Source organism: Calypte anna, chromosome 8, assembly GCF_003957555.1.
Source record: "Calypte anna isolate BGI_N300 chromosome 8, bCalAnn1_v1.p, whole genome shotgun sequence".
NCBI lineage: Eukaryota > Metazoa > Chordata > Aves > Apodiformes > Trochilidae > Calypte > Calypte anna.
In genome coordinates, this window is record NC_044254.1 from 8,612,742 (window position 1) to 8,756,920 (window position 144,179).

The 144,179-nt window shown below is 38.1% G+C and overlaps 2 protein-coding genes and 1 long non-coding RNA gene across 3 annotated transcripts; 1 reads left to right on the forward strand and 2 right to left on the reverse strand.

Moving 5' to 3' along the window:
- Window positions 1-9,429: 9,429 nt before the first annotated feature.
- Window positions 9,430-20,194, reverse strand: ATP6V1G3 (ATPase H+ transporting V1 subunit G3). Its single transcript, XM_008503318.2, has 3 exons — window positions 20,097-20,194; window positions 12,702-12,802; window positions 9,430-9,630 (listed from the first exon to the last, which is right to left on the reverse strand). Exons 1-3 carry the CDS (start codon window positions 20,176-20,178, stop codon window positions 9,430-9,432), a joined length of 384 nt encoding a protein of 127 aa, XP_008501540.1. The 5' UTR covers window positions 20,179-20,194.
- A 25,676-nt stretch (window positions 20,195-45,870) lies between these two features.
- On the forward strand, window positions 45,871-104,698 carry PTPRC (protein tyrosine phosphatase receptor type C). The gene is given in 50 exon segments (XM_030455301.1): window positions 45,871-45,937; window positions 46,772-46,774; window positions 78,903-78,980; window positions 79,830-79,925; window positions 80,280-80,306; window positions 80,734-80,820; window positions 80,823-80,858; window positions 81,548-81,634; window positions 82,953-82,985; window positions 83,748-83,818; window positions 83,820-83,957; window positions 84,261-84,266; window positions 84,298-84,331; window positions 84,334-84,363; window positions 85,125-85,217; window positions 85,220-85,277; window positions 86,140-86,158; window positions 86,160-86,244; window positions 88,486-88,641; window positions 90,739-90,935; window positions 91,473-91,533; window positions 92,253-92,360; window positions 92,958-93,008; window positions 94,048-94,163; window positions 94,725-94,815; window positions 94,912-94,988; window positions 95,219-95,255; window positions 95,697-95,794; window positions 96,706-96,831; window positions 98,244-98,401; window positions 98,897-99,032; window positions 99,691-99,707; window positions 99,709-99,737; window positions 99,740-99,837; window positions 100,265-100,295; window positions 100,298-100,354; window positions 100,673-100,809; window positions 101,779-101,827; window positions 101,830-101,860; window positions 101,862-101,903; window positions 102,202-102,284; window positions 102,287-102,319; window positions 102,733-102,819; window positions 102,822-102,875; window positions 102,878-102,899; window positions 103,504-103,639; window positions 104,204-104,211; window positions 104,423-104,510; window positions 104,512-104,643; window positions 104,645-104,698. Coding segments are annotated over 50 exon segments (3,642 nt in total). The 3' UTR covers window positions 104,693-104,698.
- A 35,409-nt stretch (window positions 104,699-140,107) lies between these two features.
- LOC115598681 lies at window positions 140,108-141,207 on the reverse strand. The gene is made up of 3 exons (XR_003987825.1): window positions 141,139-141,207; window positions 140,977-141,048; window positions 140,108-140,892 (listed from the first exon to the last, which is right to left on the reverse strand). It is a non-coding gene; the product is annotated as an uncharacterized LOC115598681 (long non-coding RNA).
- Window positions 141,208-144,179: the final 2,972 nt, after the last annotated feature.

A 144,179-nucleotide genomic window follows, 5' to 3' on the forward strand; every position in this document is an offset into this window, starting at 1 on the left:
TAAACAGCGTAGTGCAGGTTTTGTTAATGCTTTGAATTTTAATTACATGCTGCCTTCAGTAGTGCACATCTAATCTTATCTTTTTCCAGCTGGTATTACAGAATGAATCTCAAGTTTAATTTAAAAGCTGAACAAGGTTTTGAGGAATGCTGGAGTACATTTATGTGTAGGTTACAAATTTGCTCACCATTTCAAGGAGAAGAAAGATATTTTCATTTTGAAGCACATCAGGGACTTGATTTTACTATCCACAAAGCAATTAGTAACATATTAGTATATATGACTGCATTCAGTGTTTGCTGACAAGTCCACATGCTTCTGCATAGAACATATTTTCTTCTGAGTATAACGTCTTTCTTAACCACAAAAGTCTGTAAATATTGGTCTTAGAGCTTGAAGAAGTCACATCTCAAACAAGTGAGTCACCTTTTTAAAGCACCATGTTGTACTGTGGAATTACTGAATAACTGTACAGATCAAAGCTGTGACAGGCCTTGAACATGGCAACATCCATTTGTTCTGTCCAAGCAGACAGTACTCCAGGGGGTATGGTAACCTGTTTTGGAATAAATTCTCTTTTAAAAGCTATTCTCATTGACAATAACACAAAATCACAATTCAGACCTTGAGCTAATTGAACCTTTAATGGAAAGTTTTTCTCAGAAAATAGCAACTTTACTGAGACACACTCCTGCATTAAAATTCTCTAATTCCCTGCTGTTCCCTGCAGCCCTCTTCATTGAGAGTGTGTTATTTTGGGAGCCAAAGGCCTAGCACAGTGACCATGCACAATATCCTTGTGCCTTGCTTGTCTAGCACCTCTCTCTACCACAATGTGCTTTTTGTAATGAATCTGGTTTCAGATAGGAGCTGTCCTGTCAGCAGAGCAGCAAAAGTGCTGGGACACTGTGGACAACACAGCATGTTAAGTGCCAGAGATCCACATTGATGCAGAGGTCAGAGATTTTCACATAATTGAGTTAATTGCTGCTCTGTTGGTGCCATCTGACTTACAGTGATTCCCAACAGCTGACAGTCAAGTCTAACATGATTTTCTCACAACAGTTCTACATAATGAAAAGTTTGGAATGAATATTTCCATGAAACCTGTAAGTGCTTTGGAGAACATTCTCATAGGTTAGGTCTAAAAATATTTCTGGTGAATATTGGGCATTTTCAGTAGGGATCAAGTGGGAACAGATGAATCATTCAAGCTTGAATTTGACACAAACAAGTAGGAAAACAGGTTTTGTTTATTTTTTTCTGATATAGATAAGTAATTACAGTCAAAACTGGAAACTGAATGAAAAATGAAAATTACTCTTTTTTAAATATAGAGGATACATATGGGACATAGTTGTGGTCATATACAGATGCATCTGTAAGTAAAAATTGCATTAGTAAGAATTGGGGTACTTATGAAAGTGTGTGAAAATTCTGCAGAGGCTTTATCTTGGAGTGAATTATTGTTTTAATGTCAGTTTTGTAGGGTATTTAAGAAATTATATGGCAGAAAATTTGTTTAAAAAAAGGGAAATGTGCTGAATGATACTTACCCCAGTATGAATGGAAATGCCATTAGGGAAATTATGCTGGACAGGTTTGTCAGCCTGTGCCATGAGGAGTATTTCCCATAGCACATACAGACAGAGCAGTTAAGTGTTAATAGGAAACAATACTGTTCGGTTTGGTTTTTTTTTCCTTAGAACTAATATTAGCAGAAATGGTTTTGAGAAGTGTTAATGTGATATAAGACACAATTATTTCATTTGTTAAACATTCTTCACTACTGCTAACAGCTGGGAAACCACAAGAGGTAAAATTTATCCTCCTCATGGTAAGTTATAAAGTAGCTCATGAGAATATTAAAGAGTCAGGGTGTATGTTCCTGGGATGTATGTTCCAGGGATGTATGTTCCTAAAGACTGGTTTGAAGTGGAGAGCAGCCACCTACTGCAGACAGTTGGATCAGAATTCCCAGTAGAGCAATTTCCAGCACCTGTGGTGTCCTGGCAGCCCATCCTTGCAGGTAGGTCTCAGCTCCTGTTCTCTGAACTGCCACCACACTTCATCTTTGCTTAATTTTAAGCACCAGTATAAATTATCCCCCTGACAGCAATGGGATTGCTCATGTATTTGTGGTGTTTCCCACAGGTAAGTCTGAATGGAGAGAGGATTGCAACAAAATGCTAAATCTGTTTCCCACTGTGACATATACATGGTTAAATTACATATAGATCTGTTTTTATCTTTCCGTCTATTTTCTTCAGCAAATCAGTGCCACAGGATTGTAAAAATAAATATTAACATGATAATTATAGAGGAGGTTATGTAGATTAGGTTACACTGACATTGCTGATCTGTTTTCTGTTAATATTTATGCTATTTGATTACAAGTGGATTGAATCTTAAATACTCTGTTTCTTAAAGCAAAGTCTACTTAATAGCAAATATTGAGGCCATTTTTTTTGCATGGTATTTCATGGAAAGCTTATTTTTAACCAAACTAGTAGCTTCTGGAACACAGCTCTACTCAAATTTTTTGTGTTTATTAAAGTGATATTGAAATTTGATAGCATGTTGGAGTCTAATGTACTTAAATTAATCAGGGGGCAAGAGGGAATTGCAGGAATTGCCATGGGTCAGTAGTGTGGACACACTGAAATTATGAATTGTCTTTTGGTCCAGCATTTCTCTACTCTTTTAAAATATACCAAAGCTATTTCCAATTAACAGAATTTCCCCACCACCAGCCCCGTCACCTGTTTTTGTTAAACTGTAGCAAAACTTATTTTCTCTGGCTCACCTTAGTTTTCTCTGTTAAAAAGTAAATCAACAAACAAAAAGCCTGGTCTTCTAGCTTCTGTTTAAAATGTTATCAAAAACCTGACTCCACCAGAAAAATCTCATCAAACGCCTGAAGATAAAATGCTAATCAGAATGTCTTCTGATAAGCTGCCAGACAGGTAATGCAAATTAGTATCAGATAACAAGAACTGAAGAATTCCTGAAAATCAAAAGGAAGTCCCCAAAATTGCAAACCTCTGACAATAATTAATGAAAAGATAGAACCCTTTTTACTGTATAAAAACTCAGAGGGAAAAGGAGAAAAATCTACAACTATGGCTTTGTCTCCTACTACAAACCTCTTTTAAAGGTGGTGTCATTTTTTCCCTGAAATAGATCTCTGGAATTTGCTTAAATCATAAAACCTGTTATTCTTGCAAATTTGTGTGATGTATATGAGTAGTGTCTGATATATATCCTTGCAACAAAATATAAAATAATAGTTATGGGCTGTAACAGTCAGGTAGTTAATTTGTGGTGTATCTTTCATAAAAGCATTGAGGAATCTCAGTAAGTTAATAAGCTTGCAAGTCATCAGATTTTCTGCATGCAGTCGTGTCTTGTAAGTGCAATAGAGTGCAATAATAGTACTCCAATGTAACGTTTTCCAAGTGTTTTGTAGTAATACTGATTGGGTCATGTACTTCTAACAAGTCTTAACATCCCCTGGGTAGGACTCAGGGTTTGAAGTGCCTTATACTACTATAAAATGCGGAATAATCAAATCTATGAAAGACAGGACACTGTGAACATGGCAGGAATACATGACACTTGTGTAACAGCTTTCACTCTGGTTCTGTGACAAACTGGAGATAATTATTTTGAAGTACGTTCATAGCATACATGAAGCAGAACATAACATTCAAGTTTCCTTCTTAATCAACACCTGACTGTGGCGGGTTCCTGTAACAGGAAAGAACTGGAATTGCTGCTTCCACCCCCAGAATCTTTGCCTGGTATCCTTTCCTTCCTGAATGTTTATTTTTAGTGGCACCTGGCTCCCCATTCAGTTGTTGGACGGTTAGGGAACGTTCTTTGCCCCAGGGTGATGGAGAAGGTGATGATGAAAGGCCATGCAGGCATGCTTCCTGTGGGTAAGCCCTCCTAGATCAGGAGTGTGAAAGGTGACTGGGACTGAAGAGTTGTGTCTAGATAACATTTGATTCATCTGTACACTGTTTTTTTTTTTTGAGAAAAAAGCAAGTTCATAATTAAAAGATGCAGTACGCACTCACACAATTTTAGCTAAGAGAAAATCCAGTTGGAGTTAATGTCTTCCCATTAAGTGGACTGTAGGGGCAAGGGTCTTTCTGTCTTTTTTTTTTTTTAAGAACTGTTACTACCTCACAATAGCTCTCTCATTTAACTGATGACAGCATAACCTGCCTGTCAATATAGCTAATAGGCAATGGCACAGCCAGTCTTGGAAGCTATTGCTGAGTAGCCTCAAAACTTGTATTTCATCCTCAGATTCAGTCCCAAGTCTCAGGCTACGTAGATATGTACCAATGTTAAACACAAGGATCTCCTTCCTGCTTTGTCCACCGTTAAGGATGTTTCTGTGCAAGGCTGCTTGTGAAAGTATGTACCTGCAGGTTCGCATCTCCTGTGGTTATGTGTCACGGCTGCCCATTCTTCACCTTTCTGCTGTAGCTTCTCAGCTCTGCAGCCGCAGGTCATGTCCCATCTGATACAGAGACATTGCTGACATCCCTGAACTACAAAACCTTTAAAAGTCAGGGACTGAAATAGTTTCTTCTGTCAACAGTCCCACACATACACTTATATCCTACATTAACAAGAATGACTTGGGTTCTACAAAATACATGAACTCGTGTCACAGTTTAGGCCCAGCTGGTACCACCCAGGCCTCTGCTCGCTCATCCCCCACTCCACTGTGGGACAGGGAGGAGAAAATCCACCCAAAGGCTCCTCAATCCAGATCAGGACAGGGAGGTTTGCATTCCCTGGTTGTGGTACTGAGCAAAACCTGACAGACTCAACTTGGGAAAGAAAAAGAAATAATTAAAAGAACTAATCACCTACCAGGAGAAAGAGAAGACATGGTCAGATCTTAATACCTTCCCCCCCACCTCTCCCTTCTTCCCAGGCCCAAATCACTTCACTGCCGCCTCCCCCTCAGGGCACAGGGGACGGGCAGGGGGGGTTCAGGGTCAGTCCCCCACACGGTGTTTCTGCCGCTCCTTCCTCCTCAGGGGGAGGACTCCTCACATTCTTCCTCTGCTCCAATGCGGGGTCCCTCTCATGGCAGAGAGTCCTACAGGAACCCCTCCGACATGAGTCCCTACCGTGAGGTGCAGTCCCTCAGGAACTGCTCAAGCCCAGCCTGCCCACAGAGTCATGGCTGCTGTCCTCTGACATGGGGTCCACACAGCTGCAGAGCCACATCTGAGCCTCCCTGTGATCCTGCACAGGCTGCTGCTTCATGTCTGTCCACCCGTGACACTTCAGGGGCTACAAATCCACATTTACCCCACTGGGGTCCTTCAGGGACTGATCCCCCGTGCTCCTCCATGGCTGCAGGGGCAAAGCTGCCATCTCACCATGGGCTGTGGGGAAGTCTCTGCTTGGGTACCTTTCCCCCTCCTTCTTCACTGACCCTTGGGGTCTTTGCTCTGGCATTGCTCTCACCTCCTCTCCTCTGCTCTGAAGATCTTTTTTTATGTCTCTGCAGTTCTGTTTTCCCTTTCTTGAACATATTACTGTCAGAGAGAGGCACATCCAGCTTCCCAGGTCTTCTTGGCCTTGGGAAGACGTGGAGCCAGGATTGGAACCAGGGGAGCTTCCAGCAGCTTCTCACAGGAGACACCCCTGTGCCTCCTTGCTTCCAAAACACCACTGCACCAACCTGAGACAACTTGCAAGCATAACAATATGGAAAAATTAATTGATGCAACCACACGCAAGGAATGAAATCTGATTTCAATGAATATCACAATCTATGTAATAGATTAATATCTGGTTCTGAATTCCCAAGTCTTAGCTTCCAAACTCTTCAAAAATTAATGGGAAAGCCACTTGAAAGCCTCTATATAGAACATAGTATTAATTTATAATGTCTGTTTTGTTTTATTTTACTTTATTTAGACTTGAAAGATACTCTATCTTACCTGTGGAAGTACAGAGATCTTCCCTCATCATCCAGGAATAGTAATAACCTCACTATGTCTCATAGTGAGTGTCTCACTATGTCTCAGAACACTGAGGGAAAGCAGCCAGAGAATTTCAGACCTATCCATGTCATGAGTGGTATAAAACAGTCCTGGTTCTTTCCTAATTTGACCTTCTCCACTAATTGTTGTTTGAGATATTTAATCTGTGGATTTAGAATTACAAAAATTACAAAGGCATGCACACTCTCTATATGTGGCTTTCTGTTTCTTAGTTTTGCTTGTGTTGTGACATGTGAAATGTTGTCGTTTTATTTGGTAATTTCATTAGTACATATTAGGAAACAGAGTGCCAGGGCACTGGGAGGGCTGGGGACTCCCTGGGAGCCAGAGATGTTCCCCAGGGAATGGTATGGGCAGGACCTGGCAGCCAGGGCCCATCCCACCCCGATCAGAGAATGAATGGGGCAGGGGAGGGGAAGTATTGGGCACCTCCCTGGGACTGGGATGGGCTGAGGACAAGCTGGGAATACGAGTCCCATTGAGAAGCACATCAAAGGGGAAAAGGTGAGATCAAGGCCCTTACAGACATCATTGGGATGATGTTTGGTTGGTCTGTTTTGCTCCAGGGTGATCTGGCCACTCATTTGTAATCATCCACGGTTGGTAACTAGTAATACAGAGTAAGCATTTTTACTCTTGTATGCATTTAAAACCATTTCATAGTTAAACCTCCTGGCTTCTATTATTTCTGTTTCTTTTGTGTGGAATGATTATTTGCCCTTATCCTGTGAATGTCAAAGACAAGATATTTTGTGCACTTGTAAATTCAGCATGCATTTTCTTGGCACTTCAGTATGCAATCAATACAGCTGATACCTTACTTTTTTTTTTACGTTACTTTTCATTAAAAAAATATTCCCAATATTTTGCCAAAATAAATGAAGTCTAATTTGGCCTCTACCTCTGTAAAGCTGAAAGTGGTGATATATCCACTATTTCCCTGTCCAGAAGTGTGGGGATCATTGTAGATGAGAGAAAATGCAGAATGCTCAAAGCTCTCAGATTTATATCTCTCAAGATCAAAGAGCAAATCATAAAGAAAAGTCCTTTCTCATGAGCAAGAGCTCTTTCTTCTGGCCACAGTTCAAGAAAATGATCACATTCAGAAAACTTGACTACATAGACCCAATCTGTATCTCAGGTATGTAGGTGATAGGAAGGGTACAGGCAGTTCATTGTCCTGATCACTGCAGTGTCACTGTGGGAGTGAGGGGTGGCTCAGCTGCATGATCCCCTCCAGGGAGAACTTCTCAACACTGCTGGTGCCTTCTGCTGTTGCCCACCATGTGCTCAGGTTTTTGTCAAGGAGCTTACATGCATGGGATAATGCATTTTAAAGAAGCCTTAAGTAAGAGATGTGTCTGTGGCTGTTAGGAGCAGAGGGGTACAGTAGCCTTGAAAGGAAGGAAGAAGCTTTGCAAGAGAGGCAAGTAGTGGCCAAGGATGGATTTGGGCAAGAATGAGAGAAAGGGAAAATGTCATAAAAAGAAGTGGAGCCATGCAGGAAGACAGAGCTATATATTTGATGCAATCTGAGTTGTTGGTGTCCTGAAAAGCTGCTTCTCTTGCTTGCTGACCACTGTGCTGAGGCAAGGCTGCTCTCACTGTGCAGGGTGTGTATTGTTATCCCCTTTAGCTGGCAGTGGAAACCCCAATGCTTAAGTTCTACAGATGAATCTGCAACATTTCTCTATGTTCCACAGGGGTAACTGGTGGAAAGAGTGCTGAGACAGCCCCGAAACATTGGAAATTTTGGAAAATATGGGAAATCAGAACATCCTTGCACTCTGCAATGAGTCCTAGTGAGAGATTAGGGTCCACTTTGGTGACTGCTAAAGTCTGCAGAAAATATATGCCCAACAATTGAGCACTAAACTGGGACTGCAGCCATGGCCCCAACTGGAGCACATGTGCTTAGGCAATCCTGACTGCTCTGTGCCAGGCAAGAGGATGCCTGCCTTGGCTCAGCCTCATAGGCTGGGGCTGGAGTTTCTTCATCTGCCCATTAAATCAAAGCTGATCACAATTTGATTCAAAGCACTCCTAAATAAACGAGCCTTTTAGCTGATGTCAGTAGGATCCCTAGTCTCTTTCCCATTCCTTGGCATGTTTGCATCCCCAAAGAATATGATCAAGCATAGGGGACTGGAACAATCAGGGCTTGGGGATTATGTAGCATCAGGCACAGCCTTGAGGAGTCATGTTGCTGACATTAAGTTGACTACAGCTTTACAGTCATTTTACACATGACAGCATGTCAGCTATGTAAACCTCTCTGGAACAGGAGATTGCCCATGACTAGCTGCTGTGAAATTGAAATGATTTTTCTGTGTCTAGGTAGACTGAAACTCAGGGCTCTTATTTGCTAATCATTGCAATTTCTAAAGTTTCTTTTCTAATTCAGTGTAATTTTGTAATTGAGACAAGGCATTAAGAGGGTCCATCATGCACAAGTGTGACAGCCCCTACTTCATCAGGGCCTCCTGTCAGCCTTCCATCAGATTTAATGGGCTTCACCTTCAGCACACCGGATCATATCATGTTTTCCTATCTTTCAGGAGAATTTATTCCAAGGGAAATCTTCCATTGCAGAGGGAAGTATAACTCAAAGTCACTTAGGGTAACAGAAGTGAGCTTTGATTGACATGATTTCTGTGAACAACCTGTCGATTAAGGTACATTTTAGCATAACAGGTGTTTGAGCCCATGGATTCCTGTGCTTTTGGTGTAAGTGTGTAGTTAATGATGGGTGCACTTGTCTGCACCTTGAACCAAAGCCGTTTTGTAAATAATGATAACGCCTGTTTCTTATTTTTAGACTTAACAAAGCTATATAAGTGGTGTAGTCAAACAACAGGCCAATACTTTGAGTACAGCTTTCAAATATAATCCTGTACAAGTCAGCTCTAATTTGCTTTAAATCAGCATACAAAAAATTGAAAATGTTTTGACCTAGGATTTTTGGCCAAAAGCTATTGTGTTCCTATATGTTCCATAATCTGGTGACTCTATGTGTGTCACAAGGAAAACATAAGTGCTTTACTTTAAGTTTTTGTCGTATTCTGTTTCACATGACCTGATGTACAATAAAGATTGGGATAAATAGGCTTTATGCAACACCACATCCTAGTACAGGACATATCATATAAGAAAAGGAATAAAAACTCCCACCAAAAAGCTACTGGTCTCAAATAATTATTTATTCTGCTGTTGAGGACTTGCCTCTGTCTAAATGACAGGGATTTCACTCCCAACAGGAAACAATATTTCAACAAATGCCTGTGAAATTCCATGTAATTCTTGTCACATCAAAAACCTATGTGGAACTAAATGCCATACATACAGAAATGATAAATGAGAAAATATTTACGCGTATCAAGAAAGAAGGCTAATTTTTACAAACATCCTTCCCTGGCACATCAATGAATCTGAAGTTTGGGTGAACTTCAGGGTTGATGTCACATATCGTGCTCAAAAGCTTTTTCATGGTGCTCTCCATATTCTTGTGGTAGCTGCTAGTGAGGTTTCGGATGGTTTCTATTGTTTGCTCTTCTATTTTAGCTGAGAGGTTACCTTGGGAGCTCATTTCCTGAAAAGCAGAAATCCTCAGAGTAAAACAAAGGGTTACATATGACTGTTTATTATACTTTGCTTTATCATCTAGCATAAATATAATACAAACATGTCCCAGTACCTCCAAACAGCAAGGGTCTGATCTAGGTTGAACTGTAAGTATAACAACAGGACTAAAGGGAACTCTTTCATATGCTCATTAGCAATGGGAATCTCCCCATGTAATGAAAGTTTCTCAGCTCATGGTGGGCAGAACATTGTACATATTTTATCTTTTATATCACTCATTACATTTGTTTTCTAGTTTAGTGACTAATAAACTAAGTTCTATCACAAGTGTGCTTTGTTTGGCCTCACTGAGAATGAATGAGAGAGGCTGAGGAGCAAAACATGAGAAAGCCTTCCTGACAGTGCATAATTACAATTTCAGAGTACTTGAAATATCTTCAGCAGTTAGTGATGTATAACCCTCAACAGGCCTCAGACAAGGTCTTTTAATGTTACATTTTCTTATCTGGTGAAATACCAGACAGCTTCTGGCACAGTTAATATCAGGACATTTGCTTAGAATTTAATTGACTCTAGACTTTCTGAACATTTTAGCAAGGTTATATTACAAACAGATGCACCCGTTCCAAATCTGTGACTTTGTTCCCTCCTCCTCCACTGCTCCAACATCCCTTAAATTCTTCCCTTGTGGAAAAGTCCTTCAGATACTGGCAGAAAAATTGGTTTCCAGCTAAAGAATTCCACAGGGGAGAGCAGAAGACAATTCTGCACACTGATAGAGTAAGAAAGGAATAAATAACATATCCTTCTTGTTTCTCTGGTTCACTGGGGTGGACTATCAGCTGAAACTAAACTGTGGTGTTTGTGGGAGACCTAGATGTTTACCAGAAAAAAAGGGAGGAGTCAGCTCTATTTTCCATGGGATTTGAGCCCACCTTAGCTCTTAATAGAAGGAAAAGCAACTGAGTGAAGGTCTTTTGCACAGACTACTTTTGCAATTCTATTTATCAGTACCTGTCAACATAGTAAGAAGTTTGTGCATAATCCAGATGTAAACCACTTTCCGACTTGGAAGAAATACAAGATGTAGACATAATTGTAAATGTCGGGAAAAGATTATAGTTTTCTATAGAAACTATTTTTAGCTGGTGTTTTGTTTTAGCTTTTAGACAAGTTGTAAAGGTCTCATGTGGGAAAGATTGTACAGCTTAAGACCTGATTTATGAAGCTGATTTTTTCCACTGGGGAAAATAACTTTCTAGAGATCCCAGATGGTTGCATGTTATCCAGATACTAAAAAATACTTTTGAAAAACTTCAAGAAAAGTATTAAAATTTTAAAACGAATCTCTGTAGACTGGGAACCTGTTCTCTCAGTTCACACTAATACTGTAACTTCAGATAGTAGATTCTTACTTTTCTACATTTTATCTATTTTCTCCTTCTGATTTTGAAGAATTTTTCTTGTCAGAATGCAGACATTTCTCTGCTTAGTCTGTAATTTCTGCTGACCCTTGTTTTGCCCATACTAGTTCTATGCTGGTGTCATTCCAACGTCGCTAAAATATTCCATTGACTTGTAAGCAACAAAATTCAGAATTACGCTTCACATGTCCAGAGTTTGGTGATCTCAGACCCTGAGTACTAGCACCATGAACACTAGAAAAATGGCCTGGGTTTGCGATCAGGGCTTAAATTTTGTGTATTTTTAAAAAAAAACCAAACCGCTTTATTATCACTCTAACCTCAAACTACTGCTATTTTGTGCTGCTGCTGCTGTTCATTCTGGACTGATGTAGAACATCTCATAGTATGAGAAAATTTTAGAACTCCTGATTGCCTTTCAGGCACAGGTTAATAATGATGACATTTGTCTGGATGGATAAATGTTTGACATAATGGGGTCAGGGAACATGAAGGAGGAGAGCAATGATCTTGTACAACGTGCTGCCATTTGAGAAGCAATGTGTGCTCTGTCCTGCCTATGTGAAGCCTTCAGTCGACAAACAGGGGCCTTTCTCTGTAGCTTTAATTTTGTTTAGGATGAAAAAATTAAGTTCACAGCAGAGCAACATCTTTTCTCTTCTGCTTCTCTTCTGCTCATACCTAAAACAAGAAGTCTGGCTTGACTGAAATGGTGAACAAATTTTAGAGGTGTTTTTACTCCATTTAGTGTCAGTAAACATCTGAAATTGTCCATGTAGGACAACTCCACCCAGCCTGGCTGTGTGACAGTGTGTCTCGGGGTGGCAGTGTGTGTTAGAGACCTTGTGTGTACATCTGTACCAAAGGCTTGTGATCTCTGCTGGAAAATGTTTTATGTGAAGTGTGACTGAAATGACAGGTTTGTAAAGCAGTTTTTATTTGACCCCTTTGGCTTTTTTTTGTGACAACTTTTGCACGTGTTGTTTCTTTGCCTTTGCACAAAACAAGCAGGGGAAAAAACAAGAACAAAAATGTAAAAGGAAGGGCACCATGTAAAAAGAGAGTGTTTTGTGAACCTTCATGAAAACATCAGAGTGAGCTGCAAGATGGCATAGATGCATAAAATGTAGTATAATTCAGATATGAAAATATCAACCAGACCATTTTTACTATGAAAACCTAGGGAAAAATTCAAAAGTTTTGGTATTTCATTTCATAGAAGATGCAGTCTTTTCACTACAAGTGAAAAAAATCAGGTAAAGCTGAACAGAAATAGATTTAAAATCTTCGCTTTCAATGAAACATCCACCTTACTGAAACCTCCAGTTTCAGAACAGGAGTGAGGTATGTCTGGAGTTAAAGAAAGGGGCCCCAAAGGTATTTTTCCTTAAGGTAGATACATCTTCAAAGGACAAGCATGAACAAAATACAGAATCTGGACAACCTTAGTCGTGAAAGTCCACAATAACTTCTACAAATACGTTCAAAGCCTGGGAAGAAGTCAAAATGAAGCATATGCACATCATAGGTGGTATCTCTGTGTTTAATCAGTATGATCATGTTGGTTTGCAGAAGTCTTTGTGTAACACTGAAACAATTGGCTTTACCACTGAATGCATTGGCACTACAGAACATGTGCAGATTTCTTACTTACATTTGTTTGCTTGCTCCTAAATTCCTTCTCCCTTTGTAACCTGTAGTGGTCGATTTCAGCTATGGCTTCTTCTTTGGCCTGTTTCAGCCTCTTTCCTTTTCCTAGTGAGGGAAGAAACAGAGATTTACTTCACAATTGTCACTGTATCCAAAAGATGAATCTAAATCAAAGGTAGTTCTACATCTCATAGAAAACTGGACAAAGCTTTAAGCAAACTCACCAGCAGATTTATTTGCACAAGAATGGTCAGAAGAGACAAAGTAATTCAGGTAGGGTACTTTTTGATTGAAAGCCAGTCATGCAAGCTCCCATCTTCTGAGACCAACTCCCTTTGTGAAAGCGCACATCAAATGAAAAGCTTCTTGGTTTGCTAACAACAGAAGCCTTTTTGCAACTGTGCATTTTCTCATAATGCAAATGATTTACTATTTTTTTATCACAGCTTGGTGTTCAAATAAGTATCTATCTTTTCCTCATTGGCAGTAGTAGCAGCCAGATAACAGATTTTAGCTGTCACTGATGGGAAAAGATGTTATTCTGTAAGATTTGCTGGATTGATTGTTTGCCAGCATCCCTTCATCCCACACCAACTGGATTCTTAGAGCTGGCAGATTTTCAAAGTAATGCAAGATGCATCTTAACCACTACCAAACTGAGCTGTAACTTTCAGGCTTTGTCTTCTTTTCCCACTCTTTTCCCATAACATCGTGTTAAATGCAGAGGTTAGTGATTAAGAGAAAAAGGAAGTAAATGTCTATCAATACAGAGAAAACATGAAAGTCATTAAGTATTTTCTTTCTGTCTTTTTTTTTTTTTTTTTTTTTTTTTTTTAAACAGGAGGGTGGTCTAGGAGTTGGCATTTTAAGATGTAGTGGAAACTAGAGCCCTTCGACTGAACAGGTTTGTTTACAAACTTAATTTTGTTCACTGGGAATAGTGACTTTGTCTTCGGTAAAATGCTAAGGATTGATCAAGTGAAGCCCATGTTTAAGTCTGCAGGATTTGGCATAAGGTCATTCCTGGGTCTAGCAAGGATGCTATGTAAAGGAGTGAAAGGTTTGATGGTAATATGATGCTTCAGCTTTTACATGAAGCAAGTGCTGAACATGTCATAACCATCCCATGCTGATACATCTCTGTCTGTCTGTTTTGTATACAGCCAGTAAATTTGCATGGATCTCCATGGGATTCTGCCACACGACTTTGTGAAAGGAAAAAGTCACTTTGTAACTGATGGCGCTGTAAAACTCTTGCACTGAAAGTCGGTAAATAATATTTGAGACACCTGGGCTGATGCTGATATTTAGTCTCTCTGCTGTAGAGCTAGAATTTTAAGAGAGGAGGGTGTAAGCTTGCTCCTCTTTCTTAATGGGAGAAATGTCTTCAGTGGCTGAAAAAGCTGTTGCTTAAATGAGGATATCATGGAGTGGAGGCCAGGCAACTGATAAAGTCACTGTGATCTGATGTGTGAAATGTTTGTTTATTTACTTATTGTAACCACTTAACATCACAAGAATCCTTTTGCAAGTTTTGGGATTTTATTTATGTTTGTGGTTTGGGTTTTTTTTGGGGGGGGGGCTGTGTTTTTTTTTTTTTTTTTTTTTTTTCAAATCCTTCAATTCAAGCAGCAAAGTTGAAAATAGCACCTTTCCTGAAATCCTAAGGAATGTTCTCCAGCTGGGCTAGAAATCAGCATTCCTGATTTACTTCTTCAGGCCACTACACTGAATTTACTACACCTGTTCTGGCCTTCTGAAGCCTTATCAGGTGTGGCAGAGAGCAATCTACTTCCACTGAGCATGGCAAGACAAGGAAGCTGAATCTTGGGATAAAAACTGTTGGTTTTGATACATCTAGGAATCAATGAAAGCTTCAGTAAAATGCCTGATCCAGATGGCTGACAGCTCCATTTAAGTCTTTGTCAGCAGATTGGTGAGCAGAAGCAGAGAGATGCCTGAAATGTGCATTTCCTTTCAAAATCTGGATTCCTGGACTTCTTGATTTTGTGAGTGTTCTTATCATGGGGCCTGGGGTGCATGATTGTATACAGGCTTGTTCCAGAAAGAGCAGCTTTATGAGGAACTAGATTGCTTTACTGACTCTCAGATCATCAGTATGGTGCTCTTTTGCATAGATAATTTTAGTTGTCTGAGTCCTTCTGGCACAGAGGCACTGTGCTTGGTGCATAAAGGGACAGAGAGGCAGTGTAAAACCTGCTCTACTTTCCCAGAATTTGTGTTGATAAGGGCTCATTCCCCCAGCTTCTGCCACTCACTGTATGAAGTCTTGGGACCTGTATGTGTGAACTGCCATGTTTGTACAAGAGCTTGACATCAGTCTGGACAACAGGTTTAGCTTTGTATTTTGAAGTTTCCCCTATTCTCCTCTCAAAATTTGTAACCAATAAGCATTTTACAGAGTTTTCTTTCAGGAGTGGGGCTGTAGGAGCTGCTGGAGTTGGGAGTTGTGGGGAGTGCCTACAATGAAGATCTGCCAACTTCACCAGCTGAGGGACTGGATCTCTATAGCAAGTTAAATTATTTCAGAATCAGCGGGATTTTAATTTCAAATTCCATCTGGGGGGCCATCTGTAGTAAATATGTTACATATTTGGCCACCAGATAGATAAATAAATCCATTTGAAATGCACAAAATGGAAAGAGATTAACTGTAAAACAAGAGTTTCTTTGCCTCTGACAATACATCCAGTGAACCACAAAGTATATACATCCATACATACAGCCATACATACATATGTGTGTCAACTCCTGGCAGTGCACTGGAGTAAGCACAGTGCGTAGGGTGCCACAGGAGGGTGGCAGCCATTTTATTTTTCCGTGGTGCCTTTAGGATTGGCACAGCAGGAACCTGCTGCTTCCTATTTAATTAAGTGGAAAAGCTGTGAGTAAATTACTGCTACTTCAACAACGTTGTGGACAGAATCGGCAACCACCAACATATGCGGCAGTGCATATGCTCCACCTGATTAAGCTGAGCAGAAACTAGAGCTTAACCCCCTGTTTCACTAGAGAGAAACCAAAATTAATTAATCAGCCTCTTATTAACCTCTTGTCTGCTACCTTGGTTGTGCACTGAAGGATTGCCTTTTCAAAGCCTTACGGATCTTCTGGATGGGATCCTCTGCAGACCACGGCTGAAATTAAGCCTTAAACACTGAAGGGTGTCAGAGCATTGAAATCCAGCCAAGATCATGCTCAAAGAGGGCAAAAAATACAGGAATACTGGAAAACCAATCTGTCCTTATGACATTCCCTCTAGGAGCAGAAAGGTCAAGTACAAAACTTAATAAAATACAGAATCACAGAGCCTAAGACCATGCCTAGCTCTGGTTAGAATGAAAAAAGCCCCCAAAACTGGCAAGGTTGCTGGGGTTTTCTAGATCTTGCCAGAAAAACACAACAGAAAGCAAAAAAGTTGGATTCTAATGTGCTCAAACATTAAGTTTTTTTACTTTCCCAAAATCTGCTGTGCTAAAATTGGCTTTCTGTTTTCAAGCATGTCACCTAAGCTTCTATCTGAATTCCTGCATAGAAATTGTGTCATAAGAAGCTGCCAAAAATAATCATAAAATCTTTAAATTGGACCATTTCAGTGGCCTTTAAGAATGTTAAATTATCAGCAAAATGAGATTTGTAGGTGTTCATTTTGAGATTACTTTGCACTTCTAATAAAATACAATTAAAGAAGCTGATCACTATGAGTAGTTTTTCCAATAGATAAAAATATGTCCTGGACATTATTCGAGAGAGTGCCATGAATAAAATTCAGTTTACAATATCTTATTTTGATTAAAAATTGTTTTTAATCAGATTAATCTTTCATTTGAGTTTTGTTTTGATTAGGCACTTGAAATTAAAGCCAAGATATCAAAATCTACAGGAAAATAAGTTTTGCTGAACCTGGTGCTCATGGCACATTTATTTCCCTTGTTTTACCCAAAAGGATTTTCACAAATTGTTGTCTTGGCTCTGACAATGCTCAGTTACGTCTGGGATCCAAATTATTCTTAAAACAGAAATAAGAAGTAAAGCAGTGCTGTGCCAAAGGATTGAAGACCATTTTGGGTTTTTTTAACCAGTTTAGTAGTTCTAGCCTTGCATATGTGCATTTACCAACAAGCTATTAAAAATTTTCTGGCATAAATGGTACCAGCCAATGATACACTGAAGATACCATGATAGCCAGGGTAAAGGTTATTGAAAAATAAGTATGGAAAGACACATACAGAGGAGCCTTAGCACTTTAGTTTTTGCTTTGCTTCATGTCTATAAATATGATTAAATTTTGCATTATAGACAGATGCACATATGTCAGCAAAAACTAGGTGGATTATCTGTTTATACACAATATTATGTGTGCTCCCACTACATCCTGATCTGGTTATCTATCAACTGTAAACACCGACGGGTGTGCAGAAGTGTAGGTTTACTAACCACATTTCCTTGAAGATGACTTTTCCTGCTTGTGCCCTGTGAACAATCTGACATTCTCCTCGTGGGTACAGTGTTGGTGTGCAAGGGCTGTTTGAGGTGACAGAGGAGATCATGTGCAGAGTTCAGCAGGGCCAGGACTGGATTAGCACTCACTGGGTGGGTTCATTGGCAGCCCTGAGCTGCAGCGTGCCAGGCTGTGAGCAGAGGTTGCTGATCTGAACTGGTACCAGGTGGATCTGGGCTGGTGTTTCCTGGGAAATTCAGCAAAGCCCAGAGGAATGTCCTCACCTTGTTTCTCTGAATTTTGTGTGTACAGCTTAAACAATTGCACTGGATATATTGGTTCCATTTGATGTATTTCCTTTTATCTTAGTTTTTACTTCAAACAATGCAGTCCTTCATGTTCATCCAACTGCAGAATCAGTATGGGGAAGGGATTATTGGAGTTTATCTGACTTGGCATAACTATGTTTGGCACTAAAGGAATCTTTTATCCTTAAATATTGTCCCATGTTATTTAAGTTATGCTGGTATGGTTAGGTATCTGAGGTGGCACAGTGACACTGCTATGAAGAATACTGAAATGAAGGAAAATACGTAGTTTTTAAATTTTGTAGCTTCACTACAAACTTATAATGTTGAATATAATAATGATTGGCTAATTATTCTGTTAGATAGTTCTATAATGCATTGTTTAGCACAAAATCTGGGGTGTAGTAGTCCTCAGAAAAACAAGAGCCAGCAACATTAAGGCCTGACCTTGCTTGTGTGACCCATGAGATCCAAAATTCACGAGAGCTTTGCTGTTTGCACCCCGGTAGAAACTGTTGGTAATATTTAACATGAACAAAAAGATCCACCAGAGGTTTTAGGCTGTAGATGAATAAGTCCTTGATCTGCTTACCTGGGAATACAATCTGTTAGAAATCCTTGAATTTTTCCATGGGATTGCACAGGGCTGCTGAACCTTGAAGGGGCCTCTGGGGTCTGCTCTACCTCCCTGCTCAGACAGGTTACAAGGGCAACCTGACTGGGGCCATATTTTGAATGTCTCAGAAAGGAGACTCCATACCCTCTCTGGACAGCCTGTTCTTGGGTTATGAGGTTGCTATCTTATGTTTAAATTTGTGCTTCTGTCTTTTGCCCTTTCAATGGATACCACTGGAAAGTGTCTGGTTTTGTCTCTGCCCTACTCTCAGCTCCTCCCTCCCCCCATTTTTCACCCTTAATTATTTTTATAAGTGCAAAAATATGTTTGACTTTAAAAGTAACAAAGAAGAAACTCATACTGCTGAAATATTTCTACTCTTTTTACTGACAGAAAAATTCTTAATAGCTATTTTTCTCCCTAAACAATGGTGCAGTGATAGGTGTAAGCAGCAGCATAAATTAATTTTCTGACCCTGTGTTGGGCTGAGGTGATGACAGGGAAGTGTGGGTTTTTGTAGAGTAGATGCACCTGCAACCATGTTTGGATTCCACAAGGCACTCATCTGCAGTCACTGCCTTTATGTTATAATGATGCTTTTTGAGTTTCTTAATTTGCAAAACCTCTTTTTAACTGGCTGTTTTAGAAAAGGTAATTTTCTTAAAAAAAAAAAATAAAAAATCAAACCAAATGAAAAAAAATAATCAAATGAAAGGGGTGGTCAACATCAGGCCATCATAACTAAAGGCCTGGTTCTGCAGTCTGTTTTCAGACCAAACTCCCACTTGCTCTCCCTCTGGACTTTGCCTTTCCAGGACAAATGCTTTCTTGCTCCTTGCTTTGGGAGACAGTGTTTCCTCTCTGCGGAGCACCTCAGTAGGCTGTATAAGGATCAGGTCACTTCTTAATTATTCCAGCAACCCCAAACACCTTTTTGGGAGCCTTCTGTTTCATAAAGGTGGAAGAATATTTTTTTTTTCTCTGTTGCATGGGCAGTGGCTGGGTGCTCAGAGGTGTTGCCTTTCTACTTATTTTTTGTGCGTTGATGTACAAATTAATGTGTCAATAATTAGTGAACACAAACCAGTGCTGATTTGTGCTTAAAAGGGATATTAAAATGACCCAGATTATTTTTGTTAAACTTCTATTTCTCCCTGGAAAGCAATTTTTATTCCATCATCACACTTTTGCTGCACATGATGTGGTCTTCATGTGTTTTAGTTGAGGCCTGCAAGTGCTGCTGCTGGTTTCTAAATCAAGATAACTCCATGAAACAATATTAATGTTTTAGCACTAATGCAGGTCAATGACTCATTGCTTACATATGGCTAGAATAAAAATATGTAAATTTATTATTATTGGATATCTATGCATGCTTTGCTCTGGACATATAGGCATTTGGTAAGCAAGACGTATTTGAAATTTAACATTTAATCACTTGCTGATTCCTTGTACCTATTAGAGTACTGACAGATTGTGTCATTACTCTGATTACTGTCATCATGCTGAAGATTTCTTTTATTTTCATACAGTTTTTTAAAGCCCAGCTGAGATTAGAAGGCAAGTTACTAGGTTTTGTAAGTAAAGAGGAACACTGAAAAAATGTATACAAGACATATATGGGGTATGGAGTGTGGTTGCCCAGAGCCAGCAGCCAGAGGCATCATAGGCTTCTAGTTTGAATAGCTAAGGAAGGCTGTAAGGACATTATTTGCATTGAGATAAAAGAAGAATAAAACTAGATGACAGGATGACTATAACAAAGAAAACCCTATTTACTGTAATAAGGCAAGTGTGCACACACACACAAGCACTCACAGAATTATAAGCAAACTCTGAAGGTGGGGTTTGGTTAAATGCCTGCCTGCCAAGCTCAGCATGAATGCAGGGGAGAGGAGAGAACAGCAGCAGCACAGCTCTCACGCACGCTGATGAAATGTTTTTTCTGTGAGCCACTGTAATTCTAAAGACAGTGAAGTTGAAAACTACAGTAAAACCAGGCCGGCTACTTACTTTTTTTGGCTTCCTCCAGTTTGTCCTTGGCACGTTTTTCTGCTTGCAAAAGCTGCTGGATTCCCTGAGACTGGCTGGTCATGCTGATTGCTGGGACCGGGGCTGGGAGGGGGTTTTATAAAGCCTCCAGGCTCCTTCTTGTGCTTTTTGTTCTGTCTGTTCTTACAACAGCCTTCCAGCTTGCACCAAACCAGCTGGCTCCGCCTGGATCGCTGCGGGGCAAAAGGCTGTTGGTGTGGTCAGGAAAAGAGCAGTGAGGTTGAAAGGAATGTTCTCCCCTCCTCAGGGTCACAGAAAAGCTGAAGTGTCTGAGGAACAAGCTGGGAAAGGAAAAGAAGAACACTCCGAATACCTTCTAGTTTAATGGAGATTGGTTTTTTTGTCTTCTCAGAGGTACAGGGGAAAATTTTTTTCTTGGATTTTCCTTTTAATAAAATTTCCCCTGAATGTGAGCAATCAAATTCTGTCACGAGTTTTGACTAGAGATAGTGGACTGGTTGCTGGCTTGTTTGATGTTACTTCTTATCATTATCTGTTAAAAGTATTTTCACTGCAAAAACCAAACAAAACAAACCCAAACTTAATTGGAAATTAATCCCTCAGGGTCTAAAGTTTTAAAAAAGCATGCAGTGATCAAAGTGCTCTGTGCTGTAAACTGAAATGTGGGAGACAAGAGCTGTGTTGGGAGGCTGTGGGATTAATGCTGAAATCCAGACTCTGGGAAGGTCTGACTGGTGGTCCAGGTCTTAACTTTCAGGTCCTAACTCCAGTCAAATGAACATGAGGGTGGCTTTAGGCACCCATCCTGTTCCTTGTAGCAGGAAAGATTGTCTTGTAAGCTGCTGCAGTGATAAGCAGCATGGTCATATTTTGATTCCTTGCTCAAAACCACAACAAATCCCTCTTTCACAGGTACTTTGGACAATGCACAGGATGGTGACAGGTCAAGATGCATGATTAAAATACGGTTATTAAAAAAAAAAAATGCTTTAGTCATGCTATGAAGTTCCTGCAAGTTCTTCAGACACAGCTGTGTCAGGACCAGAGATCACCTTCTGATGTAAATGGATTTTTCTGGCTACAATCATATCTATATGTATAGATATGATTTCTGCATATATATTATAAAATAAATTACGTATATATAAAAAATATTTGATGCTCTCTGCTAATGAGCCTTGCTGTAGGACCCTTTCTTTTCTGGAGCTTCCCAGGACAGCTGTGCTATGCTACTTGCTTGCTGCCAGGTTGTTACCTGGTCTGTATGAGGAAATATGTACTTTCGTTATGAAGGTTTTAGTTTCCCCCCCCAGATAGCTGCAGGCTTGAGGGGAAATGGAGGGAGAAGCCGCTTGCTCTGTTGCTGTCTTCAGCTGTGCTCTGAGTAATGCTATGCAGCACTGAGACACTGAAAAGAAAGTTGTTTTGTTTTCTGATTTGTGATATTGCAGAGTCAAATTCCACCCAGGCCCCCTCTTAGGAAAATGCCTATTTCTTACAGATATACTCCAGTCATGGAGCTTCTTCCTTCATCCAGAAATAGTGTGAGATACCTGCATGGTCTCCACACTGAAATTCGAGGTCTGCCCTAACTGCATGAGAGCAGACATGGCACTATTTTAAAACGATTTTAATGTGTAGCCTTGAAGTTTATTTTATTGAAGTTTATTATTATATGAGGAAGGGATGATCAGTTGTAGAAATGTGGAAACTGTAGTGTTAGGAAGGCTCTTGTGCCACTGGGGATCTGCTGCAAATGATCTGACCTGCAAAGAAAAGCAGAAGTAGAAAATGAAAGTAAAAATTGAAGAGATTTGGTTTACTTGGGGAAAGAAACAGACTCAGAACTTTAGAGCAGTAGTAACTTAAAAATTAAATAGGAAGCAGAAATGTCAGGCTTGCTTCTGACATCAAAAGTATATTCCAGGCAATGAGTCTTGTGAAACAAATCTCATTTGTACAAGAAATGTCACAAAACTGCTAGGAAACTAAACTCTTTCAGTTACTGGACTTGGCTGGAAGGATTGGGGTCAGACCCTTTGATTTTTCAAAGCAGTTCTCAGTGCTATAATTATGCTACATAGGCCTCAGTAATGATCTGAATTTTGATATTTGCCATGTGTTAATTAATATTTCACATAAAATAGTTTTATATGATGAATTTTTATGGGGAAAGAAAATCTACTATTCAACAAATTGCAAAGCTCTTACATTGTTTAAAAAATTGTTAAGTTAGACCATTTGAGCTTCAGATGTCACAGTTCACATATTTCAGTGATTTTCTGACTAAAAAGTTTCTCAGACTATAATTTTCCTTGCTGTTAGTTTATATATGATGTAGTAGCATGCCATGCTGGCCCTTTTCACAGCATCAGGCAGGTATTGATGTGTCTCTGCAGGGGGAGAAGATGATAATTTATTTTGTCTGGTACATGCATATACACATTTTGTTAGCCTCCACACAAAGTATTGCTGCTTAGAACTACTTTCAAAGCTTGTCTGAAGATGGCAGTGATGATCTCAGACTAAGTTGACATGGCACCTCTTTGTATCCCAGTTCATGGATAATTCATTAAAATAAAGTAGGTTAAGCAACCAAATGACCAAACAGGCTCCTACTTCATCACGCAAGCTAATAAGAAACTTCTCTGTGGTGTGGTTGTTGACTTTCTTTCCAAGTCAGCTCCAGACTCATTTAATTAGAGAAGAGAAGCTGATGTGGTGACTGTTGATAGGAGAGTGAAAAAGTGTTACCAGAGGGGGAGAGGGCAGAGAGAAATCTTACTTGGATTTTTTTTTGAAAATTTCTCTGTTTCCTTCTCGGCATTTCATACAGCTGTCTCCATCCCCAGAATTTTCTGAACCTTTTCTGGTTATCCACAGACAGACAGTGAAAATTTTGCTCAGTTCTGTCCTTCTCAGTCTCCCAAAACAAAGTTTTGGAGCAAGGCAATGAAATACTGAGAGACCCTGCTGAGCTCCCCCTGCTTATCCACGGTTTAACCAGAGGAAACACTCTAAATCAGCTATTTCTAGGTTAAAAAGAGGCCAGGCCTTTTGTCTGGTCAGGGCCAATGGTTCACCCCAGGTACTTCAGATTATTTATTGAGAAAAAAAAATCTGCTTGCTGTTACTCAAGTTTGAGTTTTACCTAGAATGAATATAAAAACTTCTCAGTCTGTTTACCACTGAGAAGTAAAGGCAGGGCTGTGGCACTGTTTCATTTTGGTTTTAGTGTGCACAGGCTCTTCTGCATGTAGGAGGGCAGCAGGCAGAGTTTCCACTGAGATGTGTTCAAGTTGAAGATCTCCTCCTATGCATTGCCTCTGTGGCTGTAATTTCTAAAGCACACAAATTTTTTAAATCACTTTTTTTACTGTAAAATATATTGTTTCCAAATGAGCTGCTATTAATTACTACCAAGTCGTATGCTTTGTTTAGGCTACAGCTTCAAAGCTTCAAATCAGGCTACTGATTCAATGATAAAGTGCTAAAATCAGCAGCAGGGCAGCTGGTGCAGATGCTTTTGTGTGTCTGAGCATCTTTTGTTTTGTTGCTCTAGAAAGGCCTAAGTAAGGAAAAGTAGGTTACACACCTGCATAACTTCTAAGTGATGTTGGAGACTGCTTTTCTGATGAAAATGGAGCATCCTCAGATGAAGTAAGGTCTATTATGTTGAGAATGAGAAGTGGGTGCCTTCCAGTGTTAATTTCAAAAGGTCTTTATGCATAGATTAAAATGTACACAGTGAAAACCATCACTTTTCTCAAAAACACAGACTTTTCTTTCTGTATTCAGCAATCAGGTTTGCTTATATTAAGAGAAAAATAGTCTTGAAGTTTGTACTGAAGCTGTAATTATGTCTGAAAGCTGGGATTCTCGCTACAGCATTTTCTGACAGTGATGTTTTCATTCTGTTGATGAATCACAGTTGACCTCAGCAGCCAGAATTTCATCCAGAGGCCCCGAAAATATGGAAACAAATAGGTAAGAAAAGATGAATAAATATTAAAATATTGCCAGAGGAGGGTTGCTGCCATACTGTTTGGGTGAGCTTATTGACTGCTGGCCAAGACTGTCAACACAGCCTGAGTTTCAGCTGGCAGAGCAGTCTGCCTGCTTTATCTTGAACACCTACCTGTAGACGAACTAATTTTTTCCTAAATTTGGCCTATGTCTGGATATGAGTAATTATATTTGCAACATTAGTTGGTTTTGCATTCAGAGAAAGCCAGTGTGAAATGTGTATTTAATTCATTTTTTTTTAAGCTTCTAGAACAAAAATTAAGAAAAAAAAAGCTATCTCTTTTTTTTTCTTTTCTTTTTTTTTTTTTTTTTTTACCTACACCTGTGATAATTCAGGTTAATTTTGGTTTTTTATGTAAAGAAAAAAAAAAAAGGCAAAAGCCATAGCCTTTAAAACTTCTAGGTTAATTTCTAACTTGACCATCAGTATGGCTGTGATCATTTCCTACCCAGGAATATAGTGTGATCACCTCAGCTTGCAAGTAAGCCCCCACCAAGCAGATTCCTCACTTTCTCATTGGTATGGGCGAGAGAATTAAAAGAGCAAAAATAAAAAAAGCTGTTTTTCATATTGACCCAGTAGTTAAAAATTGAGTGGAAGGGGTGGAAAGAGGTGAAGTGATGTAAAAGCAGCCACTTGTCACCTCCCACAAGCAGACTGATGGCCCAGTCAACCTTCAAAGAGTGGCTACTTTTGAAAGACCAAATCCCCAGTTTTATTGCTGAGCCTGGCATTATGTGGCATGCAATATGCCTTTGCTCAGTCTGGGTTACTGCCCTTGTTGTGTTCCCTCCCTTTTGTGAACCCCAAGCCTGGTCCCTGACGGGTGGGAGTGAGGAGCAGAAAGTGTTCAGCAACACCAAAAAGATGAGTGATCCATCAACACAATTTTAGTCACAAACCCATAACCTGGGCTGCGATGAAGAAATTAATTCCATTCCAGCCAGACCCAGCATGCAATGCTTCTTTTCAAATAACATTTCTTCTTTTCTCTTTTCCCACTTCTCTCGTCATGGTTGTTTAACGAATTTGCTGACCTTTGACAGAATCTTAATTTTCTGCTTGGTCATATCATTATATTTCCTTCCAGCTCTAAGCATCACCAGCTTCAACTTTTTAAAGCAAGTGATTATTTGGAAAGGTAGGACAAAATTTGGGGTAGAAAAATGACAAATACTGGCAATCTGTCTTTAAGACCAGAGTAGATGTTGCCTTTGCTAAGCAATTCCCTGTAAGAATTCATGACATTTTTCCTGACATGTAAAAGGGGTGTTTTTATCCTTATATTTTTAGACCTGCTTTTGAATTAGTATTCCTAAAAGAAGAAACAGGTATACATACACTTATGCTAGTACACACATGTATATACACAAGCATGTGCTTGTTCATTGAGACATAAGATCTACATTTCACTTTCCAATTTCTTCTAGGATTTCTAGTTTAATTAAAAAAACCCAAAGAAAAAAGAAAAACTACAACAAAGCACCACACACCACTATCATGACCGCCCCCACCCTCCAAGATAAAAAAAAACAACCCTTACCCTTACTTTATAAAGTAAATCAGAATAGTAATTTTAGCCTAATTATCATTTTACATGGTGTCTCTGGCATTTCTGTTCTCTGTTCCTCTTGTTCCTCATGGCTGCAAGAGCAGCAAGTCGTGCATGTCAGGCAGTTCCTTATCTGAGAGGGGAAGGGACTTTTCTTGTAAAGTTTTCATGCAGTTAACATTTTTTTTTTAATTTATGACGCAGTCCCTCAGTAACCTGTAGGGACTTTAGTTTGGCTTTGCAGAAATGAGGATCCTCTGCTAATGAGGATCTTCTGTATCTCAATGCTTACGTTAAGTATTTGTCCCTCCTACAGGCTTGGAAAAAGGTCAAATTCATCATTAGTTTTGCTGTTCTTTCAAACACTTCAGGTGCAAGTAAATTCAGAGCTTAGCTAAACTAAGCACAGTTATAGCATGTTGAATGTATCCTGACTTCTAGTGTCAGACTTTAAAAGCTCCTTGATTTATGCTGTTTCATCCCAAAGCACAAAAAATGCCAGCACACCATGCACTGAATGCTTCATGTTGTCTTATTGTGAAGAATTTTGCTCCTTTATCCGTCAAGGATGTGCATGTAAGGCCTTCCTGATATATTTTCCTGATATTTTAAGGGCTACCATTGCAAAAATCACGTCAGATTATTCTGTAAACCATACCTGCTGGATATTTTGGGGCACGGCACAATGCGTCATCAACTGGTCAGTGTTTGTAATCCAGTACTCTTTGTTAAAGCGCTGCCTTTTACATATAGCCTCTTGTATGCATATATATATTTATATGTATATATGCACTACTATGCAGTGCAAATACTATGGCAGAACTTGTGAAGGAAAATGTGGGAATGACAATCAGGGAGTCAGAACTCCCTAATGCTAACAGAAATGCAGCGCTGTGCATGGACTGCAGGCCTGGTGGCACTGAAGGAAGCCATTGCTGCTGGAACTGAAGGCTGACTGCCTGCTCTCTGTTAATGGAGGAGATGATCTGTCTGAGAGAGACTTCTCCCTTCTCCTTCCCCTCCTTTGCCTCTCCTGGGACTGCTGCAGGGCTCCTGCTCCTTGGGGCATGGAGCTGCTGGGCTGGCATGAGGTGAGGGGGCAGACATGGGGTCTGGTTTGAAGGAAGAGGACTGGGACAGGGAGATGAAGATGGTGGTATCCAGCGGCAAAGTTTGTGCCCTAGTAACACCTTTCCAAAGGAAGGCTGAGACTCGGGTCTAAACTTTGCTCTCTGCCCAGTGTTGTTTGAGACTCTCCATGGTGTGGGATGGAAAACAACAGGAGCAGCTATTCAGCGGTAGATTAAGATTGTTGTGTTTTTGTTTTCCTGGAGAGGTAATAGGCTGAAAAGGTGCATTTCTGACAGGAATTGTGCTTTTAATGGTGGATCATTGAGTGCAGGTCACCATGGGAAGTGCTCCTCCTGTCTCACAGCTTCTGTGAGAGATGTTTGTTCTCTATTTCTGTGCTGATTGCACAGACACTTAAGGGTTAGACTTTGCCTGGGAGATGCAAAGAATGAAGAAAAAAAAATGTTTTGTACCGTAGGAAACACTATGGGAAGTTTCTTGTCTCAATTAAGGGAGTATTCTCTTGCCCTGCAGAATTGTACAAGATTTTGTGTCTTGCAGCATTTTAAAGGGGACTATCTGAAGCTATCACAAGAACAAGGTGGATGACTTTAAAAAAAAATTATCTAAGTTTTAATATACAGTGAAATTTCATTAACCATGAAGTTAATAGTAATTTGAAAGGTTTTCATATATTAAAGATATTTTGTATATTAAAGCAAATATATGATTAGGAGCTGCTGAAAATGGCAACATAGACAAATTATCAGCTTGGTTATGCTAAGCAGCTGCCTAGTTTAATCTTTAAACAAATGCCTGGAAAGGTTTCATTTTCTAGAGAAAGAACTGGGACTAGAATACTATGAAAGCATGAAAGTTTTCCCTGTAATTTCTATCTGAGGATTATTGTGAATATTTGCATTGCTCCTTTTTGATGCTATGGGTAGCAGCAGAAGCAGCATGGATTAAACCTCTCAGGAGCATGGCACAGACTCTTAATATGAGTCTTCTCAAAAGAAAAGAAATCACTGCTTTTGAAGATCTTAAAAGTTGTGTTAAAGAAGAATTTTTTTGCTTACAGTAAGGTAATCCTTGATAAAAGGCTGCACCAATACTGCTTCCCAAACCCTTTTGAAATTAAATTAAATCCACTGATATTGTTTAGTAAAGTCCTAACACATAATAGCTTTATTCTGTCAGTGAAGCCCTATTAGATTTTTCCTTCCAAGCTATCCAAGATCCTCCTCTTAATAGCAGAATATAGTCTCTCAATAGCAGAGGTGACTGTAGACATGTGTCCTGTCACTGAGAATATTGTAGCACTTCCACTGTGCATTTCAACTTCGCTCCTTTTCTAGGTAAGAGTGAACATCTTATGCCAAGGGTACTGAGAATCTCAGAATTTTTCGTTTTCTCCCTCTTTCTGGCCACTCAACTCCTCCTTGCCTTCAGAAAAAACAACCATTCTGGCTTTATGAAATAACCCAGGATAGCACAGAGAGCAGCACCTGTCCTCTGTAGGGGCCAGCATCTCCTCCTCAGGACAGGCTGTCCAGAGCCTCCTGTTCAGTATGACCTTTCAGGCAGGCTTCTGCACCCACCCTGTACACAGAGCAGTGACAGCCTTTTTGCTTACTCCTACAACCATGTTTTTGTGAATCCCATCTGGAAAGGAGAGGGATAGGCACAGTGATGAGAAGACAAGGCTTTTCTCGTTCTGAGCTGCAGTGAGTTGAGGTGGAAAGCACCTGTGTACAGCAAATAACTGTGATGTATATTAGTGTTAAGCTTTTTGGAATCTGTGCAAACTGGCTCTAATAGCAACAGGTTTATATATTTTTCATGAAGTGCATGTCCAATATACTTCATTGAAAAAAACCACACTACAGAAATATGTGTTAGTACACTGGGGACTGCTTTGAAGAATTACAGTAGAGCACTGTAATTTCCCAGCAATTTTCTGGTATAAATTATCTCTTGTCATTGTAATATCTTTGAAATCAGTATTTCCTTCTGCCCTTCTCACACTTCTGTTTTTGCAGTTTCTGCAGTATGTGAAATGCTGTTATCACAGCAGTGCTGATACTAAAGAAATAGCATGGCTCTACAGGGTAGAAAACTGTGTCAATAGGTATGTGAATTAAAGGGTGGGTGGGAGCTAGTGGTAAGAAGTTCAGAAACCTGTTATTTTACAGTAACTTTGACTTCCTCTATACAAATTGATGTTCTTTTGAAGTTTTCCGATTAAAATATAAAGGGATGATTGGTTATGGGAACTTTCCCCCTCTGCAGATGGTATCTGATAGACATTTTACCCACAAACAAAGGTTTATGTGAAAAAATAGGCCTGTAGCTGGATGTATGTTGTACTGTTATTGGGCACATAGATCTTAATAACATTCTAACATACTTCCTCTCAAAGAATCTGTATTTATTTTAGAAAATAATTTACAAGGGGAACCTTTTGAGTTCTCTGCAGGAATGTGATTTGAGCATGTAGATGCTTTAGTTCCCTGTCTACCAACACTTTGATCACCTCAGCTGGACACCCACGTAACTTTAACAATTGAAGTTTTGTTTCTGGTGTTTGTTCAAGGGACAGAAAGTGGGCGAACTGCTGCATACATCTAGTCTCTACATGCTTCCCAGAGCTAGCTTTCTCTAGCTTTCACTAATACCCACATGAGAAAATGGAGATGCTGTACTTCTTTGCTATGAAATCACCAAGAGCTCAGTTAAATGTTCTCAGGCTTATGGTTTTCCAGTGATGTGACTAAATCACACCTCCTGCAGCAAAACCTTAAAGGGACAAGCTTCTAAATTTCATCAAAGTCTAAATATTGGGAAATGGATGGAAGATTTCATTTGATTTATTGCAGTGATTACACAGACTGTTAATGCTCTGAGTTTAGTTGGTGAGTGGCGGTAGGCTCTATATTTGGAGGAAACTTTGACATTAAAAGAATGTTTAAAAGCAGAAATATTTCAGATTCCCATAAAAATGGAATGACTGGGGGAAAAAAGGCAGCTAGGTCAGAGTAGCATAAATTCTTCACTTCACTTTAGAAATAATTAAAGTAAAAAATTTCTTGTCATAGACTGTTCATATCAGAGGTCAGTTATTTTGTCCTTGTTTGTTTTCTAGTGAAATGCCATAATTAAAATTTTTAACTGCTTCAGTGTAGAGTGGTATCTAGGTATCTGTCAGAGATTGGTACTGAGTTTAAATATCATTTTACATCTCCTTCATTCTCCTTCCATTGTTGTTATTGTATTGGGCTGTTATTTTAAATAATATGCCTGGATTAAGACATTAGTTTTGAAAGCTTTTTTTTTTCTTTTTTATTTCTATTTAGTTTGTGGTAAATTGCAGTTCCTCTGCTGTGTTTATATCATCATTCATGGTATCATTATTGATCAAGTTTCTTATTGATATAAGAAATAGATACTTTTATTTTTGTAATAAGTCTAGAATATTTTTATCTCCAAAACACCATATCAAACAGGCAGGAAATATCTGTGTCTCTGTATTTACCTATCCAAGAATCAAGAGAGCAAATTTAAGGCAAAGACATAATTAATATTAATTACAGAGGACCAGCTTTTCAGAAAAAAACAAAACATAAATTTAGGCTGCCCGAAACAAACTCCATGCAAAGTGCTTTCAGTTATAGCTCTAAATGCATATCTATAAACTCTAGATATTAAAAGAAAGCTGGATTGAGTTACTGGCTCATAACCATTCTCAGAATTCATCATGCAAGTGTCCACAAGAATTCAAGTCACTTCAGAGTGCTAGCATTTTGGAGTTAATTTGTTAAGTATACAGAGAACAATTAAGGGCTGCTTATGTCTGTAATCTTAGGCAGCAATGTATGTATTTGCAACTACAGAACTTTTTTTTTTTTTCATAGCATTTGTATGCTGGGCATTAGGTATAGAAAATTGATTCTTATGTTTTTGCTCCTAAAATACATGACATGATTTTAAACAATATGAAGCGTTTGGCTAGCATAATTGATGTAGTGGGAGCTGGCTAGTAATGTTTTACAATTATTAAAGAGAGTTTTAAAACATTAATTAAAATTTTTATTTCCTAATTGCTGACGGAGGTGAGTGGGAATGCATGCAGATATTTGGGACACTTATTTTTTTTATGTGTTCTTGCAGCAAAGGAAAGTATTGCCAGATTAATATATATTCTTGTATGCAGGGTGAATGATACTACTGTGCTTACAATTGTGGGAAGAGATTTTCCTGATACAGTCTATTAATCTGCTGTACAATACTATCATGGTTTTCAGTGTGACTTTTATTTATTTATTTATTTATTTATTTTCTCCAGTCCTTGCTGGCTGTTACAGACCAGGTAAGCCTGGAGATTGGTGTGTTCACAGGTTCGTGTGTGTTTGCTTCACTCCCTGAAGGTTCTTAGGGCTAATACCAGAGAATGAGAAACATCAAATTGGGACTATGGGAGGTAGAAGTGAATTTATGCATAAACCATAAAGGGAAAAGAATGTTTTTGAAAAGAAAAACCAAAAATGAATGCAACTATCACTTCTAATTGCCTAACAAGACACTATCACTGTTTGTTGCTTTTATATTTTATGCACTTTTCTTTCAGAATTAAAGTTTTTAATTTGTTCACAAAGTTGATTTGAAACATCTAATAATAAGAAATTATAGAACGCTGCCTAAGGGATTGATTGGCTAATGACACCAAGGAGCAGGCGGGCTTCAGTGTGTTATTACTAAAGATAAGGGGGAGGCTTTTTAATCTGGATTTCTCTATGTAGAATGAAGTGTGTGTATATATGTGCATATATGTGTCTATATAGACACATATAACTGATTATTTTATAACCAGTTCAGCAAAAGCTGCTCAAATACTCTGCAATAAAAGTCTAGTGTTTATTGTGTGCATTTTAAATGCAGTTTTTCTTTCTGTGTGGACTGGATTTTCAAGCTCCTTTTTCTTCTGCTGTTCACCTCATTGGAGTATTCATGTTCTTTGAACAGAAGACCAGCAGGAGGTGTGAAAATGACCTTTTTTATTTTTCAGTAAGGACTACAGGATTTTGCCTATAGTTTTACGTGTAGATGAAAGAAATGAAATGTTTCTTTGAAAAAAAACCAACGAAAATCAGGACCATTTGTTCAATACTACACTACTGCTTCCAGTAATTGCCTTGTACAGTTTGCAAGTCTTTCCACTTTATGTAAATACATTAACTTCTGAAAATCCCTTATAGCTTTAAGGTGAGGCCTTTTGAAGGAGGTGCTCTTTTGAAGATCCGTGGGTCTCTTAAACACACGTTTTTTTCTTCAAAGTAAATCATGTAGACTCCCTGTCACAATCCTTCTTGTTAGGAATTCTGCTTGAAGAACTGTTTGAATTTCAGTATCAGGTATTTCAAACAAATACATTCTAATGCCTCAATACTTTTTTCTTATGGTCAGTCAGTGGCCCTAAATAAGGAAGAGAACCTCTCATAATTTTGAATCTATTCCTAGAAACCCTTTGAAGAAAGAATAAATCTGAGGTTATTATAGTTAAGCCTGGAAACTAAGAAAGGGAAAGTAACTGTAAATTTTTTTTAAAGTTGTTGGAAATAAATAAATATATAACTCCCCCCCAGACAAACACAAAACAAACTACCCTATCCCACAAAAGAAATAGTAGTTCAGAAACCAACTCCCAATTCCCCCAGGCACTTGGTGAAATGCTTCTGCTCATATTCATGCAAAAGTGTTATAGAGTTACAGAATAACCTTGGCTAGGAAGATTTCAGGACATCATCTGCCCTTATCCTTGCTTAGAAAAGGGTTACTTCAATGTTAGTTGCTCACAGCCTGTTTAATTGAGTTTTGGCCCGGAGAATGGATGCTTTCACAGCTGCTCTGGGTAGCTCATTCCACTGGATGATTGTCCTTGTGAAATTTAGTGCTCAATATTGAGTCATAAATTCACTTGATGCAGTTGGTGGCCTGTTGTTCCTCATCTTTCCATTGTATACCTTTGAGAAGTGTTTGACTCTGTCTTCTCATTAACCACCCACCAGGTAGTAGAAGACATCAATAACATCCCTTTTAGCTTTTATTTTTTGGCTAGACTGACAAACTTATTTTTAATTCTCTGTTTTCCATCATGCACTCCAATTCCCTATGCTTGTATTAATAAGATAAAATGAGAGGTGCAAAAATCTGTAATGGCAAAAGAGTGCAATAACATATAGATAGTTCTTTTTGTCTTGACCCTAAATAGAGGAAATAATGACAGACATGCTTATAATGAATTATTAGATTAAAACTATAGAGTGAATAACATTTATTTCTATGGTGAAATTCACTTTTTAGCAGATTTTATGGCTTGCAGGACAAGGGTTCTACGTTACACATTTTACAGGAGAGTGGCCATAAGATTTTAAAGCATTTACTTCTGAATTTCTTTCTCTTGTTAAGGAGTTTGTCTTGTTTTGTGTGACATAATTTTGAAAATTATGATGTTCTACAGTGCAAATGTTTTATAGACCAAGAAACCTGGAATGAGAAATGTACTTTTAAAGTTTCATTGTGCAGAAAAAAGAATATCATAATCTCAAGGAAGCTTCATAATAAAAGCTAGATTTTTTTTTCAGTGTATCTATGCTGATGTAGAAAAGGAAGTATGTAGATCATTTTGGATTTAAAGCCCTTAGCTATAAGGTAATTTAGGGAGCACACAAATTACTTGAAAATTTGTCTGGTTTATGTTGAATTGTTACAAGATTCCTACAGCTCAAGGGACACCACCTTGTTAAGAAAAGCATAAGTGAACTTTACGCTTCAAGTCCACCTCATTCTTACAGTCAGGGTCTCCAAGAAGGAAAATCCTAAATCTCAAATGTAAAATATTTCTCCATAATTCAAGGTCAAGCTATAAATCTAAGTTGCCAGGTCTCTTGCTAGGTATCTACTTTCCCTGGTTCTTAGAGCTTAAAGTTTCAAGAAGTGACCCTTTAAATGCTATCAACATTAATTAGCAGCAAATGTGAACCTTTACCTTGTGGGATTTGCTTAAAATAACTGTATACACAAGCATGGAACATCTGAAGGATCACACACTTAAAGACACACTGAGGATCCTGGATATCATTGTTGCTTTGGACATTCCTTGGGACTTCCCAAATGCCCGTAGGGCACAGCAACCTGACAGCTAAGTGGAGTTGTACAAAGTGAAGCACACTGTACCAGTGTTCAGGCTTCTCGCTGCTGAGATTGTGCCAGCATCTTGCTTTCCTCTGCAGTGCTTTGAGTCAGCATCACTTCTCATTTCATGATCTACCTTTCTTTTCTGCTCTTCTCCCACTTCTGTACCCACACGTGTTCATCAGAACATGTGTGCTGCATGGAGCTGGATAATCCAAGTATAGTGAAAAAGCTGTCAAGTGCAAATGCCTGTTCCCCAGCTTAAGAGAAGAACATAGGACTCAGGACTAGTGATATAGTAGACTTCCAAAGATAAAAATGTTCAGATTACTGCAAAGAATGCTGCAAAAATGGCTTTTAAGCAACAACTCTGTTTTTCTTACAAATTTACACTTTATTAGCTAGAAAGGGAAGGAAGAGATACTTGCAGCTTGTAGGTCTAACATGCATGCTGTTGAATGTACTGCTGAAAAGTGGTATTAGGGAGGTTCTGTCTCATGGACCATTTTGTTTGTACAAGTTCAAGTCCTACGTGTCAACTGGAAGCCATCAAGGAGCTGCAAGAGCAGTCAGGGCCAAGCAGAAAGAGATGTGCTCTCTCTCAGCACTTGGACTGGACAGAACTTTGAATTTCTGGCAAACTTCTGCAACCCTTTCACTGCTGCAAAACAGGGTTCATTGGTCTGCAGGACCTGGGACTCAGTGTCATCAGTGCAAACTTCAAATCATCCAATGCATTGTGACAAGAGCTGAGAAACCAGCTTGTCAGTTTCAAAGAGCCTGAGGTCACTGATGGGAAAAGTTTTGCTGAATCCTTAAAGTAGTCCATAAATGAGAGTTTGGGTAGCATTTGTGTGTTGCTGTAGTTTTCTACTTTCAGTAAGAACGTGATGGCTCCTGTGGCACTTCAGATACAAAGCCAGACTGCTGACAAGAAGCTTTGTACCTCTGATGTACAAAAGAAATCTGAGATATTAGATTTTCTCCATAGGACCAGTCTTGAAATTGAAATAATCCAAAGGTAAAAGTTATGCACTGACATAACAGGTTTCAGTATTTTTAAATTGAGGTTGGGAAGCTGGAGCCTGGGTTCCAACACTGCTATTTTTCAGCTCTGAGGATTTTCTTAACTTCGAGGGACCATCAATGGTCTGTGTCCCAAACACCTTAGCTGATCTCCACGTTTGTCTTCAAAGAGATCTGCCAGAAACAACATGAGCTAAATTGTGGCTTTGCTTGTATAGTTTGAATTTCACTTTGTTGCAAAGGGAGGTTTATATTCAGGCCCCAGTCATGAATTTTGCAAACTCTACCTCATTGCTGGGGCCTTGGTAATTATCATACAGGAACCAGAAAATGAAACCAGCTTGGAAAGCTGAGAAGCTGAGGCAAAAGCAGAAAGTTGTGGTTGGGAGTTTTACTGGTTTTCAGTCTACCAACTTCAATTCACAGCTTTTTTGGGCCTGTCTTAATTCTGATAGTCTTTGAAAACACTGCTGCTGATCTTATCAGGGAGGCATTGGCAGTAAGGGCATTAAATGTATCTAAGGTTGCAGTTAAACAAAATTGCTACCAATATATAAACTGTTGATATAAAATGTAGTATCAGAAAAATGAAGTGCTTATTGCTTGGATCAAGATAGTAAATTAGAGAGGACTTGTGCTTTTTGTTTTTCATTCTGAGCTCTTACTTGATCAATAAACCAATTTTAGAGGTCTTGAAGATTGGTGTAGATCATTTTATAAAATCACCCTTTACCTGATTTAGCTATGGTACATCATGCAAGGCAGACTATTTTTTTCCTGAATTAATTTCATATTATTGGAAGCATAAAATTATTTGAAATAGTAAAATAAGTAAAGATGGATGATCTTTAGAGAGTCACATGGTTGGATTGCTGTATAAAGAATATGTACATTTTCAGCCTGCTCAGCTTTCCTTGGACAAATATCAAAAACCAAGACTTTTTTCAAGAACTTTACCTACTTCCCTTTACCACTTTGGAGCAGAACAGAAGCCATTCTGGAAACAGCAGAGAAAGGCTCTTCCTATCTCATTTTAGAACTTCCCCTTTCTCACCCTGTTTGTGTTTCCTCATGCAAACAAAATGGAATGAACTCCCCACCTCACACCAAATTCTCCAAGTTTAGGGTTTGGTTTTAGCTTCAGTTGTCTGGAATCTGGTGCTTTCACTGTCCAAATATTGTAGTAATATGCAAGAGATATTCTTTTCCAGATGGAAGGAAGTGCAAGCCTGACCTTAAAGATTTATGGTTTCAAATGGCAAGCTAATCTGTTGAACAGTAGTGAGAAAAGTTTAGGTGGTGTTAGGTATTTTTCCAAGGTAATGTGGGAAACTTGGAGAAAGGAAGGTTGCAAAGGGCAAGGAACAGAACAAAGGATTTTCTGGTTTAGAGACAGTGGGGGGACAAGCTGGTCTTACTTTGTTTGCTTATTATCATCTGTCTTTAAATTATTTTTCTGTTTACAGTGAGGAAAAGGAAAGTGAGGATTTGAATTGCTTTTCTTAGAGAAACTTATTTGTGAATCTGTAGTTTTTCATAGCAGTTGAATTTCCTCCACCTAAAATGACAACGTGCTGGAGGAGGGGGTAAAGGTGTCAGAAACCTCTCAGAATGTATCTCCATTGATCACTATGGAGCAACCTGCTGAACATCAGCAAACTGAAAACAAAGCTGGGATGTTCAAACTGAAATGGGGCTGATATCTTTCACAGTGTACCTTTGTCCTGAAGATAGAACTTTAATTTTGATGACCAGTTTTACAGCCTTGATAGGCTGGACTTGGCTCTAAGAATTGGCAAAGTTAGCTAACTAAAGTTTTTCTTGTTTTTGCTTAAATCCAGTTTTAAAGGATGCACTTGTGTTTTAACTCAGAATTTCATTAAACTCTAAAGTGGATTATACGAAAAGAAGCAGATGATGACAGAGACTGTTGCTAAATAATTGTTTGTATGGAGTTTCATCCTCTGTGGGTTTCCAAATTAAGAAGTATAGAGATAACACTTGCCATCAGGCAGAAAGAAGTTTTCAAATATCTTATGCTGATCTTGGGAAAGGAGGGCATATTACCTTGATCAGAATGTCAGTCTGGGCTTGATATGGGAAAAATGAGCTATTCTTGCTATTCCAAGATTTATATTTATAAACAATTTATCACTTTTAGAAAAAAGCTGAAGGAACAATAGTGAATACTAAATGATACTAGGGTGGGGTGTTTTTTTTGTTTGTTTCTTTGTTTGTTTGCTAGAGACTAGAATTTCAGCAGTATACACTTGATTCCAAATTACAATATTTGTTGTTGTGAAATTTCTTTGTGAGAGAAACAAAAGTTGATGTGCTTTTTTTGGGCTTTTTTTCCTTGTACTGAAGGAATCCAATACTGTTTACTTCTGTTGTGATTCAGTTCACATTCTCTGAGAATTCCAGCTGTTTGGGGAACATCACAGTGTGGGCTATTTCAGCCTGAGAGATGACAAGTTTTCCCTCCTCCTCCTCCACCTTCCTCTTTGGCTATTTTTGGCTCTTGCACTGTATGCAGTAAAACATGTTGTATGTGTTATAAGGCCCCAGTGGTATGTTTCTTGAGCTTTTCTGACACAAACCAGCCCAATTTGGGTTGGGTGTTTATTACAAATTACCTACAGTAAAATAGAAATAAGCTATAAACCAAAAATAATTGAAGAAATCTTTTTACTTCAGAGTGTTTAATTTCCCAGTGCTGTCTTTCCCCTTAACTGTCTTAAATCACTCAAATTTACTTGGCTCTCTGCCACCATTTCTCTCTTGCACAAGAGCCCACTGTTTACCTGTCTGTTACTTTAAAAATATATATTTCTAATACTTCTGCATCTCTCTTACCTGACCTTAACTATGCCCATTGACAAGGAGTAATAGAGAGCATTTCCAATTGCTTAAATGACTTTGTATAAAACTCATTTTAAGCCTTCTAATGAAACTGAAGTGCTTAATTGAATCTGTCTTTCAGATTTACCTTCTGCATTTGTCATTCAGACACCAGTCTACACAAGTAGGATATTTTCATGGAACTTTCTGAATGCTGCAAAAGTTTGGAGAAGGCCCAACGAGCATATGATCTAAAAAGATCAGATAGACCCATCTATATTTGGTAGGCTCCAACTGCAGATGTTATTTTTTTTCTAAATAATCTAGTACTGTCTTCATTTTTTCTCATCCACTGTCATTTCTGCTCTACAGTAAGTGTTTTCTATGTTCCAGGACAAATAACATTGTGGATAAAAAAGAAAGGAGAAATCAGTAAGGAGGTAGCAGAGAAAATGAGAAGGGTAATATTCTGGCTAATTTTTATTTAATGTAACTATTATTGCAGACAATGAACTAATCAGTTTGAAATACTTTGACCATGATATACATAGAACATACAGCAAATAACCTTTCCATGGTACTGCAATGTATCTTTTTTTTTTTCCGCTTTTTTCTTTTGTTTTTTTTTTTAATTCCGCCTCTCAGTTTCCCCATTTCTTACCCATATTGGGTAAGAGAATAAATAATAAGAAAAGACACCAATATATCTTTAGACAGAGGGGATTTTAATATCAGCATTATGAACTTTTCTCATAGCTTACTCTGTGTCTGTGTGTGACAGATGTGAGCTGAAAAGCTTACAGACAGGGAAACTGAAAGAGGGAGCTGAGGCATGACATAGACCCTGATGTGTGAGGTAGGTCTGTGGATCAGTTTGATTTCCTAACTGTTTCAAATTCAAAGATAGATATTAGGAGTTAAGATTATAGAAAATTTCTGAACTCTTTCAGCTTTTATAGCAGAAGTTTCTTGACAAGCCACTGAAGAAGAAGTAATGCCTGCCACAATAGTTATCTTTGAAGACATCTATCTAATCCATCTGGACAGCCCCACAGAGAAAAATCATGTCAAAATGCAGAGAGGGGTAAGAGATGGGCTATCAGGAGATGACCAACAGCAATCACTGTAAGCAGACTGGCCTTCTAGGTAAATATATTATGGTTTATGTTTGTAAACACTTGCTCAAGAGGCATTTTTGTGCTTCTGTAACATAATGACTACAACCAGCTGTGGGAATACATTTCTATCCAAAAAATAAACATAGTTTTTGATGCTAGAAAGCATTCAGTATAAATTTACCTTTCATCTTACTGTAAAAATGAGCACTACTACTGCTGCTCTGACATCGGGTCCTAGCTTGTTTCAGTTAAAGTTTTCTTAAATAAAAAAAAAATTAAAAAATATATTAAAATAATAATAAAACCCCCTAAAAATCCCCACCCTGTTTGGTTTATTTGAAGCACTAGTTCAGAATACACAGACGTGTCTCTAAGTGTGCTACAGAGCACACAGGAAGCAGTGTCCAGGAGATAAGGGAAATGGCCATTCCCTTGTGAACTGCAATGAGCAATTCAACTGCAATGAAGTATAAAAGTGCTATTGTGAAACCAGAATGGAAGCACTTCAGGAAAGATTATTTCTGTGAGCATTTTCTTCTTTTTCTATGTGGGCTGTTTGGTGTTAACTGGTGTTACTGTTGCTTTGACTTACATTCTGTCAGGTCTTCTGCAAATATGGCACAACTGTACCTTTTGTTGGGTTCAGGTAAGACAGCATTTACTCCAGGGTGTCATATTGTCATATATAATTTTGCAATTGTAATTTGTAATTTGGGAACATTAACTGGCACACAGAGGCTAGGTAATGAGGAAAAATCAAATAAGTGATCAGTTTTGGTAAAGGCAGGGTGGATTTGGTGATTGTAATAGGGAACACCCTGCACAGAGGGAGCATGTTTAGCATCTGAAGCTTCAGTACTTTTCCAGAGTTTGAGTGTGATTGTGCAGAACAGAGCTCCCTGCCTGGCATTTAGCTCACTGCATCTTAAAGCTGTGATTGATTTGTAGATAAAAGGTCATATGAGTGTCTATGAGAATCTAGAGATAGGGCAAATGAAACTGGGGAAAAAAAGGGGAATCAGTCTAAGAGGAGGAAAAATCTGCCAGCGTTGAAGTGGTTTTCCAAATGAGAGCTCAACCAGGAGTTATCCATGGGTAGCAAATATTAACATAAATGTCTGTCCTTTCCATTTTCCCTTTCAGACTGGATGATGAAGGATTCAAAGAAATAACACCATGTGTAAAATGTTAATTTGATGTTTCATAATGTGGAATGAACTCATTGGGCAATTTTTGAATGCTACGTATGTAGCTGAATCCTGAGCTGTTCTCAGCATCCAGCACTCATGCAATGCCAGGAGGAGGAGGAGATGTTCAGCACAAATTTGAGCCTGTGCCTATGGGTATGCTGCCACTGTCCATGGGCAGCAAATTCCAAGGGGGCACATTAAACAGAGCTATTTAAGGGCACCCATTTCACAATAACTGGGCCTTGTGTTATCCTGGAGTGATTTTATGTGTAAGCAAGAAGCAAGTACTTGACACTTCTGAAAGATTATCATAGATTTATTACTCATTTTGAGGCAGATTGTGAATAGTGCCTCAGGGATACCAAAAGATGATCTCTGTCCTGAGCAGGTACAGCACAGATCAGGCAGGCAACATATGAAGTGAAGATGTCAAATCATCATTGCCTGAGGCTTGATAGCAGCATAGCAGTGTGCCTGCACAAAGAGCTGTATTGTTTACTCTTGACCTTAAAATAATTTGATCCAGTATGACATATTAAGTAAAAATGTTCTTTTTATTCTTCAAGAAATATTTCTTGGCAACTGCAAACATGCTAGAAAAGTATATGCAAAGGAGATGCCTTAGCAAATATTCAAGAAAGCATTACCTATATTTTTTTTTTTTACATAAAAACATGTATTTTTAGCATAAACAAGATTTCACAGTAAGGTGCCAAAGTAATTTTACAGGATGAAACACATTATGGAGGTACCTTCCTTGATTTAGACAGAGGTGTCCTTAGGATGAATTTATCCTGTGTCCATTAGTGTTTGCTAAGGTGTAGGCCTTCAGATTCTGTGGAATTGTTTAAGTCTCCTGTGCAGCCATGGTGAATATCAGTGTAACCCAGCTGAGCCATAGAGGCTGACTTCCATTCAAGGAAATTTATGTAAAGAAAGTTTGCATAATTTTAAATCCAAGCAATGTATAGACAAATTAATTTTTAATGAAGTACATGCTCTCCACTTTTTTCTTTCAGAGCCTCTGGACAAAAAGAAAACATAAGTAGCTTCTCCATGGAGAAGCTTTTTTTCTCTCTGAGAAAAATAACATACATTTTATAAACAGATTAACACAAGGAGGCACCAGGTTTAGATAACGGTGGAGAAATCATTGCCTGAATTAAAAAATACAAAACATGTTTAAAAAACCTCAAACAAAAACCAACCCAAAAAGCAATCCAGTTAAAATTCTTTGTGATTAGGGCCAAAGTGATACCATATCTTTGAAAATCTGGACTTGGAAGTTGTGTTGAGTGAGAAAGAAGAGCGTCCCATCGTTTTTAGGCTACTGTCATAAGGAAATGAACACAGAGTGAAACCAAGCAACATGAAATCGTATGAAAAGAGAATAAAAAGAGGGCAGTTTCACTGGTACAGCTCCTATGACACAAAACTTGGCAAGCACCAGGAATCTGGGTGGCACAAGACCTGTGTAATATGACTGTTACTTGATACCTGATGTCAGACGCAGGGTGACCCAGTCTTCTGCAAGCATCTTGTGAAACTCCAGTCTGAGATACAAATTTATTTGGCTTGTGGTTGTAGGAAAAGGCTGCTCATAATCCCTGAGTAATGCTACTCTTGCCTTCCCTCCATCTCTCCAGTCTATTTCTTCCGAGCCCTGAGGTACCAGGCAGGGAACTGTTTTGGGAACACCCTGTGGGGTGGAAGAGCAGAGCCTCATGTTATTTATATGGACAAAGAGATGGTCTCCCTGCTTCTAGAGCAGATAGTGGTTGTTTTATGGCTACTTTACCCTCCATTGGGCTAGGAAACAGCTCATTGGCTTCTTCCCAAAGAACAGTAAGGTATTTTTAGCTGCATTTAGCATTTGATGGAGTTGTTCTGGGACAGAGATATCTTGTCTGCTCCCTCCCTCTCTCTCTCACACTCACACTGACATGTCACTGTTCCTTGAAGAGAGGAAATAAGGCAGAAGACAGTACTGAAAAGGGCAAGGTGCCATACATCTAGAACCACCTCCTAGTAACGTTATTGTAGACCAGAGAGCTATAGAGAAGTGCTTATGTTTATATGGCCTATGTGAGTATCTTTAATCTCCAGCTGTTGCTCATCTTTCCCCTTTTCTACATATGTTGAAAGTCTTATGGCCCGTTGTACAGGTTTCCCACTGAGTACAATTGCCTTCATGGGAGACTTTATTTGCTGTGAGCTCCTGCAGGAACAGGTACAGCCCAGGCTGTCCATTTGTTTTTGTTTATAAGTCAGTGAAGTATTCTGGGAAAGGAAATCATCTTAACCACATAATCAAGCATGTTCTGCTGAATTTCCTCTTCTTCTGCCTTGCTTTTGGCTACACTGTGTGATACAACCTGGCCAAGCAGCACCACCACTAAGTAATGATGCCTTCAGAAACAAAAAACGTGAAATCCTTTGTGTAGTAGAATCACCCCATGCCCAATGCACTCTGTAAATTACTTTAATTCTTTCTACTTTGGATTCCCTTTCTTACATCTGTGTTTCAAGGGCTTTATTCTCTAGATTTTTGGTATGAAGCAGAAGCCATGCATTTGTGATCTTTTCCTAAGGCTTCTGATGTAAATGGAAAGAAAAACCAGTTGCTATTGGCACAATAAATTTAGAATTTTATTGAAGTTGTGATATAATTGCCCTTTGAGATGGTGTTTAGCTGCACAGAATATGGAGACATTCGTGGTAATTTAACACATCTACTGTGATGCAAGATAGGTGAATTGGACAAAGAAAGATTTGCTTTTTACTGTTTATTTTTTGTTGTTTTTTTTTCTTGTTTTGGGTGTTTTGTGTCTTTCATAACTTCCAAAAAGATGAATAACCTAAGAATCTACATGGTTTTTTGTAATGTCATTTCAGCAGTCCTTAAGGGTATGAATTGATCGTTCTGGCTTTGATTCTCTCCAGTGTAGGGAATGTATACTGCCATAGTTACAGACTGTTATAATCATTTGGCTGATGAAAAATTAATGCTGTGTCCTGGAAAAGGATGGATTTTAATAGCCTATTACTTAACCTGCAATTGAATTTATCCCCTCCCACTCTCCTAAAAGTGTGGTTTGGGGCTTATCCTTGGAAGAAGATGGCAGTTTGTTCGGGAAAAGGCTTCATGTGTTAAACACATTTGTGATTAATTCTGTGTGAAGCATGAAAATATGAAATAATATATAGGATATAAATACATTGCTATAGATATAAAGTAGAATTGTTTGGGTTGGAAAGCACGTTTAAGATGATCAAGTCCAACAGTTAAAATAATATCTTACGGAAAGCTGCAGGCTGAACCCAAGTGATACCCAAGTCCTGATTGAGAGGACCAGGATAGTAAAACCCTGCCTGGAAACCACCAGCAGCTGCCAGGCTGGGGATGTGGCAGCTATAATGAGGAGCAGCTGAGCCTATGGGAGGGGAGGATGCGACCCAAATGGACCAAACAAAGTATTCTTTCCCATGGTGCTCAAGAGAGCCCTTGGGGACTTCTCTGCCCAATGTGCTGGCTGGGTTAAGGCCCTCTTGCTGTCCCTGCCTGTGTTCTCACTGGAGGAGGGCATCATTTACCAAAACAGGTCACCTTCTACCTACTCAAGTTTTTTTCAACCCTAAAGTCTCTCTCTCTCTCTCATTCCCTTCTTCCCCCTGAAAGGATATTAGTAGTAAGAGAGAGCATCTGTCACTGTCCAGCCACTGTTTAAAAACATGACAGGAACTTATAAAAAGATATTGAGTGTAAAATCCCACTATATCATCTTTATAGTATTTCTTTCAGCACAGGTCCGAACCACACTAGAAATAAAATTTCCCTTCTTGTAGTCTGTCCTTTGGCTCACAGTGCAGTGATCTTAGCTAGCAAAACTAAGTAATCTGTCCCTGACAGAAGAGTGATACAGAAGAGCTTATATTCTGGCCATCAGCCAGCCCTACACTGTTGGAATTTCCCCTTCAAACCATCTTCTTCTCTTTCTTTTTTCTGGAATCACTGCTTTTCCACTCAGCAAGTCTACAAAAACTGTTTCCTGACCTTCCCTGTCTCTGAGAGGAACTGAGCTGCTCTTCCTGTTAATGAGTATAGTGGAGGTTGCTCTGTCAGTTCTGAAGTCCTCCAAGACACACACCTTTATACCCCACCACGGTTAGGTTTTTCTGACTAATAAAAATGCCAGCAGAGTGTACTGATTCTCTTTGGCTGATCCTATGACTTTTTGCGTAAATCTGAGCTTTATTTTTCATACCTTCTAGATTTATATCTGTAGATAATAATTTCCTGCTTTCAAAGGCATACTACAAGGGATGAAATCTTGAGGGTTTGCTTTTTATCACACACTTCCTGCTTCTTAGGCCAGGTCTGCAGGTGCTTTGAGAACTTAGAGACTAAAATGCATGTGGCATCTCTCAGGAAAAATATTGGCTTTTTTAATTAAAGTCTTTGAAAAACCAGTGTTTTTGTTACCACAATATCCATTTATTTTTGTCCTCAGTTGTCTATGTACACAAATGTCAAATAGATTGCTGAGATTTGTATTTCAAATGCACTGCAAGCAGATGGATATTAAAGCATCTGAGTCTCATCTGAAATCAAAGATTTTTTTATTTGAAAGTGTTTGATCTCAGTTACAGAGCAATGGTTCATTGATAGAAATGGGCACTGAAACAGTTTGCTACTTGAAGGATCTGCTCTTGAAAAGAGTGATTTGGGCTTCATGATGTGAAGAAGCACAAATATGTTTTCTTTCCTTCTTTATCTGTCTTGTGATAGGATTCTGCTGGTTCTTTTAAAACTTTTGAAACCTTCAGTAAGAGAAAGCATCCCAACATTTGTTCCATTTGTAATCTACTATATAATGGACATTTCTTATCAAGTTTTTAAAGAACTATTTCAGTTCATGCACTAAAGAAAAATGTCTTTGGTGTACCTTCCATCAACTCCAGGAGAGACCACAGCCCTTTGGCATTAGCATGGTAAAAAATTGTATGGAGCAATTAGGAACTGAACATTACAGAAAAGAGAATTAGACTGCCTCTATCCATTGTTGTGTATTACTGTCATACCCAGAATTGCATCATTCTGGAGAAATTTAGAAATATACCCTGTATTTAAAGGTTTTTCATTTACTTATCAGTCACTTCACTTGAAGCTGCCTCTGTTCATGAAGCCCTTGTTGCCAGTAGAAGAGCTTTGTTGACTGATGTTTTAGATTTTCCTTTCTCTCAACAAAAATCTCTAAAAAATATATATAGTAATTAAGGATCCATAACATAAAAGAGAGTTGGTGAATATATGCTATAGAAAAAATACGAAGAGCAAGACTTGAGTGTGAAATCCAATCTTTTTAAAAGTTAAGACATGTTTAGCTTCTTTCTTGGTAGAAAGAATGACTGAAAAAAATCTATTTAATTTGAATTAAGGAAGCTGAGAATTACTGCAGCACCATAAGAAAAACGCTCTTGACTTCCTGGAAACTGAAAGAATTTTTTTTTTTTTAAGAAGTAGTTGTCTCTGACATCACTAAGCTGCATAGCAAGTTTGTGAGTGGTTAGTTTGGGGTAACAGAGGAAGCAACTTCTTCACAGATAAGCAGGCAGTGCAATGTACATGCCTAGTTATTCTCCTTTTTGGTTCAAGTTTAGCTGAGAAATTCTTTTACAGTCAGATAACACTTATTCTGCTTTCCAGAGAGAGTCACATGCTGTTTCATAAGGATACGCCTGATTTTCAGAAATAACCATGTTTTTGTGGCTTAAACTCTTAGCATTTGGTGTTGCATTTCTGGAACAGGATGCTTTGGTCAAAGGTAGGTAGCAATTGATATTTCTTTGTCTTTTTTTTTGATCCCTGAATATCCTCTGTAGAAGTAAAACTAATTAAAAACTTTGGAAAGAGGAGAAATAACATCTTTGTTCAGAAACAAGAACGCAACTGTGTGCAATGGTGTCAGAATCTGGATCAGACTGGCACATAACATACAAGAGTAAAATTTCTTTCATGTGGTCATAGTTGAGCAATATAGGAGCCATTTAAAACAAAAAAAAAAAAAAAAGAGAAAAAAAAAAAAAAGAAAAAAATATTTGTAGTTGTATTTCAAAAAGAATACGTTCAGTTCCCTTGTGTGAGTATATTCAATATGGTCTTTGGTTTCATCTCATGATGCATGACTGTGTTTCTTGTGTTTAAATCCCTGAAAGAAAAAAATCTTCCCATCCATTTTAGCCACTCCCTGATCTCAGAATCTGCTTACAGTTCCTCAGATTTTTATGTTTACTTCAGTGGAGTTAATGAAAAAAATCCTAAGTTGATCTCCACAGTTGGGAAATTACTTATTTGATAATATGTTTTATTTATATTAGAAAATCTGCTCCCAAAAGAGCCTTCAAAATTTTTTACAATCTGATTACCCCACTGCAGGTAAATTTGTTGCTTGACTTTTTTTAAATTTATAAGAGAGAGTCCAAGAGGTTGATTTTGCAAGACACACTAGGTATGACAGATAATGTGGGTAGTAAGAAAAACAATTAATTTTGGGGTAATTTATTTAAAGACAAAAATGGATCTATATTTAAGAAAAATATTTTCTTGAAATAATCATACAGCATTCTACATATATGTGATGTGACTTCCATCAGTGTAGCTGGTTAATATAATTTGGAATAGTTAGTAGTGTCACAAAAGCTTTTCTCTAAAGTAATGTTCACCCTAAAAAGTGTCCTGAAACATATATTATGAAATGGCTGAAAAGTATATGCAGGGATGAAACCTCTTTTCACATACTTTGAATTTATGCATGCTTCAATCATCATGTCGCTATAGTAACTCCAGTTTATACTGATGTGTGCAAGAAATCATCTGCCTTTCTTTGATAACCAGCAAAAAAGGGCATTTGAAGCCTGAGCATTAGTTCTCTTGTCCTCTTGTCTTTGAAAGTCTCTGAAGAGGGGCAGCACCAAATAAATCTGCTTGCTAGCTGTTAGATATAAGAAATAAGAAAATGAGTGAATGCTGAAATGTAAAGAACAAAATTTCTTGTTTCTCCCATTTTTATTTTTTTATTTTTTTTTTTATGATTTTAAATCTACTGTCCTACTTTCCATTTTGTAGGTCTTTCTGAAACTTCCCATGGCTCTCTTTTTTCCAGAAAAGGCAGCTTACTGTCTGGTTACCCAGCCACCTTCCAATATATTCTCTCTTAGAGAGTACTGAAAGAGGAATAGTAGAAAGAGGAATAGCAGTATTTTATTTCAAGTAATGGTTATTTTCTCTGTCCACACGGAGACTGTCTGAGCAGTCTAGCTCAAGCCAGTTCCTCTCTACATACTTTCACTAAATAGAAGATCCTCCAAGAAATTCTAACTCCTCTCTAGTATGATGGAGTCTCATGCTGCCACACACCTTGCATTCAGCATGTGGTTTGGCACAGGGATTGCTTCTCCTGTCAGGGTGGCAGCACGATCAACTTTGCTGTTGAGATTACTCTGCCTATAGCTATGGGTGACTGGGCAGTCTTCTGGGGAGGGGTTTGTTACTGGAGGAGCAATATTCAGAGAAGGTGGTGTAGGCTTTATTTTTATGGCAATTTTCAGGCACTTTTTAACAAGTGTTGTCTTTGGGACCTGTTATTATTATCAAAGAATAGATAGTACTTGCTGATTTTCAAGACCTAGCAGGAGAAATATAAATGCCTGTAAAGCATTTCTAATTTCCTGTGATTTTTCCAAGCCACTTTTAAGAATATCAAAACTACATTAAAACATACAAAGAAGTTAATATCTAGAGCCTTTCACCATGTAAAACCCCCAAATATAGGGCAGGTGGTTATCTTGGTAAGAAATAGACCAAGAAGTGGTATTTGTGGATGTACTTATATATACCAATATATGGTACAAATAAACACCAAACTTGAGTTTCGATCTGTCCTTGTAAACATCTGTGCTTCTGAAACATCCCATTAAATTCATCGGTGTTTTGTGCACTATTTGTTAGTCTTTCTATCTACATACCTTGACTAAAATCTTTGGTTGCCAGATTTGTGCTTCTTAAAGTCTTTAGTGTAAGGTGAGCAACATAACACTTTCTGATATTTAGGCTGGCTTACCAATCCGAAGGGTTATGCTAGCATACCTGATACAGTGCATCAATGCCTACTTATGAAAAGAAACCACCTAGGTAACCCCAAAAATCTGAATAAAGACACCCCTAAAACAAAAAAACACAAACCCCTGAACTCTAACACCTTGCCACTTCTCTCCAACTGCACTGCCCCTTCCCACCCACCCACCAAAAAAACTCCAAATCAAACTACAAACCCTGAATGAAAACAAAACAGAATAAAACTTTTCCTTCACTTTAGAAAAGGAAAAATAAATGCTTTCAGGTCAAGAGGTTTTTTTTTCCATTAGATCACTAATTCAGGTTCCTCCCCCGCCATCCACAAACATTAGCAATTTGACAGCTTTTAAAAGCCTTCACCCACTTCTGCGCCACTTCCTTTATTTCAGGAAACTAAATAATTGCTTGGTAGTTTTGGGTGTGTCTTTTTTATTTTCCAAGTTAAAAGCACTAGAGAGCTGGGCCGATTCCAACGGGATGAGGTTCAACAAGGCCAAGTGCCGGGTCCTGCACTTTGGCCACAACAACCCCATGCAGCGCTACAGTCTGGGGACAGAGTGGCTGGAGAGCAGCCAGGCAGAAAGGGACCTGGGAGTCTGCATCGACAAGAAACTGAACATGAGCCAGCAGTGTGCCCAGGTGGCCAAGAAGGCCAATGGCATCCTGGCCTGTATCAAAAACAGCGTCACCAGCAGGTCCAGGGAGGTGATTCTTCCCCTGTACTCAGCGCTGGTTAGGCCACACCTCGAGTACTGTGTCCAGTTCTGTGCCCCTCAGTTTAAGAAGGATGTAGAGGTCCTGGAACAGGTCCAAAGGAGGGCAACCAGGCTGGTGAAGGGACTTGAGCACAGGCCCTATGAGGAGAGGCTGAGAGAGCTGGGGCTGTTCAGCCTGAAGAAGAGGAGGCTCAGGGGAGACCTCATTGCTGTCTACAACTACCTGAAAGGAGGCTGTAGCGAGGTGGGAACTGGACTCTTTTCAACAGACGACCTTCAACAAGACAAGAGGACACAGTCTTAAGTTGTGCCAGGGGAGGTTTAGGTTAGATATTAGAAAGAATTTCTTCACGGAGAGGGTGATTAGGCTATGGAATGGACTGCCCGGTGAGGTGGTAGATTCTCCGTCCCTGGAGACATTTAAAAAAAGACTGGATGTGGCACTCGGTGCCATGGTCTAGCAACTGCTCCGGTGGGTCAAGGGTTGGACTAGATGATCTCTGAGGTCCCTTCCAACCCAGCTAATTCTATGATTCTATGATTCACCAAGCTTCTGCTGGCAGATGGAATCTGGGACCATGCAGTCTCCATACCCAAATGCTGTGGAGATTTCTAGCTGGAAGTATTATATTACCTTGCAGAGACATCAGCATCCACATAGCTCACCCTCTGGCTTTGACTTTCTGTGAAAAGCATTTCACAGGTTGGTTGATTGCTTTGGGAAGAGTGTGGCAGACTTAATTTTTTAGTAGTAGAACTTAGTAATATTGGCTCAATTTATGTGTAGGATAAAGAATAAGGGCCTGGAAGATAGGTATTAAGGTAGAAGAAAGTAAAGTGAAGGCTAGAGCACTGCCTCTGATATTTTCCTCCTGCTGATGTCCCACTGCTGTTTTTGATAGGGATTTTTTTTTTTTCTGATGTACATACTCTGGGCTTCTGCACTTGGGGACCTGCTTACTAATTTGTAACAAATTACCTGCTTTTCACATCTTGCACAGTTCCAGTGCTTTATTAAAAATCCAACTGAGCCAGAGAGTTTGTGTATACACAGAGATGTTGGGAGTCCTGCTCACTCCCTGGGCCGTCCAGGCTCCAAGCCACTTCTAAACTAGAAGCTGATGAGTTTCATTATGGTGTTGTACCCAAGCCACCAGCAGACTACATGTTAATCACAGTGCAGGAGCACTCTAGTATAGCTATGTGGTTTCTGGACTACAATTAGCTACTGGTTTGAGCCCCATGTGTAATTTTCTTTATACATTCACCTAGATCTGTACCAACATAATGAGCATATGGCTGGGTTACTCATGGAGTATATTGGTTATAAGTGCAAGAGACATCTGATTCTGGACTAATAGGTCTGTGGAAAACACAATTGCTCATCATTCTGTAATAATTTATGTCAGTATATTGACATACTGAGAACAGTTTTACAGTATAGACTTAAAGCTGCAAAACTGCCCTGCAGAGATCAGTACTAAAGAAAACCCAGCTCCTGGTGGCACGGTATATTGGAAGCACTTTCTTTTAGTTTTAGCAAATCAACAGTGAGTGGGTTAGAAATATTGCAGATACAATGAGATAAGGCAGAACGAGGAGGGAAGGAAAAAGGATGAAGTGACTTTTCAAAATATTCCTAGTATCAGAAATCAAACTTTGTTTTTCTGACTCGTGTGATCTATCTGCTGTGCTGCCTGCCTGGGAGTGTGGGTGTGCTCACTAGACAAGTAGGCACACTTGCCACTGAAACTGTGAATGCATTGGATACAGTGCATGAAAATGATCCTGTTTTCTTTTGCTGTGCAGATGCATAGTGGTATGGACTGTGCCATGCTGGGATCAAGGAAGTGTTCTCTCCCCTGTTTACATTCTTGATCTAGTTTTAAGAGTTAATATTCATAAGGATACATCTGGCCTAGCAGGAAGGCAGAGCAAGACGACCCTTGCAAGTTAACCAGTGGACTCTCTGCTGTCATGGCTTGACTCCTCTTCATATTCATTCAGCTACCTGATTTAGAGTTAGCTCCGGTGTCTCTGCATTACCCTGTGTTTTACAGCACAGACTTGCCTTGAGTCTTCCCAATGTCATTTCCCTTTGTTTGGGTGGCTGTGGTGGGGAGCACAGGGCAGAGATGGGCTGCAGAGGTGGCACCTGAAAAAGCAGAGGAACAAGAGGCAGAACAGGAAGGCATCGTGTGCTGTGCAAGGCTTGATAGCATGACTTCAGCTCCTTGTAGGTGGGAGTGAACTTCTTTCAGACCCTAGAAAGAACAAATACTTTACAGGAATGAAATAGGTTAGGTAGAGCTGGAGTGGATGTCTGTACTCTGCTCAGGAGGAATGTGCCCTTTGGGCTGCTGATGCCCTAACTACAAGGCCTGCCTGGGGGAAATGATTGTCCCTTAGCTTTGTTGCTTTCTGCATCATTTGGAGATGTTTTGTTCATATTCATTCATCTTTAATTGTATATAGATAGAAATCAAGCAGACATTTCTTTCAGGCAAACTTATGATGTACAGAGCACCCAAACACTTTTTTGGGGGAATAGCTGACTCTCTTCAAAGCTCACTTTAGGCACTGAAGCACTTTTGTGCAAAAGATGTTAAAGATTTTTCAAGTGGCAAATCTCTGATTTCCTTCTGTAAATATCAAGATTAAGGTAATGGGTCTAGTTGTAAAAGCTGTTTTATTCCCTGCAACTTCAGTGTTCTCTCAGACTGTATGTCCTGAGGTATTTCCAGGCTATCAATGCACTTGCAAACAGATCTGGTTCACTGGTGATTTAGTAGCTGTTAAAGCATTTTATCTATTTCCAAGCCTATTTCCCTTTCAAGTAAAGCAGTTTGGGGCCTTCAGTTCCAGGATGTTAGAAACTAGCTGTGAGTGCTTCAGTGCCAGTTTACATTATCCATAGCATTGTGCAGCTAACAGGATCCTCTTCTTTTCTTTTCTTTTCTTTTCTTTTCTTTTCTTTTCTTTTCTTTTCTTTTCTTTTCTTTTCTTTTCTTTTCTTTCTTTTCTTTTCTTTTCTTTTCTTTTCTTTTCTTTTCTTTTCTTTTCTTTCTTTTCTTTTCTTTCTTTTCTTTTCTTTTCTTTTCTTTTCTTTTCTTTTCTTTTCTTCTTTCTTTCTTTTCTTTTCTTTTCTTTTCTTTTCTTTTCTTTTCTTTTCTTTCTTTTCTTTCTACCACTACTTTGCAGTACTGTTCTTCCAGTTATTCCCTCTGTGTCAGTGCCTCCTTGGCTAGGCTGCTTGCTTAGGTTTTCTATTCTATAGTTTCAAAGACTTCTCTTACAATATGTCTGTTCTCCATTCATAATCCCACCACCCTACCCAAAGCTCCAGAAGTATCTTTTGTTGTGCATGAATGACTTTTTTGTTGTCACAAAAATGTGGACTCCATGGAGCAGTATTTTTAATTGCCTTTTGAAATAAATTCTTTTCCTGACAAAAAGAGAAAAAAATCAAACTAGTTGTCTTATGGAAAATGAAACCACACAATGAAGCTTTCTGTTCAACATATAAGGAAATAGCAGTTGTTGAATGAAGCATATACCTCATTTATGAGCTGAAAGATTTTAGATTTACGGAAATTTAGTACAATGCAGAACTTCAGCTGAGATGGTACCAAAATACATGGCTAGTAAAGCCTCTCCAGGTAATCATATGCATGGCAGAAGCCATGAATGAAATATTTAAGATAGTATTAGATCCTAAGTTTTTTCTGGATGTTTGTGAGTTAAGAAGACCTATGTAGGTGAAAGAAAGGGTAAGATAAATGGCATAACATTGTCAGGCTTCTAGAATAAGATCTGAGAGACAGAAATCAGCTGCAGTCTAGGCTATCTCAAAAAATCATGATGTGATGTGTTAGGTCATTTTCATTTCTCCAGATCTCAGTTTTGTCATCTGCTAAGTTGAAGGTAGAAGCATTTACTCTGTTGCAAAAGATAAGGTCATAATTCCTTAAATATTTTGAGCAGTGCTTGGCTCTTGCAACCTGTAAACTACCACAAATCTAATCTGAGGAAACTAGTTGTGGATTAGGGTACTTTGAATAATGTATCTGAGCAGTGAAAGCAAAAAAGTATGAAAAATTACTTGTTCATGAATTTCTACCTTATTCTCAGTCCTAAAGCACAGTTGTCAATGGGAGCCAATACTTCTGTGCTAAGAACAACCTATACTGTACTTACCTTCAGTAAATCTGAAATTCTCCAAAACATCCCTACATCAACTGTATTCTCCATTTTAATCATTTTGGGTGAAATAACTGAATTTGTTCAATGACACACAAGAACAGGACTGACAGCTTTTTACTTCTAGTGTCTGCAGATGAGATGAGATACTAAGATGTGCTAAGTGGACCATAGCTGCAAAAAGCTTCATGTTACAAAGCATTCTCCACACTTAAATACAATAGTGAGCCTGTCTAGTACATTAGGTGTTTTAAGAGTCTCAGTGGTAGCATTTATAAATGTAAACCAAGTGTTTTAGAGAATACAGGCCAAGCTGGCTGTCAGCACATGATTGAAAATGATATGCTTGCATAATTGAAGGGAAATGTTGCTAGTGCAGAGTTCATTTAATCTTCTTGAGATCGACCTCCAATGTCTAGGGTGAATGCAGATTCACATGCATGTGTACCTTAGAGAAATATTTTGGTTTGGTGGGTCCTGAATAGAATATCTGGAGGTTTTTTTCATTCATATCTCTCTATCTTGGAAAAAATTAAATTATAATGAAAAATATATTTTTTCAAGCATATGTAATTTTTTTATTGGTCCCTGATGTCAATGAGAGATTTTTGCTCTGTCTCATGAAAGAAACACACAAGTTCCCTCATCACCAAATAATGTGTGTGGATGTGCATGCCTGGGCCATGTATCTGTGTGTGGGTGGAAATACAACATTTCTGACACTTGAGACTGCCCAATAAGTGCATGAAAATACTTGGCCTTGTTTGCAATTTAATTAAAGCTTCTGTGCTCAACTGTACTGCCTCTACAGAACTGAAAGGCTTTTCTACATCCTCTGCACACCTGCCGTCTAGTGTGAAGGGTGGCTGAGGTTTGAGGGAAAGATGTCAAACAGCAGTGAGAAATATGCATGAATACCACTCAGTAGACTTTCTGATTTTACTGTCCTAGTTTGCTAATCAAATGACTTAGAAATGTGTTTCTGAAAGTTGCCCAATACACACACTATCACTTAGAAAACAAAGGAATAATACAGCTAAACCCACTGCCAACTTACATGCTAACAGTTTAGAAGGTTTTCAGTGGAATGGTGCTGAATACAGAGGCAGATCAAGAAAATCAGATATTTATAAAGAGTATTTTCTGCTTGATATTAGTAGATCACGGTTTTGTAATGCACAGAGATAGAAATTTCATAAAATCCAGTGATGTTTGACCTGAATTTAGCACTTTATACTTTTCTGAAGGTTGGCCAGATTGGCCATGAGGATTTTGAGGTGATCAGATAAGTTTTAATCTCTAGTAAGACAGTGTTTTTAGAAGCATTCTGTGTATGGAAACCTCACCTGCAGATGCCTTTTGAGGCAACACAGGATGTAATAAGTTAATTAGAAATCACAGAAGAGTTCAGGAGAAAGGGTCCCACAAAAATTTCAAGATTTGAGGATCAGATTATTCCAAAAGCTAATAAAAAAGTGACAGCTGCATTTGTTTTGCTGCTGTGATAAATACTGGGGTTAAGGACCCACTAAGATGCAGCTTTACACCACCCTGAATAAACAGACAAGTGTTTGGTGCAGTAGCTGGTTTAAGTTTTGTGTTAAAGTTGGGAAGAGAGACATTTAAAAAAGCGGAAGTGATTCTGCTCCAGAAATGTCAACAAGTGTGTCCTCACTGCAGCAGTGGGCCTTAAATGGCAATGGAAGGATTGCTTGCAAACCACAGCTTCTAAAAACCACTCTTCATTGAGTAATGAAGACCATTTTAATAATACAGAGCATGTCAAATATGCCATTTTCATCTGTTTTCTCTGCAGCTGATGCTCCCTGTTTCTCCTTGTAACAAAACTGCTGCTCACCTCAGTGGAAAGTCTGAAAAGACTTTCATGTGTCTTACAGGATTTATTTTGTCTTTGTTGTTTTTTAACGTATTTTGTTGAATTTTCTTTGGCTTTATATTAGAACAGGGAAATCAAGTCTTTTTTTTTACTTTTTTCTTTCTCTTTTCTTTTTTCCCTAAACGTACTGGAGGTCTTTATACTCAAGGCTCCACTTTCCTGTTTTAGCTGCCCTGAGAGACCTGTTTGAAGGACACATCCCCAGTTTTGACTGGAAGCTCCAAAACACTGGAGAACTGTTTTTTCATAGAAGAAAAAAAAAATCTAATCTGTTCTTTTCAGAAGATCTTCATGTGTTTGTCCCTGAGATGATGTGATAACTTGCAGTTTGAAAGTCTGAAAACCACTCTCATTTTATCTGTTTTGAGCTATAGCACTTATTTATATCCTTAATCAGCATCAGCATTTGTGAAAAAATTTGTATTTTCCTGAACTTTTTCTGAAGTTGTGAATACTGGACACTTGGAAATTGAGGAAGGAGTGGCTGCTCTGTGTGTGACTGTGGGTACAGTAGGGCTGGTGGCCACAGCCATGACCAGGATTCTTGTTGGACCAGGAGCTGTATAACTGTAGGGTGAATATAACCTTCTCCTTGAAGGGTTTATGATCTGATTGTGGACAGCACAAGTGTTTCTTAAAAAGGAATGGTATAGAAGTAAGAACAAAGGCAGATTAGAGAAAAAGTAATTGTAGAACATGTGCCCAGCCAAAGAGTTTACAGAATCCATGATGCTATTAATTTCTTTTTCTGAGAAAGGGACATAAAGCATCTTATTTAAAGCAAGATACAACTGAATAAATTATTCTCTGGATCCAAAGTAAACTATTTTACATAGGTCTATGTACTACAAGTCTCACATTGTGCTTTTAAAACTTCTTTGCATTATAAAAACTGATGCACATACTCCTTGAAGATAACTCAATGGTAAAACTAGTGCATGTAAAACCTTGCAGTGTTCCAAAGCTCCTTTCTTGCTATATAGATACAGCAAAAAATCAAATCACATACAAAGACACCGTGTTCATTTGCAATGATTATTTTCTCCAGCTGTTTAATCCTTTCATTAACTTATCACATTCTCTCACCAGTGAGTGAAATATGGTAAACAAACAACAGAATGTGTAGATGAGGTGTTACAAACACCCACACATTCGCTTCCATGTGTGGGAGAGCTCATGCACTGAATTATCTCTGCAGGCAAAAATTATCTTCAGTGTACACTCTGGATATTTCTGTGCTGTACAAAAAGAACAGTCTGCAGTCACAGATTTTAAGATCTGGGTGAATATTCAGAAATGTAAGGAAAAGGAAAGGATAAAAGGAAAGGAAAAAGGGAAAGGAAAGGAAAAAAGGAAAGGAAAAGAAAGGAAAAAAGAAAGGAAAGGAGAGGAAAGTGAAGGAAAAGGAAAGGAAAGAACTAGGGCTTTGGCCTGGCAATACAAGCTGACACTTGCCAACCTTTAGTCCCCAGACAGTATCTTTTAGAACAGCTTATGTGTATGCAATTTGATTTTAAAACAGTCATTGTGCATAGAGATAGCCACATGTCTGTGCCTTCCCAGTGTGTAATTCCATGCCAAGGTTCTGGTAATGCTGTAAAAATAAAGCAAATCAAATTTTTTCATAGCTATTCTTCTAGTATGTGAAAGAGAAATGAAGAACGAATACTGATATTCTGATTTGTTGTGTATTGCTATGGTGGTTTAGGATTTTTTAAAATTTTCTTGTTTTTTGTTTGCATTTTTTTGTTTCTTTAAATTATTTGTTTGTTTTGTTTTTAGAATACTTAGTGAGTTCAGCTAAACATTCAGTTCTTTGCAGTAGTGTAATGCCAAACCTGCCACATTCTGGCACCTCCTGACCACGGACAGTCAGCTGGTAGCTCTTTTTCCTATATGTTTCTGAGGATTACAATTGTTTCTGTTGTATTTGTGACCATGAGAATGACTTGTATCATGTTAGTGTTGTCATTATTTTTGTATTGTTTTCAGGTATTGGTATCAAAAGGGACATTGTATTTCTTGATGTTATTTGTTTGACAGGGAACTTTAAATACTGTTTCAAGATGCATTCCTGCTCTTTGCAAAAAGGGGTGAAACATTTTAAAGTAGATACCACATCTAAGGTAGATCACATGAATCTTGGTAATGTTCATAACAATCTCTATTAGTTATATGTGACATCAGGAGATTTTTTCAGAATGTGTGAAATTGCATTTTGGACAAAGGGCACTGTAATTCCATTTAATGGTGCAAAGAACTGATATGGAACTAGGAGGAAGATCCTTCTGAAAACCACTCTCATTTTATCTGTTTTGAGCTGTAGCTCAAGCAAATTTTGTGTTACTGCTGTAATGCCAAGATAAGAATTAAGAATTAATTGGGCCATGTTAGGATCCCTGCAGCACAAGTTGATTTCAGTCGAAGTTTCTTTGTATTGACTTCTTAAGGATCACCTGGGCTCTTAAATGCTTTTTAATGTTTTGGAAATTCTGACCTTTGAAATGGCTTGCAATGTCTGATGTCACACTGATAACTTGTAGTAGTAACTTCAGTCCTGATGCTGAAACAAACAGCATGCTGCTTTCCATAGTAGATCAGGGGATTTTTTTCCCAATGTAAACAGTAAATGAGCACTGAAGGTGCAACCACCATTTTACATGTTAGTCTAAAGAGGATAAAAGCCTAATGCCTTATCTCCAGCATTTCTTCAGTAATAGCATGATGGAAGCCTTTCTCTTACCTACTTTTTTTTTTTTTTTGGTTTTGGTTTTGGTTTTTTGTTTTGTTTTGTTTTGTTTTGTTTTGTTTTGTTTTGTTTTTAGAATTAGCATTTGATGTCCAGTGCTCCCTATTTGACCTCATATTTTGTGATTGCCACCAGACTGGTTAGCCAATACCAGATGATTTTCCTCTTGGTCCCTTGTCTCCTGTAACCATCTCCAAAGCCAGGGAAAAGCTGGACTGGGAACCCACGGTGAAAGAAACCGTAGAATCTGAGAAGATTGTAATTGTGAGCACACTTATAGTCATGGAAATAATATCCATAGTTTTCTTAATGATCATCTCTGATTCATTTTGAGGGAAAAGCAGTAACACTCTTCAACTGATTCATCAAGATAGGTAGCATCTTTGTCTCTAGATGAGTATGGAAAAGTACCTGACCTTTGATGGATATTTTGATAAAAGCAGATACACAGGCCTAAGCTGAGTTTCCAGGAAGTGTAGGCAGAATACTGTCATTCCTCCACTTATAACAAAGATTAAAGACAATTCTTAAAGGGTAGGGAGAGGACTTTTTGCTCCAAGAAGTCACTGAGAATGCCTCTTTCTCTAGAGAGTAAATGTGCAGGATGACTGCAGAGAGGAAGAAGCAAAATCTAATTAAGAAAGATAAATCCTTTTTCCAGTCAGTAAAGGATCTCATTCATAGCTTGTAATTGTTAAAGCTGCACTACTGAAATGATTATACTGTTCCTTCAGAAAACTCTTACCTGGGGAAGCTTTCAAACTATATTTTACCCGAGAAAAAATAGCTTGTCTTTAAAAGAAATATTATACAAATTTTACTAATTTTACTTATTTAAATCTGTGCCTTTGAGAAATCAGAGCTGTCCATTAGTTTAAACTTGATCCAGCTTCAATGAGATTCTTCATAGTGAAATTAAATTACATCAAAATCAGGCTAGACACACAGGTCTCAATCTCTTAGCCACCCTACAGCCACTGTTCACAATTCCCAAACCATTAATGGGATGACAGTTCTTTAGTGTGTGGGTTTATGTCTGTAAGTAGAAATGCAAAAACTCTTCGTAAATACTGGAGGGTTTAGAATATATGTCTGCATTAATAAATGTACCTGGACCTTGATTATTTCATACATATGATGAGGTTTTGAGTGAAATAATGTCATTGAGTTTCATTTTTATCTTCTAGGTGAGACAAAGAAAAGTAATTTCCTTAAAACACCCATGGAATGTGTGTCTTTAGTGTGACAAGTATGTATCTGCAGAAATTAGACCATGTGTTTATTTTAGCAGGTGCTGCTAAACATTAAGTATTAAAAGAAATAAAAAACAAAGACACCTGTTGATCAGAGCAAATTATCTGTGTAGATCTGATACAAAATATTTCTGCTTCATAAATGGATTTTAGTGCACCTTCATAAATATCTTGCTGTTACACAGAGCCCAACACACTTTAGTGAAGAAGTCATAATTTTCAGGTTAAATGGTAACTGAGACTGACTTCTAAAAGGTCATGTGGAAAGTCACCAAAAAATGGAGGGGAAATGAAGACAAGAAAGAACATTTTAAAATTCAAACATTTAAAGAATTTGTGACTGTTATTTCATAATGAAGGTCACATATTTTGTAGCAATCCCAAGCAAAAATTCATACTGAACAATGCAAAGCAAGAGGAGAGTGTAACATTGATTACTGTATGAAAGAAATAATTCATTTAATGAATCCTGTTAGTTAGCCAGCAAAGTGATAGCAGGCTTGTGGTAACACCTCAGGTAACTGCAGAAATCCTGAGTTAACCTTCTGCTTAAAGTACTTGTCACCCTGGCAAAGGGGGGACACAGGAGCTTAATCTGATATTTAGCAAAGACCAGTGGAAGAAGACAAGAGGTTATTAATACCTCTTCCTGGGAGAAGCTTGTTCTCAGCTTCAAAGGAAATTTCTGCCTTCTTTCAGGAAGGGGTATCAAATTGAAGCACCAATAAAGGGGTTGCTTGGACATTTGGGTAAGATAAAAGGCTGACACCTTTCAGATGTTCTGGAGCCTGAGAAAGAATAAATCAAGAGCAGGGAAATAATTATGCACTAGTAATTTTTTAGCAGGGGTCAGTACATTTTGCTGTATTTAATTTTATGTTCTGGAGTTACTGTTGTACTGCAGGAGCCAAATGCAAATGAGAATTAGCATGATAATAGGTGTTACTGAGCCAGATTTCTACAAAAGTTACCATCTACTGTCTTTGTAGAAGAAATCCAAACCCCAGATCAACACAGTTCAGCTGTGCTAGTGATGGGGACTCCTAATCCATGTGCTAGGTCAGGGTGACATATCTGAGTCCTGGGTGGATCTGTGCACATACAATTGTGTTTTCACTGGAGGTGGAAGCTGCTGCAGAGTGTTGGTTGCAGGGTTGGTGCAGTCACAGAGGCAGATGAGAAGTCTCACTACAGGAAATGTGATCATTAGGGAGACATCTGTCACAAAATTCATTGTAATGCCACATTTCAGAACAAAAAGTGCTTCAAAGCTTTTAGCTCAAAAACAAACTAAAACCCAAATCCCTGTGACTTTTTCTCATGCTGAGACAGGGGATTTCACTCATAATGAGGAACACTGGGAATGACTGACTGTGATGCTGGGTATTTGAAGTATTGGATGTTGGATTCTTGTCTGCAGGTTGATTCCATCCAGCATCTTCACGGTGCAGTTGCTGGAGAAGAAACCAGTTTGATTGCAAATAGATCCTAGCTTGGTCTCTCTTCTAATCAGCTTAATGGTACACTCACATTTTGTGTGCCTGCTGCAGTTCTAATACCAAAAATCCTTTCTGAATTTCATTTCTTTGATGAGTAAAATTGGTTAGATTTAATATTATTTCAGTGTCCAGTGTTCACAGTCTTACTGGTGCATTTTTAAATACTGCTTATGTTGCATTTTTTAACCTCATGATCAAACTGCTGAGCACCATCCCAGCTCATGCCTTCTTCATAGGTGAAGCCTTGCTATGAGAAAAGTAGAGGAAGTAAAAAAGATTCCTTAGAGCCTCTTAACCCAGTCTCAACTCAGACAGTAGTTGTCTGCATGCTAAAGGAAAACAAAACCAAAAACAAACAAACAAACAAAAAAAACCCAAACAAGAAAAAGGTTTCAGATTCTCTATATCTGGGGGACTCAGTTGATTCTCTGGAGACTCACAAATTGTTCATCTTCTGCAAAACCCAGTTCCTGCCACTCCCTTGGCTTACAGGCCAAGGATAAGGCTTTTCAAGGACACATATTGCATGATCACCATATTGCAATATCACTATCAAGGACACCATCACACTATCTATGTACTGTTAGCAGACTAATAATTAAAAGTACTTTTAATCCAGGGTAGGAACCCTTAATATCTATGATAATAAGGCAGTTCTATCAGGGCAACTTTATTGAAATCAACCATTTTTTCTTTTCTGTTCTCTAGTTCTCATAGTTCTGTTAAGCAGACAGAATTTTGGGGGTTTTAATTTAAAGAAACTTTATATTGATAAGAATGCTTTTCAAAAGCTTCATAATTCAACCTATGACATAAAAAAATCCTTTAAAATTTGAGATAACTATATAGGAAAGGCTTTGGATCTCTTCTGCAGGTGGTAATACAATCTAAGCTGCCTCATGCATCCTTGGGCTCTCTGATTGTCCAGGGGCACATCCTGACATATGCTGCTGCTCTTCTCTCTCCTGCAGATTTATGCTTCCTTCATCAAGGAACCCTGAGTCTGGCAGGTTTGGTACTTCCCCTTTGGTGTCTGGTGTGCGTGGTCTAGACCTGTAGTTCTCAAAGTGTTTTCAGGTTTGTTGGTACAGAGACAGTAATCCATTTCAATTGATGCATTAAGGAGGAAGTCATGGAGTCTGAGGCCACTGGGATGCCTCCTCATCTCACAGTGTCCAAGCCTGTTGGGCAGTGTATAATTTTTCCAGTGACTGCATTTCCCTCATTGCAGTAAGTCATCACTTTTCATTTAAATACAGACTTAGTTTAACCATATCATGTTGTAACTGACAGAGAATATATTCAGCTTCAAAAAAAGCATAGGTAACAACATACAACTGCAGTGATTTGGTTTTACCTCTGTCAGTTTTAAAGCTGGTCTGAAAGATCCTTCTCCATATAATTTCCAGTGCTTTGGAAGTACACAGAAATCGAGTTGGGGTTCTTCTTGGTGAGAGCAAGGCTCACATTCACAGTCTCAGTGCAAATGCCCCTAAGTTAGACTGGAAAATGGTCAAACAAGAAAAAAAAAGTTAATTCCCTCCATGTCAGGCTCCCAGTATACCTCTAATGAGAGGATTCCTTGCACAGTTTAAGGCCTTGGTAGAGATTTATTGGGAAGAGCTCCTATTTTATAAGTAGGTGTCTGGAGTTATTTTTATAAAAATCTATGCACACTTGGTATTAGAAAGTGAGAGATGTGAGTATGTTACATAAATGTACTGTCTTGCAAAAAAATACACTGCTTCTAGGTATAATTTAAACAAAGTAAAAGTTATATCTCCTTTGAAATACCCAGTGCTATTTTTGCAGAATATGAGCATTACTGTTCTCAGGGAAAAGTGTTGTTTGGAAGTTAGTTAGTTTAGATAAAGTGTTTTAGAATGAACTGATAGAAAATATAAAAAACCAAACTGAAATCCTAGAACCTGTAAAAAAAATATGTTAATATGCAAGAGAAAATAGTCAAGTTATGAGAGTTTGTTTAGGTACTAGAGGTGTTCTTCTGAAGCTTGAAAGCCATCTGAAATCATGCCACCATAGGTAAAATGCAAAGTAATTTTTACCAAGATGAACAAGAAATTAATTCAGGAAATAACATACACCATAATAAATTAACAAATTATTTCCAATATATAAGAAAAACTGTGAATAGCTTGGTGGGTCTGCTAGACTGTTAAAAAGTAGTAGGGGCAATCAAAGAGAAGACAAAAGCCACCTTTTTACAGTTTTCTTGAACTTGGTGTCAGAGGGATTCCTGCTCACTTTTTGAAAGCTTTTTTGAAACCAGGGCTGGGGACAGTTTGTTAGTGGTGTGGGACAGGGGGCACAGCAGTGTAAAAGCACACGGTGGTTTCACCTGTGAGCAGTGGGAACAGAAGAAATGAGACCTCTTACTATCTTTTTTTGATGCTAGATTTTTTTAGGAAAGAACTCTGCATACAGCTTGTGAAATGTTGTCTTTAGACAGTAAGCCTCAGAGGTGAATGATGTGAAATTCAACCAAAATTTCTTGAAGGTATGAATTTGCAATAAAATTAAAAACATCTCCCTAAGCATCAGTTGCTATGATGGAGGTAGTCAGGGTACTACAGTAATCCTCTTTTTAAAGGTGGCTCTTTGGACTTCAGAACAAGGAACCTTCAGTAGTTAAAACTTACTGGAAATAGCAATAGAAGAACTATAAAATTGAAAAGCACTTTGGTTTTACAGCTGGGCAACTCAGATCATCCTAATCTAGGATAGTCACTGGATTTTTTGTGTACAGTGTAATAGTGATGGCAGGTAAACTACACTCATTTCTTAGGTAAATAACTGTTTCATATTGTGATGTACCATGAGGCTTGTGTCATTGTAGTGCTTTGTAGCTAAAGAAGAAGGCTAAAGCTGAAAGATGAGTTATTAGGGCAACTACACTTTCTGATAGTTTAGTTTTGCAAAATTCTGTTCTCAAATGATGTAGGCTGAAATGTTAATATTTTTATGCATTGCTACTATTTCTTACCTTACCTCAGTAAAGAAGTTTACTCATTTGTGGGCTGGCATGCAGCCCTGCCATGGGAAAGGGAAGGCTCTTGCTTACAATGCAAGCTGAGAGCTGATTTGGTAAGAACAGACCAGTGCTCTGCAAAATGGAGATAAAATTAAGGCACCCACATCCTGCGACACTGTATAGTTCTTGCAGACTGCCATTTACCAGGAAATTGAAAGAAGTCCATTAGTTGCAAATACTGTTAAAACACCAAAATGTTTGAAAAGTTGCACTTGATTTCCCTTATGCTCTGCACAGTTGAAAGTTTGCCTTGTGAGTTAGATTTTGTGCTGTTGCAACTCATCCTGTTCCTGGTGGTGTCAGAGGAGGAGAAAAAACCCCATTTCTGGCTACTTGTCTGCCATGTTAGTTTTTCAGGTGAACATGACTACATTTCCATATTTCATAGCTAACACAAGTCTTCTTTTATATTATTTGCTGTTTTTTCCTGGGTCTATTCTTAACCCTGTTCAAAAAATGTTAAGCCTTAAGTTATTAAAATAATTCAACCCTATTTTATTTCTGGTATATGTATACATTTCAGATAAAGTTATAGACTAGGTGGAAATGGAAATTTTAATCTTTATTCTTGTTTTTGACAGAAATAACAGTAGGAACTTACATTTTTGATTTATCTTTAGCAATGAGCTAGTAAACTGGGCTGACTGGGTCTATCTTGGAAATTCCTCTGAAACGAGCTGGTTCTCATTTGAAACGAAATATCAATATTCATTAAGCCTGCTTGTTTGCTTAAAGGCAAGCACTATTCCCCCTCTGAAATCTGATCAATCTGAGGAAGGCAGACATAGTGCCACTGTCACCTGATCTGCTCGTTGGGCAAGCAGATCTAAATAACTATCTCTGCAGAAGGCTGAATAGAATCTCTTTGATCTTGTCATGTTCAAGCCTCAGAATTTCTGATCAAGTTGGCATAGGGACTGCAAAGTGCCAAGGCATCCAAAATTGGCCAGTCTGGGTGGCAATTCTAAAGCAACTGCAAGATCATAGTGAATCTCAGGTATAGGGAATGGTCACTGTTCAGGTTACAGAGACTGGACATAGCTTTTAGATGGGGACCTTTGTGCTGTGGAGACATCATCAGAGTCAGGGACAAGTTTCCTGGTGTGTGACATAAAGAGATGGATGATGAGAGATAATAAACAGAGCCAGCCAGGAAGTCATCAGCCCCTTGAACATGAGACTCTTTCAGTTAAGGAGGAGGCTGCTGAAACTGCTTCAGAAGAAGCAAAGAATCAAGAACTTACAACCAGCTGGGGTGGAGATGTTGGGGAAGGCAAAAATAAAAAGGCAAGAGGTAGCCAATCATATATGGCTTTTGCAATTTAATTCTTCCCAGCAGAGAGTTGCATTGTTTGGTGCATGTGCGGAAAGCTGGTTTAACTGATTAAAATAATGCAGAGCCTGGGAAGGAACACTTGAAGACATTTTGTTGGACAAAGTTACAACAACAGACCAAACACATTTAACAGTTTCATTACTTTTAAGTGTTCAAATAATTTTGCCCCTTCCTTGTTATATTGCAGTGGGTTTCATTTATTTTCTGTGATATCTCTGTATCTCTTCCAAATCAACATGTGTAGGGTAAGCAAAACTTCAGGCTCATCAACTCTGACCTCTCAGTTTTTGTCCCCTAAGGTCCAAAGGCAGAAGCTTAACAAGACAGTGGGAAAACCTCCTGTGGTTAAGCCACTCAAATCTAAACTGGAGTTGATTTATACTGAAATGGGAGTTTGACCATATGGCTGATTAATTGTAATGACTCATAGCCAAAAAGGATGTGACACACAGGGTACAGCAAAACAAGACAGAGAGGTCCCTCAACAAGTGGTTACACAACTGACTGCAGAAGCAGGATTTTTGCAACCACATTGGGAAATGTAGTGCCAAACCTCATTAACATTGATGAGGTAAATTCATTAGCAACTGCCAATATCTTAAACCTGACAGACAAAACATGCCTGGCAGTTCAGCCATTTTAGCAGTGTGTACCTTTGCATGGGTAAAAGAACCTGCAGACCTGGCTGGAGAGCAGATACTGTGGTAAGAGGACCACATTCCTCAGCTTATGTAAACTGTTCCCAGAGAGAAAGCCATGGTCAAATAGATTAACCTGAGAAATTCCCCATGATACCAAGTGCAATGGGATCCCACTTGGCCATCAGGCACTCAGCTCTGCAGAGACATCTCCTCTGCTACATCTAGTCCCCCAGTCACCCCAGATGGGAGCTGAGCATGGAGAATGTCAGGTTATGTAGGCAGTGTTACAGACCTCCGTGCCAGTTCTTGTATTCTTTGGAGAGTGCTTTTTGTAAAAGTTCCATTTCCATTCCTCAAAGAATTGTAGTCCTTTGGGGCAGCTATCTGCCCCAGACATCTGCCAAAATGAACTGACAGCTTTTAATTTGATTGTCTTTTATACCATCTGCTGTGGTCCTAGAGGACTGGCTGCTCATCCCCTAACAGAGACACATTTGTCCTGGGTAGGGAATTCCATTCCCTGATCACTGTGTTCCTTATTTTCTTGGGAAATCACTGATCTTTGTGAAGGTTTTTGTTGGCTGTGTTTACCTAAAGAAGGCCAATAGTTTCCTGCCTTATCTTTCACTACAGTATTTCAGATTGCTTTACACTTTTCTTGTTGCAGATAGTGTTGGTCTGTTCTTAATTTCTTTGGGTCCTCATTATGTAAATGTACATAAAGACCATAATTTATGTCCATAAGGAAAGAAAAACATTTCATTAAATGTGTTAAAAATGCACAACTGATTGATTTTGCAGCAAATGTTAGAATGGGCAGAACATTATGCTTTCTTGACCATGCAGTTTCCAGGAGAACAAAAATGTTTTACAGCAACGTGGGAATCTAGAAGATAGAATTTTACTTATTAATAGATTTTTCAGACCTTCTGGATTTGAGGGTAATCATGAAAATACTGAATGAAATGTTGTAGTCTCTTTGAGTTTTGGGTATAGTGGCCTTTATTGCCTTGCTCATGCTGGGCACCATTATAAATTGTCTTTCCTTTTCATTTAACATGAATGGAACCACCTTAAAATTTTCAGTTTGCAGTGTGAAGTGTTATAAACCCAAACAGAGACTGAGTTTGGCTGTGGGTGCTGTAGACTGGAGGGTTTCAGTTCAGTTCAGATAAACAGCTCAGTTTCTCCAAACCCTCTTAGCATCGCACATGTTGGTGCAGAGCAGCCCATGGAAGAGCAGGTGATTCCAGACAGGAGCTGCTCTACATCCAGCTGGTGGCAAGCAGAGGAAAGCTTCATGTGCCTTCCTGAGCCAGCAGATCCCCCATTTCTATTTCTGTTGTTGCTAAGGTTGATTATAAGGGATCTGTTCCATGCTTACATGCCAGCCTATGTAGCAGTCCTGATTCAGAACATCATCTTAATTCATAGTATGGGCATAGTTCCTACTGAAATCAATGGTGAACTCGTGTAAAAGTGCTTTATTGAAGATTTACCAGAACTTTTTGTCTGGTTTTGTTTGCTCATGCTATCAGATTTCTTCAAGAGGCTTAGGAAATGCTGTGTAGGTGCTAAACAATAAGTGTGTTAACCTACACAACTGAAGAATTTACAATATATTCCCTTAGCTAAGGATGAAAGAGAAATAATTTTACCAGTTCACATGGTCATAAATAATTCAGCATTTTAACCAAATGCTGTTATAGACCTAGAAAAAAAAATCTTGCCCACATTTGCACATACTGTGTCTTTCTGCTTCAGCTTTTCCATCTGTCCTCACTAAAGACATTATACATGCTTCTTCCAAACTTCTGTATGTTTATGTGTGTATACAAACTGATGCATGTTGTACAGATCAAACTGTGTTTCTGATCTCCCACTTCCAAGTGGGAGTTGTTTTTTGCTGTTATCATGGTGGATAATCACTGATGTCACAGTATACATCATTCTTATTATTAGACACAAGAAATGTTTACAGGTCTGCTGAATTCCTTGCCTTTTGCATTGCTGTGCCTATATAAAGAGTCTAAAATTATTTAGAGCATGAAATTGGATGTTCTCTTAGCTTTGGCCTGAGGGCTTTCCCTGGGTCCCTATACTTTGAAAGGTCCATAAAATTATTTTCCTAAATAAATTCTTGTCTAGCATCTTATATAGTGTCTTTGATTTTACTTTTCTTCCCCAGGCTGCTCAGTTAATATTTTTAAAATAAATAAGAAGAAGTAGAAAAAAAAAAGGAAAATATAAAATGCTAATGTAAATAACTTGTCACATTCAAAAGATGGAAGTATAAACTGTTTGTGTTCTTTTTGCATTGAATTGTTTGAAGTGATGCTGAAATTACTGTAGTTCAAATCCTGATGGTACCTGAGCTGGAACATAGAGCACCACAGTCCCTGGCAGCAGAGTGTAGTCCTTCCATTCTGAGCTGTTATTTAAATCTCCTGACATATTTATAATACCCTGTCTGTTAGAAAAAAATGGTCAACACAGGACTTAAAACAAAATCAAAATTTTTTTTTTTGCCTCAATTTGTATGGGATTATCAGATAGATTGTTAGTTCAAATCAGGGTGCACATCCCACGTTTGTTATAAGGAAAATATCTGAGAGAGGAAAAAAAATCACACATTTAAAATGCATGTAACTGTCCAGAGTTTGGTACCCAAATTGGTGATTTAATTTCCAAAAGAAAAAGAAAAGGGGATTGAGAAACCACCTTCACTCAAAGTTTTTTATTGAATTCAGGAGCTGTGCATGCTCATTTATGGTCTGAAACCTGCTTATTATTTTTTCTGGCATGACATGAAGTATAGTTCCCTTCTTGGTAAAACTGGCTCAGATTGCCTGAAGGGATGAAGCCCAGATTTTGCAATCCAGATTTTGGGATAGTGAGAGGCTTTTTTATGTTAGTGCACAGCATTCTAGGGAGCTCAGGTTCTAGGAATTTCTCTCTGCAGCCCTATGTCCCCGTTTATGCAATCAGATAGATGTGAGTAGAGATTTTTTAATAATACTTAAGAGATCCCTTTTTTGTAAACATAACTTTAATGAATTTCTACTCACAGTGTGCCATTTTAGTAGAATAGTACCATTATCTCTACTTTGCAGGGGATATTACATAGGTTTAGAGATGGAGGGTGTGTATGATCATTCACAAGGGAGGAAAACATGGAATCCCCAGGTAGGAATCCCCAGGTAGGGTCACAGTCCCAGCTTTCCTCACACTGGCTGAGTATAAGGTGGACTTCAGGTTTTAAATAAAATACAGGAAATTTTGATCAATGTAAATACTTGTATTTTTGCTTTTCAATAAAAAAAAAATAATGATTCTACACTGAGTTATATAGGAGATAGAGAAAACCAGTTTTTAACGGGCAGGTTTTTTTCTAAAATCTATTGATACTGAATGATTTACTTTTCAAAAGATTTTTGCATGGGTAATAGTGGTAGAACTTGATGCTTATGTGATCCTTCTATCTGCTTTTTGTGAATATTTTCCTGTGTTTTAAGTTGTATCGTAGGAAGTATATAGGTGATTTAGCTGTTGATCTGTGGATAGTTTGTCAGAATATTTTATGAACAACAATAATGTTAGTTAATAAGGTATTTAATGAATGCTATTCAATTCTGATCATTTCTGGCCTGAATGTCTGGAGGCAAAAGAAACTCAGGATAGTAACCAAGTCAAGATCCCCTCCCTTAGAAGAAAGGGAGTTTGCTGGCTGCAGCTGCAGCCCCTGGAGGGCATGGAAGCTGCCCAGCTGCCCAGCAGGCAGACTTGGTATGGGAACAGTTCTCCACTGAGCTGGCTGCTTTTTTTTTTTTTTTTTTTTTTCCCCTCTCTAGTTTTTATCCTTTTAAGAAACAGAAGCTAGATGTATATCAGCCAGTGCTGGTTAGGATCTTCTCTTAATGCTGGAAGAAATCTGGGTCATGGGAGATGGCTGAGACTAGCAGGATAGTTTAGAGCATTGCTGCTTGTAGATGGGAGGGTGGGACTTCAGCTCCTGGAGCACAGGGACTGCTGAGAGTCCTGTTAACCTTGGAGCAAGAAGCTGCAGAAATACAAATGACAGATCACTGGCAAATGAAAATTTTCAGCCATGTCTTTATTCCAATTTGTGCCTTTCTGCTGCAGTTAAGGATCTTTCAATAGCTGGGGCTGTGCAGGCAGAGTAACTGACCCCAGTAAAACCCAGCATGGGGCACTGGAGATAAAGAACAATGGCATATGCATTACTCTGATGTGGAATAAAGCAGGTAGTTTTCTTCAAGCCTGAACTGCACAATCATCAGAGAATTCAATTAAACAGTCGTATCATTCTTGAGGGAAGAGAAAGTCAGATCTTCACTCTGGCTCCCATGTGCTTGTCTGAACCACAGGATCTGCTCTCATCAAAATCAGCAGCTGACTGCCCCCAGCCCTGAGCTCTGTAACGGGGATGCTTCAGTAATACCAAATGTAACTGCAGTCCTCAGATCACCACTGTTGTGAGGCACTTGGCATTTCCTGTAAGTGTATACTCAGGGCACTATCTGAGGGGCTCTGAGCTGTTTCTGTCCCCAGCCCCTACTGATGATGGTCTTGATACCAAGGTTCTGCCAGAGTGTCACAGCAGCCCCCAGGAACACCCCACAACATCTTTGCAGCAGTATTGAGTGCTGCTCTCTGATGGGTTGTGGCTTTGAAGTTCATCACACTCTAAGGCTTCATAGAAGAGATTTGTTATGGTCTCTTTTCAGAGCCTATGTGTTTTCTTTCCATTTTAAATTGTCCTATTTATTGATACTATTTTTTAGGAAAGCGAAGTATTTGCTAATCCAGGTGATATTAGTTGGACATATAGGTGTTCAAAGTACCTGAATATCAGCTATTTATCTCTGTTATCTGCACTCCTCCCTCAGCTCCCCCAGGCCACTTAGATATTTTTGTTTTGGTTGTTAATGTAGCAATAGATCAGAGAAAAAATTATTACAAATAGGAGAAGCTCATAGACAGATGTCATTTCTTGAAGGAACTGTTAATTTCTTTTTAAAAATCTTGGCCTACATCTTTTTGAAAACCACTTATTAGAGTTCCCACTGACATAACGCACCCAGTAGGTGCAGAGCTGTTGATCCAATGACTTGATGCTAACAGATCTCCTCCAACAGAAGATATTTATGATTTCACCGGAGTTTATATTATCAGTGGCTAAAATGCTGCTATTCATACAGTATTTAATTGCTTATGATTTTGACATTTCAGGTGATTAAAGATTAGAGAAATATTTCCAAGTTGTTTCTTTTCTCCAAAGCAAAGGTCTTATTTTCTGTTGCTGCCAAAATTATGTGAAAAGTAATGTGCAGTCAGGAATAGATCTGCAATACCAGACAATGCTTTTGTCTTGAAGGAACTCACAGGTAGAGAAAGAAGCAGGTCAAGTATTTAAATAAAGCATGGTCCACTGAGAGAGCCTGAGATGAAGAAGTTTACCCCTACCTCACACTCTCATCAATAATCAGCCAGGTCTCAGTTGTAGACTCTTTTTTTTCTGGTCAAAACCGTTGAGAACTGATCTGCCTTTCAGCTACTCCCAGGACTAATAGAGGCAGCAGTTGCAAAGCCCTGGGAGTAGGAATGGGGAGTACAATGTAATCATTGCACGTCCTTTGCTTCTTCTGCTTGCTGGAAAAAAAATGCATTCAGCAAATGCAGAACCAGCCTCTTGGTATCAGGAAGCTGAGCAATATGGAGCTCTTTCTGCTCATGGTAGGTGTGGGAAAGGAAGATCAAGGAAGTCACAAGAGGACTGGAAAAGTCATAATTCTAGGGGGACACTGGCTATGACAAGAGGCAAGGTAGCACAGTGGCAACATGAGTCTGGCTCTTGATTTCATAAATGCCCAAATATTGAAAATATACAAAAGGCAAAGCAAACATTAGCACTTTTTCTTTTGCACGTAGCACAAAATTGCCAAGAAAACATCACAGGCAATCTTTCATTCCTCATGTATAGGTGTTTCTTGTGGATGGTAGCCAGGGTTTCACAGTTGCAGTAACTGCTACATCAGGGTCTGATACTCTTAGAAACAATTCATACAATGATAAGTACTCCTCCCTCCAAAGCAGCCTGGACCATATCCCAAAGATTGCCACCCCTCACTGTATCATAGCAATGAAGCTGTACAACTAAAAATAATTAAAATTCAAATTTGGTGGTAAGGAATTTAATAGGGAAATTTCATGACTGCACTAGAGAAGTTGTGGTTTAGCACTAAGATAGGTCTGATTGCTCGAGCATGTGGGTGCTATGGTAACTCAGTTTCACCATTTGGAAGCACTTAAGCTCTAAACCACAGTATGCTGCACCCTCTTCCTTTTGAGTAGGGTTCTGTAGCAGAAAAACAGAAGCAAAAAGCATGAGAGAAACCACAGAGCAGCAAAGGCATCATTAGCTGTAGTCGTTCAAGTGGGTTTCTGTAAAGTCCTCCTATGAAGACCAAGGATGTCATTTAAAGTGAAGTGCAATTGATAGAAATGCCTTCCTTCTGCCTGCTGAATACACAATATTGCTGGATATTTATTTTAAGTTTGCAAGAACTGTGAAAACAGCAAAAAGTATTTGAATCACCATTTTTAGGTTTTGTTTTACTTCAGGTTTATGGTTTTGGGAAATTCTAGATTTTGTTGGCAACAAATGTTTTCGTAAAATTATTATTTCTTTGGGGAAATTTCAGTTTTTCTGTTTTTGTTTTTCTTTGGAAAAATTAAACTCTTAAATTTATTGTGCATAATATATTTTACATGTTCAGAAATGTATTATTTAATTTCAGGTTAGCTGAGAAAAAAACATTTAAGTATTTTCCTTCTTATCATTTCCTTAAGACAGACTGTATGTTAGCAGAAGTTGTGTCTGGTATTTATTTTAGCTGTTGGAACTTGACAAATTCTGATGTTGGTGCTTCCCTTTCCTGTGTTTCTCCTTCTATCTACTAACCATAAGTTCTTATTAATTCCATCCTTTTCTTCTGGCTGCTGTCCTTGTACTTGATCAGTAGTTAATTTGAATTTTTTACCTTCTCCAGTGCTGTGAATGCTGCTTAGTGCAGCCACCCATCCTGGAAGCTGGAGGTCAAGGAGAGGGTCATAAATATTCGGAACCAAGAACAAGTATTCATTTCAAAGGCCAGTTTTAATTAAAAGAAAAGAAAACAACAACCAACCAAAACCCCACACATCCTGTAGCATTTAGCTGTAGGGTCAGTGTCTTGGGAGTGAAAAAAACCTTTCTCTCCCCACATATATATATATATACTTTAAGCAGATTAAGGTTGGTAGGGAAGAGAGACAGGATCAGGCTCTTAAGTGAGGACTGCAGTGAGTTAAGGAGCCACTAAGGGGGGCAATTCTTAATGAACCTGGAAAAAAGGAACTATTTTAAGAAATTCAGATGGAAGCTGTTTCAATTATTATTTTGGGGAATCAGGATGAGTGTTACCTCATCATGGGCAAAGGAAACAATTGGCATTTTCCAATCAAAACATTTTAGAATTTCAGTTTCAACATTTTACCCTTAATTTCTGACGAAAATAAGTATTGTAAATATTGTCTGTGGTAATAGAAATGCTAATATTTATTTAGGTTTCAGTCTCAGTAAATATACAGTAAATATATAGCATGCCTATGACTGCTGAGGATTCTTTCCAGTTAGATTATGGATTATTTTGAAGTGATTTTGAGGCTGCGTCTTCAATCACCAAAAACATAGGCATTTTTTTTAGAATGTGCTGAATGTCCCAGTTACCCTGAAAGTTTCTACATATTAAACTTGAATTAGTGGTTTGTTTTTTTTTTTTCTTTTTACTCGAAGCACGTAAGATATTTTAAATGTGAACTTTATATGGCATTCTTTTAATCTATTTTCAGAAAGCAGCAGTTTTTCCAGAAAGTGGGAACACTTTGGGGTTTTTCTTTTTGAGAGTTAGTGATAAATTGTAATTCTGCAGCCTGTGATTATGAAAGCACCTCAGCATGCATGATCCTGCCTGTAGAATTTGGGGGGTCCTCTGTGGTATAGAATTACTCAGATGTTTAGGTGTTTGCTAACTTCATAGGTCTTCCCGGATTTATTTATAAAGTAGCAACGGATCCCTTTATTTCCTGTTTGTAGCAAAAAACCCCAGTAACATCTCTGGCTTTAGTGCTCTTTTACTTAAACGTCCCTTTAGCTGGTTTTGGCAGCACAAGGGAGCCTTAAAGTAGGTGTGAATTACATCCTATCCCACTTGAAGTTTAAAAATAAATCAAAGAAGGGCGGCTGGCAGCATTTTGAAAGGCTCCTCACCTTACTCACCCTTCACCTCCCACTAGGAGCTGTTCTGTTTTTTGCAATTTAGTATTGGCTTGCAGTGAAGCTGAGTAATGTCTGTGCTGTTTGCTAGAAGCCCCCCTCAAAGAGCTTTACTTCATCCAAACAAGTAGACCACATCCTGTTGCCTTCTGTGCAGATGTGAAGAGCCCTGACCCTGTTGCAGTAGTGCTGTTTGGCTGTAAAAAGAGGGAAGACAGAATCTGGAGCTTCACTTGCTGCTTTGTGTGAAGTGCTGCTTGGTGAGGGTTGCTGGGGTCTGTCCAACATGCCAAAGGGTGGAGAGATCCTGGGAAAAAGGCAGCAGCTCTGCAGAATCAGTAAGCATTTTTCCTGGCAGAAACCCTTGGCTGCCAATGGTTTTGCAGAGAGGAGGCTGAGAGGAAGCATTCCTTCCTTTGTCCCCTCCCCAGGTCTTGCAAAGGCACTCAGAGCGCAGCTGGATGCAAAGGGCCAGTTGGCATGGGATCACACTGGCTAAAATAATAATGTACCAGCAGCAGGAAGAAATCCTCCTATGGGCATTTCTTTATGCTGTGTGCATCAAGGAATGCAAGACTGCAGGACTCCTGTGCTCAGAGGACTGCCCAAGCTCCTGGCAGTAGCCTGCCCAGCCCAGCAGGAAATACAAAACTGGGTCTATTTTACCAACTGAGCAAATTAAACAGCAGAACAGAGTTAAAAGGCAGGTTCACTGCCATCAGATACTGGCGTTTTTCCCCCTATAAACCTGATAATGATTTTAAGCTCATAATGCAGATTCTAAAGTATCTCTATTTTATCAGTTGGAGTTTCTGTTGTACTATGTGCACAGGAAATGTGTCCTGGCACCTCCTTCTGCCTGAGAAAATTAAACACTGGACTTATTTGTAATGTGGTGACTTTTAACATATCCTAGGTCTAATTTGTCTTCTGTTGAGCTGCTTGGTCCTGCCAAGTGGAAAGCATTTTCACTTTACAATATTTCCTGAGAGAACATCAGAGAGCAGAACTTCTTATACAGGTGCAACCACAGCTCAGTGCTGCCAAGTGCAATCACCACTGCAGTGGTGATATGGCAGCTCCTGAACCTCCAAATGTGACCCTGTACAGCCTCTTGTCTTTGGGGTATGAAGTGTTTGGGGTTTTTTGTGGCTTGGTTTCTTAGTTTCTCCATTTACTCTTTTTGGTGAGCATTGACAGGTTTCTTCAAAATGCAGTAGTCTCATGTTTCATTCCCAAGGCATGTGTATCTTTGAGCATTCAGAAGAAAGAGTGGTCAGCTCATCTGTTTTGGGTGTATGTCATTGACAGTCTGTCAGCCCATCCAAAGCTTTTCTTTCAAGCAGTGGCTGCACTCTGTCTGCCAGCTGGTACCAGAGAGGAAAGAGAATGAGCATGATCAGCTAAGCTCACATCTGCCCGTGAGATGTGCTGCTTGGGTATTTTTGCAGGGCACCTGACTAAAGCCAGATCTGTTCAAACACTACTGATGGGCTGCAAATCTTTCTAGTAAGTCAGAAGGAGCCAATTGATGGCTAAATCAAGAAAAAGGAAAGTGAATCTTAGAGGAGTTTTTCCAGTAGTAGCAACCTTTTGTTAACTCTTCTACTTGGGTTAACTGAACCTGTACAATCTTTATTGATCTAAAAAATGTCTTATGGCAGGATGCAGTTTAAGATTTTGAGAAAAGGTTTAGGATAGTTTCTGTTTAAATCCAGACCAACTTGTTTAGTTTGGTAACCATCGGGCTTTCATAACACACAATATATTGGGACCAGACATCCTTATTAGTTTTTAAAGATATTAGATTTCAGCCTTTCTAGAAGTATGTATCAGAATATAAATGTGAGCACTTTTGACTTGAGGGTTAACTTTATTAGCCCAAGGTTAGCTCATACATATTGGAATATATTGGACATTCAAAAAAAAATAAATAAATTGTAGCAATACGACTGTTAATATTGTGGTAACATGCTCTAGTGTGTTGGCATCCTTTATTTTCCTTGAGTTTACCTAATACCTCTCAGTGAGAGAGATGGGGAAACATAGCTTCTTTGATGCTTGAGAGTTTGTTAGAGTTCTGCTGCCACCTATTGAATTGTTTTTTTTAAATGCTCTGCCATTGCATAGAATAGAATAGAATCATAGAAAAGCAGGATAGCTTTAAAATACTTAGAAGGACATAAAAGTCCCATGATATTTTGTTAAAATGTCAGTGTTTATTTGGAGAGAAAAAGGCCAATCTGGGACTGTTGTTTTCCAAACTATTTTAAGACAGGATCTGCTCTAGTTGACACTGACCTGAGCAGAGCAGTTGGATTAGATGATCTCCTGAGGTCACTTCCAACCTCAAGTTCTATGGTTATGTGTGACATTAAGCATCTGTCACCAGGAGTGAGCAATTAACCTCACTCTATATTTAAGGTAGTATCATTATTCCTAACACTTTACCAGAGAAAGGATGGGGAAAATTAAGGAATCTTAAGTGGATGACACAACCAGAAATACATCACTGTATCATAGAATCGACTGGGTTGGAAGAGACCTCAGATCATCAAGTCCAACCCTTGATCCACAACCGTTGCAGTTACTAAACCATGGCACTGAGTGCCACATCCAGTCTCTTTTTAAATATCTCCAGGGATGGAGAATCCACTACTTCCCTGGGCAGCCCATTCCAATGCCGGATCACCCTCTCGGTAAAGAAATTCTTTCTAATATCCAACCTAAACCTCCCCTGGCACAACTTAAGACCATGCCTTCTTGTCTTGCTGAGAGTTGCCTGGGAAAAGAGACCAACCCCCACCTGGCTACAGCCTCCTTTCAGGTAGTTGTAGAGAGTGATGAGGTCTCCTCTGAGTGTCCTCTTTTCCAGGCTAAACACCCCCAGCTCCCTCAGCCTCTCCTCATAGGATATGTGCTTAAGTCCCTTCACCAGCCTGGTTGCCCTCCTTTGGACCTGCTCCAGGACCTCGATATCCTTCCTGAACTGAGGGGCCCAGAACTGGACACAGTACTCAAGGTGTGGCCTCACCAGGGCTGAGTACAGGGGCAGAATCACTTCCTTGGACCTGCTGACCACGCTGCTCCTGAGCCAGGCCAGGATGCCATTGGCCTTCTTGGCCACCTGGGCACACTGTTGGCTCATGTTCAGCTTCCTGTCAATCCAGACTCCCAGGTCCCTTTCTGCCTGGCTGCTCTCCAACCACTCTGTCCCCAGCCTGTAGCGCTGCATGGGGTTGTTGTGGCCAAAGTGCAGGACCCAGCACTTGGCCGTGTAGCACTTGGCAACTCATCCTGTTGGAATCAGCCCATCTCTCCAGTCTGTCCAAGTCCCTCTGTAGAGCCCTCCTGCCTTCCAGCTGATCCACACTCCCCCCAAGCTTACTGTCATCTGCAAGTTTGCTGATGATGGACTCAATCCCCTCATCTAAATCATCAATAAAGATACTGAACAGAACTGGGCCCAACACTGATCCCTGTAACAACCTTATGAACCCTCTTTTGCTCAAATTATCTTACTTCACTTGGAAGAGGGAATCTGGAAGCATAATTTTTTGTCTCCATCATGTTTGCATTAGAGATTGGTAAACAGCTTGTAAAGCATTACTCTCTGAGCAGAATTTCATTTAGAACTTTTTCTGCAGCTCCTTTTGTTCTTTGAAATAGTTGATCTGTGTAAATGCCCACAGAAAGTTAGTTTTAGGCTTGAGCTACACCTAATGTCCTGAACCAAAATAAGAGTTGAGAAAGAGAGAGAATGGTTGGCTCTTCAGCTGATAACCCAGTTGAAGAAAGAAAAGTCATAATATAGAATTTGGAGTGACCAACTACCAGCTTTCCAACTACCAACACTGAGCTAAAAACCATGAAAATTAAAAAAAAAAAAAAAATGCTCATGGTAAATATGAGAGAATTTGCCTATTAGCTTTTATAAGGTTCCTTGGCAGCTTAGTGTATGCAGCTATATTATAAAATTACTGTTAATAAACAGTCCTATCATTCCAGTCCTACTGGAGATTTAGATGGTGTAGATAAACTGATATTTCAATATCAATGATAACCATGAAAGTTTGTGGACAGTCACAGCATGAAAAGTGTGAACGAGTGGAAGTTTGTTCCTTGCTGAAAGCTAGTGAGAGATGTCTTGAGGGAACAGGCATGCTTTCAGGATGATATTCACAATTCCTATTTCAAATTGGATGGTTTCCACAATTTCTATTTCAAACTGGAAGCTTGTAATCCTCAAAATTATTAAAACAGAATTATTAAATTATTAATAATAAAAATAAAAATAAATTATTAAAATTATTAAAAATAAATTATTAAAACAGAATAAAAGAGACAGTGATAAGAACACACATAGTTTCACCATGGCAATTTTTTGTTCTCTCTCACAACAGAAATTTTACATTACACAAATACAAAATATTTGGGTTGGGATTTCAAAGCAGAGTGTAAAAATGAGACTTGTTTTTATAGTTGTGAAAAAATCATAGCTCCCAGCTCTAGTAAGGAGAAATTTATAGCCTGGATATATGAGTTATTTGGAGACATTCTCAGATATCAGCAGAATGGTACAGGAAGTATTAGGGAAATAAATGGCTTTCAATCCAAAGCTTGGCTTTCTAGCTCTTCTGCAGTGAGGATATAGACAGGTAGGACTTTTCTTGACAATGGAATTGCTGTTGGTATCTTCTTAGAAATAATCATTCTTCATTCAGTGAAATGTCATGCTCTACTGGTTAATGGTTCTTGTACTTGAATACACTGCTGTGTGATGATGTAAAAGATTTTGGTATTGCAGAATACATTGTTAAACATGAAAACATGTAAGTAACCCACAGTCAAGTCTGCCCTGATAAATGTGGTTCAGAGAATGCCATACAAACCACTGGTCTTTTCCTGCTATAGATGAATTTCTCACTTTCATGCATTCCTCAGCTGGTAATATCTTTTCCCTGTTGTGTAACAGGAGAAGAAAATCTGGCAAATGCCAGAACTCCCTCTGTGTCACCTCCACCTGCACACTCCACATCACTCTCACCTCCAGGCACTGCTGAAGGTAACAGGACCATGGCTTTGCTGCTCTTCTGTTTTAGCTGAACTGTCATCTATTTCTGTTGAACATTGGTTACCTCTTTCACTGTTAAAGTGATCTGGTGATCTATGATGTCTGAGGTCTAACAGGAAAATGTCTTAATGGGATCAAGAGTTTTGAGGAGGTTTTTTGAGTTTTATTTTAATTATTATTAGATTTTCTTTGGGGTTTTTTGTTTGTTTGGTTGGTTGTTTTTTTAATAAATGAGGTTTTGAAACATAGGTTTGAACAGAAGCTATTAGAATTCAAGCTAAAACATGTTGGTATGAGTTCCTGTTTACCTTCGGGACACCCTTGTGGTCTCAGATGAGAGTCAGGATGAGCTGTCACAGTGGCACTTTCCTGCAATTCATGCAGAACTCCTTAGCAGATACATCAGTATCTGATGGCTGTGGGAAGAGGGTCCTTCTGGATCACAAGAAGAAACAAAACCACCCTTGCCAGTCTGGGATTTTTGTAAGCTGAACCCATTCAGCTAGTGTTTTCAAACACCTGAAATCAGTGCATGCTCCATATATTCCTAAAGAAAATCAAATCTCTCTGCCACATCCCAGACAAAGTGGTGGGAATTTGAAATTAGTGGTCTTCTAGACCTAATTGCAAGCCATGCTTTTGCAATAAATCCAACCAGATATGTTTCACAGCCTATCCAGGAATTTGAGAACAATATAAATATGTTCCTTTTGCCAGGACTGGAGGGAGAAATATAGTTTAGAGAGCATCCAGCAGCCTTTCTGCTTTCAATGAGCTTCTTGCTTTCATGCATTGCTCACCTGATGATAGTTTTTTCCCACTGTGCAGCAGGAGATGAAAATCTGGCAAACAGCAGCTCTCCCTTCCTTTCGTTACCTCCACCCACACAATCCACATCACTCTCACCTCCTGGCACATCTGAAGGTGCCATTAAATTTGGGATGGTGACACCGCTGCTCCTCTCCTGTTTCAGCTGAACTGGCTTCCACTGTAGCCTTCCTGATGCTGTCTCCATCCCTCAGACTGCACAGTACAGATTCCTGGTTCAAGGAAAAGTTATTTTTAATGTGAACTGTGTCATTCCACATATCATACCCTTAACAGTTTGGAGGTCTGATTATTGTTATATGCCATTAAATATTAGTTGGGAATGCACAGTTCCCTGGGGAAAGCTCAGCTGATAGTTGGGAGACAGGAATGGGGTTTTTGTATTTTTGGCGTATGGTTGTGTTTAATTCCTTGAAAGTTCAATTTACACTTTTTCTTTCTGTTTTTAAGGGGCTGAGTCAGCAACAACTGCACCTGGTAAGCATTTTTAATTTACATGACAGAACTTCAGTGACGTTTTTTTCCTGATCTTTTCTTCTTTCCTTTTCCTGCAAAATCTTGCAGTGTGCAATGCCTTTTCATTCAGCATGGTGAATGAAATGCATGACAGCATGAAATATGCTGTCTTAGGGGCAGAATATCTGGTTTTGAGTCATGAATCTCAGTATATTTTCCACCACAGCATTTAGCATGAAAGAGATGCAAAATAATTGTATTTTGCTGATGCCTCTTGATCCTCCTAAGCCCTTGAGCTTTTGCTCTGCCTTTGCTTAACAGCAAACTCAAAGTGCCTCAGTATGAGAACATTCCAGCAGAGCAGCCCTGTGTGATGTGCAGCTTTGTGTCACTGTTTGGCTGGGCAGCCTCTGAAGCATTAATGGAAGTGCTGTACCTCTCACCACAGGATTCTCTCCTGCAGACAACACAAACCTCTCCATCCACACAGGCTCTGTCCCTGCCATGAGACTCAGGACCCCAGCACACAGCAGCACTGAAAAATCACCACACTCACTCCCATTGCCTTCAAGAGTGCTTTATGGGTTTGCTGTCTTCCTTTAGATGCCACTTAATGCTTTCTGAACAGTAGGGAAAAGCTGAGTATTTACTGTAGGGGAAAATTAAGTCATTCAGCCTCAGGGTAGCTTCTTCCAGCTTATGGTTCATCGAATAGAAAAGGTATCTGCAATTTGTCATAGTGGCAATACCAGAATTGTTTCTAGGATCTGGTATCTGATGGCCAGATCACTACTATGAGAAACACTAAGTAATATAGTGACCAAAGTACATAATCTGGCAAAAGAGCACTACTGGAGGGCTTTTTTTCTGAGAAAGCACAGCACTATTTTATTGTGACAACACAGCAAACTCTTTCAGTTTTACCCAGTTCAAAATTATTAATGTCATTTTTATGTTGACTCCACCCTGGATTATGCCTAAATAATTACGAATAAAAATTGTCCTTGTACATTGCAAAAATCATTGGGAAGTGGTGTATTGGTGTATTTCCAAAAGCTAGCTCTCTATCTAAATCATAGCTTTCTGTTTTATTAGATATATTAATATTTTTAAGCACTCTTCTCTAAATTAAAGACATCCCAGAAGGAGAAAAAAAAACCCAAACTAAAGAGGGCAGTATTGTAAGACATTTCTGATGACATAGCCATATGAAATAATGAATTTTACTTTATAATGCTGATATGTTGTTTATTTCCTTACAGATGATTACAATTCAACATCCTTGCACAGCACCATCTCACCAGTCAGCATGCCAGCAAACACTGGGATCATCCCCACTCACACAATAGGTGACAAACCTGCACACAGTTATCACAATTATGATACTGAAAGCACAGAAAATGTGTTATAATGAGGGAATTTGTTTTGACTTTCTTTTATCAATCTTAAGCATTGAAACAGGCATACAACTGCAGTAAACTTAAGTGATTTTTTGGGAGTCCTATTAATAGTTTATGAGTAATATTAAAGACACCAGATTTGCTATTTGTTAAGCAAGTGAAAAATAGAAATTATTTCCACACAGTGGAATAGTAGGAGGGTAAATCTGTCAATTACTGCATCAGTACTCGTCTTGATATTCACAGAAATTTGCCCAAGCAGCAAAAGAAAGTATGAATACATCCACAGATCTGTGTGCTTTGTTTTCCAATGGCTTCCTGCTTGTTTCACTCAGTATTAATATTTTCTTGGTTGATATTACTGCAATTGGGCTGTAAGGAATTACTTAGGTTAATAAAATATATGTGTGTGCTTGGGCAGAGTACACTCAGGAGCTGGACTCTTACATCTTTGTAATTGTCCATCAAGTAACTGTAGGCTCTTCTTACCTCTGACAGACTGAGTTTTGATTTCAGTGGTGGGTCTTATGCCCCTGACCATCTTGGAAACCCACCACTAGATCCTCTTGGTTTATCCCCCCATTAGGAACAATATTCAGCCAGATAACTACCAGCCTGGAAGGATGCAAATCTAGGGCCTATCCTATATGAAAAAAAAGTTTATCAGTCACTTTTGGTAATACTTATACCTTAGTATATTTTAAGCAGGTGTTTTAAGGATGGAGTTCTTTGTCAAGTTCCATACAGGTTTTCTGAATACCAGCTCCTAGTTTATTTTGGGTATTCCAGTATAAAAGTAGTTGTAAAATGATACAAATCTCTTTCCAAAGTTTACAGTAGCTATGCAAAAGGTAGGTAAATGTTTTTTCTTTAATAAAAATTGATACTATGCAGTTAGCCATTCCATAGTGTACATCCTGGGGAACTGCTATAGCTTATCATACATCTGTGAGTTATTTTTAAAATGTTCTTGTGTAACTTTCTATATAGAAATGTTAGTATTAACCAGCTTGATTTGTAGAAAGTGATGTCACTGGAAAATTGTGAAAGGCACATGATTCCTAAAATATTTTAAAAATTGTATTATGTGTAATTGCTGTTCTCTTCCCTTTTCCAAATGTGAGTGAAGTGCTAAATGCTAAATACAATTACTTGCATTGAATATATTGAAGAGATGTAGCCAGTACCATTACCTTCCTCCAATGCTCTGTGAAAAAACACCAAATACAAACCTGCTGACATCTTCATTTGTTTTCCCTCCTTATAGAAGCTTCTGTGATGACAACTGAAGAATCCTGTGGTAAGAACCAAACCTCTTGCTTTTCTCAGTCCTGAAATTTGATCAAATCAATAAATTGAAATTGGTAAAACTGACCAGTTAGTATCTCAGGTGATGTTATAAACTGTCTTTCTATTCTGGAAGTTTAGGAATAAAGTTATTAACATTTCTGGTCTTCTCATCTCCTTTTATAGTTCTGTTAAATTTCCCTGCACCAGGTCGTTGGTACCAGGGCTGTCTTCATTCCACTGAGCCCTCTCTTTCCCCCTCATGCTGATAACCACCTGCTGCAAGCTGCAGTTCATATCTCAAGTAATTTGAAGATTGGACATTGATTTATCTCTCTTCAGAATCAGAGACCATTCTACAGACTTTCAGGAATAGACTATAGGCATTATTTACTAGATGGTTATGAAATGCTTTGAATGAGAAAATTTGAAATTTCTGTTGAAACAAAAGAAGGAATGTGTCAAAACAAGGTATTTCACCTTGAATGGACATTTTAAATTAATGCAAATCTGGGTCTGTATTGTTCATCTTTTAGTACTTTAGTTTTCTCAACTAGAGAATGATTTGAAAGAATATTTTCCTAAGAAAATGTTCTACTTTGACTAGACAATTTTTTTAAAGTAAAAGATAAAATAAAAGTACAGTAAGGAGCAGCTGATTTTGCTTTATTTTTTGTTTCTTAAAACACATGATGCTGAGGTTGCCATAAAACAATTAGCTGTTCTTAGAAATGTCATAAAATCATTGTTTACTATTTTATCTTTTTTCTTTTAGATGATATTGCCTATCACATAGAAAATACAACAGATCAAAATAACATGGCTACAGTTACACTAAAAAATCTCAAAACCAAACAGACAATATTTTATTTTGGAGATTAACCAGACCTTAAGTGTGAATTCCAGCAAACTTCTGTTGCAGAGATGCACGAGATACACAGTTCAAGTTGAAAAATGTCCAGACAGATACCTTACTATTCACCTGGTAGGTATAGAAGGGAATTTATTTTCTCATTGCAAAGGGAAAAGGGCAACTCTAACTACTTTGGGCATATGGAGCAACAGCAAGACCAGACATTTACTGGATATTTTGTTCAACATCAGCATTGTCCTAATCTCATGTAGGCTTTTTCCATTTTACTTCCATTTCTTGTTACATTCTTTGTATATCATTCCTCACCAGTTGTATCTTCGTATTGCAGAACAAGTCAACAAATATAAAGAACAAACTTCTATTTCAAGTATCAATATAGGCAATGTCTGGACATATAATATTATTCCTTTTCAGACAGCAGCAAGAATCTTTTCAAAGTTGGGCTCAAACAAGCACATCTGCAAAGTTGTGCTGGGACAACTCATTGGCTGTGCTAATGTGACTGTGAGCTGCAAAGGTGAGACACTTCTAAGATATTCCTTGAATTTGATTACTTATTTCCTTTATTATTAAAAGCAATGTTTATGTTGTCTGTTAATGAGAGGCCAGGAGGTTAAATCAATTGTGCCTGTTTTAGAGAAGAGCTGCCCAGAGTTTTTGCATTGCCAGGTTGGAGCTACTGTCCCTCAGTTGTGGGGCTACTGAAGATCTGGGGCTTCACAAATTAAAGCTTCACCAAACTTCAGGCTTCTGAAGAGTTTGAGGTCCTGCCTGATGATCTGAAGGGGAGCTGAGAGTTTGGAAATCCTGTGGTCTTTGGGTCTGGTCTGAGCCCATCTCTTGCAGACTACCCTGCAGCTGGCTCTGCAGGCTCCTGGATGGTGAGGGTCCAGGATCTCTGCTCTTGGAACTGGCCAGCCTGAGGAGGCTCTGGCTCAGAAGGCAGAGTAGGGAAGATACAAATGCTGGATGTTCTCGTGTGTCTCAGAAAAAATGATGTATGATGTGTCACTCCCCTCACTCCCATGAAAGGTTTTGATTTCGGTGGGAAAAATATATTCTTAGAAAGTCAAATCATATGAGCTTTTATGAAAAGTAAAGATCTGTGCAAACTAAGTCAGTGTAATCCTAGTGATAGGATTAAGTTGTACACTTTTAACTTTAGAATATTATGATAGTTTATTACAAATTATATTGGTAAAAGAAAATCCTAGTTAAAATGATACCATGTACATTTCGAACCGTGAAAAATATTGATAAAATTATTTGTGTCTATAGGTTTAGCCTTTGTAGCCTTTGTAGAATTAAATAAAACTTGTAAAGAGCTGGACTCTTTATCACCCAACCATGAGTACAATTGCACTGGTACTGTACATTTTTTGAAAATGAGACTGTCAACCAAGCCTTCAGCATAGCAACAGATTATGGTGGGTAAGTGTAATGCTTATTTTTGCTTTATGTTCTACTTCTGGAATTCCCTACCTAAATACCATTATCTGTGTTTCCTGGGTTGAACATATATTTTGAGCAGCCTGCTCAGCCACTCTCCAAGTCACCCTCAGCTCTGCCTACCTGGTCTCCTGCCCTCGTGGTGTTTCTTTTCACTGCAGTCAGTCTTCCTTTCCTTCTCCAGCCCCAGTTTTCTACTCTTATGCATTTCTCTCCTTCTCAGATTGCAATTTTTTACATTTTTATTTTGGGGGGTGTGAGAAAAAAAACAACAATGTAACAGGCATAGTCAAAAACAAGTGTTTAAATTCTTGATTTGAAGAAAGATGTGATAGAATAATTGCAAAGAATATTTCCAGCATAAAATGATCTGTTTTTCCAAAACATTTCCTTGTAAATAGCTTAACCTTTTTTAAACCAAATTAGAAATGAAATCAACCCAAAATCAAATAGCTTGCAAATAAAATCAAAAAACTTTTAAAGTTTTTTTAAAATTATAAAGAGTATCAAACCAATGTATATTTAGAAACATTGGACAATTTTAGGTGGTATTGCTGTGTTCACTTGTCCTGAATTAATTAGATTCATAAAATTACTCTAATATGCTGCTTTTACATATCACTTAATTTATACTTTTGTATAATTTCTTTGAATGAAATAGACTATGAAAAACTACTGCAAGTTGTTATCCTTGCTTTAAATATGATATGATATTAAATTAATTAAGGTAGGGAAAAAGAGGAATATTCTGCACTTTCATTCAACGTTATCATCTCCCCTGTTGTTTTTCTTTTACAACAGCTCCAGAAGCACCAGCAAAACATTAGGTATTTTGTGGTGCCAGAAATGTATCAGTTACATGGGAGGGAACCTAGTGACACTTCAAAGGGCCCAATAGATGGCTACGGTGGTGGACATGCAGAACAGAAGTATGTATATGCCCCCTTCAGTAGTGAATAATTCATTGCATGTTTTAATATTTAAAAAGTACCAACCATATGGACTGTCAATACTGGATGGACTGCAGTACTGGAATCTCTTAAAACTGTGCAGAAATTTATGTTTGCTTGTTTGTTTTTCTACAAACATTTGAGTTTCTTTACATTAGGTTGTTCAGGTGTAACCCTGTGGTTATTCAGTTTATCATTTCAGGACACAATTCTGTCACCTTCAGTTCCTCATACTTCTTGTAGTAAGAGTAAGCTATGACAAAACCATCAGTTGCCTGATTAGATTGTAGTACTGTGTTATGTCTCAGAAAATGCTGCTGTAGTTGGTTAACATATTCTCTGAGAAGACAGGGGCCTACCTTCTGCTTAACAACAGTGTGTAAAAGTCAGGGCTCCTAAGTCCAGCAGGTAGACTATACATGTTTAAATAGGTAGGGCTAGGTGGTTGCCTTCTTCTAAATGATCACTCCTTTCAGCTATACTGTTTTAGGCCACCTTTTATTTAGATGGATAACTCTAGATCCCTTATACTGGGACTATGTTTTCCACTTGTGAGCTTTTCTTCAAAACAAGGACTGGAATATTATTTTTTGAAAATAAAGATCCTTATACATGATTTCAGGAAATATATTTTTAGATTTAAGCTAGCCCTGGGTTAATTCTTTCTGTTCTCATACTGCATGTGTTTTTTTAAACCTGGAGTGCCACAAGAACCAAAGGTTGTCATGCTCCTGTACTCCCCAGTCAAATCATCTGTCCCATTATCCATGCCCCAAATTTACCAGTACCCAAAAGTGTGGCAGCCCCATGCACCAATTTCCATGTTTTTATGGCTTGGGCAGTTTAGTAGACTGAACAGTATGCTGGGATGCTGGAGGTCACATCTGCAGCACATCTGCTCCCCAGTTCCCAAGCCTCCAAAACCCCCAACTGCAGTGGGGGTGATTAGTTCCTCATGGTGTTGGCTTCTCTTGCAATTCCTTTCTGCCCTCCTTGCCACTACGGAAAGCAGACAATTTTTCTTGCATCACACCCAGAACAGACTTGCCAGTGTGCAGTGTGACTTTGGGCATCTGTATAGTCTGTAAACTGATTATTTTATATTTTGTTTGCTTAGAACTCTTAGCCACGGTGCATATAGTCACACAAATTGAAAGCTGCGGGTTTTGTGGTTTAAGCAAATTACATCAGTTTATTTCAGGGGAAAATTAACAACATGCTGAAAAAGAGAGGTTTTTAATAGCAGCAAAGTTACAAGAGAAAAGGTTTTTTTAAAAAATAAGTCACCCCAAGAAAGGGCTGTTAGGAGAAGAAAGGGAAGAAAAGGAATAGATTATTGTTTGTCTTTTAATGCTCTGTCGCTTTGGGGATGTTCATCCTTTTGAAGTCACAGGTGAAGTTCCTGGCCAGGTCTGTTTACTGCTGGTAAATTGGATCCTTGAATGAAGCACATGCCACCAATGCTGCTTCTGCCACCACTGAGTTTTCTCCTTTTCCCTCTGAGTTATATAGTAAAAATCTTTCTATCCATCAATTATTGTCATACGGTTGCAAATTGGTGACTTGGGACCTGCCTTTTGATACTCAGGTTTTTCCCAGAATTTTATAGTTTATTTTACACCAATTTGCATCATCTGGCTGGTGGCCTTATCAGGAGCCATTTTGATTCCTATCTTTTCTAATCCTGTCAGAGGAGGGGAAGCTTTTTAACGAAATTTTAGTTTGTCAGAGCAGATGATGCCCAGGGTAGAGGGGAATCTGTTAATTGGAAATAGCTTTGATACATTGTGGAAGCAGGGTGAATCTGATATTCTGCAGAATCAAGAGACAATTTCTTATTTTCAATGTGTCCACATCAGCATCTGTTTACTAACTCCTTCCCTCAATATAGAAGAAAGCATCAGGCTCTCTTAATCAGTGTGCTTTATGTTTGTTTTTAATTATACGCATTTAAATTATATACTGAGAAAGTAAAAAAACCAAACCAAAGCAAAAAACAAAACCCCAAAAGAACAAAGCCTTTTCTACCTCTTTCTACCTTTTTGGTTGGGGGATGTATTTCCTCCTCTTATTGAGCCTTCACTTAGCATTAGTAAGGAAGACAAACGAACCAAGTACAAGGTAATTAAGATAGAAGTACACAGGACAGCAGTTTCAGGTAGATCTGATGAAACATAAGAGTTTCTGTGCTTCTAACATAAATCTCATTAACTAATTTATTTTTTCATTTTTTATTAAAGAGGCAGAATATGTCACAACAACTAAATTTATTTGCCAAGAATTAGAACCTTATACGAATGGTTCTGTGAGTGTGACTCCATATACAAACAGCAAATATAATGATAGACAATATGTGGGAAGAACTGGAAGATATAACTTTACAACAAAATCAGCAGGTAAGTCCCTTCTGGTAACTGTTATGAACAAAGCCCACACTAAGACAAGGAACATGTACTTTCTTATTGTAGTTCATTGCACTCTTAGCCAAGAAACTGATTAACATTAGAGTAATTTTATTGACAGTTCTATAATTAGTATATATTTTTTATTACATCATGTTGATATGTTTTTAATAATGTATTTAGTATTAATATTATTTGCATATACAGTAGGTTTGTAATCTTGCCTTAATTTGAAATTCTTGGTAAGGTTTTAGAAACCATTATGTCCCAACCTAAAGAAAAGATTCAATTTTAACAAAAAGATAATGAAGACCATTCTGGTTTTGTTTGTGGCATGACAGACAAAAAAATGTGCAGAATTTACTTTCTGTTCTGTACTTTTCTGTTAGGAACTTATTACCAGAGTGAAACCAATAGTGGAGTCCATACCAGGTTTCAGTGAGTGTGTACATACACATTCATGCTTGGCTTCTAACACTCCACATTAGGCTAAAGCCAAACATGTACCAACCTTTGTGCAGTCAGAAAAGTCTGTGCATAATTTTGTGGGCTCTACCTTCAAAAGCTTACTCCTGTGGTCCTGATTCTTGTTTGGCATACATGTTCAATAGATAGAACTACTAGAAAAGCCAAAAAATCCCCAAGCCAAACAACAAAGCAATAGACTGCAAATGTTTTCCTGACATAGACAAAGTGTAATAGAGACACAGTTCTTCTATTTTGTTTTTTTCTGCCTTTTAATTTTCAGATGTAGAGCTTCATGCTGTTTTAATTCTTTCTTTTAGAAAAACAAAATAAAACAAAAGAAACCCATCAAAACTCTACCATGTTCATTTAGTTCCTCCTAGTACTTTTCAGCTCTAGTTCCACCAGCTTCAGACTCAGCTATAGGGAAACCATGGTGGTTTATACCTTGAAAGGTACCAAATGAATAGCTAATTTCACTGAATAAACAAAAGGTTTTGATTTTTTAAAAAAGAAAAATAAAATACTTTTGTGCTACTAAGGTAATGATAGCTTGAAGTGTTGATTTTATTTCTTTAATCTAATAGCAGGAATGTTCGTTTTTTAACACTCCTGGAAAGCATGTAGAAATGGATAAATAAGAGCAGAAAATCTGACTGCTTTCTGCTTTTTTTTTTTTTTTTTTTTAATTAAATATGTTTCTGCAGCACTTTGGGAAATAAAGGGCCTTCTGGCTGATTATTGTTTTGAAACTGAATCCTATCCTGTGGATTATACAGAGGGTTTTTTTATCCAGTTTTGTAGACAATCCCTGAAAACATTAGAATCTCCCCATTTCTCTGGGTCATTGAGCTAACGAATTTTAGTTTACAACTGGGAGAATACAAAGATCACAATTATCACATAAAGCCCATAGGAAAAAAAAAAGCTGATAAATGAACCAATGGATAATATAAACCATTTGACCTGAAACTTGGCTGTAACAGATCATTTGAATCTGATAGTGATTTTTCTGTTATCATCTAGTTTGAATTTTTTTGTTTTTTTAAGAAAATAACAAGTTGCTTGCCTTCATGAATTAATGGTATTTATTAAACCTTCACCAACTGCTACAACATTTGATAACATGATCAAGCAGCTAGTGGAAGAATTTTATGGCATCTTGAACAAGCAAATATATTAGCAGAGCACAACTCCTTAGAAGTATAAAAAACCCTAAGTTTTATAAAATATTTTTTCATCTTCAGTGAACACATTGCATCAAGAAATGTTTACTTTCTCCTTGTCAAAGCCCTTTCAGTAGTGTACTGAATAGGAATCTAGCACATCTGCCCTGTGGACAAACTTGAGCAGATATATTGTAATAGTACCCTCAGCCAAGGAAAATATATTCTTGTATCCCACATGGGATAATTCTGGACATCAGAGCTGCTCATAAAGCCTCACACATCCTGGCACTTTATATGAAGATAAAATCAACTGTCTTTTTTTGTGTGTTGTTGTTGGTGGTTTTGTTTTAAAGAAAAAACATGATAGCTTGCTAATTGAAGCAGCTATCAGTAACTACAGCTTTTGAAATGTTTGGTTTGGAATTATGAGAACCAGTAACACTTCTTCTGTGAACAGAACCACAGCCAGTGACTGATGTTAATGCAATATTGACAGCTGATAATGCTGTCCACATTAAGTGCAAAAGTCAGCAAGTGTATGGACCAAAACAAGAATTTGAATTGACTTGGGAAAATGATGGAACACGGTACAAGAGGTCTGAGTGTGATTTTAAAAAAGAAAATCTGTTGTACTTGACAAACTATACATTTCAGGTAAGTAGGCTTACTAAACTAAAAATACAAATTATTGTTGTGTATTCATTGTTTAATCATATGATACTTGACTTTGGGGAAAAAGGCCAATATGGTGGCAAAGGAGTTATTCTATGGATCTGTAGCCCACAGATGTAAAGAAGTAGCTATTACTTTAGAAATAAAACACATATGTGCTTAGCCTGTCAAGCAATGCTTTGTGTGCTATTCCACATAGAGAGAAATTTGGGGGTTCCATAAGTTTAAAAATAGTTTTAAAAGTTTTAAAATGTATCTTCTATTTTAATAACTTTTTCTCTGGTTATTTACATATTTTAGATCCTGTTGTAACTGAGGTGGAAACCTGAGCTTCACTATAAACTATGAACTATAGGCTACACAAAGTGTAGTAGCAGATACTGCTGTCATTGAGATTGATTCATTGAAAATAGATGGGAGTTTTGAATATCCATTGTGCTTTTCTTAAAAAAAAAAACCACAAAAAAACCCTATGCAGAAATTCTTAACATCTCACTTATTTTCACTCACTGCACACAGATCTTAGTGAATAATGGAGACTATAAAGGGCAGCCAGTAAAGAGGAGTATAAGAACCAGATGTAAGTAAATCTATACAGCATTTTTACTTTTAGACAAGCACAATATGGTGATAGTGAATGTGAATTCTGTTACAATTGTTCCTAATTAAAAATCCAAACTACCTGTTCTTATAGTCAATAGTTGATCTCTATTTGAAAAAATAACTTCATCAGTCATCATTAATATTGCAGATCATGCAGGCAAGTAGTAGACTGTAATTTAAAATTATTGTTCAGTAATGGTTTCTTCAGAAAATATTTGAATACAACTAGAAATTATTTTCTCTAATTAAAATTGTTCACTTTAGGATTATTTTTCTATGTTCAGATCCTGAATTTCAGGAGCTGAACATCTGTGTCAGGGATTCCCAACTCCCAGATCAGAAGCATCTGAGAGCTTCACTGGTCAAAGAGAGTGGGAGACAACCATGGTAATACCACACCAGTCAGTGAGTTGTAGCATTTTGACCAGTGGACATGGAGAGTTTATGTGGATGTTTTCATAATGAAGAAATATTTTTTTCTCCTTTTCTGTGAGTTTAAAATATTTTAGCACTTTGGAATAAAAAATGTGAACTATGCATTTAAAAATAATTGTTTAGTTCTTTTGGCAAAAAAATCAAGTAGCCCCGGTTCAATGATGATTACAGGAAAAAAAAAAGGAAAAAAATTGAATTCATTTTAAATGCTATTATTATGCTATGAAGAAATATTAATTGTATTCTTTTTATTGTTCCCAGATAACTCTAAAGCCTTGATTATATTTTTGGTGTTCTTGATCATTTTGACATCAATTTCTTTACTACTGGTGCTGTACAAAATCTATGACCTTCACAAAAAAAGCTCAGGTGAGTTTAATTTTCTTCTCCCCTTCTTATATAAATGGATTGAAAGTGGGTGAGCATGGAGAAATTTCTGTTTTTTCACAAGATTTCCCAATAATTAGTACCCCAATAATTAGAGACCCCATTCCCCATTCTGCTCTTCCCCCTGGTAGCACAGGGAGCTGCCAGTGGTCAGATGGTCAGATTTTTGCTTGTGCAGGCCCAGAGTCTGGCTTGTTCTTGGCTACTTAGCACTTAAACTTCATTTGTCTATATTTTATGTATGTGTCAGTTTTTTGGTCACTTCTTTAGCAAGACAAACAAAGATGGGGTGAGCATTCACTCCAATTAAGAAATTAGTTATATTTGCTGCAGGTGATACTGTAAAGCTCTTTGATGTGATTCTCTCCTCTTTGCCCCTCAGTAGCGCTCAGAGTGGGAAACAAGATGGGAAACAGAGTGGGGAAGGATCCCAAACACTTCTGTGTAGGGCTCACAGGTCCTTGTTTCCCTGAGAGCCTGCAATGGGATTTGCTGTTTATGAACAGTCTTGGTGTTCACATATAAAAGTGCATTTAACTCAGTATCAGATATGTTCATTTTTAGTCAAAGCTTTTACAGATGTTTTTGCTTCTTACAGCAATTCTTCTGAAGGCGTGAACCTTGTTACAGGTGAATATCTTCATATATTTAGCAAATGGAAGTAAAATGACTCATGTTTTACTGCCACCTTTGGATTTTTTATGTTCCAGGTTGAAAAACTCTTATTTACTATTTAATTTCAAACCAAATGTTATCCCAGTCAATGGCTGATATGCTTAAGCCTGAGAGTAATTCCTAAATCAAATACAGCTTTAACTAGAATTTCCCTTTCCTATGCAGCTTTTTTCAAAGCAAGAATTTAAGCATAAGAAAGTCACTTTTTACTGCAAAATTTTGAAGGCTTTCAAATCCAAAGAGTGAAAGTGAACATAATGTGCAACTTTTTGAACAAGATTTTAAAGCTTATGAAGGAAGACAGAATTAGTCAATACCAGAAAATTTCAAGAAAAAAAATAATTTATGACATTCAAGCTCACAATAATGACATACATACAGTGGGAATTAATACCAAGCTGATACTCAAAACCATTTGCTTAGACATACAATTATGAAAAAAATCTTTTCAATATAAATGAAAAAATAATAAAAGCCTAGTTAGAGATTTTAAAACTTTTTCAATCATTACTTTATCATTAAAGAAGCTATTATAGATTATTGCAACAATAAATTGGAGAAAATTTAGAAAAGTAGACAATACATGTTACATTTGTAGGCTGTTTGCACAGTAATCTATTCTACCACTGACAAGAATCAATCAAAATTGAAGTGGAGGGCAAGGCTGTGTATTTAGTGTGGGTGTTGGGGCTGCTGCTGAACTGAATGTGACAATTACCACTTTGTACAAAAGTGCTGTTAATTGCCATGTCCCTGGATGTGGCCCCTTCCTGAGGTGACTCCAATCAGGTAGCAGAGCTGAAAAAAGTCTGTTATTCCAAGGCCTGTTTGCTCACATCTGGCTCAGGCAGCACTGTTCTTTTTAAAAACATGCTTAGTAAAAATAAATGGGTTTGTCCTTTCGTTACTTTGTCTGATAATTCAAGAATCACATTTACTGAAACATTGACATTTTCAAAGTCAGTCATGATAACTGTTCAATGTATTTACATAGTTAAAGATGATGACAGGCAACTTCTGAACATAGACCCAATACCTTCAGAGCAATTGCTGGACACGTACAAGAGGAAGATTGCTGATGAAGGGAGACTTTTCTTGGATGAATTTCAGGTTTGTCTTTATCTCAAAATATACCACAGATTTTTAGCCTGGTGGCTGTAAAAACAAAAGAATGTTCAAGAGAATGTTTGAAGTATATGCACTGATTATAAATAATTAAAAAAAAAAAAAGAATCTAGAAAATTGAATTAATTTTCACTCAATGTCAAATGGGTTTCAGTCAATTTTGCTACCAAGCTCTTCTCATCATAAGATGATTTTTCTTTTTCTTTTCAGGGAAGGTTTTGTTAAGCAAAATTATAAGATACAGAATTTAAATACTTACAATTCTAAAGTACCTTTTAATGCATTTTTTAATACTCTTCTTACTGCATAGCCATGGAGATATAAATACTCCAGAGTTGTGGATATAAATATTAGTTGTATTAAGGGAAAAGAAATCCACTTATTTTAGATATAAGAAATAGATGAATTGGTATCATATGAACTAGAATGTTCTTCTGGACTCAGCAGTACCATATTTCTTCTGCATTTAACTAGGAGCTACTTTAAATATATGCTTACCTAGTTAAAAACAAAAACCAAAAAACAATCCAATATTGTGTTTTACAGAGTATTCCTAGAGTTTTCACTAAATTCTCAATAAAGGAGGCCAAAAAAAGCCATAATCAGAACAAAAACCGTTACATTGATATCCTTCCATGTGAGTATCTCTTATGATTTCTGCATGCTTTATAAATATGTGTTTTCTTGGTGCTTTGAGATAATACAGTTCCTTTGTTTTAAATTATTTAAACAGATGATCATAATCGTGTTGAGCTCTCAGAGATCCCAGGGGACCTAGGATCAGATTACATCAATGCAAGTTATATTGATGTGAGTGACCTATACTTTAAAAAAGGCTTAGGTGTGATTGAAGAAATTCTCTAGTCTGTGTATTTAATGAATTACATACTTTTAAAAGATTTCCATTTGAGTTCTTTCCATCTCTGTAATTTATTTGGTGTTACTGGACTGTTGCATATTAAGTTTACTTTTAAAGTTGAAAACCTTTTAAATTTTTCATACTTTCATTCTGAAAGTTGCTTTCATTGTTCTTTTTATAGGGCTTCAAAGAACCAAGAAAATACATTGCTGCACAAGGTAATTTTAACCCTGATATGTTGTCTTTATTAGTCCATTTTTTTAAAGGGTAGTAAAAAGTATTAGTAAGTTTAAAGAAAAAATGAAGATCTGAAATTTTGAAATTTAATTGAAATTTAATACAAAAATTTGCCAATAATTTTTGCTCAGTGAATTGTGTTGAGCTGAATAAATTGTATTTCAAAGACAGTTCTCTCATGATGTATAGTTTTACATTGAAAGTTTTCAGATTTCACAACTATGTGCAAAAGATATATATTATATATATATATGTATTTTTAAATGTTGTAGCCATTATAATGAAGCAGTTATAATGAAATCAACTGTGTGTCTGTTACTTGCTTAATCTCTGCTTAGCTCTTCAGACTGCATTGCTGAGCAGGTCAAGAAGCTCATGCACCTGCAGTCTTTGAAAAACTCCCTTAAAATGTCTCCTGCTAGGGCCCAAGGATGAAACCACTGATGATTTCTGGAGAATGATCTGGGAACAGAAGGCAACAGTTATTGTTATGGTGACTCGTTGTGAGGAAGGGAAGAAGGTGAGAAACATCCCTCCTTCCCTCCCTTTTCCCATCCTTCTATCGTCTAAAAATGGATCAAGTTGCTCTGCTGTGGTGAATTACATTTTCCTCTTACTATTTTATTTTCATTCTTTGCTGTTCCCTAACTGTGGCAGAAACTATGCTGGAAAGCAAGTAAAAAAAGTGTTGCCTTATGCTGTCTTCCAGTCACAGCTGTAAGCAGCAGAGAGCTTACTAGTTGCCGCTAATAAACACAGAAAAAAAGCTCAAGGCAGAACTCTAGCTCCTCACAGATCTGTCATAAAAGTTATGGTTTGTGTTTTACTCCTGTCTGTTGTCTTTTTATATCCTGGAAATGCCCTCAGTAAATCCCAGACAGAATATTTTTAATCTGTTGTCTTTTTCCTTCCTTTAACTGGAAGGCTGGGTCCTTAAGGTTTGTCTTTATTCCTTATTCCAAGTACAGCAGAAAGAAGGGGAACTGCAGTTTTAACTGGTTTTAAAGAAGAGCAGGTCAGCAGTGTGCAGATTTATAGCATCCCCAAGTTGATGTTATAGGCAGGCAGGAGCAATAATACCTCACTGAAGAAGCTGTGGAAGTGGTTGCAAAGTTTTCTACAGCCTTTCGGGAATGGCAGCAGTACTTGTTCACTTTTTCAACTGGTGTACAAGATTTTGCCCCACTTGATGTTCCATGTTAAATTCCATGGACATAAACCTCAGATCAGAGACCTGAATTGTTGGATATTTGGAACTATTTAGAACTGATATCCTAAAGCAGTGACAGCATTTTCAGGAGAGAACAGGACTTGTGAGAAGTTGGAAGAACTGTTCTGAATTACTGACTATTTTCCATAAGATTTTCTTTTACCTCTCAGGTCTCTGCTACTTTGCTGTTGTGCTGCTTACCTAATTTCATATCTTTGTAGAACAAATGTGCCCAGTACTGGCCATCAATGGAGAATGGATCTGCAACATATGGGGACATAGTTGTGAAGATCAATGAAAGTAAAACGTGTCCAGACTATGTCATTCAGAAACTACACATCTCACACGTAAGCTGATTCAAAAGTGTAAGACTTAATAAAGTGGGGTGTCTGGCTGGAGTCCATAGGTATCATTGAGAGATCCTTTTAAGGGGACAAGAGTCAGCCTATCAATGGAAGATGCTCTGCAACAACAGTTCAAGAGAAAACTTCTTAGATGTAGGTGCCATTCCTTAGAAGAAATGATTTAGACGTATTTCCCATTGTAAAAAGGTATTTTCCTTAGTATTCCAAAATCTGTATTTAAAAGGAAACTGTTAACTTGCTATTAGGTATGGAAAACTTAATACAGTTTGATTTCCTTAGATACCTAGGTTGTTCTTAAACACAGAAATTTACCTGGTTTATATGTAGCTCAGCATAACCTTCTGCAAGTATAATCATTGTGACTCAGAGCACCTTGTAAGTCCTTGTGCTAACTGTACAGGGGAACACTTAGAAATTCTGGTAATCTCAAGTGCCTTTGTAAGCATAAATGTTTTCAAATTACTATTTGGCTACACGTGAAATCCTTAAGGCTTCTATATTGCTCTCTTTTATACAGCTGATATCACGTCAGTTGCTCTCTGTGTATTTGAGAACAAACTTTGTCATCTAATGTGAAATGTTCCTCTCTGGCCCTTTGCCAAAATATTTCAGTGGGGGTAAACAGATTCTAAGTCCTAGATAAATGAATTCAGCCAGGATTCAAAAAGTAAACCTACTGAGAAATTTTCAGCAAAATACTCAAGCATCTTGATCCATAGTTACAGCTGGAAATTCCTGTTCCTGTTTCCTGTTGCTCTGAAATTTACTCAGGAAGTGATCTGATTAAAAGGAAGTTGCAACTTGAGGTCAAGACAGGGAGAATATCAGTATGTTAGGAATTAATCATTTGCAAAGACACAGCTCTATGACGAGAACAATCTGACACTGGAAATAAGGGACAGCTGCAGATTGACAGCTGATAATTTTAGAGTTCTCTGCTCTCTGTTAGGCTGACATCACATTAATAAAATTGATACTGGTTGAAGAACTCAAAAGAGTGGTTCCTGGTGAGAAGGTGGGGACTTCTGCAGTTCTGGTGGAATGGTGGTAAATAATTATTAGAAGAGTAGTAAATAACTGTATGAGTAACTGTGTCACAAATAGATAATTCACTTTGAGTAAGAATTTAGAGGCTGATTGTTGGAGATTGCTGTACTAAACCTTGTCCTCTGTGGTAGTAATTGTGTGTTCCTGATTCATGGGTATTTTTAATTAAAGTGGAACAAGACAGATGTCATAACCTGAGAGACCATTGGGATGACAGCACACAGTTTGAATTTTCTGTGTCAGCACCTGACTGATGCCTTTGTTTTTCTTCTCCTTTGTATACCTCAACTTGATTTTGGCTTTGTGTCTGTGAGTGTGAGAAAACCCCACACTTCACTTTTGTCTAGGGAAGAGAAAGGACAGCTGGAAGAGAAATCACTCATATTCAGTTCACAAGCTGGCCTGACCATGGTGTCCCTGAGGATCCACACCTCCTTCTCAAACTCCGACGCAGAGTTAAAGCTCTCAGCAACTTTTTTAGTGGCCCAATAGTGGTTCATTGCAGGTAAATATATATTGGTTTTGAAAAATTATGTTAGTGATAAATGAGCATAAAATGAAGCTGTTCAGAAAAGGGAGCTGGCAAAGGTATTTATTTGATCTCAAATTTTGTGACTTGACTACCTGAGAGTGAGGCAGACAAAGATGCACAAGGAGTCCTGCTTCCTGAAGGATATTCAGGTTGCTAAAATCTGAAGTTACTTTTGGAAAAGCATCCCCAGATATTTTTTGAAAAGTGGACAGATAAATGCAGGGCTACTCTGTCTGTAAGCACCGCATTTGTCAGTATTTGCTTAGTGTTATTAAAAGATGTTTACAATGCAAGCTCATTATTTCTTGTGTATCAAATAATTTACATCAAGAACTGTTTTCAGACGCTTTGTATCTCATCATTAGTGAAGGATTTTCACTTTTGTTCTCTCCCTGACTGCTCCCCTCTCAGAGTGGGACTGGGAGATGCCATTCCCTGCTGGTAACCAAACCTCTTTGTGCTTTGCAGTGCTGGTGTTGGGCGCACTGGGACATACATAGGAATTGATGCCATGCTGGAGGGCTTGGATGCAGAAGGCAGAGTGGATGTTTATGGCTACGTTGTGAAGCTACGGAGGCAGCGCTGCCTCATGGTTCAAGTAGAGGTATCTCATCAGAACTTCTGCCAGTATTCTCCTTTGCTATGGTTTCATCAGGGTTTTGCTGCTCAGTCCGTCCTGGTACTGCTGCAATTCAGCTGAAGCTGTTGATAGTAAACTTCCCACCCAGTTTTCTGTTTTCAAAACTTCAGCTTTTAAAGTTGAGGCTTCAAAAAAGGAGCCAAGAATAACATCTTTGGTTTGATAATGCAGCTTTTGGCATACAATTTACAAATGCAAAATCAAGCCTACATAGTCAAACGTAGTTTTTGAAATCTAAAAACTCTGTCTACATTGGATTTTCAGTAGAATTGGGCGTAAAACCAAACTTATGGACTGATGCAATGCATGCTTTTAAAATTATTTAAGAATTTTTAGAATTTTGGATATGCTTTCAAACTCAGTTGAATACTTCTTGGATGACACTACATTTATTTGCAGAAGTTTTTCATTCAACACACTAAATGTGCTCCAAAATGTCTAGTTTGGAAGCCACTTGGATTTTAATACTTGTATATAATGCTTACTTAACATTAATGCTTAGTATTCTTAATACTAATCACAGCACAGGAGTAGTAGTTTTACAAGGGTTTTTTAAAAGTGGTATATATTTTATTAATCTTCAATAACTTTATTTTTAAATCCTTCAAATGGGAAACACCAGTCACAGTACATCCTTATCCAAAGCACTAGTGGAATACAACCAGTATGGAAAACAGAGGTCAGTCTCTCAGAACTGCATTCCTATCTTAACAATCTGAAAAGAAGAGATCCTCCAAGTGATCCTTCTCTGCTGGAGGCAGAGTTTCAGGTAAATAATCATTGAATTCTTGTGCCCTTACCTCCCACTTACATTAGAAAGTACCAACAGTCCTGAGACAGAGAGACCATGCATAATAGATCACTTCTCTGCTACTTTATTTATCTGGCATGGAAAAATTTTTCTTTAATCTTCATGAAAAATCTGTAAAGCAATAAAATTTTATCTCTGCTTTAGATGTTAATATTTTTAATGAAGATGGGTCACACAGAACAATTATTTGAGTGTGGATATGCATGATTTCCTGTGCCTGCATAGCAGGCATTTTTCAACCATAGTCCAGATGTAACCAAAGCTTAAAGAAATGAAGTAAGAAGTGAGGCACTGGTAAATGAAATATGAGTGTGGGTACCAGAAGGGGCAATGATCCTAGGAATCCTTTTAATCAAGCACAATACCAAACGTCCTTTTTCTCTAGAGATTACCTTCCTATAAGGGATGGCGGACACAGAAACTGGGAATCGTGAGGAAAATAAAAGTAAAAATAGGAATGCCAACATAATTCCATGTGAGTCTTTTTCATGAACCTCCCCCCTTTTTACTTATCTTCTGTAAAAAAACATACTACATTTTGAAAAAATGAGGACAATAATTTATGTAATGGAAATGTATTTGGTTGATTAATTTTCTCAACACTGTAAAATTAGAAATTTCTCACAGGGTTTAAAAAGGAAGAGAATATATATTTTTTAAATGTGAATAACTGGGAACATTGATTTGAATAAAGGGGCCTTTGCTCTGCAGTCTGTTGTGAAAGGACTGTCCTATTTTCCCCCTGCACTTGCTGGACAAACCTCTCTCTGACAGTGACACTTGTCTTATGCAGATGACTTTAATCGAGTGCCCATCAGACATGAAGATGAAAGCATTAAGGAGAAGCAACAACATGATTCAGATGCTTCCTCAGATGAGGACAGTGACTTTGAAGAATCCAGCAAGTACATCAATGCTTCCTTCATACCAGTATGTATTTAGAAGACCAATTTAGGTATTTCACAAGTTTTCAGCTAAAGTTATATTCTAGTTGAGCTCTTATTGTCTTACTGATTTCACAAATAGAGTAAGATTTACACGAATGGGGTAGAAAGATCTGACAGTCAACTGAGAAATCCACTTACTGTTTTAATCTTCAAAATGCTCTAAATTTTGCTACAGTAGTAAGATGAATCTAATACCCTTTACATGGAATTAGGCTGTACAATATCAAATAGTGAGGAGGAACATAGAAATATTTCTGTTTTGCATACAGTGTTTGTGTGTTATTTTTAAAATTAATAGATTTTGACTACCCTCAGGATATATCTATTTCTATTAGTGGGCATCTGCCCACAGGTTGATCATGTTGATATTTTCACTTTTTAGTGAATGTGAGGATAGTTATTCACATATGCAAAATCTTATATGTGAAATTGGGTCATCATTTTTGATATCTTATATACTTCCAAAGAAGAAGCAGTTACTGGTCTTAAGGAAGTAACTGATTTAATGGAATAAATAGCTAAATTTGATTTATATGAATCCTTTAAAATATTGCACAGTTAGGATATTTATTCAGTTTAATGTATCTTCTATTTTGAGTATCTCAGTATGAAGTGATGGGTGCACCCAGTTGTGTGGTATAAACTCATTTCTTAGTGGTCAATTAAAAAGCTGTCTAAATTAAATGGCTTACCCTTAAAAATGTTTTGCAGAAAACAGCTGGGTGAGGTCTTACCCTGCATCTGAATACCTCGTGTCAGTTTGGAAGTGATGCTGTTGTTAGGAGACTGAGTTTAATGTAATTTGGTGATAGAATTCCTGTAAAGAGCAGGGCCTCCTGCAATAGCATATTTTCTCTATAAAAAAGAGTTCATTATTCAGTGGGCATTTAAATGCTATGAGTATAGTGCTTGATGACATTTCAAACACATTGAAGAATAAAATTCTTTTTAGGGTTACTGGGTCCAAAAGCAGATTGCAACAGGCACCACTGCAGGAGAATCTCTGACTTCTGGCAAATGGTTTTCCAAAGAAAGTCAAGTCATTGTTATGCTGACAGAGCTGAAAGAAGAGATCGGGTGAGGATTGGCTTATAGAACATTAAGGATCCTCTATATAAAAAGAAAACTACACTCTCTCATTCCCTCCCAGTGAAATGTGTTTTATAGGATGAGGAATTTGGATTTCCAGTGTAATTTGTCTATTATTTACCTTTCTTATTTACATTTGAATAAATTTTTGAGGGGAAATGTCTATGATGATATATTAAAAAAACTCCTACTCTGTTATCAATGCATTCTGTAAGGACAGTCTGTGGAAGATTAAAATAATTGAAAGTTGAATGGGAGGCACTGATTGTACTATTACCCATTTTAGGACTCTGTGCACAGTCTGGGGAGAAGAAAACATATGAGTATAGAAGTTCAAATGGACAGATGTCAATTCTTGCCCTAGCTACACACACGAGCATTTGATGTTTACCATCTGAAGGTAAATTTCTTTGCAGTGCCAAAAGTTTTATATTTGTTTCTCCTACAAACTTAGCTTAAAGAAAGTGAAGTTCCACTGTTCCTGCAGTTCCCACTGCACTTAAACTTCTGCTTTAAAAAAATTATTTATGTATTTTCTCTTCCAGACAGCCAATCATGGTAAAGGCTGTAAATTAGGTCAAAATTTCCATTTAGTGAATTGCTGCGATGAGGTAGTGGTTACCGAATTCAGCTGTCTTTCATACTTGAGCAGAGTGCTCAGCTAGAGGTAGAACTCACATCATGTTCATGAGGTAGAACTCGCATCACCATGCAGTCTTCAGGAAATAATTTTTCTTTTATAATCTGCAATATTTGTACATGTGAAACTTTATTTTGACCTGAACATTGACTACATCTCCACTGCTGTTTTTCAGACAAAGAAACACAGAAGGTGATCAGTATCAGTATCATAAATGGAGTGGCTTCGATGTTCCAGAAAATCCCAAAGATTTAGTCAGCATGGTTTCCATCTGAAACAGAAAATCCCAGCCAGACCATCCGAGGACAAGAGCATCCGCAGTGTCCACTTGTCGTCCACTGCCAGTGAGTCTGAATTCAGCATATAACTTAACCAAGCTCAAAGTTTTGGATATACATAGCAACCACAATTTTGGGATGCCTACTTTTCTTACAAGCCTTTCCATATGTCTGGAGGCTCAGCCTCCCTGGAAGACTCCTTGAATTGCTCAAGCTTGACCTTTTTGATTGTAGTGCTGAAAAGTGAGCACTCTTTTGCAAGTGTGGTCTTGGAGCAGGCGGTCAGAGGGAAATGCTCTTGCCTGGCTCTTGTAGCAGAGCTTTTAGGTTTCTCTCTCAGTCCAGCACATAAGTTCACTTTCTTAGGAGCACTTCCAGGAATAGTCTTGAAACCATCTAAACCAGAGGACAATTCTGCTAACAGTCATTGAGGCTGTAAGGCTGAAACTTTTGATTTCTCTTTACCCATAAGACACCCCATGCGATCCTCTAGGTCAACTGCCTCATGTCTTTCCAACAGATATTCTTAATTGTAACAGTTTCAGTCCACTATAAAATATTTTGGAAATGTAATGTAGTATGTGGACTTCGAAAGTAATCTAATGTTTAGTCAGAAGACATGCTGATTTTACATTTTAAATTTACATGTACATTTTACATTATCTTCTAGTGATGGATCACAGCAGACTGGTGTATTTTGTGCTTTAATGACCCTCTTGGAAAGTGCAGAAATAGAAAAAGTAATAGATGTTTTCCAAGTAGTAAAAGCTCTACGTCGCACCAGGCTGGGAATGGTCTCCACCTTTGTAAGTAAATCTTATCAACTACCAGATAACATTATGAGATTACTTATCATGGCCACTAATATCCTCTTAACCTTACACATCTTTTCTGCACTGAGAACATTAATTCTAATCAGGACATTCACAGCCACTCACGAGTACTTGGGAAGCTGTACAGATAAGAATGAAGGAGTTGGTGAGATGTCCAGAGCTGCAGTTCTATGACAGCTTTGTGGAAGGGTGAATATTATAAAATTAAAAGTGACATAAATGGATGTTTCTTTAGTTTCTTCAAGGATGTATGTGCACAGTCCTAACTTCTCCAGAGTTAGGAGGCTAACTCCATTTCACAGGCTAGCAGCCATCAACTTGTTTTGTTTATATCACTCCAGAGAAATTGTGTCTCCATACCATACACCATGCGTTTACTACCGAGTAGGTGTTATCAATATGGGGCAGGTTATTAGATTACTTTCCTGGGTTCCTTACAACATTTACTGTTTACAGCTTAGGAACTCTAAAACTACAGTATTGTACCTTGTGAACCAAGAGTGACATTTGAGTGATACAACTTGGAAGAAGTACAAGAGACATTAATAGATCACAAAATCAGAAGAAATTGTAGAAGCAACACTCTGCATGCCAAGAACTCTGGAAGCTGTTTCATATTCAGTCTTGTTACAATACATCTTGTATTTCTGGAAATTAAAACTAAAAAACAAAAAACCAGAGAAAGAATGAGTTTATTCTTAGGATCTGAGCATCCCATTCACCCAAACTTCTCTTTGTATTTCAAGGAACATTTACCAATTCCTTGTATGACCACCATTGCAGTACCTACCCTGCACAGAATGGACAAATAAAGAAGAACAGCCACCAAGAAGATAAAGTTCAGTTTCGGTAGTGAAGTAGAAAAAACACGATAAGGGAAGATGGGTTTGATCACTATTGATCTTAGCCATCAACAGCAGACAAAAAAAGAGATTTCTGAAGTATATGATGATTCTAAGGCTGCAGACAGCACGAGGGGGAACAGAAAGCTCTACAAACGGCCCCACAAGTCCCGTTCTAACTTAGATGCTATCGCTGGGAAAAAAAAAAAAGTTTTTTTTTCACGTGCAAGAAAGTTCTTCAACAAATTAAGAAGTACAATAATTTTGTCCCTCCTCCTATCTTTTTTTCTGGAAAACAATTTACTGTTATATCAATTTTTCGAAGGTACAAAGTTTAAAGGAGTATTTGAAACTTGTTAGAAAGTGACAAAAAAACTGTGAAAGTTAAAATTTTGTGTAGATTTGCATTTAATACTTCTTCAGAAACCTTTTCACTATTTTTATTATTTTAAAAATATGTAACATGTGTAATGCTATGCTGAGCACTGGCAAAGAAATTTTTTTACTGTCTGTAACAAAAAATAGCAACTCAGAACAAACAGGATTAGTGTGTTGACAAAGCAGGTTTGTCTTCAAAACTATTAGCCAAGTACATTAACATAACTGGTAAGCAGATATTCTAGCATTTCAGGAGTGCTGATGTGCACTGTTTTTATAATTGTATGTGGAACTTGTGGGACTTTGCCAAACAGTTGAGAGATCTTACAATTTACATCGTGTTTGCAATTCCAAGAAACCAGACTTGGAGAGAATGTGGAAGTCCTCCCATATCAATGCCGATGGAATTTTGTGCATTTTTCTGACTTGCCTCAAGGTGTCCTTGTTGCCCTACACATGGTAAACTGAGCTTTCAATGTTAGACCCGAAGAGAGTTGAGAGATTGGCATTTGAATGATGGCAACAGTTCTGATAGAAAAAACATTCAATCAACTCGTAGAGCTTTAAAATGCTGCATGGCTTGCTCATTTCTTTCTTATATTTACTGTTATTTAAAGGGGACTGCTTCCATGATACATCCAACCTGTTTTCAGAATTGGAAAATATTTAGATGCTTTTCCTCCAAACCTTATATAGATTTCAATTGGTATAGATTTTATTTTTTTTAATTATGAGGTTTGTATGTTACAGTTCTGAGATTTGTAATATTTCTTGCTCCATTTTTGCTGCTGTTTTAGAACAAATAAAATAGATAACTAATTGTTTGACAGGGTGGAAATATTTTGTCCTACTGGAATCTGCAAACTGATAATTTTCTTCCAAATGCAAAAACTCTTGTTCATACCCATACATGACAAATTTACAATTTTCATCAGGGAAAAGGCACATTTATTCTTAAGCTCCGTGTGAACCCAGGTAAGTGTCCTGATCCTCTCATTATAGAGGTGGAAACTTCATTTTTGTTTTCCTTGATGTCATTAAAAGAACAGTTGCTCAGTGATTCATAGTTTATCAGTGCATATTCCTCCTCATCCATACAAGCAGAACTGAAAATACTTGAGAGCCAAGTAACAGAGCCACACTTGTTTAGAATGTATTTCAGCCTTTTCATCTGAAGTTGTTGTAGGTGATAACCTGGCAAAGCTGAGGGTGTCACCTGTGGAGCAAAAGCTCATGAGACTAAATTGTGAAGATAATCTGAAAAAAAACCAACCTGTAGGGCCCAAGCCTATATAGAGTAACATGTCAAAAATGCAGAATTTAGCACACTTTGAAGGAAGAAGTGCTTTGGATGCAGATTGACCCACTGTGCTTATGGATCCAGAGAACAATTAATTTTTTCTAAAATTTGGCCAGTGTGATGCCTCTCCAGCTAGTTCAGGTAATAAATAGAGAGATCAATGCAGCAATATATTTAAGGAAGGAGAGACAGACATAGTCATGCTTTTAGGAATAACTGAAAATATTTTCTAAATAAAAAAATAGGCACGAGTTTTCATTTTGTGTAAATTTGAGGGTGTTCATAATTTCAGTGCCTTGTAAAATGCTTCTGCAGCTTTTATGCTCCTGCAGCACCTGGGCTGTAAAAATTCTGGAGGACTTTATTTTTCTTAGATTGTTTTCTAGAAGGATTTCTATGTTTTTTTAACTGCATATTGGTTGTTTTTAAAAACATGTATTGCTAAGTTAACACTTCATTGCTGTATGTATTTTGAAAGGAAAAATCAAACTGCTGAGAAACTGCTCGGGCTTGTAAGGCAAGACCAACACTGCAGCAAGCTGGAGATTGGCACAGCCTAAAAGCTGAGAACAGACACGCAAAGTAAGATGCAAAAGGGTTTATTTTCTCAAGTAAACCTCAGCTGCACAGAAACCACTAACCTCTGCCCTCAAGGTAACAGCTGTTGTCCAAAAGTGTTAAGTCCAGGATGAAAATAACTAAACAGATCAAACTGGGAGAGGACTCTGAGCAACAAAACAAGGCTCATCATGGGCTTCTGTGACTAGAGACAGTGGATTTCTCCCAGAGTTTGCCAGTAGGAAGCTGGCTGAAGGGTGGGGTTTGGAAAGCTGGCAGTGCTGTGTTAGCAGTGCCCAGTGTGTGAAGATGAGGGAGAAAGAAAATCCTTCCACCAGATTCTGCTTGGTCAGGGTAACTGCAGTGGAATGACCTGTGTCTTTGCCTCCATATAGATTTTTAAAAATTTCTTATGTTCTGTAATGAAGAGTTATATGAAAATCTTTTTCAGAGATGTGCACAGTGGCATATCATGACTGAACTGAACTGATCTGCTGGGAGGGAGCCCCAGGAGTTGGACCCTCCTGCCCCTGCCCTACCTCTTGCTGCTGCCCTTGGGACATCACCTGGGGCAGATGCAGGGTGCCTGAGGAGTGAAGCAAACCTTGGGTTTTGAGCTTTGCTGCAGAACAGGAAACCTGAGTTAAATCTTGTAAGAGAGGACACAAGCCGGGTAGTGAGCCTGTGACAGGAGGCAGTGCTGAAGCTGGGAGCTGGGAAGTAAAGACTGACAATGATAAGCAATTTGTGTGAGATGGCAAAGGAAAGGTAAGAAAGGAGAGTGGCTCGAGACAGGTGTCTCATTAAGCTGGAAATGATATCCTTTATTTTACAATTCCTCAGAAAAAATGCTCCAGTAGCAACACTTATCTCTTTGACAAGGCATCTTGCTTTTGTAAAGGCCCAGGTTTTTTGACATTGTACATTCTCCAGATTGCCTCTAAAAAGAGTATCAGAAATTCCCTGGGGTTCTGCACAGCTGTACCACAGCTATTTTTCCATACCTAAAGTAACTGTTTGCCAAGAACCAGTGTACTGTGTTTTAGACTAGGAAAAACTAAAGAAAAGGCAAATTTCAGTCACAGAATACAACAACATTTTGTATGCATCAGCCCTGCTTCAGAAAAACCACAAGTCTTTGGAAGAAAAACAAAATCCAGTAATTTTAAAGGTCTAGCAACATAAAAATAAAGTTTTATACAAAAGCTTTAAAAGTCTATCTTTTCAATGCAAATGAAATGAAGATGATGAATACAAAAGTACTGAGCAAGTTTCTATTAGAATGTCTCCTTTCTAGGGACAAAGAAATTGTTTAGGAAGGCTACTTAGTACAAATTATTGTAAAATATAGGTCTCACTGTTTTAACCTTAGTGAAAGGATTTTATTTAATATAATTTTTTAAACTCAGGATTTTCAGCACCAGCAATGTATAATGTTACTGAAGTTTTGAAATTCCCATAATGAAAATTTTTCTGAGGATCAAACATGTAACTATTTACAGCTGGGTTGTCTCAAATCCCCACAGCTGCACACCACCATGGCTGGCAATGCTAATGTAATAATAAGTGCAACTGCCTAACAGAGGAAAAAATAAAAAGGAAGTTTATTTTGGACCAATTTTAGCACTCAGTAATCCAATTTTTGGTTCTGGAGATTTTTGATTCTCAGGACAGCCTGACTTTGCCTGGCAGTCAGCTGAGACCAAGAGCTCACACCACATCAATCCCCACAGAGGCCTTGGGATGGACCTTGTGCATTTTCAGAGCTTGCCCACCAGGCTGTGCTGAAACTCTTCAGATGCCTTTTGGTCTGCTCAGTGCGTTCAGCTTCCTTCCAGTGCTGTGGAGGCCCTCTGAGGTAATGAAGATGACATTTGTTCATACAGCACTGCAGAGATTGTGTCTGTCCAAGACCAAACAGCAGTTCAAAGGGAGAGAGTGTGTGTATGTGTGAATGTGTGAGATGACATTCCCAACCAGAAATCCATGAGTTGATGGTTTGGAAGCTGCTTGGTTTACAAAAAGAAAGATAGGAGAAGCAGAGTTGGTGTGGTGGGGCTTGTGCTAACTTTTGCTGTGGGGCAATACAGCACTGAGAACAATGTTGGATTGTGTGGCTGATGAGCTTTATAAGAGTGATTTTCAAAAATGATTTTGAAAAAAAAATAAAATAAAATTAGGGGTGAGGTACAGGAGACCACACATACAGAGTGCTCCCCTTGTCACAGAATAAATTTGTGCTGGCATCAGTGGCTACTAAGAAATTATAATTTCCACAAGGCCATTGTGGAGGTTAATGCTTGGCATTGCATGGCATTAGTGTGACATTAGACTGTGACTCACTGACTCCTGAAGATCTCATGCCAGGTTGGTGAGGGAGGAAATGTCAGCACAGCCTCTCACCATGTCACAGTGCATGAGTCCATGGCCTCTTCTTTATTGTTTCTGAAGTGTGCTGATATTTTAGACCTTACAAGTTTCGATAATAGGAAAACCATTGACCCTTGTAAAATCAATGCCACAGGCTGAGTGCCAACTGAATATTTGGACTAGAAATTGAAACTATTGATAAAGTTATTAGCTTATGATGATCTGTGCAGAGTTAAAGGCAGGATGTTCATGTCTATTTTCATTCAAGGCCTATTTCTGCATCTTCTGCACCCTAAGTGAATCCTCCTGTCATCTGCTCAGCTGAGTTTTATTCAGATATGTTCACCTTTGAAAAGTTCTGGAAAGAAAACCAGATACCTTGCTCTCAACATTTCCAGCTTGCAGGACCAGCTTACTCAGTGATTTGTGAGAGTCAGAGTTTAAAATCTGCCCGATTTTGAATTCTTAATTCAGTAATCCTTGAAGTCATGAACTGAGCACTGCTGCACAGAAACATATGAAACCAGTACCACATCTCATTTTCTAGTTTCTTGTTGAAGGACAAAGCTATAGAATTTGCTGTATAACTGCTGTTTGAGCAGAGTTGTCTCACTCTTTTTTTGTTTTTAACAATGGAGAGAACTGGGATACCAGTAAGTTCTCCTTGTCTTCTCACCTGTGTCCAGAGAAGAAGGAGAAGTTTCTCATCCCATTATATGTCTGTATCCAGAGAGCATCACAACCTGTGACAGGCTAAAGCAGGAACAGGTAGTTAAGTCTTGGATACAGAAATTTTTTGGTCCTAGCAGTTTTTAGTTTGAAAGGCATTGAATCCTAGGCCACAGTTCTAGGCTAATACCCAGGTGACAGCATGATTGTGAACTGACAATGTGTGAAATGATGGTCTCAGTTTTATTCATATGGGAAAAGCGCAAATTGAACTGCTTGCCATACCTGCAACTGGAGAAAATAAATGTAGAGGGCTTCCAAGAACAGCAGGCTCCATCAACTACGTTTGGTATACTTGCAAATGTTTTCTTTGGTGCTTCTTGTAGCCTCCCCTTCATAGCAAGGAGTTTCCTTGAGCCCCTGCAGGAATGCAGAGGGCAGTGGTGCTAGAGCTGCATGACAAAACACTTCTAGCAAGAGGCACCATTTTTCTTTTTATAAAGAAATGCTCACAAGTCATCAAATGAATGCTATTCAACAGCCATTTCAATCTCTTCTCCCTTTTCTCTTCCCAAGTGTTTGAATGGAGGAGGTGAGCATGGTTTCCTTATTTTTATGTAATATTCTTTCTCTTTGGTTCCTTTCTCTATTGCAATTTTTAAAATAGCGTCTAGAGCCCTATTACTTAACCTCAGTCTTTTGCTTGTAGCTAAAAATATAAATAAATCAACAGTTTGTTCAGTTTAATTTAATTTCTGGTGCTGTGATTCTTTTTCATCCAGCTGTCATTATGAATTTGTCATTTCTTTGCTTAGAACCATCAAGTACAACAGCATCCAAGGTAAATATTTCAGTAAATCAAGTTTGATAAATTAAATAGTTATAACTTCAAAAATCTACGATAAATAGGAAGGAGAGGCTATTTTTATAAGGTTTATTCAGGTTTCCTTGGCAAGAGCTTGATCTACAGTAGAAATCCCAGCCAGTACTTTCCCCTGCAACCTGACACTCTTGGCTGAGATACATCACAAACACAAACGAGTGACCATGTGATGGGTTACTGCTGTGAACAGCTACAACTGTGTGCTGATGGCTTCTCTGAAGTGGGTCACAGGCAGAGATCACATACAAAGGGCTGCTAGAAGGTAGCATGAATAAGATAGAAGGGGACATGGCTCCATGGCAGGGAAGTGGGCTGCATGCAAGAAGGAAATGCAGGGCTGCTAAATTGCAAAAGGGCACTCCAGATTTAGGGAGGAAGGTTTTGTTGTTTTTTTCCCCCAGCCAATTATATAATTTTTTCACAGCAGTTAAAGGAAAAACTGTAGTGTGCATGAATAATTCCTCTGGCAAATTAATAAAATCACATGATAGGAAGGAGCATGTTGACTCCCCTTGCTCCTTTGTACTGGTTCCCTCCTTGTCCTGTAAAACTGAATCCTACAGAATCTGCATGGCTGGTTCTTGATGCTCAAGGCATCTTGCTCGTATGGGACTGAACAGCACAGAGCCAGTTGTACATGTTAGGACAAATATCTGAGCATCCATTTTTATCAAGGACTAAGGAGAGCAGGAAGTTATATTAAAGAATAGAGTAAATGTGATTACACCATAGTGAAGGATGAGTCCTGTATGTTTAAGTTGAGAACTGGAAAGGGGAGCTCTGGAAACTGCAGCTGTCTTTTTCTTTCCCAAAAAGGGATGCTGTGACAGTAAGTGTGTCATTCTAGCCCTCTGTTAAAGAGCATCTTTGAGGACATTGAGCAGGCAGTGGAGGGCAGCTGCTGTGAAGCACAGCTAAGGAAACTGTGGCTGCCTCAAGGCCTTGGAGCAGCCTTTTTACTTTTTATGTCTTGGGTAATGAACAGACTGCCCTTTGGCATCTCTTATATAAGCCAAGAGCTTTGTGAGCCCAATGCATTTCACATTCTCTTAAAAACTTTTTGTTTGGTTGTTTTTTTTTACCCTATAGGATAATGCATAAGCAACTCCCTGAATTTTTCTGAATTTTCCCAGTCTGGGCTTTTGCTACACAAAACTCCATTTCAAGCAGGAGGAAAGAAGTTCTGGGGAAAAGCTTCCTTTGTAATGCTGCTTGTGTTCAGTGGTGTCAATAGGATCACATCCATCTTCTGAGCAGGGGCTCAACTGAAATTCATGGAATTTCAATTTTCAATAATTTTTTTCAATTATTTGGGGACTTAATTACTAGAAGTAAGTATGAATGGATTTTTTTTGCCCTTCAGTACCTGAAATACTGACACTTACAAATACTGCCTCCATGAATGAAGTTTCCCTCCTGGAATAAGCTCTTTCTTCTCCCCCAAAACATAAAAATGTGTATTTGGCACAGTTCTGTGCCTTGAAAATATTCAGGTCTTGGATTCTACTGCCCTGTAAGTGGAAAGCAGCACAGGTACATCTGTGGTCAACTCAGTATTAACTTTCTGCCTCTTTAAGAAAAAAAGGTACAAATAATGATCTGTTTTAAGTTTTACCTGGAGCCCACTGTTAAATTGGTCCTCAGCCAGCAGCAATCTAAGAATACTCTTTCCTGCTAATTTGGTTCAGTGATAAGATCCCTGCCAAGCAGTATACAGTGGGAAAACTGTATGTGGTTAGCTTTGATTCCTTTGGCAAAAAAGCCTGCAATTTGAACAGCAAGTGGGAAATTCCTATTGACCTGGTTATACCTTTTTTCTGTCTTACACCTGTTTCTTTTTCAATGCTCTCTTCTTCTGTATCAGTTTTTCTTGGGATTTTTATTTTTTTTTTGTTCATGTAAAGATCAAAGCATTGAGGCAAACATTGAATGTGCTCTCAAGTGACTTCTGTTATATCAAGATTCAGTCCACTAGATTAAAAATTGGCATGTGATAAAAAAAAAACAAACCAAAAACCCATTATCACAGGTTCAACTTTCTGCCACCTCCTGATTTTTTTTTTTTCTAGGAGAAATTACATGAAGCATAGTTGGAGATACAAAAATACCAGTTAGATGTCAGAGTTAAGAAATGGACGCATAATTAAATGTGCTGTTTTGGTGGGCTTGAAACCTATTTGAAATCAAGCAAACAACTGAGCTTTTCAAGAAGATTTTGACACTGTCTGAAGGACAGGTCCTGTACTGCAGCAGCAGCTGAGTGTCCACTGTCACTGCTGGCTGGGGGCTGTGTCAGGGATATTTGTTTGAGTTTAGGCTAGGGTGTGCTTGCACCAAACCTTGCTCTGGCTAAGATTAATCTCTATTTTTTTATAAGCACTAAATTTCACCAACCTTTACCCCCCAATTAAAAACAAAACAAGCAAACAATTATTACCAAAGCAGACAAAATGTTGCCTTTTCCTTTGTAAATAAAGCAGAAGTCTTATTCAATCTTTGTTGCCTTGGATGAGGAGAACATGATATTCAGTTGCTAAGCCTTTCATGGCCTCCTCAGTGTATCTGAAAATTAACTCTCTGTGAGCAAACTGGAAGTGATGAGTCAGGACATTGGTTTGCTATTTCAATTTTATTCTCCATAAATCCAGGGCAGAATAATCAAAACTTTGGATGTTACTGAGTCTATGTACAAGGTATGTTCCCTGGAAATGCAGGTATCTGGAGTGTCAGAGAAGTGGAGAGCAGCACAGGAGCTCCTCAGTTCAGCCCATGAGTTTGGAGCCACGAATCAGATGCAGCACAGCAATGTTGTTCTAGCAGCCTCATCAGAATTAATTAGCCTGGCTGAGGACCAGGACAGATTTGCCTGGGCAGACTGCAAAGACAGATCAGCTATAGTGCCTGGTACTGAAACAAGTTTTATTTGAGCAATATGAAGTGTTGCCAGTGCTGAGAAAATTGCACTGACTTCAATGGGTGCAAGATCCCACTCTTCTTAGCTCAGTTGTCTCAAAGATACATGCACAAGGCTGGTATGCAAAAAAATTAATTTTGCTCCTATGCTTTTCCCTTTGGTATAACTTCAACAGAAACAAGATGTTTGCTATATTTCTAAAGAATTATATTTCAAGCAATGATACTCAGACTCTTAAATTGTAGTAAAGCAGTTCCTTTTCCCCCCACATAGATGTACAAATATTAAGACTGGAAATAGAAGTAGGAATGCAAAGATATATATCAAAGTATCAAAGCAGAGATCTCCTCTAAGATTAGTCCATACACCCACTAATATATAATAATAGATTTTCTTTTATTCAAATCCTTTAAATAAATATTTGGCAAACAGTAAGTCTGTATTTTATTTCTGGAGTCTAAATAGCTAAGTATAATTAAGCACATAAACACAAATGCATTAGCTTCCAGGGGAAAGGAATCTGGGAACATAATATGATAGTAAGACCTTTGCAGGTAACATGAGCCCTTCACCTACTGGAGTTCTCCTGGATGTGACCCATTATTCCCAGGCACTGCCCCTCCAGCTTCTAGGAGAAAAGAGTAACCCAGAGAATTGTGGATGCCCCGGAGAGCTCTGATGGGGCCTTAACTCCTTCCTCTGCTCTGGCCTTCCTGGGTTATTCTGGGGAAGTCATTCTGGCAAATAAGTCAAAAGACTATTTGGAAATAGATGAACATAATACTTTGCAAGAGTGTTCAGTAAGCGTGAGGTAAAAAAGCATCGAAAGACTGAAGTTATCTTCAGTAATGGGGAACAAATAACCATTTTGGAAAAAGAATACTGACTTGCTTTTATGAAAAATCAAAGAGGAAACTGGACACAGAGATGCAGAAGAGAAAGTGCTTTAAGTATACATACCTAGAACTGATGGGACTGGTAAAGATTTACTCTGGCAGGCTAATCTCTGCCCATATCCTTCACATTCTGCAGTTACATCTTTGATCCTACAACAAAGTCTGTGTTTCTGAATAATTATATACATCACACAGCTGCTTCTGTACTATGAAGTGCTCAGGGCCGGTGCTGCAGGAGTTTGGCAGAGTACAGGACAGGAACCAGGACTTTCAGAGCTGTCCATCAAATTTGTGTCTGTTTCAATTCAGTTAATAGAATAAAAATCCAAGGCTGAAGATATAAGATTCAGGTGGGTCAGAAAAGTGGTGATGTCTTCACTTTTCTGTGCAAAAAATGTGCTGTACAAATTCTGTGTATAAAAAAAAAAAAAAAAAAAAAAGAAAAAAGAGAAAAACCCAAATATTTTTCTGAGAAGCAATACTAATGGGGAGACATGTTACCAGAACTGATGATTCACATTATTAATGTGAGCAGGCAGGAACTGGGGAGAGTGAAAGAGCTGTTGGAACAAGCTTTCTTGAGAACACACCTAAATTAAGAGGCTGTCAGAGACATGTGTTGTGTAGTGTTGGCAACCCAGGTGTAACAAATTTCCAAGGTGATTATTAGAGAGTACTAACAGCTCAAAATTATTTTCTAATTTCTTGCTGAATATGGAAACTTCAGTGTCAAGAAGAACAGGGGACTGTAAACAGAAATGAAGGCCAGGTGGGATGCATGTGCAAATTAATGCTATTAGCAGGGAAAACATAAATGCCTTCCAGGGCATGGTGGAGTTTAAATGAAAAGAAGTGACTTAGGAAAACCACCAAGAATGGAAAAGAGTTAAAAGATCATCTCATCCTTTCCTAGTGAAGAATTTTTTGCTTTCTATGTCAAGCTTTTTGTCTTGGACCCTGGATCCATGATCTGGTTAGTTATGGCAATTGCTATCTTCCTGTATTTCCTTTTTTTTTGGTATGGTCTGAGTCATGTTAATTGCATTGGGAAAAAACACACTCCTATTATTTTTCTTTTCTGGGTGCTTTGTTGTTTTTCATTTATGGATCAGTCTCTTATTGGAATGGAACCAAAGGGATGATAGAATTTTATTTCCTTCATGGGATTGATTAATGGCTGAAAAAAATTACCTCTTCATTTCTCTGGGGCTGCTTTACAGAACAGAACCTGTAACCAAGCATGACTTTCAAGAATTTTTGTCAACTTTACTACTCTGCTCCTTCAGGTGGGGGGGCCAATGATCTGCAGTGGCTGAACATTTAGGCACATGACATAAAGAAAATGAAATTTTTGTCAGTTTTAAATAACTTCTAGGTATCCCTGATAGTAAGGCATTTGTTTCATGTTCAATTTTTTTTCCTTCCACTTGGAAGTAGTCTGAATTTTATGTAAAGGTTGAAGAGAAAAGGTAGAACTTTTGATGTCAAGCATAAGCACAGGGTATATTTTACCTGTTGACTTCTTATTGGCAATGTTTGTCGTGGGAATGTTAAACTGGTCCTCAGCTTTAACATGCAGCCCCACCTGTGACATCTAAACAAGTGAGATTGATGTTACTAATTTTTGAAAAACACTTTCTTGCACATTGAAGAAGTATTGCTGATAATTTTAATGTGCTGAGCCATTCATAAAGCAGACCATCAAAGCCAGTGAAGATGATAACGTAAGACCTCAAAACCAGAAGTGCCCCAGATCATGTCTGAAATATCTGGAGTGCTTTCTACAGAAAACAGGCTGTAAATCACTGGCACTGGTAGCTGAAGTCTGACCATCCAGGCCAGATCTGGTAATGTAGCCCCACATTAATGTGAACTGAATGCTGGTGGGTTTTTTGGTTCGTTTTGTTTTTTGTTTTTTTTTATCATTCTGTACTCCACACTTATGTAATTCTTCTAGCTTATTGATTTATTAATCTTATTTATAGTATTAATTAAAATTGTGCCTTGGAACACTTTGGAAATGCCTGTTATTTAGGACCTGTGTGAAAAACCTCTGAAGGACAAGAGAACATTCATTACCATGAGTTTTCCATTTGTCTTTCATGTGATGGCTTGCAATGGGCAATAATTATTTGTTGGTATTTGGCCAGTATTTTGAATCTGCACCTGTGGTGTTTTCTGGGGAAGAGATGGCTTTAGAAATGACATTACAATCCACTAGGTTTTGCTGCTAAGGTTTAGGGGACCAGGGGGGAGAAGGCTATAGGGCTGGCTTCTGTGAGAAGCTGCTAGAAGGCTTGGGCCATCAGCAGTGCTGGTAGTGCCTCTGTGATAAAGTATTTAAGAAGCAGAAAAGTGAGAATATGTGAGATGAACAACTCTACAGACACCAAGGGCAGTGAAGAAGGAGGTGCTGTAGGTGCTGGAGCAGAGATGCTCCTGCAGCCCATGGTGGGCCAGGCTGTCCTTGGGGGTAAAGGAGGAGCAGATACCCACCTGCAGCCCATGGAGGAGCCCAGACTGGAGCAGATGGGTGACTGAAGGAGGCTGTGACCTGTAGGAAACCCACACTGGAACAGGTTCCTGAAAGGAGTGGGGGCCCCCACGGGAAGATTTTGTAAAGGCTGCAGCACATCCTCTCCAGCGGCCTGGGCAGCCAGAATTAAAGGAAAGCCCCCACCTCCCTAGGAGCAAAGAAATAAAGATACATGGGTCTAGATAAAAGAAAGGTTTTTTGGGTAGTGTCAGGAAGTCTGTATCACTTGCTGATTGGTGTTATGCCTGGTGACTCTTGCCCTAGGACCTTAGATCCAGGATTTCTCTCTCACAAAGTGCTGACAGCTCTCAGTAGCTGCCCCAGCCTTTGCAGCATTCAGCTCTGCTGCAGGCATGGGCAGGCCAGGAGAAGAGTGACAGGACACAAAATCCCTGTTCCTGGGCAAAAAGGGGTCAGCAGGCAACACTTAAGTCAGGCAGGGGCCCTTAGATAAGTCAGGATCAAGTCAAAGAACTTCTGCAGGCTCACTGTGAAGCAAGCACCATGTTTGGTGTTCCCAGTATGGGCGTGTTTTAGACACTCTAATGCTCCAGGCTTGGAAATATTTTCAAGGAATTGTATGATATAACCATTCTAGTACTGTAATAACCTATTTATAATAACTGCATGTCAGGAGTTTGGGATTTTTTTTTCTTTTACATATAAAAAAGAAATTATAGAAATAGCCCTTCTTTTCTTTAAATTTGTGGCCATATGGCAGACAGATAACATGGAGTAGTTGCACTACTACTTCAAATTGGCATCCTGAATTAAAAATTAGTAAGAAGCTACCTTGTAACATTTCCAGAATCCAACAGAGCTAATGCAGATTTACACCAATATTACTGAGGAGAAATTGGGCATTTTTGGCCATCAACATTTCATAAGCAAAGGGATGTGCTGTGTCTCCTGTAAGGCTTCATAACCCCTTATTAATGGGACTTATGGAACTTGAAGAGAAAATAGACTGCTGGGCAAGAAGTTTATTCTTAGTAATCTGTGCAAACTAATGACACACAACTTTTCTATTGAATAACAACATAGCTGCCAAGAGCACAGTTGTGCTTCTATGTGCATTGTGTCTGAGTATTTTATTTCTATCTCTATCAGATAGATATACTGCCTGTAATATAACATTATACATGAAAGAGTTTTTACGGTACTTGGTGACATTCTGTCTCTCTCCTTACAATCAGATTTTGAAGTTCTAACGTAGGACATTCTCTGCAATAACTTTCCATCACCCCTTTCAACATTCTTTGTCTCCTTTGAAAATCATGGCTGATTAAAAGTCTAATGAAACAGCTGTTTGTGATCATCTGATTGATATGTTTTCTAGACAGATGCCGAGTATTAGAATCAGAAGCATTCTGAATTCTTTGCAGTACTCAAAAAATTTTGAATTGGTGCTTTTTAAAGTCATGGTAGCACAGAGCTGCCAGGCAAAACAGATTCATTAGGTATTTAATTGCAACGTGATGCAACTCAAAAGATTGCTTGCACAACACAAAAAAAAAACCCGTAGGCATGACTTTAGGAGATGAAATTCTTTGTCTGCATGAATCAAGAAGTCCTCTGAAACCTTTTAACAAGTCACTGTACTCATAGACTGCTGTGCAATTGATGTATTTTTCTGTTTAATATCAGAAATGAGGTCCCGTTGTGCAATAGCTCTCATGAGTTTTGCATCAGCTGAGCAAGAAGCAGCTGCCAATGTTGGGGGTGGCAGTATGCGAGCTCTCAGCCTTTGTAACTGTCCTAAAAACCTCAGACCCTTTGCCACCAGCCAAGGGCAGGATCACTCCAGATGCATGAAGAGGCAGCAATTCTGCAGAGCCCTGCTGCCACCTCCGGTAATGCTCATGGATCCATCCCCAAGGCTGGCAGGGAAAGCAGCTTCTGTAAAGCCTGGGCTGGGCATTTTCCCCTCTCAGGAAGCTGTAGGATCCCTCTGGCTCAGGTGGTCCCCACAGACACTTCAATGTCAGGCCTTTCAGGGACCACATTCTCACCCCCAGCCCCATCCCGGTGCTGAGTGCACCCATGGGTGCTCCTCCCATCTCTGTCACCCCACGCTGCAGAGGCTCCCTCCAGCCCTGATCCCCTCTGTGGGGAAGAAGGGGAAATGGCTTCAGCAAAGTTCTGCAACACATCCCAGCCCTGAGGGCAGAGCAGCCCTGCAGGCACCCTTAGGCACCCAGCCCCAGAACCTTCCTCTCAGCAGAGGCCACAAAGGGTCCATCCTCCAGGGTACATATAGAGGGAAAAGAGGGACAGGTTTTGATGAAACTGAGCTCTAATTGCAGGGTGATCCAATTCCTAACAAATATTCATGAGGGAAGTTTGCTGCCCTTATCTCTTGTATGTGCTTCCTCTCACTGGTCATCTCCAAGTTTTATTTTTCTCATGTTGCCACGGATCATCACCTTCAGTAAGATTTTTTTCCTATATCAAATTGACCTCTGAAGAGTAGATAGAGGTGTTCAATGCTTTTTAAGGAGGAGAAATCTTCTGTGGTGTGGCTTTTCCTTCTGTAAGATATGTAACATTGGTGGTCCAACTGTACATATAACTTCTCTTTTTTGTTACTAAGAGGCCATTGCTTTTTTTTTTTTTTTTTTTTTGCCTTACCTGTAGAAGCAGAAGTTCTACTTGGATTCCAAAATTGTTATCATTTAGCTCTACAGCATGGATAAGGAAGTGTAAATGGAAAGCTTGCATTCATATTTGCTCAGAACTCCACTTTACATCAGTTATTGACACTTACTTGGATTAAGAAAGGGGAGGAAGGGGCTTATTCCATTTTGTAGAGTTAAATTCTTTTTCTGATTGTTTTATACTGCAAAAGGAAGGTCAGCGTAAAGTAAGAACCTAGTCCAGTGTGGAAAGTAATCAAAACCTAAAATAAGGTGGTGTTTATCTTATCTTCACTATTTTTCTGGGAAGATTCCTTTACCTTGGTAGAAGAATTAAGTCATAAAAAGGTTTTTATGTAAGTTAGAGAAGCCAAAGCTCCTAATTAGAGAGGCAGTGAGCTTTGATTCTGAGACTATTACAGTAATTTGTGCTCTCAACTCTCAAACATTGTTTGTATACTATGGGAGCATGTAATAAACAGTATATGAAATGAGCATTACAAAAAAAGCCTTGTTCCATGTCATACAGAAGACAAATAGGCCGTGTCTGTTAAGTCTCTGGCTTTTTAATTTGGAGCTTAAAGAAAATTTCTGAGAATCTACTTCTTCTATTTGGTGTTGAGTCCAGTTTGGCAGTGATGGCTTTAAAAGTCTGACTTAAATGCAAAACCAAATAAATTTATTCCCTGCTCAGGAGAAATTAAAGGAGAACAGGACTTAGCACTTTGTGAAAAAAGAGAGAATGGGGATAAAAAAAATCAAATGTATAACTTGAATATTCCTGTATTTGTGAAAGCATGTTTTTGGGACAGAAAGGGCTAGGTGTCTTCAGTGACAATTTTAAGAGTCCTTTGTACTGTAAATTGGTTATAAACATGTAAAAGTCTGTGTAGATAAAATTATATGCATTCAGTTTGGCTCAGTTTGGTTTGGGGTTCCAGCCCCTTATAGTAAAGAACAGACAAAATTTATCCAGGAAGTAGAACCAATGTATAACACATACAAAATATCCCACACTAAATCCAAATGAAATATTTCCTTTTGTTGTCTGCTGCAAAGGAAAGTAATAGATTTAGATCTGTTCAGATGGTCCCAAACATAAAGTAGTAAATGCATATATATTAACAGCAAGTACCTATATATAAAAAGGTTGTTTTTTGGTTTGTTTTTTTAACTTGCCTGCTTCATTATATAGAGGAGAAATACTTGTATAAGTTCCTAAAGTACAGAATTTTCTCAATCTTGGGCCCACCTGATGCTTTAATGGAAGTACCTGAAGTGCACCTAAGCATGTGCATTTAAGATTTGTTTAGATTATTTTTCTTTTTTGTATTTCATTAGGTACTTTTGCTAACATTAGAAATGTGCCAGATACTTCATTATATCACTTTGCCTTTAATAGCAGGAAAAAAAGGGGCAACTATGTAACCTAAATGATGGCAGTGAATTCAAGCTGATAGAATAGCGTATAAACTGTAACTGTAGTCCTTGTAAAGCCAACAAGACACTGCCTTTCTTGGTCTTGAGAAACCCCTATAGAAAAAGAAGGCCAAGCTATGCCCAGCAATTTACATAAAGCACAGCATCCCTGAAACAGCTTCACTGCAGTTTAGCTGCTTCTGCTTTTCATCAGGATAATTTCTTTTAAGCATGGATGCAATTGTAATTTTTTACTAATTCATGGAACTACTGTGTCTATGATATACAATAAGTTTGTGGGTTGTTTTTCACGTGGAGTATTCCAATTGTAAAATTCTTGTAGCACAATCAGGGCTGATTAGCTGGTTGATTATTTCTCTTTTAAAGGAGCATGTAAACATCTGGAGAAACAGGTGGTGCCTCTCCTAAATGCATCTGCAAGAAGTGGAAAACTACATTGCATGTCTGCCCTGTTTGAATCCAGAGATTATTTTTACTCTCCGTTAGCGTTTTCCTGTACCTGGTTCCAGCTCCTGCTTCAAATGGGATTGTGTTCCTAGCTGGGATTGTAACTATTTAATATGCCACCCGTGTTGCTGGTGCTATGGTAAGAGCTCCAATGATTATAACTTGAAAGGCCTCTTCCTAAGAGCTTCCTTAATCCCTAGTGGTTTATATTCAAAACAATTTAAAGCAGATATCGGATTTAGAACAGGGATGGACAAGCTCAAGAGAAATGACAACCCCAGCTGTGTCTCTGTGGGGGAGATCAGAACTGATCAGAAATTAAGTGTTGTATAACAAGGCATCCTTGTGAATATGCATTTACAGTAGCTTCTAATTAATACGCATATATATGTATAATCTGGTAATATGGGCACAGATGTAGCCTGACACACAGCTTTCTTTATTAAGCAAATGTGTTTTTGAGGGAGTTCTAACATTCATAAAGACAGCTTTGCTGTAAAGCTGACTCTGGGAGTTTGGGGCATATGTTTGCTTATTAATGGTGTACTTTGTACCATATGTATAAAGAAAGGTCATCAAAAAGTCCATTTCTGATTTTGTAGCTTTAAATCCAGTTCTTTAGCAAACTTTGTTTCTATGCCAAATATTTGATCATAAAAATATATAGGTTTGTGTGCAGCTTGGATATTCTGAGATTCAGCTAGTGAAAAGAGGCAAGGCCGAGTGGGGTGTTTTGTTTTGTTTTTTTTGTTTTTTTTTTTTGCTAATAGACAAAAGCACTGTCTGAAAATTTTACAATAGAAGAGTAGTTCTAGACAGACAGCAAGTCACCACTGCGGGAGGTGATTGCTCATTATATTTATAGATAAGAACAAAGCAATGTCTGAAATATTGCTGTAAGGGGGGAAGTTTTATAAAATTTCTGAACTGAAACTTCATATATGAGAGTACATGCTATGAAGTATCAATTGCAGTTCTGAAGAACTGCTGCAAATACAGGGTTAGAGATGAGGCCCTATCTTCAATAGGGCCCCGTTAGATTAACGATTCCAAATAGTAATTATTTCTTTATAAAGACATTTCTTTTTAAGTTGTGGCAGCTCAAATGTGTGAGGATTTTTCTTAATTAGCACAAAACACTGCATGCCTGATGACTGATGAGGTTCTTGTGAGGTCTTTATCAGAATGTTGCATAATCTAATATCTGCAGTTGATAATCAGCAGTACTTTGATTTAAGCTGAATTATTCTTCAATTTACTTTAATGTCCATTTGAAGCCTGGTGAGCAATTCAATAAATAGCTGGCTTTCCACTCAGCAAATAGACCATTCAATGCACCATGTATTTAGACAATTCTTGAAATACGGGTGATCAGCGTTATACCTGTGTTTAACAGGGTCATTTTCTGTGCTTGGGAAGTACTTGAACCTATCAGAGTAGCAATTTATTTTTAAGAGGAAGCCAAATGTAGCATTAAGTATGATTTTAGGACTTCAGAGTTTAATTTCCATACTCTATTGAGTCCAAAATGATTAATTCATCTTAAAAATTGAGCTTTAAAAAAAATCTTGAATAGCATTAGAATTGCTGTAGCTGATGCTTAAAAAAACTTCGTGTATTTTCTGTTTTCAAATTTGCTTACCATGTGTCTGTTTCTCTTCCTTACCCAGTTCTGCAAGGAAAGACTATGGAGGGAAATCTTTCCCCTCCTAAAATATAGGCTTAAGAACAGTATATGGCACAGTCAGGCTGTTTAACATTCCGAGTTGTGAATTTGCTCTTATTTCAACAGCTCTGTTTTGTGTTTGAAGTTCATAACATTGTCAGGGTTGCACAGTTGCGTGGCTTTTCATTTAAGTCTTTGAGATTCTCTCTAGAACACAAGTTGCCAACTTTATCATGTCTTGCTGTTCGTGAGCTGACTGGAACCCAAATGTGTTGAGTGCTGGTGGTATTACTGAGGGACTGAGATGGAGATCTTCCAGCAGGGGGGCTGCACAACCCTTTGCTGTTTGGTGTAGGGCCTGTGGCAGATACAGCCAAAGGATACCTGTTAGTAACATCCTACCTCAACCAGGTTCTCTGAGTCTCCACTTTCATAGGGTCACCAGTTGCTGTGGTTCCTTAGTGATGATTTGTTTTTCTTTTGTTTTCCCTTACTGGTTAAAGAAGTTGGCCTAAACTTCAAACTTATATTCTTAACTTCCTGGAGTGCCTGTGGTGTTGGGGTGCTGGCTTCTCAGTCAGTAAAGGCAAACTCAGATATGTGTTTGGCTCAGTACCTGCACACTTACATGCAGGGACACCCTGAAGTCTCAACAGGGAATGAAAATGGTGTTCCAAGAGTAAAACTTTTACTCTGTATAAGTCTGGAGAACTTTGTAACTACTGTCATGAGATAAAATGCAACAAGAATGAATTATAAACAGTCATTCAGAGCCTGCAACCCAGGCTCTGAAGAGTTTTCTAATGACTGGCATCTGTTAGCTTTTGCACATCTTGGGCTCAGGATGTGCTAAGGAGTTCAGGCTGCTTTTGATTGATTTTGTGTGTGTGTGTGTGTGAAGCATTCTGTGCTTTGACTTGCCAGAGGAACTGTAACCTAGCATCCCTTGTTCATTGACTCTTTAATCTTGGAAAAAAAACCACACCCCCCCACCCACCCCCCCCCAAAAAAAAAAAAAAAAAAAAAAAAAAAAAAAAAAAAAAAAAAAAAAAAAAAATCCCAAAACAAACCACCCAACAAAAGCCCCACCAATAGGACAAATACACCCAACCCCCTTGGCAAACTGCAGGACACGTTAACTCAGATGTAAATTCAACCAAGATGTAAATTCCAGGCCAGGTTTCTGATTCTAGTTCATATTCTCTTCTGTCTTCAGCTGTGTAGATTTAGATGTTCTGTGGCCATGTAACTTCTCATTTTGGTCTTTTCATATCAAAAGCATTCAGATGGAATATTGAATAGGGAAAATCATCATCAGGAAAAAACACTTTCCAAGAGCTGTGATGAAAGCAGTATTCCTGATATCATTTCAGTTTCCATTTCTATAGTAAGGATAACAGCTCTGGAATGAGACTGAATAGGATCTATTTGCCTTTACAAAGTAAAGTAAGCAGTTCATCTTTCCAGATTTCCAGTACTTGAGCAATTACCTGTGTGGGGGGAAAAGGCAAATACTGGATTCTTAGAGCTAAAATAATGGACTGTGTTTGTCTAAATTTTGGTTGTTTGCTTTATTATTACTTGGTGTTTTCAAGGTGATTAAGATAGGAATGTCCTTATTTTTCACTCCCCAAAACACTAAAAATCACAATACCATAAATAAATGAAAAAACAGCAAGTTATCTGAGTGTCACACAGACCATCATGGTAGTACCCTGCAAAATATTGCTTTATTTCTCACCTTACATTATCACATCATTCGATTTCATTTTTATTTAAGACATTAGAACTCTGCTTGCCTGCAAATAGCTTTGTGAGGCACACTTCTGTATTGCTGCTTGAGACTGATAAAAGTTGAACTCACTGGAGTTTCCTAAGGACCCTACTTTAACTTTTCAGGACCAGCAAATATGGAAACAAAATTGATTTTGTACAAGCTGAGAGTGAATAAAAATTCTGCATTTTAGTATCTTGTGCTGTGCAGCCTCACTTTAACCTTGAACATCCATAGCACATTGAAAAGATACTCTGTAGTTTTCACAGGCTCCTCAAATTTTGAATAAAGATGCATAGAAGAAGTTGAGACTTGCTTCTCAATGTTCCTGGAATTTTTTTGGAAGGGAAAGAGTGGTAACAGGTGTGTTTGTTGAGTGCCATAATTTATCATTATATCTTCACATTTTGCTTGTCATTGCCATTCCTGCATATTTTTCTAGGGCTCTATTGTAAGTAAAAATTATTTTTGTGTGTATGCTGAAAATACATCACTCCCAGTAACGGCTCACCATGAGGGAAAGTTGAATCATTGCAGGAAATCCTTTTTGCATTGGCACCATCTCTTTTTACTGATTCTTCTGTGCTTGTCTGTAATGTTTATAAAGCAAAGAGGCATCTGCTTCCCTTCCCTCCATGCTTAAATACAGTGAAACAGCTTTTACCCTACAATATTTAATGTCTGACAATAGCTCTGCCTTTTCATGTGGATGTTGGTTCTTGTGCTTTTGGACTGGCACTGCTCATGTCTTTGAGTGAAAAAGAGAATTTGGAGCTTAGAACTGTCAGCAAGGGCCCCTTCCTGACATCAGCAGCTGAGCCTTCTGGAGTGATGCAAGTGCAATGGGAGCAAGAAAGGGACTCAGTGTTGTCTGAATTTGTTCTGCAGCAAGTTCCCTGAAGGTGCTGCTGTGCCCATTGCCAAGTTTTGTCTTTGGAGGTGTCTGATGAAAATTAGGGCAGATTCTGTCTTGAGTCTACCAGTTTGGTGTGTGACCCCTGACAACATATAAGTTTCAATTTCCTTTAAATATAAGTGAATACCACTTAGCAAAAGACTTTGAAATCTTCCAGTTCTGTATGTGCATCAAAGCACAGATGTTAAATAAAGCTGGATTTTTTCAGTTCAGTGACTGAATTAATGCATTTGAAAGGAAGAGAGGGGAAATGGTTTCAGGACAAACCAGGTGGGAGAAGGTGGGGGTAAGCTTCCCCATCAGTTTCTTTTGGGTGAAGCTGAATATATTTTCTGAACTTAATGATTTAACTTAGGAACTTTTTAATATTGTTTAATATACATTAGAAGAGAGGGTATTTTTCAATATTTTTGCACTCTGAGCTCCCAGTTTTTCATGTTTTGATTTATGTTGACCATGCAGCTTAACTGGAAATCATAAAGGGCTTATTCTTCTGAGTAGAGCAAATTTAATGATTAATTCATTATTTTACTGTAGAGAGTGGGTGTTGGAAGTCCAGTTGTTATGCCAAGTGCTTTGGCTTGTTTATTGCGTGTTTAACTGCTGTTATCTGCTCCTCAAGATCATGATACGAGAGAAGGGTGATCTCTAAGCTAGAGTTGCACTAAATGTCAGGTCTTTCCATGTCAAATGATTAAAAAAATGAATCAGTCATACAACCTTATTTTAATTTTCCTCAATGTCTCCTTGATGGGAGCTGACTATTTGGCTCAATATTCTTTTAAAAATTTATTGAGATACCAAATTGCTGTCTTGTCACTACATTGTGTACAGTAATACTTGATTTGGAAACATTCATTTTTTATTTCAAAGGGAATTTTTGATGAGAAAAGGGAGCTTAAATCTTTTAGATCAACAGAAATAGCCACTATAGTTCTAATTTTGGAATCTTGCTCAGTAAGATGATAAAGGCAATATTTGCACATGCTAGTGGATGGAGATACTTTGATCATAAAAGGCTCCAGCCATAAAAGGCTCCAGAGACTGATGCTATGTATTACCTTGTTTACTCAGAGGATGATAGGTATGAACAGCTGAAAAAGTTAGTGCTGTGGTTACTGATCTGCATTTTGCAGGGGACTCTGTAAACAAGAATGTAACAGAGTGACACAGATAGTTTCAGATAGTGGGGAACACTTGTTTTGGCTCAACCCATTTATGCCTTTCTAGATGAAAGTAGAGCATAAGTTTGCTGGAAGCTAGAAATGATTGTGGGTTTGTTTGGTTGGTTTGATTTTTTTTAATTAATGAGATCTAACAGCCTGGAAAAAAAAAAAAGTAGTCTCAAAGATGAGATAATGAAAAGTAACTTCTGGAAAACAGTTTTTGCCACTTGCCAGAGTATCACCAGTGCCTTAATTGTTCCTGTCTCCTATATTTTGTTAAATTTTAAAGCAGAAAGCAACAGCAGTCTAACTGTTCATGTCACAGAATAGAGCAACTTAAAAATAGTATTTCAAGAGGATTAAAGACTTCAGCCAGATACAGCTGTGAGATTCTGTCTAAAGCCAATGGGGCTTCACAGGGTATGCTTTTCTTGTACATTTAAAAACATCAAAAAGTAAAGTTTGTATAAGGGAAGTCTAACTTGTGAACATAAATAATTGCTACAGATAGTCCAAAAAGATACTTATTTCTTAAAAAAAAAAAAAAAAGGAAAATATTTTCCAATTTGGTTAATCAAAGTTTGGATTGCAGACAGCAGCACTGAGCAATTGAATCAGCAGTTGTGCATGGCCACAGCTTTCTGAGCATGCTGGCAGGAATGGATGTTAATCTGCAAAAATCAAAATCCACCCAGAAAATAACATTTCCAATAATAAAATGAGCAATGAAGTGTTTAAATATTTTATCCTGGTTCTGGCTACAAACAGGCTAGTAGTCATTAGCCAGAATTCACAAAGCATTTGAGAAGTGTTTTCCTTCAAACACTTTAAATTAAAAAAACCAACAAAAAACCAAAACAACAAACCAAAACAACCTTCAAAGAGGGGGAAATCCCTAGTAGTTCTAAAAGTAAAATTCAGTTGTGTTTTTTATCCTTCTAACTCTGAAATAGGAAAGCTTATTTTGAACACAAGTTAACAAAGATTCTTCTATGTGCTACCTTTCCCAATTAATATCTTACACAGGTAGTGGGGAGAGGACAGGACAGGACAGAACTTCTCAGGTAAGGGAGTAAGGCCAAGGACATGCCAGACATCATCAAGTCTGATCCAGTGTAAACCTGGCTTCACAGGAGACACCATTCTAGTGCAGAAGAGCAGTAAGACAGCTCAGCTGGATTGCTGACTCAGAAAACACAAAGGTCTGGAAAAGGTGGATATCTTGTTTTGTAGAACTACCCACGCAGAGAGAAGCCCAGCAGGATGTCATCTTTTTTTTTTTTTCTTATAAACTATCAGACTGATGAATGATCTCAAAGTGCTGTTGTCAACTATGGAAATGAACAAGAGGAAAGGTAATACAGCTGCATCCCACTTATTTTAAGTCCCACCATGCTCCTTTTTCTGATATATTTGTTGACTTACTTTCCCCATTCCTGTAAAATCTCGCCTCCTCTTGATGGATTATATTTTGATCCACACTGAGACACCATCTGATGCTTCTCCCTTTTTTTAAGCATTTCATTTCACACAACTTTTTAAAACTTTTCCTCACTGGAATCTGTCTATGAAATGCTCTTTTCCTATCTGTCAGTAACACACTTCCTTCATCTTGATCATTGCTTCTCCTTCTCCTGTTCCTAATTGACCAAATCAAACTACCAACCTGACTGCCATCCAACTCTGTCCTCTGTGTACAGAGCCCAAGTCACTCAGTCACATCCCTGCTGTCTCAAAACAAGGCTTCATAAGACCAGCAATAATGTCTTCAGGCTTGCACCATACTAAATGTCATTTTTTTCCATTTTACTGTTGGTTTGCAGTGAGAAACTGAGTGATGTATTTTTGTCTACAAGTTTCTCTTCAGTTCTGGTATACTTCTGCTGAAGTAACGTCTCTTTTCCTGAAAAGAGCCCCATGCTTACAGTGTCAATCATCTGTAAAACTCCCTTGTTTCTCTCCCAATTTTTTTCCTGAAAAAATGACTGTGATGTGCTTCCAGGGAAAGATCTAAAAGCTTTCCTAGAGGGCAGATGTTGGCTAGAAAGAAAAAGAATCTTTCCTGTCTTTACAAAATCGAAACAGGGAAAGAAGATTCACAGAACTGTCAGCCTGTTTGCTAAAGTTAAATTCCTTGAATTAGTATTGGAAAAAATAATCCAACTTTTAAAAAACGCTCTTGAAATGGAAGGAGAATGAGAGTCACCATGGATTGGCTTGAAGCAAGATCTCAAATTAATTTCCTTACAGTGGGATAAATAGGACTTGTAGAAAGTGGATAAGAAATAACATTTACTGTTGTATTTGTAAGATTCCAAGTAGTTGTAAATTATTTGCCCTGAAAATTAATAGTTATTGAATGGTAGCAAGGTTCTGTCCCAAGTGCAGGACTATCCAACAGCTTCACTAAGAACCTGGTGTTGAACTTGAGCATCTTCACCACTATTACAGATAGGAATTAAATTGGGAAAAGGGGCCTGAAAGTATGTCAGGGAAACTGAGGCAATGGTCTTAAAAGTGTATTTACTGAAACCAACTGCAGGAAAGCAACATCCAAATTACTTCATAAAATTTTGGATGTGGCAATCACAGCAACGGTGAGATCCTGAGAAGAGAGTTATCTCAGATATGTACAGTGGGAGAGTCTGACTGCTTTGGCATAAGATGAAATGCATTAAGATGTAAAAACCTCTTCTATACAGATGGAGGAGAAACTTGCTCTCAAAATATTACAGGTTTGATGGTAGCATGAGAAATCAAAGGAACTTGTTGTGACTGCTAAAATTCTATTATAGTTTAAAAATGCCATGCACTGTTGAAAATGCACTAGAACTGTTTTAGATGAAAGCAAAATTATATGCATTAAATATATACCAAATAAAGGGGAAAACTTATTACATCCTCTTAGATTTTTTTTTTGTTGTTGCTTTTAGTGTTGTGTTGGTACATACCTTATTGACACAGACTACAGCTGGCCATGTGCTGCAGCTGATGAGCTGTAGCTGAGATAGTAGAGCCTGCCTTAGTCTTAGGCAACCAAATTAATACTTCAAGCACATCCATACTTTGATCTTCTAATATAGTATCTCTATCTCTGAAAAGAGAATTCAGCTTCAGTCACAGCTTCTCCCTTCCCACTGGCAGGACGTATGTTTATACATTCTAAAGCAGGCAGATTAATCCAAATCTATAGTCTGACTACCTCTGAAGTTTGGAGTGGAAGACTAAAGTCTTCTGTTTTTTTCCCCAAATCTTTCATAGACCAACATTAAAGCCTTTTGAACTTTTGAATGCATGTTTAAAGTTGTAATTTTGTTTTGGGACAGTTCCATGCAATTAAACAGGAGGAATTTAGTTCTGCTGACTGATACAATGCATAATTATTTAATTTTCCATTAAAGTAAAGCACATATATCTCAGACTATTTCTTTGTATGGACCCATGAAGACTTAATGAATGTAATGATCCCAAACTAATACTATGTTAATGTTATATTTTTCCTCCGAAGAAAAATCCTAAAGAATGGTGAGATGATATAATGGTTAAAGAGATGGCAAAAGAAGAATTGATACCAGCAGTTGTCCCCATAGGAGCACACTGCACATCTGTTATTTATGATGTGAAGTGCCACTTGGAACGGATCCAGTAACTATGTACATAGTAATACCTTTAATTAGACTAACAGAATAAACACTGCACACAGGCTGCAGGGATCTCATAAAAGCCTTACCCCTGATGAAGAGGAAATTTGTGCAACTGGGGAGTGATAACTCCAACAGGAGCTGTAAACTGGGAAGATCAGTATCTCCTGACTTCTTGTGCATTGATTCTTGCAGCACTTATGGATAAACTTACGATTCAATGATAGAAGTTCCTGTGAACTTGGAAAGCTTAAAGGTAAAACTTATCAGTTAAATGACAGATAACAGGTTACCACCTTCTATCACAATCTCTCTACCAAATACTAAGACTTTACATTCATTTAAAAAAATAAAAATCTCTTTGGTAAGCACTACAGCGACTCTGTTATTAGAGCAGAAAAACATCTTTACCTGCGACCCTGCTGTCTCTTCTGGGCTGCACTGCCTAAGGTACAGAGCTGAAGCTTGGGGGTATGAGGACTTTGAAGTTCAAGCATAACAGCCTCTTTGTTTTCTCTGTTTTCCTTGCCATAAAGAGCACATAACTGGAGTGGCAGCCTTCAGTGAATAGGAGCTTTACATGAGTGCCCATTGCAACGCCTGCTGGCAGCTGCCTGTGACACCGCTGCAAACCTCTACCTGTGCCACAGGAAGGGACACAGAAGCCCCTTGTTCAGCCTCATGTTTTATAACAGTAAGAAATACAAATGTGGTGGGTTGTTTTTCCCTCATTCTTGAAACCAGTTTTCCCATGTGTCTCAGCCAAAGAAATACCTGCAAACATTAGGGTTATTTTTCCATCTCAGGCCATTAGGAATAGCTGTGGCAATGCTACAGTTGTATTGTGTCATCCTTACCTTATGGGGTTGAGTTCTATGGCCTTACATCTGTCTGCAGGCACAATCAGGTGAGAAGGATATTTTAAGAATCTGTGACTGTGGATTGTGTATTGTAGATTGTCTGTTTTGAAATCAAAGTCCAATTAGTCAGACTGGAAGAAAATTCAAAACGGGACTTGAAAATTGGACATTTTTGCAGAGATGTCACAGATTAAGGACTTCCACTTCAGTGCCAATTGTGAGCAAGGAGGCAGGGGAACTAAGCTAACAAAAATTCTGAACTGAAGCTTGTGGGTGGGATGGAAAGTACACCCAAAACAGTCCAACCCCAATAACATCTGCTGTGGAACCATTTGTGTGACTTAACCAGACTCCAGCTTGAAGTTTTTCCTGTCTGCTATTAGAATTTTCATATTTTCATGCCTTGATCTGCTAGCATCTCCTTAAACACAAAATGAAGCCCTTTTTTTTTTTTTTTTTTTTTTTTTTTTTGCAGTATCTCTCTAAATTGCTTTGTTTTTTTTTTATTTGTCCCTTGAATTATGGGAATTGTTCTTACAAAGAAAATGTAACACCCATCAGATATATTTCTGACTTCTAAAAAATTAATCTCTGATGCGAGGCTCAAAAAAAAGAGCAAACCTATATACTTTTTACCCAGTAGATGCCTCTGAGTTTTATTTGATATGAATTTTTCTAATATTCAAATTTTAAGTCTTGTATTATGAGTTAATATCTTTATCCATGAGAATTTCTATATATGGAAAATTAATGCCTCTGCTGTTTAAACTATCTGAAACAGCACTAGTAGTTATTTGCATAAAAAGCAGACTAACCCTTTTTAAAAGTAAAAGCTGAGCATCTACTGTTGTATCACCATCTCTGTTTAGGTTAATTAATAGTTGAGCGTCTTGATATGAATTATTTTGATAATCATAAGAAAAAATACTATACATGTATAAATAAAAGTTGGTGATGAAAAGTAGGTCAGTCCTTCAGTCTGGCTTTTAGCTACATCTTCCAGATTTTTCTCTGCAGTGATTTGCTGATCCACTTATTCCTAATATCATAATCCTTAAATTTATAATCCTCACTGATACTTAATGATTGCTAACATCTATAGTTTTTCTCTTCCAGTATCAACATTGCCAGTGATACATTTGGTCATTTTTGTAATTGGATGTCTATTTCAGAATCTTGTTATTTAAAGTGTATCTAATTTAATTACCAAATAGCAAATACACGGTCTGCAAAAGTCACTGACCTAGAAGGTTGGCTTTAAGCTTTTGAGCATGGCTGAGAGTGGAATGATGTAAAATGACATGAAAGCTGAAGACATAATTGCTCATTGTGAATATTTTTTTCAGTAGCTAACATTATTTCAAAGATGAAAAGTGACAGTTATATATTTTTGGCAATGTTTCCCTGTAGGAAAGGAACATGCAACCTACTTATTTTTGCTACTGTTAGGGCTGACTCAAAATTATATTCATAAAAAGTTTATTTACTGGCATAAGGGACTGAATTTTTGAGCTGTCTCTACACAAGTATTAATTTAGGGCTCTTATAATCTAGGTATATAGCCATACAAAATATGCTGCTAGAGATTTAACCACACAAAATCACAAGAGTTTTCTTGGAGCATATTTTGGGAGTATTAAAAAAAAAAAGTGAAGCATCCAAAATTCAGATGCTGCTTCTGAATATCTGGCTGCACAAAATTAAAAACTGCCATCTGTTGAGAGTTGTACCTTCTATACAGATACACAGATTCTATCAGATTGAGTGCCTGTGTGTGTGTGTTCCCATTCCTTGAAAATTTACACTTGCAGCTGATGGAAATGATAGGTATGTGAAAACTTGGAAAGCAAGTAGCAGTCATCAGTATTTTAAAAAGAGCTACTAAAACATAGCAACCAACAAGTGAACATAGAGCTTAAGCACATCCCCCAAGATTCTGTGCTTGTGAGTATGCAGACTCTGTGCTCACTTGAACACTGATTTACAGCTTCTGATGATGATGATGAAGGTGCATTAACTGCAGGCAGCTCAGGAACCTGCCAGCCTCTGCCTTGTGCAAGGCACAGGTTCCAACTTTTTTGCTCAGCAGGTGGAAGGACCTGCTCAAAATGTGGCTCTTCTTGTTGTCAGGATTGTTGCACTTGCACCCTGTGAGCTGGAGCACAGAAAGCTGCTAATATAATCTTATTGATTTGGGTATCCAAACCAGAATTCCTTTGTATGTGTGACCCATACCAGGTCATTTGTGGTAGAAAGATGATAGTAGTCTAATTTAAACGACTTAAAAATGTCCCTAAAAAATCATCTATTATCTGTAGGAAATGTATTGAATTTCCTTTCAGTTTCAGTCCAGCAAAACCTAGGATATGCTCCTGGAAAATAATATTTTTCATGGGCAGGCCAAAGTAATCTAAAAGTGTCATTATGAAAAGGGAATAAGGCACAGAGACTTCTCTTGCAGGAAAATATAGCTCAGGTACCTTATCTAAGTAGAGAGGGACCAGCGATACATGTTAGGACTGGTCAAAACCAACTGGAAGGGTATGCACCAAATGTTCTACCAAAAAAAATGTCTCTGCAGGTATGTATGTCTTGGATTACTCCTGAGCAAGACTCCTGTCTAGTTAGCAAGAGATACAGCAGTGCCCCCAAAAATCTCAGAACCAGTTTTAAAGCAGAAATCACATTCCCACATAGGTAACTGTATAAGGAGGAAGGAACCTACTGTTTTGGGTTTGTTGTTATTTGCTGTAGTGTGGTTTTTGTTGGTTGTTTTTGTTGGGTTTTTTGGGGTTTTTTTTTGCTTGTTTGTGTGGGTTTGTTTTGTTTTTTTTTTAAGTATGATGTGTGTTAGGTGCCTGACTTCATCTACAAAGACATTGACTGGGTGCTTGGTCTGGCAATGGAGAGAGCAGAAGGGAAGGGGCTGTTTTGTTGGGTGGCTTTTTCTTTTTTAGAACTGACTCAACAGTCAGTTTGTGGTACTCACTTTGAACAGACTGTAGCTGGGTTATCTTGATGCATGTCCGGAAGTCACCAGCTTCAAGCATTTGTACATATACCTGCAATGTGTAAAATTTTCAAGAATATGAATTACCTCTTGTACAAAGGCTGATACAAATCTGAAGTCCATAATTCGAGGCAGGAGAGATGAAGCTCCTGGGATGTTGTGACAGAATGTATTTTGAATGACACGATAATGTTTTTCTTCAATGTTTTTTCCTTTCCTCAAATGTGACCAATGAATGGTTTGCCTTTACTAGCCCTGTGTCAAAATGATAGAAAATGATGTAAAGTGCACAACTTGAAAGGGAGAGAGAAGGAAAAGGATGCACTTTTGTGCTGTGGGAGCCATCATCAGATAAAAATATGCTGTGAGCTCTTTCCCACCTACGTACCTCAAGCTCTATGAAGAGAAGGAGACTGCCATGTGGTGGCAAAGGACAGATTATCATAATGTGGGGGTGACGTTCCTGCCCCAAAGTCCTCCTGCCTGTTGTGTTCCAAAACTCCTTATTTGATCCTGTTAAGCAGTAATCTGCACAAATGGAGAAGTTTGGTGTCAAAGTGCTGTTTGTCCAGGGCCACCCACAGTGTTTCTGTGGGCAGAAATGCTCCCTCTGTAGGTGGGAACATGTGTTTTTCAAGTACATGTTCTTTTGTTTCTCCCTCCCCACTCCCCCAGGAGTGACATCTACCTCTGACTGCATTTTTTAGTGTAGGATGTGTGGGACCATACTACTTTTATAATTCTCTTGTGTGTTGGCTTGCCAAATCCTCAGCTTGCACAAATTGGCATCGTTCCATGGAAATAAATAGAAGCATGTTGAGTAAAAGCATCACGGAATATGAATTCATAAATTAGCAGACTATAATCCATGGACTTCTGGAATGATCTCCCACAATGGCTTTGGAGATGTACTGATATATTTCTGGAGAGGCTATAAAGGCTGCTATAGTCCACATATAGCTTCTGTCTTTAAAGTGTGCTTTAAAAGTTGCATCCGGAATGTTTTTTTCTGAAAGTTCTTTCAATTTTAGGTATACCTCGAGCATTTTGTGGCCTCCCCTAGTCTGTAGGACAGTGGATGCAGTAATTAAATCATGTATTGCAAGCAGTGGCATTATAGATACAGAGACATTGGACTGGATGGCATTTAAATGTTAAATTAATTGTACTGAACTCGAGGCAGTTTAGACAAAGTTTGTGTTGTAGTTTATCTTGAGTGTAAAGAGAAACTTTCACTGTCCTGATGGCCAGATAAACATTACTTTCCAGCCTTTTTTTGCCTCTTTTTGCTAACCTGGTAACTGATCCTTCTGAATACAGGTATCCTAGAGTTGTGGTATCTGGTTCCTTTTAGACTTGTTTTTCATCCTAAGGATATAGTGTGAAATTTCTGACAAGGAAAATTAACGATGATTAAAGAGACAAAAGATCATTAAACACAACATGACAACTTACACTATTAGGTTTCATGATAAGCTGTTTGCAAACTTAAAATAGCTTAAAGTGGTTTATTAAAACATTGTCAAAATATCAGAGACATCAAAATGTTTAGGCTACCTTGTAAGAACATGTATCATTAAAAAATGAGGAAAGGTCAGAGTATGTATCATGGGTGTATATGCCTGCTGCAGAGCTAGGGATTTATTTCTGATTGAATGTGAAATACAAAGTTTCTGTTGCGATTCATGGCATCTGTGGATTAGATTTTCTGCATCTGAAGTTTTCACTAATTTTTTGCTGTCAGTGTAGAACCAAACCTAGGAGCAGGAGATTATTTTTGTTTCTAGTGACAATGCTGAAGTCAGTCCCATATCAGCAGGTGCAGAAAGAGTTCTATCAGTTCTACAAATACTTCCTAAACATTACTGTAAACCATATTTGTATTTGTCAGACATAGCTGGGTTTTCAGTTTGTGATTACTGGTTGTTATGGAGTGAAAGAAGTGTAAAATACTGAGCTTGTAAATAAACTTTGGATGCAGACAGCAGGAGGGGGGAGCATTAACCATTTAACCATGCTTGCTATATTAAGACAAATAATGAGGATGCAATAATATAAACCAGTACTATTTTTTTCCTTCTAGTATGTTTCTTATTGGACAGTACTTCTGTAATTGCTTTCCAAAAATTCCTTTTCCTTACACTATATGACAATATATGACTACATTGTCAGCAGCATCCCAATAGTAACAAATGGCAAATGTTTTAATTATTCTTTTATGTCCACACACCTTGAAGATTCATCGCATTAATATGAGAGAGAATGTTTTTCAAGCTCATGAAAAACTTGCTGGTTTTGTATTTAGTCTTTCTATCTCTTTTGCAGTCTGTACTTCAAAAATCAAGGTAAGGTGGGAGAAACGAATACAATGGCAAGTTTAAATACTGTTTTATTGGATCATAGTAGGCTTCTGCTTGTATTCAAAGTTAATTCCTACTACTATATGCTATCATTGTTTCTACATTTCAAAACCTTAGGGATTTGCGAGAGAGACACAGCTGTACTTTGAAAAAAAAATTGTAAGTACTGCTTTTCAAAAGGATGAAATAATCTGTTTCAAACTAGGAAAGAAATGTGTGGTGCCATTAGAAATGCTATTTTTGGCTGAAAAGGATCAGTGTTGCTTGTAAAATAAGGAGACATCAGACTATTTCAAATAGCCTTTGCTGGGATGTTTGGAATGTGGTCTGCATTTCTGGCACTTGCTTTTAAGGTGGATGCACAGGAAGACTTGTAAAGGTGAAAAAAAAAAAAAAAAGAAAAAGAAAAAGTAAAGTTAGGATAAAGTTATGCAAACCTAAATGAAAGAAAGGGTAAAATTAATTTTTATATCCAAAGTGAGTTATCACCATGCAATTGCTTATATAACAACTTGGTTTTCATTGTGACTCTGGCAAGGAACAAAGATTAAACATCAAAATAAAAGAAAAAGAAAGTGGTCAGCAAGAAAAACATGGTATTCACATTAGGAAAAGGCAGGACCACAGGATCATTATTTTTTTTTTCCAGAGGGATATATGACTGTAGTCCGAGATCATCTAGATACTGCTTCAAGTATGGCAATAGACCTTTTCTGTATGTAACTCATTAACTGTCTGACATTTCACCATCTGTAAAGCAAGGGATATTAGTGTGCTGGTGTTAGGCCATGCCAAAAAGTGACATATCCATCCTGCCATGGTCCCACATGTCACAGACTGCTATGACAGGAATTATTTGACTTGTAATTTTAGAGGTAAAAAGGAGTATCTTTCTGTACTTGCTAGACTTGAGTTATGGACTTGATGCAGAAAATATTGGGTTAGATGTTTTGACCCATCTCATGCTAAAAGTCAGGATAAAAAAAAAAAAACAAAACATTGAGGTAAGTAAACAACTTCAACCTTATTGCAATATACAACTACCTGAAAGGAGGTTGTAGCAAGGTGGGTGTTGGTCTCTTCTCCCTAGTAACAAGCAATAGGACAGGAGGATATGAGTTCAAGTTGCTCCAGAGATTCAGATTGGACATTAGACAAAATTTCTTCACAGAAAGAGTGGTGAAGCATCGGAACAGCTTACCCAGGGAGGAGATGGAGCTGCTCTCACTGGGGGTATTCAAAAACCAGGTAGATGTGGTGTTTTGGGAGATGATTTAGTGGTTATGGTGGTGGAAGACTGGTGGTTGGACTTGATGATCTCAAAGGTTCTTTCCAACCATGATCACTCTATGATTCAAATCTTATAATGAGCCCTTAGTATCACCTCTGATGTCTTCAAGCACAAATTGCTTTCCCATTGGGGAACAGCAACTGATCTCATATGGCAAATATATTCCTTCTCTGTTGCTGTAAAACTAATGCTCTTATTATGTCAAGGTCCATCATGTTTACTGCAGGTTTTGATATGCTTGACCTAAAAACATTGCTGTAAGTGAATTATTTACAATGACACTGAAGAGCAGCTTTTTTTTAGAAGTGTTTATGGCCCATGGGCATAGCACCGAGTACATATGTATTTTATTAAAAAAAAACAACACAAAAATTAAAAATCACAAAACATAGAAATGACCATGAAGTCTTTCCACAGCATTTCACAGCTACCACTACCAAAATTAGATTGTTCTGTGGCTTTACAAAGTAAGGAAACATATGTGCAAGCTGGAGTCTTTCACAGAATCAGCCAGCTTGGGAAGGACCTCTGAGACATCAAATCCAACCCTTTAGACACAAGTCCAACCCTTGATCCATTTCGTGAGGTTTGGAATCATGGCATGGTTTTGCCAATGAACATTCTGTAAATTACATTTGCTGACCATTAGTTAAGTTGTATGAAATGTTATATCTACACACTAAAACATTTTTCTATTTCTATATGAAGACTTGGTGTTGGTAAAATCACTGATAAACTTTATATAAGTCACCACTGAAAGAGACCATTGCTGCAGACTCTGTGCAAGTGGAAAGTTGCAGCCCAGGTGAAAATATTTGTTTTATACTTGTGACAAGTGTGGACTGATTATTGAAGAGTCAAAGCTGACTGAGGTTTCTGCACCTGGTCCTAGTAGGGTCTGAGTTGTTGCTGTTTATGTATGAAACAAAATTCTGGTAGGAAACAGGGAATGATATATTTTGAGGAAAAGTGCTGCCTTATCTTTTTCCTGCACTGGAATCTGTACTCTCAGTGCTATTAAATCAGATGTTATCAGTTAGCATAGAAAACATAGACAGAAACCACCCATACTCCAGGACATTGTTTTTTTCCAATGTTACCAAATTCTAGAATCTTCTGTTTTGATAAGTATATTCTCTCTTAAACAGGTAACATTTATTAATGTTCATCATAATTATTTATTGCAGATATAAGACCTGATTTTTGGGTTCCAGTAAGGAACCATGATGAATACTGTTGCAAGAACATACTAGCTACATCTTAATTTGAAAATTTTTGCTTCTAGGTATTTCTTTGATTCCTACTTTTAATACGATCTTTATTTTCAATGTGTAAGTCTAGCAATTCAAGTTCCCATTTTTGTAGGAATCAGTAAACTTAAAGATTCAGGCTTTTCTTGGAGCACAGTTGCTGAGAAGTTGTGCACGCATAGCAATTCTTTTTTTTAATTGTTGTTTCTGACCAAAATAGCATTAATTGACGAATAGATCCTGTGGGTTCTTTTCAAAGATTGCAATGAAAAATTATTATCTTAATCAATGATGCTTGCATCCTCCTCAATTGCTACATGGTGAAATACAGGTCAAATAAGTACAGTACACAAGATATCTGTTATGTAACTGATGTGCTCAGGAAACCTTGTAAGTAATCAGACTGAAATATTGTTACTGGACCCTGTCATTGCATTTCTAGTGTTCCCCTTTATAATGACCTAACTTTAGGAAGCAATTCCTACTGCAGAACGTGAGTTGCAATAAGTCTGAAAGCTGCACTTACCTTGCATCACTGTGATGTGAGAAATGTAGCTGCCTCTTCTGTGTGTCTGACCAGGTTAATAAAGGCTTGTAAAGAAGTCAGGACAAAGTTGGGAGCTTTGTTTACACTTTTATTTACTTTTTACTATCAGCAATACCAAGAGTGTGACATAGATATCCAAAGGTTACAGTAATTTTATGGTTTAACTACTGTTCCATTATTGTTTCTGGATATACATTTTTCTGTTATCTTTAGGATCCCTAAAAATTCCCATATGATAGTATGTGCTTAATAGTATTTCTTTAGGTACTTAAAATTAATGTAAAATGAATTAATTTTTGATATAACATTTTATCCTTATTTTTAAAATCTGGCTTCCAATTTGTATTTGACAGTTATAGTAGAAATTTTTAAACTGCTCCAGAATGCCTGCTTAAAATTGAGCTTTTTACTACTCATTTCTCGTGCAGTTAGTCATTAGGAGAATATACATAAAACTCACTATATTATTTATTTTCATATACCCACTGAGTAAAGATCTGTATGGTTTCAACAGCACCGAACCCTGGGAAGACATATTCTGGAAAAAGGCAGTGATTTTCTATTTTCTAGTCAGCGAAATTAAACACACCTAAAAACACACAAGCAAACAGTGGATGTCCTCAACTATTTTTTCACCAGAAAAATAGAGCCTATAAGAAGTATTTTCTTCTCACTACTGCTCTCAGAGCTGATGTTCCTCTCACCAGCAACTGTAAATGTGTGGGGCCACAGTTGCATTCATTGTTCAGTGAGCTTGTCCACATAGTTAAACCCACCGACAGCAATGAATGTTGATTGTGACCTTTTTTGTAAAGCTTGTCAGGATGGGGGAGAAACATCATGTGGTGGTTAGGTTGCTATCCTCGGTGTTAAGGCCTGAAAGCATGAAGTAAGGAGGAGGATGGTTAGCTGGAGGGTACAATCAACGGTCGATGGTTTTCACTTTAATTCCAAACTCACCGACAGCGTTGAATGTTCACTGAAGCAACCACTACAACAGAGCTCCATTGACTTGACAGCATCCTCAAATGTCTGAAAGGAGGGGGGGGAATCAAAATTCACACAGTGATTTCAGTCATACAAATGATGCAACTTCAGTAATATTTTTTTTTTTTCTCTTACCAACACCCTTCTCTGCCCATCCTACTTCAGGTTTGATCAGAGAACTGGCACTTTTCCAAACTTCTTTCTACAAAAAGAAAAGATACTTCACTTATTCAGGTTTTAACAATACAGGATGGAGATCCAGGCACCAACAGGTTAATGCTGTCTGTTATTTGATGAAACTGAACTTCATAGTTCACACACAAGACACAAGATCTTGTATATGAACAGACCTGACTAAGTTTTATGAATCAGTTTTGCCAATTACATATCGCCCATTGAATAAAATTTTCCTCTCCTGACAGAGTTCAGGAGTTGCATCTAAACTTGCTTAGGATTGATGGAAATATTTTCTCTTAAGAAGACTTAATTTCTCAATAAATGTCTTAGACAAAAGGTCCTTTCTCCTTACAAGTTGTCGTTCATGGAGAATCTGCTATAATAGTTTTCGGGAGGAAAAAAAGGTGAATGGACATAAAGGCTTGATGACCTAGATTTATTTTCATTTTTTTTTTTTTTAGGTGGCAACATGCTTTCCATATTCAGAGCTTGATCATCACAGAGTGCTTATTCTTAAAATTTCCCTCAGCAGCACAACATTTTTTCCAGTCTTCTGAACTTTTCAACTTAAATGTCCTTATTCTTAATAGAAATAATAACAAGAAAATTAAAAACCCCAAACAGGGTTGCAATTCTTGTTTTGTAGGGGAAGGGTTTTAGAGGCTGGATCAGAAGGTTGACCATGATAACCTTGTTGTCTGTAAGCAGAGTTTTCCTACAGAAGGCTGTCTTGTGGTTCAGAGTTTGTTTGCTTGTCTTGTTGTTTGGAAAAAGATGTTTTATATTCTTTCTCATCCATGTATTTAATCTTTATAAATGTTGAGGGTTTTTTGGTTAAATTTGGTAAATTTGGCTACTACTTGTGTAAAGGGAGACAGCATCAAGAAACTGCAGGGTGTAAGTGTGCTGCCTGAATCTATTTTGTAAACAAAGACTGTGACAAGGACTTTTTTCTAGCTGCTTCTTTCAACAAATTGCTCTGCATGTAGAGGTATTTATTACATCATTTAAATGCACTAAATGATGTATTAAATACATATCGATACATTATATATATTTTAATACATAATTTTAAAAATAAATATGAAACAATTAAATTATCTATTAAGTACATCTAAAGGATAGTCATTAATATAGCTTATTGGAGAACTAGACAAGAATGGAATCAAATAATTTTCTTTTTTATGGCATATTAGGTTTTTTTGTTTAGGAAGGCCACTGACTATTAATATTCTGAATTCTAGTCAACATGGCAGTAAACACTTTTTTGTTTTCTTCTTTCTGATGCAATTTTTCTTTTGGGGGTGGTTGGGGTGGGGTGAAGTATTTGCTGCCAATACTTTACCTCTGGAGTTTGATTTCCACACACACACACCCCACCTCCCCATTTTATTTGTACTGGCATTTCCATGGTTTAATTCCATGGATATTGCAGAAGGAATTCCTTACACCAGCATGAGTGATGGGAGAATGTCTCCCCACTTAGTACCCTTTTGTGCAGATGTTCAACATTATTCTAGCCAAATTCATAAACTTCATGTTTTAGGGTTGCTCATATATAACATAAAAATCTGCCCTATTATAACTTTTTTTTTCCTTTTTTCTTTTTTTTTTTTTTTTCCTGTATGAAATTTCTTTCAGTACTTATTCCTATGTTGTTATTCACTGCTTCCATTTGTCACTTTGTATTTCAGTATGGGGTATTGCCTGGCTGATACCTGGCAATGAGGATGGGATGTAGGTGGAGGAGAGGAGCTATGTAGAGCTTGTGGTTTGGTGGATTGCATCTTAAAAGGAATTACTTTCACAGGTTGTTATTATTCCCTCCCCACACCCCAATGGAAAAAACCTTGGTATTTCCTTGGTTACCAAGCCTATGTTGAAATGGGCTGAAACTTGTAAGTACAAAAAAGCATTTCTGAGCTCCAGCCCTGATTCCTGATGTGTGCAGGTTATGCAGGGTAAAAATGCTTTCATCTTCTCTCATCTGGTTTTCATATTTTTTTAAATCCCCTGACAGGCTTAGCTAGTTGTTGCAAATGCCAGCTTTATTTTAAATTTTATTTCAGATCTGCAGGTTTATGTGAACATTCAGGTTGGATGTATGTTGGGTTTTTTTTTTATTTAAGGTTACTAGGTCATAAATAAACCAAAGCATTTTCCTTGCTATGAGCAATAGGCTGATGGCGTCCGTGAAATACTGCTTTAAAAAAAAAATTGGAACCTAACATGAATTGACAGAGGTACATGAGGAAGCAGTTCATTGTGTTGCTGTAAAGGCCATAGGGATTTGGACTGCTAGAGCTGCCTGTTTTAGGAATAGATTAGATATCTTGTCTGATGACCTGTACTTAATTTAAGTGACTGCATTTGCCAGTCCTTCCAGAGGGCAACTGTGTGAAGTAGAGCATCTCATCCTCAGTCTTCAGCCCTCTTCCTCCTCCTGATGACATGACCTAAATTGAAGATCTCGATGGTGTTCTGCACAAACAAACAATTACTTCAATGTCATCTGAAATGCATCTTAGATTCTAATTATTTAGCTTTCCATTTTGTTCTTTGTATTGGCTAATACTGGCAACTGCTGTGCATTATGTTCATGTTTAGCAGCTGCCTTATGCAAAACAATTAAAGCTCCTTCTCCCTGCTTAGAAATGATGACTGAGTTGTTGTGAAGTACTACTGTGCCCAGCTTACTGCCCCACCTCTTCCTTTCTTCCTTCTTCCTTCAACATATAAATGAAATATAAATGAAGGTTTCAGACAGCCCTGGCTTGCAGGCTACTTCAGACTTTTCAGACTTTTTTGTAGTTTTAACAGTCCTACTGCTTGTACAGCAGTGAGATTGCTTAGGAAAAAATGGATAAATACACAGATCTCAGGTTTGGGAGTTTTTCTTATTTGATTTCCCTCATGATGCATTAAAACAGGGAGACTGTACACTGATTAAAAGAGTATGTGAACATATTTTTATGGTCAATTTTATCATGCGTTCAATA

What these genes read in the sequence shown, in the direction of transcription:
- ATP6V1G3 (XM_008503318.2), bottom strand. Translation starts at nt 20,178, where the DNA reads ATGACCAGCCAGTCTCAGGGAATCCAGCAGCTTTTGCAAGCAGAAAAA. An exon ending in ACTGGAGGAAGCCAAAAAAA is followed by an intron (nt 12,803 to 20,096) that starts GTAAGTAGCCGG and finishes TTCCCTCACTAG; the next exon opens with GAAAAGGAAAGAGGCTGAAA. An exon ending in TTAGGAGCAAGCAAACAAAT is followed by an intron (nt 9,631 to 12,701) that starts GTAAGTAAGAAA and finishes TCTGCTTTTCAG; the next exon opens with GAAATGAGCTCCCAAGGTAA.